The following is a 144,179-nucleotide window of genomic DNA, read 5'->3' as shown; positions in this document are numbered from 1 at the left end:
AGATCCCTGTGACATTAATGGTCCTTTTCCATATTGACCAGTCATAATAGGGAATGCATGATCACCATGAAGATTCAGTCAAAAGCAGGGGAGATGGTGGTTAATAGGAAGTTGTTTAGGTAATCATATATTGGTAGATACTGCCTCAACAGAGTTACCAAGTCATCACATCCTTGATAGGACCTGTTCAGGAGGCATCACAGCTCTACTGTACAACATGGGGGATCACACTTAAGCTACTCTCACAACTGATCCTAACCACTGCAATAGCTTATAGGACAATGATCATCAACTACACTGAACAAAAATATAAACGCAACATGTAAAGTGTTGGTCCCATGTTTCATGAGCTGAAATAAAAGATCCCAGAAATTGTCCATACACACAAAAAGCTTATTTTGCTCAACTTTTGTGCATAAATTTGTTTACATACCTGTTAGTGAGCATTTATCCTTTGTCAAGATAATCCATCCACCTGGCAGGTGTGACATGATCATTACACAGGTGAACCTTGTGCTGAGGACAACAAAAGGCCACTCTAAAATGTGCAGTTTTGTCACAACACAATGTCACAGATGTCTCAAGTTTTGAGGGAGTGTGCAATTGGTATGCTGACTGCAGGAATGTCCACCAGAGTTAATTTCTACCGTAAGCCACCTCCAACATCATTTTAGAGAATTTGGCAGTACATCCAACCGGCCTCACAACCGCACACCACGTGTAACCACGCCAGCCCAGAACCTCCACATCCGGCTTCTTCACCTGTGGGATCGTCTGAGACCAGCCACCCAGACAGCTGATGAAACTGAGGAGTATTTCTATTGGTAATAAAGCCCTTTTCTGGAGAACTCAGACGGCTGATTCAAATATAGCTGGCTTTAGATACTTACAATAGTCTATCCACTCAGAAATCGACTGTTTGGAATTATGAATTTAAGATGTATTTTTCTTATTTTTGTTGGCTGGGCCTGGCTCCCAAATTGGTGGGCCCATCCATGGCTGTGCCCCTGCCCAGTCATGTGAAATTCATAGATTAGGTCCTAATTTATTTATTTCAATTGACTGATTTCCTTATATAAACTGTAACTCGATAAAATCATTGAAATTGTTGCATGTTGCGTTTATATTTTTGTTCAGTATAGATTCAGCTGTGGCCGATGTCTTCATTGAGCGGATGCTCAGGGGGCCGGAACATAGTTATAAGTAATTTGTAGACTACAAATAGACCACATGAACTCCAGACCTTGCTTACGTTTGTATACGGTCACATACAGTTGAAGTCGGTAGTTTACATACACGTATATGCATAGTCACTTTAACTATACATTCATGTACATACTACCTCAATTGGGCCGACCAACCAGTGCTCCCGCACATTGGCTAACAGGGCTATCTGCATTGTGTCCCGCCACCCACCACCCCCTCTTTTACGCTACTGCTACTCTCTGTTCCACATATATGCATAGTCACTTTAACCATATCTACATGTACATACAACCTCAATCAGCCTGACTAACCGGTGTCTGTATGTAGCCTCGCTACTTTTATAGCCTGGCTACTGTATATAGCCTCGCTACTGTATATAGCCTGTCTTTTTACTGTTGTTTTATTTCTTTACCTACCTATTGTTCACCTAATACCTTTTTTGCACTATTGGTTAGAGCCTGTAAGTAAGCATTTCACTGTAAGGTCTACTACACCTGTTGTATTCAGCGCACGTGACAAATAAACTTTGATTTGATTTGACTTAGGTTGGAGTCATTAAAAATAGTTTTCATCCATTCTACAAATTTCTTGTTAACAAACTATAGTTTTGGCAAGTTGGTTAGAACATCTACTTTGTGCATGATTTTAATAATAATTTTTCCAACAATTGTTTACAAACAGATTATTTCACGTATAAGTCACTGTATCACAATTCCAGTGGGTCAGAAGTTTACATACTGTACACTAAGTTGACTGTGCCTTTAAACAGCTTGGAAAATTCCAGAAAATTATGTCATGGCTTTAGACGCTTCCTATAGGCTAATTGACATCATTTGAGTCAATTGCAGGTGTACCTGTGGATGTATTTCAAGGCCAACCGTCAAACTCAGTCCCTCTTTGCTTGACATCATGGGAAAATCAAAAGAAATCAGCCTAGACCTAAGAAAAAAATTGTAGACCTCCACAAGTCTGGTTCATCCTTGGGAGCAATTTCCAAATGCCTGAAGGTACCACGTTCATCTGTACAAACAATAGTATGCAAGTATAAACACCATGGGACCACGCAGCCATCATACCACTCAGGAAGGAGACGCGTTCTGTCTCCTAGAGATGAACTTACTTTGGTGCGAAAAGTGCAAATCAATCCCAGAACAACAGCAAAGGACCTTGTGAAGATGCTGGAGGAAACAGGTACAAAAGTATCTATTTCCACAGCAAAACGAGTCCTATATCGACATAACCTGAAAGGCCACTCAGCAAAGAAGAAGCCACTGCTCCAAAACCGCCATAAAAAAGCCAGACTACGGTTGGCAACTGCACATGGGGACAAAGATCGTACTTTTTGGAGAAATGTCCTCGGGTCCAATGAAACAAAAATGTGACTGTATGGCCAAAATGACCATCGTTATGTTTGGAGGAAAAAAGGGGAGGCTAGCAAGCCGAAGAACACCATCCCACCCACGGGGGGTGGCAGCATCATGTTGTGGGGGTGCTTTGCTGCAGGATTGTAACGTTCGTCGTTAAGGGTAGACCAAGGTGCAGCGTGATTTGAGTTCATCATATTTTATTAAAATGTGAACCAGCAAAAAAAAAACAATACACCGAACGAAAAGCTTCGTCGTACAAAAATACATGCAACCAAACAAAGATCCCACAACTGAAGGTGGGAAAAAGGGCTGCCTAAGTATGATCCCCAATCAGAGACAACGATAGACAGCTGCCTCTGATTGGGAACCATACCCGGCCAACAAAGAAAAAAAAACATAGATATACAAAAACTAGAGTACCCACCCTAGTCACACCTAACCAAAATATAGAGAATAAATAGGGATCTCTAAGGTCAGGGCATGACAAGGAGGGACTGGTGCACTTCACAAAATAGATGACATCATGAGACAGGAAAATTATGTAGATACATTGAGGCAACATCAGTCATGAAGTTAAAGCTTGGTCACAAATGGGTCTTCCAAATGGACAATGACCCCAAGCATATTTCCAAAGTTGTGGCAAAATGGCTTAAGGACAACAAAGTCAAGGTATTGGAGTGACCATCACAAAGCCCTGACCTCAATCCAATAGAAAATTGTGGGCAGAACTGAAAAGGCGTGTGCGAGCAAGGAGGCCTACAAACCTGACTCAGTTATACCAGCTCTGTCAGGAGGAATTGGCCAAAATTCACCCAACATATTGTGGGAAGCTTGTGGAAGGCTACCTGAGATGTTTGACCCAAGTTAAACAATTTAAAGGCAATGCTACTAAATACTAATTGAGTGTATGTAAACTTCTGACCCACTGGGAATGCGATGATTATTCTCTCTACTATTATTCTGACATTTCACATTCTTAAAATAAAATAAAGTGGTGATACTAACTAACCTAAGGCAGGGAATTTTTACTAGGATTAAATGTCAGGAATTGTGAAAAACTGAGTTTAAATGTATTTGGCTAAGGTGTATGTAAACTTCCGACATCAACTGTATCTCTATTATGCGTGGTAATACTTTGGAACATATTTCCAAAATTAAAATCATTTGGGGCTGCGTTTCTGGTGTTTTTAAATTTTTATGTCCAAAAATAAAAATATATTATTATTTTTTGATCAAAAAACATGGGGGGCAAATAAAATCACCCACGGGCCGAATTTGGCCAACAGGTGGGGAATCCTGTTATAGGATATGAGATATACTGTATATCAATCAATGTAAGATCACAGAATCACACCCTGGTTGCAATAATATGCTATACAAAATGGAAACAAGTAAATGAGTAATTTAAGTGCATAAATAGCTGAATAGGGGCATTCTACCAGAAAATCTTTTCTAACTCAAGGCTCATACTAAGAGCAGCGCCCATACTCTGTCAATTCCCCACAAATACAGCTGAAATAGATCAAATATCCTCAAAAGGCAAAAAAGGCATTTCCTATCAGCTTCAATATACTGTAACATTTTATCAATGTCGACAACAACCTCAACAACATTTGTAAAGCTGCCTCTGAAAATGCAAAACAAACAGTGGAGTAGAGTTATGGGCCACCAAAAGAATCATAAGGTGGAAGATAAAGGGGATGCTCTATCTAAAGGGGATGCTCTATCTAAAGGGGATGCTCTATCTAAAGGGGATGCTCTTATCTAAAAGGGATGCTCTATCACCAGCCATTGCTGGTGAATGTGCTCTTCACAAATGACAAAACAAAAGGACAATGTTATGCTATGCTCCACTTCCATACTGCTGTGATTTGAGTTGAGGCAACTCAAAGTTCCTCCCTCTTCCAACTTTATACTAGGATATTTTTCACTGTGCTTTAGTTATGCAGTTAAGACTGACATGTGTAGTGCATTCTAACCACATTCAAAACACCAACACCTTCTACATGGACAATGGACAATGTAAGAAGCTAGCAAAATATATTCAGAAAGAAAATACCACTGATAATGAACCACAAGCAGAAAACATTAATAAAAAAAAAGAAAATAATACAAATTAAAAACAGATTTATAAATATGGCATAGAGATGCCATTGTCTTTTAAAAGGTAAACACTTATTTTAATAAGATGAATGTGTTTTCGTAATATGCACATATGGATATTAACGGTGTTGGTTGTGTGGATGAATGGCTCTCATTCTCTCTGGACTGAGGGTACCTACATAGAGACTTAACATAACATTCATAACCATACATGCTGCAGTACATTAGCATTTGATAAATACATGGGGAAAAACATTCATGACATGCTTACATACTGCTTATGAATGTGTTATGAAGTCATTATAAGTCCTAAGAGGTACCCTTCATGGCCAGCTCTGGTTGGCCATGACGACAACAGTCCAGTCACAAATCAAAATGTAAAGACATGACTTAACATGGAAACAATAGAGTCAAGAGCCCGTGACATTAATTAGAAAGTTCTCACATCATAAAAATAGTCCATGACATCTATATAAGCGTTTTTTATTGTACCTTACTTCATTGCAATGGGTTTAGTTTTCTTTGCACGTCTCGACTTTATATGTCGCTCCACACGAGATGTTCCTCCTCATGTTAGGAGAAACAAGGAAATGCTGTATCCATGTTGGCACGTGTCCATTATAATTTTGAGACGCAGTGATCTGTTTCGCTGACCCAGATTTGGCCTAGTCTTTTTTTTTGGGGGGGGGGGGGGGGGGGATTTGACCCCTGAATTTCGTGGTATCCAATTGTTTAGTAGCTACTATCTTGTCTCATCTCTACAACTCGCGTACGGGCTAGGGAGAGACGAAGGTTGAAAGTCATGCGTCCTCCGATACATAACCCAACCAAGCCGCACTGCTTCTTAACACAGCGCGCATCCAACCCAGAAGCCAGCCGCACCAATGTGTCGGAGGAAACACCGTGAGCCTGGCAACCTTGGTTAGCGTGCACTGCGACCCGGCCCGCCACAGGAGTTGCTGGTGCGCGATGAGTCAAGGATATCCCTACCGGCCAAGCCCTCCCTAACCTGGACGTCGCTAGGCCAAATGTGTGTCGCCCCACGGACCTTTTGCGACAGAGCCTGGGCCGGTCTTCGACAGAGCCTGAGCGCGAACCCAGAGTCTCTGGTGGCAAAGCTGGCACTGCAGTACAGCGCCCTTAACCACTGCGTCACCCGGGAGGCCTTGGCCTACTCCTTGACTAAATTACAATTTAATAAAGATTACTGATCATTTGGTTTCATGGACATTATTAAGTTATTCTTTGACTATTATTTAAAAAGTCCCCGTCAAAGTCCAAGAGTATGTAATTCAAGGTTAACTGATGTTTATGAAATCCTATTTTTTGCTCTTGATTAACTAAACCAGAATTGGGCCTACTCCAGGATTCTTTTAATCTGGGTTTGAGAAACGGGTCCTAAGAGTATTTTCAAATGGACAAGGAAAGGAAATGGCAATCAAATGTAAGGCTTTTGTCTATGTGATGAGCAGGCAGAAGCACAGTCAGCACACAGAAACACATACAGTATGCTCACACACACCTCTACCCTCATCCTATCCATATACACACATACAGTATGCTCACACACACCTCTACCCTCATCCTACCCATATACACACATACAGTATGCTCACGCACACACGCACACACACACACACACACACCTCTACCCTCATCCTACCCATATACACACATACAGTATGCTCACACACACCTCTACCCTCATCCTACCCATATACACACATACAGTATGCTCACACACGCACACACACACGCACACACACACACACGCACACACACACACACACACACACACACACACACACACACACACACACACACACACACACACACACACACACACACACACACACACACACACCTCTACCCTCATCCTACCCATATACACACATACAGTATGCTCACGCACACACGCACGCACACACACACACACACACACACACACACACACACACACACACACACACACACACACACACCTCCACCCTCATCCTACCCATACACACACACACAGTATGCTCACACACACAAACTCCACCCTTATTCGCACCCATACAAACAGTATGCTCGCTCGTACGCACACAACTCCACCCTCATTCCCTCCCATACACAAACACAGCCCATCAGACTCACTCAGCCCAGAATATCCAGGTAGACAGGCGAGGCCTTCGACAGATTCTGGAGCAGGCTGTGGATCTCTTTGATGTTCAGTCTCATGTAGGGTTCTCTCTGCCAGCAGCCCAGCATCAGGTCGTACACCTCCTTTGGACAAGAACGCGGCCGCTGCAGCACGCGCCCCTGGGTGATGCACTCAATCACCTGTAGGGGGAGAACCACGGGTCACTACCACTGCTCAGTACTTTTTCAATTTAATTCAAATGAAATGCATTTATCCCCACAGGGTCAATCAAGGAAGCCATTGCTCATATGATAACAGCGTCTAAACAAATGTGAGGTTCACCAAGGTGATGTTTTTTAGACTGGTTTATTTAATAGATTGCTGGGAAATGTACAGTACTTTATTTTATTTTAATTATTTAACCTTTATTTAACTAGGCAAGTCAGTTAAGAACAAATTCTTATATACAACGACGGCCTACCCCGGTCAAACCCTAACCACGCTAGGCCAATTGTGCGCCTCCCTATGTACCCGTCAAAGGTTTCGACACACCTATTAATTTAAGGGTTTTTCTTTATTTTTACTATTTTCTACATTGTAGAATAATAGTGAATATATCAAAACTATGAAATAACATATGGAATCATGTAGTAGCCAATAAAGTCCTAAAGTAGCTACCCTTCGCCTTGATGAGGTCTGTACCCAAACAATTTGAACTTCTACTTTTAAAAATCCACCTCTCTAAAAACAAGTCTCTCACCGTTGCCGCCTGCTATAGACCACCCTCTGCCCCCAGCTGTGCTCTGGACACCATATGTGAACTGATTGCCCCCCATCTATCTTCAGAGTTCGTGCTGCTAGGCGACCTAAACTGGAACATGCTTAACACCCCAGCCATCCTACAATCTAAACTTGATGCCCTCAATCTCACACAAATAATCAATGAACCTACCAGGTACCTCCCCAAAACCTTAAACACGGGCACCCTCATAGATATCATCCTAACCAACTTCCCCTCTAAATACACCTCTGCTGTCTTCAACCAAGATCTCAGCGATCACTGCCTCATTGCCTGCATCCGTAATGGGTCAGCGGTCAAACGACCTCCACTCATCACTGTAAAACGCTCCCTGAAACACTTCTGCGAGCAGGCCTTTCTAATCGACCTGGCCGGGGTATCCTGGAAGGATATTGATCTCATCCCGTCAGTAGAGGATGCCTGGATATTTTTTAAAAATGCCTTCCTAACCATCTTAAATAAACATGCCCCATTCAAGAAATTTAGAACCAGGAACAGATATAGCCCTTGGTTCTCCCCAGACCTGACTGCCCTTAACCAACACAAAAACATCCTATGGCGTTCTGCATTAGCATCGAACAGCCCCCGTGATATGCAGCTGTTCAGGGAAGCTAGAAATCATTATACACAGGCAGTTAGAAAAGCCAAGGCTAGCTTTTTCAAGCAGAAATTTGCTTCCTGCAACACTAACTCAAAAAAGTTCTGGGACACTGTAAAGTCCATGGAGAATAAGAACACCTCCTCCCAGCTGCCCACTGCACTGAAGATAGGAAACACTGTCACCAGTGTCACCAAATCTGGACCCCTACAAATCAGCCGGGCTAGACAATCTGGACCCTTTCTTTCTAAAATTATCTGCCGAAATTGTTGCCACCCCTATTACTAGCCTGTTCAACCTCTCTTTCGTGTCGTCTGAGATTCCCAAAGATTGGAAAGCAGCTGCGGTCATCCCCCTCTTCAAAGGGGGGGACACTCTTGACCCAAACTGCTACAGACCTATATCTATCCTACCGTGCCTTTCTAAGGTCTTCGAAAGCCAAGTCAACAAACAGATTACCGACCATTTCGAATCTCACCATACCTTCTCTGCTATGCAATCTGGTTTCAGAGCTGGTCATGGGTGCACCTCAGCCACGCTCAAGGTCCTAAACGATATCTTAACCGCCATCGATAAGAAACATTACTGTGCAGCCGTATTCATTGATCTGGCCAAGGCTTTCGACTCTGTCAATCACCATATCCTCATCGGCAGACTCGACAGCCTTGGTTTCTCAAATGATTGCCTCGCCTGGTTCACCAACTACTTCTCTGATAGAGTTCAGTGTGTCAAGTCGGAGGGTCTGCTGTCCGGACCTCTGGCAGTCTCTATGGGGGTGCCACAGGGTTCAATTCTTGGACCGACTCTCTTCTCTGTATACATCAATGAGGTCGCTCTTGCTGCTGGTGAGTCCCTGATCCACCTCTACGCAGACGACACCATTCTGTATACTTCCGGCCCTTCTTTGGACACTGTGTTAACAACCCTCCAGGCAAGCTTCAATGCCATACAACTCTCCTTCCGTGGCCTCCAATTGCTCTTAAATACAAGTAAAACTAAATGCATGCTCTTCAACCGATCGCTACCTGCACCTACCCGCCTGTCCAACATCACTACTCTGGACGGCTCTGACTTAGAATACGTGGACAACTACAAATACTTAGGTGTCTGGTTAGACTGTAAACTCTCCTTCCAGACCCATATCAAACATCTCCAATCCAAAGTTAAATCTAGAATTGGCTTCCTATTTCGCAACAAAGCATCCTTCACTCATGCTGCCAAACATACCCTTGTAAAACTGACCATCCTACCAATCCTCGACTTTGGCGATGTCATTTACAAAATAGCCTCCAATACCCTACTCAACAAATTGGATGCAGTCTATCACAGTGCAATCCGTTTTATCACCAAAGCCCCATATACTACCCACCATTGCGACCTGTACGCTCTCGTTGGCTGGCCCTCGCTTCATACTCGTCGCCAAACCCACTGGCTCCATGTCATCTACAAGACCCTGCTAGGTAAAGTCCCCCCTTATCTCAGCTCGCTGGTCACCATAGCATCTCCCACCTGTAGCACACGCTCCAGCAGGTATATCTCTCTAGTCACCCCCAAGACCAATTCTTTCTTTGGCCGCCTCTCCTTCCAGTTCTCTGCTGCCAATGACTGGAACGAACTACAAAAATCTCTGAAACTGGAAACACTTATCTCCCTCACTAGCTTTAAGCACCAACTGTCAGAGCAGCTCACAGATTACTGCACCTGTACATAGCCCACCTAAAATTTAGCCCAAACAACTACCTCTTTCCCAACTGTATTTAATTTTTATTTATTTATTTATTTTGCTCCTTTGCACCCCATTATTTTTTTATTTCTACTTTGCACATTCTTCCATTGCAAAACTACCATTCCAGTATTTTACTTGCTATATTGTATTTACTTTGCCATCATGGCCTTTTTTTGCCTTTACCTCCCTTCTCACCTCATTTGCTCACATTGTATATAGACTTGTTTATACTGCATTATTGACTGTATGTTTGTTTTTACTCCATGTGTAACTCTGTGTCGTTTTATCTGTCGAACTGCTTTGCTTTATCTTGGCCAGGTCGCAATTGTAAATGAGAACTTGTTCTCAACTTGCCTACCTGGTTAAATAAAGGTAAAATAAAAAAATAAATAAAAATGACAGCTTTGCACAATCTTGGCATTCTCTCAACCAGTTTCAAGAGGAATGCTTTTCCAACAGTCTTGAAGGAGTTCCCACATATGATGAGCATTTGTTGGCTGCTTTTCCTTCACTCTGCGGTCCAATTCATCCCAAACCAATTAGGTTGAGGTCAGGTGATTGTGGAGGCCAGGTCATCTGATGCAGCACTCCACCACACTCCTTCTTGGTGAAATAGCCCTTACACAGCCTGGAGGTGTGTTTTGGGTCATTGTCCTGTTGAAAAACGAATCATAGTCCCACTAGACACAAACCAGATGGGATGGCGTATCGCTGCAGAATGCTGTGGTAGCCATGCTGGTTAAGTGTGCCTTGAATTCTAAATAAATCACAGACAGTGTCACCAGCAAAACACACCCACACCATCACACCTCCTCCTCCATGCTTCACAGTGGGAACTACACATGCGCAGATCATCTGTTCACCTACTCTGCGTCCCACAAAGACAAGGTGGTTGGAACTAAAAATCTAAAATTCAGACCAAATGACAGATTTACAATGGTCTAATGTCCATTGGCCGTATTTCTTGGCCCAAGCAAGTGTCTTCTTTTTGGTGTCCTTTAGTAGTGGTTTCTTTGAAGCAATTTGACCATGAAGGCCTGATTCATGCGGTCTTCTCTGAACAGTTGATATTGAGATGTGTCTGTTACTTGAACTGTGAATCATTTATTTGGGTTGCAATTTCAGAGGCTGTTAACTAATGAACTTATCCTCTGCAGCAGAGGTAACTCTGGGTCTTCCTTTCCTGTGGCGGTCCTCATAAGCCAGTTTCATCATAGCGCTTGATGGTTTTTCAGACTGCACTTTAAGAAACTTTCAAAGTTCTTGAAATGTTCCGGATTGACTGACCTTCATGTCTTAAAGTAATGATGGACTGTAATTTCTCTTTGCTTATTTGAGCTGTTCTTGCCAAAATATGGACTTGGTATTCTATCAAATAGGGCTATCTTCTGTATACCACCCGTACCTTGTCACAACACAACTGATTGGCTTAAACGCATTAAGGAAAGAACCACAAATAAACTTTTAACAAGGCACACCTGTTAATTGAAATGCATTCCAGGTGACAACCTAATGAAGCTGGTTGAGAGAATGCCAAGAGTGTGCAAAGCTGTCATCAAGGCAAAGGGTGGCTACTTTGAAGAATCTCAAATATAAAATATATTTTGATTTGTTTTACATTTTTTGGGTTACTACATGATTCCATAAATGTTATTTTATAGTTTTGATGTCTTCATTATTATTCTACAATGTAGAACATAGTAAGACATAAAAGACAAACCCTGGAATGAGTAGTTGTGTCCAAACTTTTGACAAGTACTGTATATTCATAATACATTTCAAATCTATGTGGACAATACAAATGTGACCTACTGTAACTAAGATTAGAAAAAGAGACAACAGCAGAGTGATGTATTTGGAGATAAATCTCATCACTGGAGGTCAGGTGCTATGGTTAGGGACCTGTGTTTTGGGCTATCATGTCACATGACCTCAATGTGAACCTTTATTTGAAGTATTTTCCAAAAATTACACCACAAATTAAAGCAATTGTCTGAGGATGGTGCCGGATGATCTGACATAAAAATAAAAGGGGACAGTTTGTTGAAAAAGCTTTAAATAAGAGTTTAAAATCCAGGTCATGTGACATGACTGTCCAAAACACAAGTCCCTAACTATGCTACCAGTGTAGTCAATCTACTTTAGGAAAGGTTTGAGCTTCTGTCTCTGACCTTGTCATCTCAGAACCCAGAACCAAATCCCATTGAGTGCTGCTGTCTGTCATAAGAGACTACTGACCTCATTGTTGGAGAGCTGGTACCAGGGCTGCTTCCCATAGGTGAAGATCTCCCAGAGGACCACGCCCAGACTCCAGACGTCGCTCTCCGTGGTGAACCGCCGGTACATGATGCTCTCAGGAGGCATCCACCGGATGGGCAGCATGGTGTGACCCCCCACCTGGAAACAGACAAAGGATCCATCAGGAACCATCCAGGAAAACCACAGAGAAGGTCAAAGGAAGGAGATGAAGGTTAGAACAAACTGTAGTGAAGAAAAGAAGCTACCCCCCGAGAAAGGGTTAAATGGATAGGTGTTGAGTCACTTAGCTCCACAAGAAGCTGAAAGGACTGAGTCAGTCAGGTCAGTAACCAACCTACACGATAAGGCCTTTGGTTAACATGACATGTACACAAATGTATATTGTGTGTGAGCCTAGAGTTCTCGTGGAATGCAATGTCATGATGTGATATATCAAATAAAATAAATGTATTTAAACCCAACTCGCACAATTCATTTTTTGCCTGTAATGGTATTAACAATCTTCTTCCATGGCTAATATTGACATCACATGTGTCGGTTTACAATAACTGGCTAATTATTACATGTGTTGAGCCAAGTGCTGTTCAGCTGCATTCTTGGTCTTCCTATATGTGTATTAGTGAGTGGGCCTATTCATATGCTGCTATCTGATTGGGGGATGATGGGTCTCAGTTACATTCATCTGTTTTGTATTGATTCTCCCCAGAGAGAGCCAGTCAGCAGCAGAGGGTACTGTTGTCTACATAGACCCTAGGACTGTGGCTGACTGGGAGACAGAACATGTCTGGAACTAACAAATCATATTACTGGCTTAAAATTACTATCTGTAATGTCTGTAGCGTTGTCTATTTTTTATTTTTGTGTGTTACTTTTACCCATTTTTCGCCACAATTTCGTGGTATCCAATTGATAGTTACAGTCGTGTCTCATCACTGCAACTCCAGTATGGACACGGAAGAGGCGAAGGTCGAGAGCCGTGCGTCCTCCGAACCACAACCCAACCAAGCCGCACTGCTTCTTGACACAATGCCCACTTAACCCGGTAGCCAGCTGTACCAATGTGTCGGAGGAAACACCTTCTGACCGTGTCAGCATGCACTACGCCCGGCCCGCCATAGGAGTCGCTAGTACGCGATGGGACAAGGACAACCCTGCCGGCCAAACACTCCCCTAACCCGGATGACGCTGGGCCAATTGTGCGCCGCCCCATGGCATGGGTCTCCCATGGGTTAGAGTCCAGAACTCTAGTGGCTGTTTATAGCCTGGTCAGCCAATCGGTTTGTGCTTTAACTAGCCAATCCCAGTGCAGCATTACAACAACAATAAAGTTCGGTAAAGCAGAAACAGATTGGGCTAGCCGCTATGGCAGATTATTTTTTCCTCACAATATGTGAAATGGGTTAGATACTGGAGAGGAGTTTTGCACGCCCAATTTTTCAGTTTTTGATTTGTTAAAAAAGTTTGAAATATCCAATAAATGTCGTTCCACTTCATGATTGTGTCCCACTTGTTGTTGATTCTTCACAAAAAAATACAGTTTTATATCTTTATGTTTGAAGCCTGAAATGTGGCAAAAGGTCGCAAAGTTCAAGGGGGCTGAATACATTCGCAAGGCACTGTATGTATGTATGTATGTATGTATGTATGTATGTATGTATGTATGTGACTCACTCTGTAGTAGTCGGTACTGTACACGTCCCTGGACATTCCAAAGTCCCCAATCTTGACCAGCAGGTTCTCTCCCACTAGACAGTTGCGTGTGGCCAGGTCTCTGTGGACAAAGTGCTGGGAGGCCAGGTAGACCATGCCTGCAGCAATCTGCTGGGCGATGTGCAGCATCTGGGACTGGGTCAGCTCCACCATCAGGCTGTGCTGCCCATCAGCCATCAGCACCATGTCAGGACCATGGGACCTGCACCACAACACAGGTGGGTCAGACACAATGCAAACTATAGTTACCTACAGCTGACTACAGCGAAGGATAAGTGCAAACTCATACGCTTACATTGAAATGGAGTTCTCCAGTTTTAATTCAAATACAGTATCACCATCAAACTAACATGCAGTACCAGTCAAACGTTTGGACACACCTACTCATTCAAGGATATTTCTTTATTTTTACTATTTTCTACATTGTAAAATAACAAGGAAAGACATGAATGTATGAAATAACACATATGGAATCATGTAGTAACCAAAAAAAGTGTTAAACAAATTGTATACAGAAGATAGAAGTCGCAAAAACCATCAAGTGCTATGAAATTGGCTCTCATGAGGACCGCCGTGGGAAAGAAAGACCCAGAATTACCTCTGCTGCAGAGGACAAGTTCATTACAGTTACTAGCCTCAGAAATGTCAGCCCAAATAAATGCTCCAGAGTTCAAGTAACAGACACATCTCAAAATCAACTATTCAGAGAGGACTGCGTGGATCAGGCCTTCATGGTTGTATTGCTGCAAAGAAACTACTACTAAACTGCAACAGAGCTATATCTATCCTACCCTGCCTTTCTAAGGTCTTCGAAAGCCAAGTTAACAAACAGATCACCGACCATTTCGAATCCCACCGTACCTTCTCCGCTATGCAATCTGGTTTCCGAGCTGGTCATGGGTGCACCTCAGCCACGCTCACGGTCCTAACTGTCATGACGTGGCCCTCTTTGGATATAGCAAGCACCAACTCTCTCTCTCTCTCTCTCTCTCTCTCTCTCTCTCTCTCTCTCTACCCAGACTCTGTTATCACAGTAGAACAAAGGAACTTCTACCTCACAGAACTTGAGAACTGAACAATATCCATGTTTTAGAGAATGTGTAAACAGTCCGTAGAGAATCCAGCTTTGACCGGTCCATTTTGTCTAATGTTTGTGACCTCATGACAGTGGAGCATTGGCTACACTGGTGGAAATGGTTCAACTCTGAGACTATCGATACCGACAGAATAAGAGCAAATCTTCGATACTAATTACTAGTCTGCAGCTAGAATTTATGTCGACTGAACGTGAAGAACGACAACCGCCGAAATATCTATTCTATAAGAATATTTCTGAATGGGACTCTGAAGTATCCATTCTAACCATGAAAGACTCCAGAGACGCAAAGAGAAGTTCAGATTAACTTTCCAACAGAAAGACGGACGATTCCTACAGAGATCATGATGACACACTGAGCGTAAATATATATATTGATTGCAATTATTCCCGAATAAGTGAGCATTCATGTGCAAAGGATTAGCGTTTAAATTATTATAATTATCAACTGTGTAGTGTCACTTGTCTTTCCTGGCATTCTCAGTCCATACCCACTTCCCCTTATGATTTCCTTGTAACCATATATATTGTTGTTTGTTATGCATTTCTGTGATTTAGTTAGTTAGTAAATAAATGATTAAGACAATTGATGTATGGATGATTCATATTGAAGGCTGGGTTTGTGCAGATAACCAACAACTTACGACCTTTGGAATGAGACTAGCGTGAGGTAAAGAATAATTCATTCATTAGAAGACTAATTGATCAGATATTAAAATATCTGAAAAGTTATATTAGGAAATTATAACTTTGTAATCTGAAGATTTTCCTTGGTGCCCAAGGAAACTACAGGAATATCAAACTACAGGAATATCAATATTCAACATTCACGAAAATATATGTGTAACACATCAAAATAAAGCTTAACTCCTTGTTAATCCAGCCGCTGTGTCAGATTTCAAAAAGGCTTTACGGCGAAAGCAGACCATGCGATTATCTGAGGACAGCGCCCCGCATACAAACACATGAAAATCATTTTTCAACCAGGCAGGTGCGACACAAACGTAAGAAATAGCCATATAATAAATGCCTTACCTTTGAAGATCTTTTTGCAATCTCAAATCTCTCAGTGACACAATGAATGGTCATTTTGTTAGATAAATTCCTTCTTTATATCCCCAAAATGTCAATTTATTTGGCGCGTTTCATTCAGAAATACACCGGTTCCAACTCGCCCAACATGACTACAAAGTATCTAACAAGTTACCTGTAAATTTGGTCCAAACATTTCAAACAATGTTCCTAATCCAACATCAGGTATCCTAAAATGTAAATAATCGATTAAACTTAAGATGGAATAAACTGTTTCTAATACTGGTTAAAAACAAGGTGAAGCGTGTTCCTGTTCATGCGCACCAAAATAGTAGGGACCTTCAGAGTGACACATGGAATGAATAGCCCTACTTCTTCATTTCTCAAAAGAAAAACATTGAACAATTTCTGAAGACTGTTGACATCTAGTGGAAGCCATAGGAACTGCAACCAGGTTCCTCATAAATAGGGCTTCCCATAGAAATCCATTGGGAAATCCTATGACCTCAAAAAATGTTCCCCATGGATGGTTTGTCCTCTGGGTTTCGCCTGCCAAATCAGTTCTGTTATACTCACAGATATTATATTAACAGTTCCAAAACTTTAGAGTGTTTTCTATCCATATCAACCAATTATACGCATATCCTAGCTTCTGGGCCTGAGTAACAGACAGTTTACTTTGGGCAAGCTTTTCATCCGGACGTTAAAATACTGCCCCCTAGCCCTAAGAAGTTTTAATTACATTAACATGATTAGTTTAATAATAATTACAGAGAATTGAGTTGATAAAATAACAGTCTTCACTTTAATGATGCCAAAGACACGACATATTGTATACAATATCATAACCGCAATCGATAAGAGACTATACTGTGCAGCTGTATTCATCGACCTGGCCAAGGCTTTCGACTCTGTCAGTCACCACATTCTTATCGGCAGACTCAACAGCCTTGGTTTCTCAAATGACTGCCTCGCCTGGTTCACCAACTACTTCTCAGACTGAGCTCAGTGTGTCAAATCGGCGGGCCTGTTGTCTGTGCCTCTTGCAGTATCTATGGGGGTGCCACAGGGTTCAACCTCAGGCCGACACTTTTCTCTGTATACATCAATGATGTCGGTCTTGCTGCTGGTGATTCTCTGATCCACCTCTACACAGACGACACCATTCTGTATACTTCTGGCCCTTCTTTGGACACTGTTAACTAACCTCCAGACGGGCTTCAATGCCATACAACTCTCCTTCCGTGGCGTCAAACTGCTCTTAAATGCAAGTAAAACTAAATGCATGCTCTTCAACCGATCGCTGCCCACACGTGCCCGCCCGTCCAGCACCACTACTCTGGACGGTTCTGACTTAGAATATGTGGACAACTACAAATACCTAGGTGTCTGGTTAGACTGTAAACTCTCCTTCCACACTCACATTAAGCATCTCCAATCCAAAGTTAAATCTAGAATTGGCTTCCTATTTCGCAACAAAGCATCCTTCACTCATGCTGCCAAACATACCCTCGTAAAATTGACCATCCTCCGATCCTTGACATCGGCAATGTCATTTACAAAATAGCTTCCAACACTCTACTCAGGAAATTGGATGCAGTCTATCCCAGTGCCATCCGTTTTGTCACCAAAGCCCCATATACTACCCACCACTGCAACCTGTATGCTCTCGTTGGCTGGCCCTCGCCCTCGCTTGGACTAGTAACTGGAAGGTTGCAAGTTCAAACCCCCGAGCTGACAAGGTACAAATATGTCGTTCTGCCCCTGAACAGGCAGTTAACTCACTGTTCCTAGGCCGTCATTGAAAATAAGAATTTGTTCTTAACTGACTTGCCTAGTTAAATAAAAGTAAATAAATTAAATATTTGTCGCCAAACCCACTGGCTCCAGGTCATCTATAAGTCGTTGCTAGGTAAAGCCCCGCCAAATCTCAGCTCACTGGTCACCATAGCAGCACCCACCTGTAGCAAGCACTCCACTAGGTATATTTCACTGGTCCACCCAAAGCGAATTCCTCCTTCGGGCCGCCTTTCCTTCCAGTTCTCTGCTGCCAATGACTGGAACGAACTGCAAAAATCACTGAATTTGGAGACTCATATCTCCCTCACTAGTTTTCAGCACCAGCTGTCAGAGCAGCTCCCAGATCACTGTGCCCGTACATAGCCCATCTGTAAATAGACCATCCAACTACCTCATACTGTTATTTATTTTATTTATTTTGCTCCTTTGCACCCCTGTATCTCTACTTGAACACTCATCTTCTGCACATCTATCACTTCAGTGTTTAATTGCGATATTGTAATTATTTTACCACTATGGCCTATTTATTGCCTTACCTCGCTTATGCTACCTCATTTGCACATACTGTATATAGACTGTTTTTCTATTGTATTATTGACTGTATGTTTGTTTATTCCATGTTTAACTCTGTGTTGTTGTTTGTGTCGCACTGCTTTGTTTTATCTTGGCCAGGTCGCAGTGTTAAATGAGAACTTGTTCTCAACTAGCCTACCTGGTTAAATAAAGGTTAAATAAATAAATAAATGTTAAACTTTTTTTTACTACATGATTCCGTATGTGTTATTTAATAGTTTTAATGTCTTCACCATTATTCTACAATGTAGAATATAGTCCAAATAAAGAAAAATCCTTGAATGAGTAGGTGTGTCCCAACTTTTGACTGGTACACGTCTTATTTCTTTCTATTCAATACAAACACAGGAAGAATGGACACAGGTAGACATCGGGACACAGGACGGTACCTGAGGAACTTGTTGAGGTCGCCGTGCTTCATGTACTCGAACACCATGATGAGCGGGTCGCTGTCCACACACACGCCGTAGAAGGTGACGATGTGCTCGTGCTGCAGGTTGGTCAGCAGCTCCGCCTCCCGGTGGAAGTCAGCACGGCCGCTCTCGCTGGCCTCTTTCAACGTCTGAGGAGGACAGGGATGTGCGTGCATGGGTACGCATGCACACATAATTATCATAATTGATTGCTGGGATTGTTGATTTTTTTCAAAGTCTCCTTCCTACAAAGTTCAATTAAATATCCAAAGAGATATTAGTTTGTGGTACTATTATCCCAAACAATGCACAATGAAAAGCACAAACTGCAATTTTTTATATCAAGGCCTGAACAAAAGACCCATTGTTTCATTATTTGACTTTTGTAAAGTGTATGTTGATAGTTTGAAATAGCTGCGTGGAGAGCCGTACTTTACCTTGACAGCCACCAGGATCTTGTCCTGATCTGGAGTCAGGTTGTAGCACTCAGCCAGAAACACCTTCCCAAAGGCCCCCTCTCCCAGCTCACGCTTCAACACAATGTTGTGTCTCTTGATGTGCTGGACAACTGGGATGTAAAGAGAGACACAGTTAGGCTATGAAAAAAATGATGTTTTGTCAAATACACCGGATAGGTGCAGTGAAATGTTTTGTTTTACAGGGTAAGCCATAGTACTTCGGCACCCCTGGAGCAAAGAAGGGTTAAGTGCCTTGCTCAAGAGCACATTGAAATATTTTTATTCTTGTCGGCTCAGTTACTGGCCCAATGCTCTAGGCTATCTGCCGCCCAAGGCCCATACAAGGCCTATTAAGAAGGGTGAACTGACCAGGAAAACCTCCTGGCCCTAGTTATAATTAGTCAGGTCAAGAGGTGAAGAAAACCTCCTGGCCCTACTCATTACATACACTGAAGCTACAGCAACAGCCCTAGTCTACTGCTGTATAGAGAATATCCACAGACGAAAATAGAATGATGTACTGTTCGCTTGTCAGACCAGTTTGGTAGCCATTATGGTAGGCGTTATGGTAGCCATTAACAGAACTACATTTCTCACAGGGCAACAAGTGCAAAAGTCAGATGTGTTTGTCTGGGTTTACCAAAGCTATCTATGGCCAGAATGTATGTCCAGTGATAGCAGGGTAGGCTCATAATAATGGCTGGAATGGAGTCAATGGAATGGTATCACATGTGGTTGATGCCATTCCATTGACTCCATTCCAGCCATTATTATGAGCCGTCCTCCCCTCAGCAGCCTCCACTGAGTGATAGCCTCTCTACCGTACAGTCTGATACTACAGCATTAACTGCAGGTCACACGGCAAGAGGTCAACCAAAGTCATCGCCATGGTAACATCAGACAGGAAGTGGATGGAGAAGACAGTCCAGTCACAGTGTCCCTGTCATGGATTTATCAGAAAAATACTAGGTTACGCCACCAGCAGGACTTGGCGGCACGGTAACTCACATGTGTCCGATTTCAGCATGCTGCCAGATTGGCGGAAATACTGCGGGTTCTCGATGACAGGGATCTTTGTCATTCCAATGATCACCGCATCGTGGCTCATCTCCGAGGACGACGGGGTGTTGTTGCCGTTTGAGACGTGATGAAGAGGACTGGCAGAGTCATCATCGTTACTGATGACCGAGGAGGAGGAGCCTGAGGAGGAGGTGGAGGAGCCCAGTGGGAGGAAATATAATTATGACAGGAGTGAGAGGTCTTTTTCATGTTTGACTTCTGTATGTTGTTATGTGGCAAAACTTAAGCTGCAATGTGGTGGGACTAAATATACTGTAGAAATGTGCACAATGTTCATTATCATTTAAATGGGAATCCAACTGATTCCTGCAAGTCTTAATACAGGTCTGGAAAACGACTCAACTGAGATTAAAGAGAAAATCTTACCCTTCATCCCAAACTTAGAGTTTCTTCCGTATTTCAGAATGATCACCATCAGAACACATACAATTAATGCCACACCAGCGATTCCCACCACTACGTACACCTGGGAAAACACCATTCGACAACATAAAATACCTGCCAATATCAGTGCACTACATTATAGTACTGTATATAAATAACCATGCATGACAAATGATGGCATGTATGTTAACTTACTGCAACGCTGTCGTCTATTGGGGGTAGTGGTGAGTCTGAGAGAAAAATACATATTTAATACAGAATGAAAATAGCATTAAGCATACAAACATTTACATTGAAGTACATAATCTAATCTAATTTCCTCTCAAACGCTGAAAATACTGTCTGGTTGGGATATGTACAGTATTAAAGATGTGTTAGCTACGTCATGTCATGTTGACCACAGGATTTCAAAGTTAAAGCACCTACCAGTGGTGTCTAAGGACCAGCATGGTGACGATATCCCACAGCACAGGACGAGCAGTGGACAGAGGACATTGAAATGATGACAAGGCAGGAATCGTCAATCTGTCATTATCCCTAAACTCTTAAACTTAATGTCATGTCAAGAGAAAAACGCATACATACATGTCTCTGTAACAGCAAATTTTAGAATGATAATTCTTAGCAAAATTCAACATCTAAAGAAATACTTACAAGGGTAATATGGCTGTTCTGAAAAAAGTGAAAAGGAGAGTTGGCGTGTTATTCATACACATCCGTCACATACACTATGCTATACAGAAAACAGTATATTCTCAGAAAAACAGAGTACCATGTAGAACCATTTGTCCCCGTAGGAGACTTCAGGTCGTATAGAACTATTTTGGTTCCACATAGAATATCTGGTTCCAAATAAAACCCTTGAAAGGATGCTATTTGTAACCAAAAAGGGTTTTATCTGACCCGGTCTGGAAACTGGAAACTGATCTGTTCTATTTGAAAACTTTTTTCAGGTCCTACGGGGACAGATCGTTCTACATAGCGCTCTTTTTTTCTGAGAGTGTATAAAACCGCTTATATCGATTATATAACATCTTATATAGAATTGCAGTAACTATAAATGAAACAGGAGTGAGACCTGAGGGATAGTCGCCCTCGTCTGGCGGGAGCAGGAAGTGGGCGTCAATTACTTTCTGGTCCTCCCCGAACTCGTTCCTGGCCACCAGCGTATACTGCCCGTTGTGGATGTGAGTCGGGTTAGCAAGCTGCAGGCAGCCGTGGTGAACGCTTCCAAGGCTCTTGTGGATCTCAGTCTTGATATACTCTTGTTCGTGGAGCTCCTGGTCCTGGTGGTACCACTGCAGCTCGGGCTTGGGGTTCCCAGTCACACTGAAAGGGATACACCAGTGGTGGAGTCTCAATGGCTCCAGCAGCTCCAGGATAGTGGGGCAAACTGACAGACAACAGGAACAGGAAAGGAAGAATAGTCACAGGATACTGGGAGTGGGTGCTAGACACGAGGAAGGAGGTCTGGAGGAGTGCCGTGGGAGGGATGGAGGGAGGGTATGGTATGGTAAGGCATTGAGGGCAACCAGGAGCTGAACAGGAGGAGAAGAGTATGGCAAGGTGACAGGAAGACATGTAGAGTCAAACAGATTGTTGAGGGATAGTGGACAGTACTAAAGGAGAAGTGAGAAACATTATTTTCAGTAAGGACACAGAGTCACCAGACGAAGTCTTTCAGAATGTAGACCACAAATATAAGGATGCTATAGATCCAGGAAAAAACACTGTAGAATCATCCGTGAAAATGACATTTTACATTTTGAAACCACAGTGCCAGAATAAAATGTAAATAAAAAAGGCACATGTACTCAACACAACAGAACACGTCCTTACAGAGGATGTTGAGTTGGAGGTAAGCCTCGGTTTGGCCGACTACGTTCTCCACATTGCAAGTGATCACTCTGCCGTTGTCCGAAGGCGAGAGACCTGACAGTGTCAGATTGCTTTCCAGCTCCAAGACATTGACCTGTAAATACATTTATCATTATTAGAGCAAGAATTAGTGGTATTATTAATAGTTACATATAATACATGGTAGATACAGTTAACATATCATTGTGATCATAGTGAAAAATCTAGAGTTAAAATCTTAAATGCTGTAAGTTCTAAAACACCTTCTAAAAGTATAGAATAATGTACTGCTATTATTATAAAACAATTAGATATTGCTTTTCATAATATATGTATTGAAATGTAAAAACTTGTGACAAGTTTCAAGTAAAATAATGAATAAAATGTAGTGCTACTGTATGTTGTTCAGTTACATATAAAGCCAGGAGTTACTCAATGCCAACATGGCCTCATCATCCTAGCTCTTGTAATAGTAAGAGGATTGTGCCTTCATAATATACCAAAACAAAGAACATCATCTCACCTCATAGCTGGTGAAGATGGTGTCCAAATTCCACGAGATCTCAGGGGCAGGAGACCCTGTTGCACTGCACACTGCTGTGACATCACTTCCCTCCGTCTTTGTGACGATAGAGGGACTGACCTCCACTGCGGGAGCCTCTGTGAGACAAACGTAAACAGAACTTTTAACAACGTTGTTTTACTGTACAAATCAAATCAAAATGTATTAGTCCCATGCCCGAATACAACAGGTGAAATGCTTACTTACAAGCTCCTAACCAATGCAGTTTTAAAAAATGCAGATAAGAATAAGAAATAAAAGTAACAAGTAATTAAAGAGCAGCAGTGAAATAACAATAGCAAGACTATACACAGGTGGGTACCGATACAGAGTCAATGTGCGGGGGCACCGGTTATTTGAGGTAGTATGTACATATAGGTAGCGTTATTAAGGTGACTATGCATAGATGACAACAGAGAGTAGCAGTCGTGTAAAGAGGGGGTGGCACTGCAAATAGTCTGGGTAGCCATTTGATTAGATGTTCAGGAGTCTTATGGCCTGGGGGTAGAAGCTGTTTAGAAGCCTCTTGGACCTAGACTTGGTGCTCCGGTACCGCTTGCCATGCGGCAGCAGAGAGAACAGTCTATGACTAGGGTGGCTGGAGTCTTTGACAATTTTTTGGGCCATCCTCTGACACCGCCTGGTATAAAGGTCCTGGATGGCAGGAAACTTGGCCCCAGTGATGGACTGGGCCGTAAGCACTACCTTCATCTGCCTTGTGGTCAGAGGCCGAGCAGTTGCCATACCAGGCAGTGATGCAACCACTGCTCTCGATGGTGCAGCTGTAGAACCTTTTGAGGATCTGAGGACCCATGCCAAATATTTTCAGTCTCCTGAGGGGAAAGAGGTTTCGTCATGCCCTCTTCACGACTGTCTTGGTGTGCTTGGACCATGTTAGTTTGTTGGAGATGTGGACACCAAGGAACTTGAAGCTCTCAACCTGCTTCATTGCAGCCCCGTCAATGAGAATGGGGGCATGCTCGGTCCTCTTTTTCCTGTAGTCCACAATAATCTCCTTTGTCTTGATCACATTGAGGGAGAGGTTGTTGTCCTGGCATCACCCGGCCAGCTCTCTGACATTCTCCCTATAGGCTGTCTCGTCATTGTCGGTGATCAGGCCTACCACTGTTGTGTCATCTGCAAATTTAATGATGGTGTTGGAGTCGTGCCTGGCCGTGCAGTCATGTGTAAACAGGGAGTACAGGAGGCGACTGAGCACGCACCCCTGAGGATCAGTGTGGCGGATGGGTTGTTACCTACCCTTACCACCTGGGGGCGGCCCGTTAGGATGTCCAGGATCCAGTTGCAGAGGGAGGTGTTTAGTCTCAGGGTCAGCTTATTGATGTGCTTTGAGGGCACTATGGTGTTGAACGCTGAGCTGAGTCAATGAATAGCATTCTCACGTAGGTATTCCTTTTGTCCAGGTGGGAAAGGGCAGTGTGGAGTGCAATGGAGATTGCATCATCTGTGGATCTGTTGGGGTGATATGCAAATTGGAGTGGGTCTAGGGTTTCCAGGATGATGGTGTTGATGTGAGCCATGACCAGCCTTTCAAGGCACTTCATGGCTACAGGCGTGAGTGCTACAGGTTGGTAGTCATTTAGGCAGGTTACCTTAGTCTTCTTGAGCACAGGGACTATGCTGGTCTGCTTAAAACAGGTTGGTATTACAGACTCGGCCAGGGAGAGGTTGAAAATGTCAGTGAAGACACGTGCCAGTTGGTCAGCGCATGCTCGCAGTACACATCCTAGTAATCAGTCTGGCACTGCGGCCTTGTGAATGTTGACCTGTTGAAAGGTCTTACTCACATCGGCTGCGCAGAACGTGATCACACAGTCTTCTGGAACAGCTGGTGCTCTCATGCATGTTTCAGTGTTATTTGCCTCAAGCATAGTCACTGGTGCTTCCTGCTTTAATTGTTGCATGTAAGCAGGAATCAGGAGGATATAATTATGGTCAGATTTGCCAAATGGAGGGTGAGGGAGAGCTTTGTATGTGTCTCCATGTGTGGAGTATAGGTGGTCCAGAGTTCTTTTTCCTCTGGTTGCGCGCGCACATTCTCTTTCTAGCTCGCTCTCTCTCTCTCTCTCTCTCATTGGCATTACCACAATCAGGGAGAATTAATCTGAAGATGGCCCTCCTCACTCCAAGGTCGTCTATGCATTTCAGCTGTTGACTCTCTGAACTGTCAATGTCCTCTTGCAGCCTCAGTTTGATCCACATGTTCTCACATACACACTCCAGAGGGTTACCAGACAGGAGAGGACTAGAGGGGAAAAAACTGAGCATTAACACACACACACACACAGTACGCTCAAATACTTCCTATCACATATTTATTGGCATTTTATCTATAACATAAGTCCCATAACATAGTAAATAGAGATAGGTACTTACAAAGATGTCATGTTTAAATTTATGAATGTCCTCCAGGACAGTGTTGACAAGTTATTGTCTCTCAGATTCCTACAAGTCAAAATAATACATCATAAAGGTTACAATGAAACAACTCATGTAGGTCAAACATAAATAATACAATCAATTTATATAACCAGTGTGTCGTTACAACAAAACAGTATGTGATGTTGGAACGCTTGCTCTATTTGCTCTATCACCTTTCAAATGTTGCACCTTGTACAGTTTAACTATGCATGAAAAAAGTATGGTTTCGATAGTCCAGCCATTATCTTTGCATTGTGCGGACAGGACTCCTTCCTCTCTTACGCCTCTCCTACTGATTAGAATTATTCCCTTGATTGGCAGTAACATAGATTTAGTAATTAGAATACTAGAATGGACTTGAACCTTCTAATGATGGGATAAAGGTTAGCCATTTTGGTCAGGGAGTTGGTCAACCATGGTTTGCCAGTGATTTGATAAGATATTGTGTAAGGGGTTGTAACCAAAACTATTTACCAATAGTTTCATTCTGAACAGAACCATTATTTTTTTGTTCCATTCCACTGTTCCAGGGGGGTGGGGGGCTTGAAATACTGGCCATCTTGGTATGACATGCATTATCTGAATTGAGGGCCACAGTATTATACCTACGAAGGAGTGGCTTCTTTAGAGGATCATTGAATGTCTTTGAACCTCTGAGAGTTGGACCAGTGCTAGCTTGCTAGCGAACATGCTTGTGTGTGCAGAGCGGCACCAGAATGAAAAACCTTCTAAATTAAAAGCTTCTAAAGTCTTACCTTTTTGTAGTTAATAAATCCAATGTGAAATGTGAATACTATAGTATACGTAACTAGAACTGAAAAGGTTCATCCATTCTTCTCCAATTAAAAATCCCTCTCTAATTTCTTAATCACGCTTGTAACATCATCAGTAGGCTACAGTAGCCTATACTTCAGAGGGAGAGGGGCACGTTGCCTACACACACACATATAGGCAAAGATTTACAGCTGGCAGGTAGACACTGGAATAAGTTTATGTGTGACGGAATGAGGGCTTCGGCATAGGCCCCTTGTTGCATTATTTGTGGGACTGAATAAAAAAAATGCCCAGAACATAAAATAAAGTTATTAACTGGTTCCCATGCTTTTCAAATGACGGTTCTGTTCCGGAACAGTATAGAGCACTTTCGTTCCCTTTTCTGATTCTGTTCCTTCCTTTATTTTCAGGTTTTTGCTTCTGTTCCCTGAACTGGTTCCAACCCCTGTGTAAAATAATGAATTTTAAGAATTTATCCACACTGTAGAGGAATTTAAAAAGATACATATATTTAACCAGGCAAGTCAGTTAAAAACAAATTCTTATTTACAATGACGGCCTACCCCGGTCAAACCCGGAAAACGCTGGGCCAATTGTGCGCCGCCCTATGAGACTCACGGCCGGATGTGATACAGCCTGGATTCGAACCAAGGACTGTAGTGATGCCTCTTGCACTGAGATGCAGTGCCGTAGACCGCTGCACCACTCAGGTTCCCAATGATTCCATGCATTTTTTTTATTTTATTTTAACCCTTTTTTTCTCCCCAATTGTTTTTAGTAGCTACTATCTTGTCTCATCGCTACAACTCCCGTACGGGCTCGGGAGAGACGATGGTTGAAAGTCATGCGTCCTCCGATACACAACCCAACCAAGCCGCACTGCTTCTTAACACAGCGCCATCCAACCCGGAAGCCAGCCGCACCAATGTGTCGGAGGAAACACCGTGCACCTGGCAACCTTGGTTAGCGCGCACTGTGCCCGGCCTGCCACAGGAGTCACTGGTGCACGATGAGACAAGGATTTCCCTACCGGCCAAACCCTCCCTAACCCGGACGACGCTAGGCCAATTGTGCGTCGACCCACGGACCTCCCGGTCCCAGACGGTTACAACAGAGCCTGGGCGCGAACCCAGAGTCTCTGGTGGCACAGCTGGCGCTGCAGTACAGCGCTCTTAACCACTGCGCCACCCGGGAGGCCAATTCCATACATTTTAATGAATTAACTGCCAATACGCCAACATTCCAATCAAACAATGCAGTCAATCCACAGTCATTCACAGGCTGAAATCTGTTGATGGTAGGATTTAGAAAAGTTGTAAATGCACCAAGTACTGATATTGCATCATATAATAGCACTCAGCTTTCCAAGAAAACAAAAATGTAGACATTTATGGCCTGTTTACATATTTTTAGAGGCTATCTATATAGAAAATTGGTATATAACTCATATAAACTTAATTTATAATTACATTACACTTTTAGGTTGACAATAATTCTATTACACCATTTCTTATATATCATGTCTTACTTTTATTTTCCTTTCCTGCATAAGTAAAATCAGGATTATGCCTCTACTGCCATTCATTCCAAATCGACTGGTTTGGATTTCTTCCTGACCAATATGGCTGCCATTTTCACCCTATTCTGGAACTTTTTTGGTTTAATGACATAGCTCCTCTAGTAATTTAATAGGATCTCTATTGGCAGTGATCACACAGCTCAGTTAAACACAATGTTCGTCACTGTTTGCTGAGCGTGTCGTCCTGTTACCCAGCCATGAGCCTTACCATGCCCTGGTCCCAGATCGTTATGTGCTTGAGCCAACTCCTTCGACTATACATCATCATGCCAATCCATGCAGATTTGGACCATAATTACCACACAACTAGAAGCCATGACTTCAGTGTGAGGTAAATAGTAAAAATCTACTTCCCTATAATAACTTGGCTTAATTGTTTTTGACTGGCTTGTGGCCCCTAGATTTTCTCTTTGAGAGTACATTAACTAAATCTGTGAGGAGAAGGATGAGAAGAAAAACACCAAACAGAGGATCAATCAAAGACTACAGTACTTACAGATATTGAAGTCTTGTATTGTTGAAAAAGGCTTCTGATGAGATAGAAGTCAGTCCTGTATTTGTCACAGTTCTGGTTCAGAGAGGGAGATTTAGAAAGAGAGAACTTTTTAAAAGTCAGTTACACATTAACAAAGTTCAGCATAACCTACTCTACATTTGTGGCTAAAAGGTTTGAGAATGACACAAATATTAATTTTCAAAGTCTACTGCCTCCGTTTGTATGATGGCAATTTGCATATCCTCCAGAATGTTATGAAGAGTGATCAGATGAATTGCAATTATTTACCAAGTCCCCTTTTGCCATGAAAATGAACTGAATCCCCCCAAAACATTTCAACTGCATTTCAGCCCTGCCACAAAAGGACCAGCTGACATCATGCCAGTGATTCTCTCGTTAACACAGGTGTGAGTGTTGACGAGGACAAGGCTGGAGATCACTCTGTCATGCTGATTGAATTAGAATAACAGACTGGAAGCTTCAAAAACAGGGTGGTGCTTGGAATCATTGTTCTTCCTCTGTCAGCCATGGTTACCTGCAAGGAAACACGTGCTGTCATCATTGCTTTGCACAAAAAGGGCTTCATGGGCAAGGATATTGCTGCCAGTAAGATTGCACCTAAATCAACCATTTATTGGATCATCAAGAACTTCAAGGAGAGCGGTTCAATTGTTGTGAAGAAGGCTTCAGGGCGCCCAAGAAAGTCCAGCAAGTGCCAGGACCGTCTCCTAAAGTTGATTCAGCTGCGGGATCGGGGCACCACCAGTACAGAGCTTGCTCAGGAATGGCAGCAGGCAGGTGTGAGTGCATCTGCACGCACAGTGAGGCAAAGACTTTTGGAGGATGGCCTGGTGTCAAGAAGGGCAGCAAAGAAGCCACTTCTCTCCAGGAAAAATATCAGGGACAGACTGATATTCTGCAAAAGGTACAGGGATTGGACTGCTGAGGACTGGGGTAAAGTAATTTCCTCTGATGAATCTCCTTTTCAATTGTTTGGGGCATCAGGAAAAAAGCTTGTCCGGAGAAGACAAGGTGAGCGCTACCATCAGTAGTCCTGTGTCATGCCAACAGTAAAGCATCCTGAGACCATTCATGTGTGGGGTTGCTTCTCAGCCAAGGGAGTGGGCTCACTCACTATTTTGCCTAAGAACACAGCCATGAATAAAGAATGGTAGCAATACATCCCCAAGAGCAACTTCTCCCAACCATGGTGACGAACAATGCCTTTTCCAGCATGATGGAGCACCTTGCCATCAGGCAAAAGTGATAACTAAGTTGCTCAGGGAACAAAACATCGATATTTTGGGTCCATGGCCAGGAAACTCCCCAGACCTTAATCCCATTGAGAACTTGTGGTCAATCCTCAAGACGCAGGTGGACAAACAAAAACCCACAGATTCTGACAAACTCCAAGCATTGATTATGCAAGAATGGGCTGCCATCAGTCAGGATGTGGCCTAGAAGTTAATTGACAGCATGCCAGGGCGGATTGCAGAGGTCTTGAAAAAGAAGGGTCAACACTGAAAATATTTACTCTTTGCATCAACTTCATGTAATTGTCAATAAAAGCCTTTGACACTTATGAAATGCTTGTAATTATACTTCAGTATTCCATAGTCACATCTGACAACAATATCTAAAGACACTGAAGCAGCAAACTTTGTGGAAATTAATATGTGTCATTCTCAAAACTTTTGGCCATGACATATTCCATAACATGCTACAATAGTCTGGGTAATGACATTAACATTTGAGTAGTACTAATACTTACAGATTTCTGAGATTCGAGTAGTACTTCAAGCTGTTATCATTAATGTCAAATAGTCGATTTTGATTTGCAATGTATCTGTAAAATTGAAATACAACATTTACAAATGATTATTATTACAAATAAAGTACATTCACATGTTCTTGTCCCTAAATTAGTATTTTAAATAGCACTCCCTTTCAAAATTATTCATAAAGAAACTCCAGTACACTGACATTCTTGTATGGTCCACAATGTATGGTAAACCAACGTGTTGGTCATTAGACCTTAACCAAGGTTTAAAAAGTACTTCTCAAGCCATTTTTAGGCATTTAGTGTCTGATGATATACAGGGACAATAGATGGATAGTATTTTCAAACATATGGAAATATCTGAGTATTTGGCCATCATGCCCACGTTGGGCAGTTTTACAGGATTCTGAACTTTTTAGATATTGGTAGAAACTGGTGTCTCTTCAGACACTCCTCCAAATACTTGATCTACTGACTAGAACAGCTAAGATGATAGATACATCTTTATGCTAGAGTACACAACTCCTGGATGGGTGATGGTGGTTTAGAATTAACTAGATGTTACATTTTCAATCTTTAATGAGAATGCCTTGTATGCCAAGGTGACATGCCAGTAGACCGTCATCAATGAAGGTTTTCCTTTGATTAAAGTAAGGAAGGTGGACAGGGTCTCGGACAAGACAGTTAAATAAAACACCACCCTGTCTAGATGTTTGGCACCTGCACGCTGGTGTCGATAGTTTGCTCACTATCTGGATTTGTTTAGGAGCCATGTACGTGACAGGCACACTAATCTACAGTACTCTACACTAGGCTACATCTTACCCTGAGAATGATATGAGCCTGAATATACATGTATTGTTTAGACATACTGTACTGAAATATGGCAAATCTACAGGCCTACATATGCTGCAATAACAAGCCTGATACAATTCACTATCACCAACAACTTTCAGTGGTAAGGACTATAGACTATCTTCTCTACACAGACTTCACCACGTGCACCTCTGGCAATTCAAAAAATTGTGGCCTAAGCCTAATAAATGGCAAGCAAACTGTCTTATACACATACCACTGTGACCTTGAGCTACATACACTGCCATCGGAAAGTATTCAGACCCCTTGACATTTTTCCTCGTCAATCTACACACAATACCCCATAATGAAAACGCAAAAACAGGTTTTTATAAATGTAATAAAAAATTAAAAATAAAATTTTAAAATGAAATATCAAAATTACTTAAGTATTCAGACCATTTACTCTGTACTTTGTTGAAGCATCGTTGGCAGTGATTACAGCCTTGAGTCTTCTTGGGTATGACACTACAAGCTTGGCACACCTGTATTAGGGGAGTTTCTCCCATTCTTATCTGCAGATCCTATCAAGCTCTGTCAGGTTGGATGGGGAGCCTCGCTGCACAGCTATTTTCAGGTCTCTCCAGTGATGTTCGATCAGGTTCAATGCCGGGCTATGGCTGGGCCACTCAAGGACATTCAAAGAATTGTCCCGAAGCCCGTCCTGGGTTGTCTTGGCTGTGTGCATTGGGTCGTTGTCCTGTTGGAAGGTGAATCTTTGCCCCAGTCTGAGGTCCTGAGCACTCTGGAGAAGGTTTACATCAAGGGTCGCTCTGTACTTTGCTCCGTTCATCTTTGCTTCGATCCTGACTAATCTCCCAGTTCCTGCCGCTGAAAAACATCCCACAGCATGATGCTGCCACCACCATGCATCACGTAGGAATGGTACCAGGTTTCCTCCAGATGTGATGCTTGGCATTCAGGCCAAAGAGTTCAATCTTGGTTTCATTAGAGCTGTGAATCTTGTTTCTCATGGCCTGAAAGTCTTTAGGTGCCTTTTGGCAAACTCCAAGCGGGCTGTCATGTGCCTTTTACTGATGAGTGGCTTCTGTCTGGCCACTCTACCATAAAGGCCTGATTGGTGGAATGCTGCAGAGATGGTTGACCTTCTGGAAGGTTCTCCCATCTCCACAGAGGAACTCTGTAGCTCTGTCAGAGTGACCATTGGGTTCTTGGTCACCTCCCTGACCAAGGCCCTTCTCCCCCAATTGCTTAGTTTGGCCAGACAGCCAGCTCTAGGAAGAGTCTTGGTGGTTCCAAATTTATTTTATTTGAGAATGATGAGGCCACTGTTCTTGGGGGCCTTCAATACTGCAGACATTGTTTGGTACCCTTCCCCAGATCTGTGCCTTGACACAATCCTGTCTCAGCGCTCTGTGGACAATTCCTTCGACCTCATGGCTTGGTTTTTACTCTGACATGCACTGCCAAATGTGGGACCTTATATAGACAGGTGTGTGCCTTTCCAAATCATGCCCAATCAATTGCATTTACTACAGGTGGGCTCCAATCAAGTTGTAGAAACATCGAAAGAATGATCAATGGAAACAGGATGCACCTGAGCTCAATTTCAAGTCTCATAGAAATGTCTTTCTATTTTAATTTTTAATAAATGTGTAAACATTTCTAAAAACCTGTTTTTGATTTGTCATTATGGGGTATTGTGTGTAGATTTCTGAGGAAAAACATATATTTAATTCATTTTCAAATAAGGCTGTAACGTAACAAAATGTGGAAAAAGTCAAGGGGTCTGAATACTTTCTGAAGGCACTGTACCTGTTTGATATTGGCAAGAACCACTCCATAGTCCATTGCTACGTTGGGTATTTTGTTGGGGCGACATAGATTCGAGTCCATAATATTATCTGACATTTTTCCGTCGTGTTTTTTTTTCGTTCTTCCCACAGTCCCTGTATTTTGGGGCCACGGCAGACATCGTGCCATAATCCTCCATAATATAATTTCCACTATCACTGCATGGGCCTGGTTTCTAGAGGAAAATACCCGAGTTCAAATATTCCAAACAGCGCGCACCCACACCACCCGACACGCAAGCTCACACACACAGTCACACACACTCAGTCACAAGCACAAAACTCTCCTTTGCATGATAATTATCCCACACTATTATCTTTGCTTGTTGTTGCTTGTTGTTTCCATACAAAACTGAGAAACATGAGAGTTTAACAGCCTGCATGGCATAGTAGACACCCCTTGTATTATGTATTTGTTTTAGCAATCTGACATTGGTGTGCTTAAAAACGTTAACCTTTATACTATTGTGCAGTTCAGGCTTTACCATGTCTACAATGGTGTAGCCATTCATTTTACTTACATATCGGTGATGTTGATGTCCATTTCCATGTCATCTAACGTAAGGATAGGGAAATCCTCGATCCCTGGGTCAGGATCGATACAAACAAGCCTTGAGATGCTGCAAGTGCAGGATGCAGGGCAAGCAGAGCTAAACCTCCACAACCCCATCAACACGATAAAGATTCCCGAGCGAGCCATTCCATATCCCCCTACGTTGTAGCCCATCGCAGGTCCAACGATATCACACAGTACCGTAGGCTATTGATCAAATCTGGATATTATGAATCCCCCCGCCTCCCACCCCCCACCCCCACCCTATAGCCAAATGAATCAGTTTGGCACCACGAATGAGACTACAGTTGATCACGAATGCGCAATCCCTGTCTCCGCAGAATTGGTATCACACTACTGCATATCGATGCCGTGAAGCAAGGTGTCAAGTGCTGGTGCTGCCTCTTTCGTCTCTTTCTTAGGGGCAGAGCGACTGTCTCTGCATGGTCAAACGTTGTGCTCCAGATGTTTTGAGGAGCAAACCGTTGTCGTGGTGATTCTTCTTCATACGTAGTACTGATGGAGATCGAAATAAGAGAGACAGCACTGTGGAGTCAGAATGCGTGGCGATGTAGCGACACAGCCTGTTCTCATAGACTAGACGTAACATAGTGAATGTAAATCCGGGACAATCGAATAAATATGATATGTTATGTTTGGTGTGTTTAAATAATACATTTACTTCAAACGAAAGGAGGGTAGTTGATTGGGGTGGCTGGGTGGTCATATAATGCAAACGTCTAGCAACCCATGAATTTCATCATGAACAACTTTAGATTTTTTACTAATTAGAAATGTTGCACCTACTTACTACTTGTTTGCTACTTTGAACTACTTAGCATGGTAGTTAATCCTTCCCATAACCGTAACCCTTTAACCTTTCTCCTAACCCGAACCTTAACCTAACCCTAACCCCTAGCCTAGCTAACATTAGCCACAACAAATTGAAATTCACAACAGAACATATGTATTGCAAATTCGTAACATATCAGACAAATTTCAAATCGTAACATACCATACGAATTTTAATAAGTAACATATACGAAATGGATGGTGGACATCCACAAATGAATAAACCTCGGATTTCCGTACAGAATAATACAAAGTGCTCTGAGACCAGGTTGCGCGACAGAGTGCTTGTGCATGGAGGCAGGGTACCTGCATTCGTCTATCGATTATGGCTGTGTACGAGCGCATCTCTGCCAGCCATCACTGGAATTGCTTTTAAAGGGAGATGGTTAAGACGCTCGAGACAGTGATATGTATGGCTGACAGTTTATCAACATTTATCCGTTTTTGGACAATTTAATTCAACAGCTTTCAATTTGCATGCTTATCATGTACACATATTCGGAAAAATAGGTGGGAATAGGCTACTACATCACCATCATATTTAAGTTATAATAAGGGGTTGAATATTTGAACAAAATGTAATTACATTACCTATATTTGATGTGGCAATTTTATTCTGAATACCCACAAACTCGTTCCATAGGCCTAGACAGTGCATCTTCCACAACAATACCACAGCTCCATATGGATGGCCATTATCAGTGTGACGTGCCGTTTGACGCACAAGTAGGGCTGCATCTTTGAAAAATAATTACTAAATATATATATAAATATGACTGTGTGTGCTTCAAATGTTTTATTTTGTATTTTTTTATTTAACCTTTATTTAACCAGGTAGGCTAGTTGAGAACAAGTTCTCATTTACAACTGCGACCTGGCCAAGATAAAGCATAGCAGTGTGAACAGACAGCAACACAGAGTTACACATGGAGTAAACAATAAACAAGTCAATAACACAGTAGAAAAAAAGAAAAAAAAGGAAAAAAGAGTCTATATATATTATATATTATATTGTGTGCAAAAGGCATGAGGAGGTAGGCGAATAATTACAATTTAGCAGATTAACACTGGAGTGATAAATGATCAGATGGTCATGTACAGGTAGAGATACAGTGTGCAAAAGAGCAGAAAAGTAAATAAATAAAAACAGTATGGGGATGAGGTAGGTAAATTGAGTGGGCTATTTACCGATGAACTATGTACAGCTGCAGCAATCGGTTAGCTGCTCAGATAGCAGATGTTTAAAGTTGGTGAGGGAGATAAAAGTCTCCAACTTCAACGATTTTTGCAATTAGTTCCAGTCACAGGCAGTAGAGAACTGGATGGAAAGGCGGCCAAATGAGGTGTTGGCTTTAGGGGTGATCAGTGAGACACACCTGCTGGAGCGCGTGCTACGGGTGGGTGTTGCCATCGTGACCAGTGAACTGAGATAAGGCGGAGCTTTACCTAGCATGGACTTGTAGATGACCTGGAGCCAGTGGGTCTGGCGACGAATATGTAGCGAGGGCCAGCCAACTAGATACAGGTCGCAGTGGTGGGTGGTATAAGGTGCTTTAGTAACAAAGCGGATGGCACTGTGATAAACTGCATCCAGTTTGCTGAGTAGAGTATTGGAAGCCATTTTGTAGATGACATCGCCAAAGTCGATTTTACTAGGGTAAGTTTGGCGACGTGAGTGAAGGAGGCTTTGTTGCGAAATAGAAAGCCGATTCTAGATTTGATTTTGGATTGGAGATGTTTGATAGGAGAGTTTACAGTCTAGCCAGACACCTAGGTACTTATAGATGTCCACATATTCTAGGTCGGAACCATCCAGGGTGGTGATGCTAGTCGGGCGTGCAGGTGCAGGCAGTGAACGGTTGAAAAGCATGCATTTGGTTTTACTAGCGTTTAAGAGCAGTTGGAGGCCACGGAAGAAGTGTTGTATGGCATTGAAGCTCGTTTGGAGGTTAGATAGCACAGTGTCCAAGGAAGGGCCAGAAGTATACAGAATGGTGTCGTCTGCGTAGAGGTGGATCAGGGAATCGCACGCAGCAAGAGCGACATCATTGATATATACAGAGAAAAGAGTCGGCCTGAGTCTTCCATCCCAGTCGAGGAAGAAAGACAGTGGAGAAATAGCTACTATCGAAATATTCCTTGTAATTTGTCAAAGCAAAAATAGCCTAACCTAGCATATGGTTTTAAAATTAAATGTTTGTGGACACATGTTATTTGGGGGTCATGAGATTAAATATGTCTGCTATCTATGCATTTAAAAAAAGAGTGATTGTGGAGTTAGCATATTGAAGCATATTGAAGCATATTGAATAGCCAGTGAAATACAACAGAGTGATATAGATTGTTAAAAAATATGTAATATGCTCAGTTCAACTTTTTAAATCTGGGAACTTTTCCACTTGCGCAAAAGTAAATCAACTACCCATGGTTGTGTCACTTGACACAGTTCTTCTCATTCTGGGTGGTCAACAACACACACAGCTGCTGTGATGTTGTGTGACCATTGTATCTCTGTGGGATAATGGTTATCATTTTGACATGGTCTTTTAGTGATCACAGAAATAGCACAATGTGCAAGTGAAGGACATTTCAGACATCAATGGTTAATGAACTGAGACCAACAATAAAGTCAGCTGGATAAAACATTGCAACCATTTGCATAAGTTTTCTGACCCTGTACCTTAGCCTATCACATGGCACTTATGAGGAATAGAAATAGAAACAGGTATCCAGTTGTGATTTACCCAATGTAGAAGATAGAACAGAGTAGTGTGGGATTGGTACTATAGAGTGATTCTATGAGGTCATGTTTTGTTCACATTTGTTCATTAGGATCAGATTAGTTTGAATGGTTTACTCACTGAACAATCAGTAGAGGACCCAGAGTCATGTATTTACATCTAAATATATGGCTCTGAGGGGGTTGTGATGGAATGAGTGAATGTGAGGTGCTTTAGTGCTTAACCTCTTGACCAGACACTGTTGGACATGATCTGAGGTATTCTGTGCCTAAACTCATCACCCTGATCCACACACACACATACACAACCTGGATGGATAGTGTCGCTATGGATACTTAGGGCTTTCCAAATAGCATGGACAATGTCAAGTGTCGCTATGGATGCAGATGAAAATTTGAAAGCAGGCTTTTCATGAGAAACGTCAAGTACGGAATGATATCTGTCTCCATGGTAACCGGCTCAGACTTTGAGAGAAAGATGAGAGCTCTTTATTTTGCTTATAGTTGACACTTGCCTATCTCAATAGGCCTGGCAAATCAGGGAGAAATGGCATTTTGCATAACCAAGATAAAGGTAATCATCCAAGAGCTTTCCAATTCACTCAACTGGAAGATAAATTTGTTGTTATTACAGAAATGGACTAATCAGGGTTCAAATAGTTGGAGAAGTCACATGTCCTCAATTGTACCTAGATGGGGAAGTCAAGTGCAGAAGGATACAATGTACTGTATTGAATCTCTTTTGAACCAAAAATACAAGCTTTTTCTGCCAATTTCCAACCACCTCTCAAACTCTGTCAGGTCTCTGCAGAGACGTTAGATTTACGTTGGATTGGGTTCAAGTCCGGGCTCTGGCTGGGCCACTAAAGGACATTCAGAGAATTGTCCTGAACCCACTCCTACATTGTCTTGGCTGTGTGCTTAGGGTCATTGTCCTGTTGGAAGATTAACCTTTGTCCAAGTCTGAGGTCCTGAGGGCTCTGAAGCAGTTTTTCATCAAGGATATCTCTGTACTTTTCTCCATTCATCTTTCCCTCAATGGTCTCCCAGTACCTGCCGCTGAAAAACATGCCCAGAGCATGATGCTGCCCCCAATATGCTTCAATGTTGTCACATCCTGACCATAGTTTGCTTTGTATGTTTCCATGTTTTGGTTGGTCAGGGTGTGATCTGAGTGGGCATTCTATGTTGTGTGTCTAGTCTGTTTCTGTGTTTGGCCTGATATGGTTCTCAATCAGAGGCAGGTGTTAGTCATTGTCTCTGATTGGGAACCATATTTAGGTAGCCTGTTTAGTGTTGGGTTTTGTGGGTGATTGTTCCTGTCTTTGTGTTTGTTGCACCAGATAGGGATGTTTCGGTTTTCCACGTTTTCTTATTTTGTATTATACATTGTTCAAGTTATCATCTTTATTAAAGATGTTTATAAATAACCACGCTGCGTTTTGGTCCGCCTCTCCTTCCCAGGAAGAATCCCGGAACAAATGTGGGGATGGTGCCAAGTTTCTTCCAGACGTGACGCTTAGCATTCAGGCCAAAGAGTTCAATCTTGGTTTCATCAGACCAGAAAATATTGTTTCTCATGGGCTAAGCATCCATTAAGTGCCTTTTGGCAAACTCCAAGTGGTCTGTCATGTTTATTTTACTGATGAGTGGCTTCCGTCTGGCCACTACCATAAAGGCTTGATTGATGGAGTGCTGCAGAGATGGTTATATTTCTGGAAGGTTCTCCCGTCTCCACAGGGGAACTCTGTAGCTCTGTCAGAGTGAACATCAGGTTTTTGGTCACCTCCCTGACCAAGGCCCTTCTCCTTCTCGATTTCTCAGTTTGGCCGGGCGACAAGCTCTAGGAAGAGTCTTGGTGGTTCCAAACTTCTCCCATTTAAAAATGATGGAGGTCACTATGTTCTTTGGGACCCTCAATGCTGCAGAACTTTCTAGGTACCCTTCCCCAGATCTGTGCCTCAACATAATCCTGTCTCTGAGCTCTACGGACAATTCCTTCGACCTCATGACTTGGTTTTTGCTCTGATATGCACTGTCAACTAGGGAACCTTATACAGACAGGTGTGTGCCTTTCCAAATCATGTCCAATCAATTGAATTTACCACAGGTGGACTCCAATCAAGTTGCAGAAACATCTAAAGGATGATCAATAGAAACAGGATGCACCTGAGCTCAATTTCAAGTTTCATAGCAAAGGGTCTGAATACTTATGTACAGTGCCTTGCGAAAGTATTCGGCCCCCTTGAACTTTGCGACCTTTTGCCACATTTCAGGCTTCAAACATAAAGATATAAAACTGTATTTTTTTATGAAGAATCAACAACAAGTGGGACACAATCATGAAGTGGAACGACATTTATTGGATATTTCAAACTTTTTTAACAAATCAAAAACTGAAAAATTGGGCGTGCAAAATTATTCAGCCCCTTTACTTTCAGTGCAGCAAACTCTCTCCAGAAGTTCAGTGAGGATCTCTGAATGATCCAATGTTGACCTAAATGACTTAATGATGATAAATACAATCCACCTGTGTGTAATCAAGTCTCCGTATAAATGCACCTGCACTGTGATAGTCTCAGAGGTCCGTTAAAAGCGCAGAGAGCATCATGAAGAACAAGGAACACACCAGGCAGGTCCGAGATACTGTTGTGAAGAAGTTTAAAGCCGGATTTGGATACAAAAATATTTCCCAAGCTTTAAACATCCCAAGGAGCACTGTGCAAGCGATAATATTGAAATGGAAGGAGTATCAGACCACTGCAAATCTACCAAGACCTGGCCGTCCCTCTAAACTTTCAGCTCATACAAGGAGAAGACTGATCAGAGATGCAGCCAAGAGGCCCATGATCACTCTGGATGAACTGCAGAGATCTACAGCTGAGGTGGGAGACTCTGTCCATAGGACAACAATCAGTTGTATATTGCACAAATCTGGCCTTTATGGAAGAGTGGCAAGAAGAAAGCCATTTCTTAAAGATATCCATAAAAAGTGTTGTTTAAAGTTTGCCACAAGCCACCTGGGAGACACACCAAACATGTGGAAGAAGGTGCTCTGTTCAGATGAAACCAAAATTGAACTTTTTTGGCAACAATGCAAAACGTTATGTTTGGCGTAAAAGCAACACAGTTCATCACCCTGAACACACCATCCTCACTGTCAAACATGGTGGTGGCAGCATCATGGTTTGGGCCTGCTTTTCTTCAGCAGGGACAGGGAAGATGGTTAAAATTGATGGGAAGATGGATGGAGCCAAATACAGGACCATTCTGGAAGAAAACCTGATGGAGTCTGCAAAGACCTGAGACTGGGACGGAGATTTGTCTTCCAACAAGACAATGATCCAAAACATAAAGCAAAATCTACAATGGAATGGTTCAAAAATAAACATATCCTGGTGTTAGAATGGCCAAGTCAAAGTCCAGACCTGAATCCAATCAAGAATCTGTGGAAAGAACTGAAAACTGCTGTTCACAAATGCTCTCCATCCAACCTCACTGAGCTCGAACTGTTTTGCAAGGAGGAATGGGAAAAAATGTCAGTCTCTCGATGTGCAAAACTGATAGAGACATACCCCAAGTGACTTACAGCTGTAATCGCAGCAAAAGGTGGCGCTACAAAGTATTAACTTAAGGGGGCTGAATAATTTTGCACGCCCAATTTTTCAGTTTTTGATTTGTTAAAAAAGTTTGAAATATCCAATAAATGTCTGTAAAGTAGCAAATGTGGAAAAAGTAAAGTGGTCTGAATACTTTCCGAATGCACTGTAAGAGAACGGAGTTCATCAGCTACTTCTTATCAAGTAATTTCTAAGATTGGTGCCCCACCGCCTTTCAATTCTGCAGAGGCTCCAACTGTCTCTACAAGGAGGACCAGAGGGCATTCCTATTCGGATTAATGAAAAGACTCATGGTTGAGCAGTGTATCCAATAGTAATTGTTACATTGTAATAAAACCAATGTATATCGATGCATGACTGAACAATTAGCTTGGACTACATTTTGAAAACAGATGTTAGGCTACTTAGTTTATTCTGAATCATTTCAATGATGATCACCTACTTTAACGTAGGAAACTTGGTAACCTGTAAACCTTTTCATCCGTTCACGATGTAACATATCTTACCCGTGTCAACCTGTGTCAACCTCATTCCCCTTTACACATTTCATGTTTTGTCAATAGTTCAGCCACGCACTCCATGCACAGATGTATTGCAAAATATACTGAACAAAATATGAATGCAAAATGCAACAATTTCAAAGATTTTACTGAGTTACAGTTCATATAAGGAAATTAGTCAACTGAAATAAATCGATTAGGCCCTAATCTATGGATTTCACATGACTGCGAATCCAGATATGCATCTGTTGGTCACAAATACCTTTTAAAAAATGGGCCTCACAATGGGCCTCAGGATCTCGTCATGGTATTTCTGTGCATTCAAATAGCCATCGATAAAATGCAATTTTTAAATTATCTTTAGCTTCTGCCTGCCCATACCATAACCCCACTGCCATAATGGGGCATTCTGTTCACAACGTTAACATCAGACAATCACTCGCCCACAGGACGCCATACACGTGGTCTGCGGTTGTGAGACCGGTTGGGCATACTGTTAAATTCTCTAAAACAATGTGGCGGCTTATGGAAGATAAATTAACACTCATTTCTCTGGCAACTGGTTTGGTGGACATTCCTGTAGTCAGCATGCCAATTGCAAGCTCCCTAAAAACTTGAGACATCTGTGGCATTGTGTTGTGTGACAAAACGGCACATTTTAGATTGGCCTTTTATTGTCCCCAGCAAAATGTGCACCTGTGTAATGATCATGCTGTTTAATCAGTTTCTTAATATGCCACATCTGTCAGGTGGATGGATTATTTTGACTAAGTAGAAATGCTCACTAACAGGGATGTATACACATTTGAGAGAAATATGTTTATTGTGCGTATGGAACATTTCAGGGATCTTCTTTTCAGCTCATGAAACATGGGACCAACACTTTACATGTTGCATTTTTATTTTTGTTCAGTGTACACATTAGCGATTTTATCATGTAAACTTGGTGGGGCAAAGAAATAAATGTGGGGTGCATGCCAGTGAAGTCACTACATAACACAACACTAAACGTCACATGAATTGCACTATAATGGTGAAAAACGGTGCCCACAAACTGTTAGGGCCTACAGTCCCAACAGCAGTCCCAACACCTTACCACTGCTACATCTGGCTTTCAGCTGAGCCTTGTCTGGCAGCAAAACAGTTCATTCAGCCTCCTTTACTGTCTTTTAAAAAACATAGCTGATATGGCTGACTTTCTTAAACAAATGTGGTTTCTACTGAAAATTGAGATGAACAAACTATGGTATAAGAGGATGACAAGCGGATAAGAGGCAATCCCTAATTTCGATTAAGACAATGAGCGAGTGACGACAGACGTAGTCAATATAACTATTTGTTCAGCACTTTTGAAATGTACAGTGACAGAATTGAGAACATGGGCCGTTCTTACAGTGTTCTCCCTGTACAGCAAGTCAGAACTGTAGGATAAATAAAAGGGGCATATAAACAGGCAATGAAAGTTCTAACAATATACGATGATTACATTTCTCTAAAACAGGTCATAGGCTATATGTGCACCACCAAGTTAGAACAGTAGGTGAAATGAAGAGGTGAAAATAGACCAAATTATTAGCGTGAGGCACATTGAACGCCGTTTGTGTCTTTACTTGTCAAAAAGATACACATCATATAACACTATTTGACACATTAAATAAGCTTTTAATTTGACACATCAAATAACACAATTATATTATAGAATGTTGTGTGTGCTGAATTTGCATGTGCAAGCCAAGCGCCACCACTTCTATCAGTAGCACTGTCAAAGCTGTACAAAACAAGCACACATCGGCCACGAATGATGTGAGTACAATATCGCGTTGGTGAAAATAGACCAAATTATTAGGGTGAGGCACATGGGCTACTAACAGCTTACTACACAACATACACTTAGTATTACTTTCTTAGCTACAGTATACATATCTCCCTTGCATATTACATAATTTATACAGCAGCATACAATACATTTTTGGACTCGCCATGTGCAGGAGGGCCGTCCTTTGTGGGCACATTTTGTCATCAAAGTCTGGAATTCTCTGGATTTATGTCGGGAACTCAGAAGAAAAAACACACAGCCACTCCATTGAATAGCAGGCTGACGTTAGTGGTTGCTTTGCAATGCTTGCAGTTTGTCACTGATTTCTTCCAAACCACTCATTGTTGAGTTTGCGATTTCCACCTTGTTGTGTAATCTTTGTCCAATGGCCGATGAGCACCGATACGTTTTATCTATAATTTCTCTTCATTATTTCTCTTCATATGATAAGGATTAAAAAGGATTTGCCAGTAGATTGTTGACTAGATTCATGATGATGACTGCTAGCTCGCTTTGAAAGTAAGATGTTGACATGATCAGTCCAATCTACTGTATATATAACGTGATTTGACGTTATTTTATCTGTGGCCAGTGACCTTGAACCTTATTGGAAAGGCACTTGTAATATGATTCTATGGCAGGATCCAAAGGGCAGAAATTTTGGATGTCTACCCTTACTAAGGACTTAAACTTGGTGGTGACGGACTGTCCCCATGAGTGACGGAACACTGAGCCAATCACGGCGCAATGCTCCTATTTTCTGCTGGTTCGCCCCACCACAGAAAGCACTGAGCAAGGCTGAAACACCTGCATTTTGGAGCTGCTTTACTCAAGAAAACAAAAAAGAGACCATGTGTGTATGCAGCTTTATTAACTGAATTATATTTGATTCTTTTTTAAATTGTTCACATTGTTTGCAAACTGATTTTTGACACTATTAATGCCAAAATAACATGTAAAACAGGCAAGCCCCCCTAATTACATTAAAACAAATGGTTTGGTTGGTTTTTTTTGTTGCTAAAAATGTGGAGCCTCACTCGTCCTGAATGAAGGGTCGCCACTGAGTGGTAGGTACTGATAGGCACCGTCTCTGGGGCTCGGGACTTGTAAGTCCCGCCCAGTTGCTATAACGACTCCCACATTGCTCTGCATGATTGGTAAATCAAAGGTTCGTGCCTGGCGTCAGCTAATGTGTCGACCTCTTACATTTCTTTGAAGACGTGTTGACTTTGAGAGACAACTGACATACCCAATCTCGAACCTGCTCTCTTCAATAGGTGGAAGAAGAAAGTAGACTGACTCCCTATTTTGCCGTTTCACTGTATTCGGAAGCTTTTAGTTGCTGACAATTTCAGGACAAGAAATTGCTTTGGAGAACGCGGTTTGGCTGGAGGTTTGTTAAATATTTTGTTTACATTTTTTGGGTTTGTGGTTAAAGTTAAATTATAAAGAGGTTGTTTGTTAGTTCATTTGCATTGTAATCGGTCAATGAGAATTAAATCACTTTTAGGCTCAATTGGGGATAAGCCTCGTGAACTCTATCGCTAATATTAGCTACGCTAACTAACGGTAGCTAGCTATGTAGCTAACGTTAGCAATCTAGCCTAGCTAATTTAGCTAGCTATCTATAGCTAGATACCATATTTGTTTTGCCCTTTTGAGAACGTCAGCTAACATTAGTTAAGTATTACAATTATTTGGACTATGTGCTGCAAGTTAACTTATTCAGCCAATCGTTAAACGACATTAGGCCGTTTACATACACTAACGTTACACTGTAATCTACAGTGTATGTATGTTAGCTACTTGTACAGATGAGTAGTTAGTCATCTAGTTAACGTTAGCTGCTGGTGGCTAACTAACGCAGCCAGGTTGTTAGTTATTATGACATTAGCTAACGTTACCTGGCTAACGTTTCGCGTTAGTTAATACAGGTTAAGACTGCTGGTTAACGTTAGTCAGACAACTAACGTAAAACCAATTTAGCTGACAAAAAAAAAGTCATTAGCCGTTAGCTAACGTTAATCTATATGTGTTTGTGCAGAAGCAAGTAACGTTAACTAGTTAAGCCTTCAATGTAGCAACACCGGAAATAATCTAGCTACTCTATGTAGCAAACGTTAATTTGGCTAGATTACTTAGTGTTTCCATGTATAACATTAGGATGTTGTCTAGTTCCCTAGTTAACAGCTGCTAGTAGTAACAACATCTGCGTCAGTAGTCAACGAACGTTAGCTAAGTATCTAGCTAATGTCATCATCCAGTTCTTTGTTAATGTAACTCATTGGCTTGCAGGCATCCATAAATAGGTTTTCATAATATTTGAGGCAGAGAATACTACACCCACATAACTACCTAGCTAGCGGTTCACAATGACTCAAACTACCTCCTACAATTTGTTGGGGGGGTGTAACTATTTTCATTTTAGCCCAGTTATCATGATTCTGTCAAGTGGTAACCACTCATATCAAGGGCAGTGATTTGTGATACATTCCATTTATTATAGTAGAGAACACTTTTGTGTATCCTGTGGCCAAGAATGAATAGGGATTAAAATTGTAAATAGGGGCAAGGCAGCAACAGGTTTGATTAGTGACAAGATTGGATTGGTGAGGCTTTTATCATGAGGTGAGTTTCCCTCGGTCTTGTCTGACGCAGCCTCAGTGTCTTCAAAAGGCATAGTCTAATTTTACATTGTTGCCTTCACACAGCAGATCCACAGTGAGGAGCCTGTTCTCATTTCACCGCTGGTGCAAGACAATGGAGACAGAAATCGAGCAGCAGGAAGAAGAGACCACTTTCAGCAACACTGACACTAACGGTAAAGCTATTGTAGGCTATTTTGGCAGTGCCTCATCAAAGCTGTGTGTAAGCCATGCATTTGCCTTGATTAGACTAGAAATATAACACTGCTTTTCTCTAATAGCTGTTATCAGTCAGAAGGGACTACAGGGATTGACATTAAGGGATGCTTCGATTTTCCTTGGGCAAGTGAACCAAACAATCAAACCTTTTTAAAGAATTCCAGTAGCCTAAAACTGATCGTTCTGGTTCCTCCCCGTTATTTATGTAAAATACAGACCATTTATGGCAAGTTAAGCCTGCTTTGATATGTTATTTCTTTCGAATAACAACCAAAATACTAATAATTCAATTACTGATTTTTCTGGTTCCTCCCCTATGTGTAGGTGAAAGGCCTGCAATATATTGCACTTCTGGGTGTAAATAGCTAAGTACAATTTTTGGGCAAGTGAAGGGCAACCAAAAATTACTGCTGACCTGCCTGATGGGCAGGTACTTTTCAGACTTTAATGTAAATCCCTGGACTACTGGTATAGCTACATGCTGGCACCATGTGTGCATGTCAGATGGCCATGTGTTTCTCTTGTCCAGGTCACTGCTGTTTCGGGAGCAGTTCCGCCTAATTTTAATCCAGGAAGTGGACTGGTAAGGGCTGGGTGGATGCTGTCGCCTGGCTTTTGGCTGGAACCCGTATTGGGAAGAACATAGCATTAGGCTAACTTTCCAGGTTTCTCCCTCCAGGAAAACGCCCTGCCGAGGACATGGAGGAGGAGCAGGCCTTCAAGCGCTCTCGCAACACTGATGAGATGGTGGAGTTGCGGGTACTGCTGCAGAGCAAAGTAAGCCTTGCAACACAAATGGGATTGTAGGCCTATTGCTTTTAAATCAGGAATTCCCTGTTTGTTTACTGTGTAAAATCCACAATGGTATTTCTTACATTTCCGTCTTCCTGGATAGGTAGGTGTTTTTTCTGGTGTTCTGAGTTTTGCTAATCACATCCCATCTTCCAAGTTTCATATCATTCAGCGGACTCTCAGACCCATTACTCTGTTCCTAAGGAAACACTTGTTTCTCCTCAGAATGCTGGAGCTGTTATCGGAAAGGGCGGCAAGAATATAAAAGCCTTACGCACAGACGTGAGTACAGTTGGCATTGTCAAATTCTTTCCTCCACTGGGGGATTTGCTGTAAAGCTATATTTATGTCCTTATATAAACCTGACATTTTCATAGACATTATGGTATCCAATTACCCCATTCTAATGACAACCCTTATGCGTCCTATTAAAGAAATGTAACCCCTGTACTAAATAGTTTCTCATATATATACACACGCACATCACATCTATCTATCTCATCTCCCATCTATAGCCAATCATTCTGTTATCTGAATATATTGTTTAACTTGATTGGGTCAATTCCACATTAACAGAATGATGCAGAGACTTAGATGTTTTACTTTAAAATGTATGTCAAACACAAACCAATGTTTTGGAAAGTTAAACAAACCATAGAACTATGCACATGGACTACTTTCAACAATTTCCACTGAACATTTAACGAAAAACACATTTACTTGAACAGTGCAGCTGCAAAGTTTAACAGAAGGAAGGTTTGTGCCATCATTCTGTTACCAAATTTTGCATTTGCAAATTGATGGTCGAGTTATGTTTTCTTGTTGCATTAATTGTATTTTCTTGTTGGTTTACATTTTAAAATGAAAAATTGCAGTCTGCATCATTCTGTTACTGTGGAATTGGTCAAATGTTGCATGTCTGTGAACACTTGGATGGATATTTGCGATGTTTTTGTACAGTAGTCAGATTCTCTTTCCCAAATGACACATCTATAGGTTGGCTCATGTGAACAGACATGGTTTGGCTTGATTGGATCAGATTTGGGGGAGAGTGTGGGTGTGGGCATTTTTCTTGTGTTTCCAATAAAAGGGAACTATCCTCTACTAGTCTCTGAACGTGATTTCTAATGCCCCTTACATCCCTGAAGCAATACCGGACTGTGGCGATGCCATAAAAACCCCTTTAAACAGGTGTCTCAAAGCCTGAGCGGACCTATAGTATATTACAGCCTCTGTAGTATCTATGCAGTCCATTTAGCTAAGTGTCTTTGCTAGAGCTGGCTTAGTCCAGCTGCCCTTTTTCTTGTGTACTCACTTTTTATTTTTTTATTTTTTATTTTTTGGAAGCTATATAGTGAAGGAGTATAGCGTGTATTAAATTAAAATGTATTCCTTCTCCCCCTCTTCCCTCTCCTTTACTTTGTTATTTTTGGCCACCTTCCTCCGTTGCCCATGTACTGGATCGACATGCCCCTCCTGCGTTGCCCACCTTGACGTTGGCCCAACCTTCGCCCCTGAACGCCCGCCCACCTGACACCCCGGTTGGCCCTGCCCCGCCCCGCCGCCCGCCCACAAACGTGCCCCTCCCTAAATGGGCACCTTACTTGACATCTTGTGATTGAATGCCCTTGCCCAATGCCAACCTCCACGGCCAATGCAGTACAATGCCAGTGTATCTGTCCCTGACAGCAGTGGCCCAGAGCGGTATGTCCCACCAGTTATTGCCTCACTGCCTGATTAGAACAGATAAAAACACATGTCTTTGATAGCCTGCCTTCTGTTTCATTTGAACATTTTCTACATATAGAACCCCCCCTCCCTCTCCCTTTATCAAGAGACGTGTATTGTTCCATTTGAATTGTTCTGTCTTCTCCCCCCCTCTACCCTTCTTCCCCCACATTCAAGTATTTCCATTTAATTTGGACCTTTTTGTCACTAGAAATGAATCAATGAACCCACTTTCAGTAGATCATATTAAATGGGAGGAGCCCAGCTGTTGGCTGCTGTTACCTTTCTGTGGTATTTTTAATTGTGATTTGTGGAAAGCCAATGATCTTTCCCACTCTGTCCTTGTGGCCCACCTTGCTACTCCCTGCCCTGCCCCTCCCCCACCCCACTGTTCTCAACATCACTGTTCATGATCTGAGTGCTCAAGCTCCGCCCACTCTGTAACTCATCACTGTTTTCTTTTTTTCCCCCTTGTGCTACATCTCTCCGTTGGGTTTCTCTATCCTCCGTTAGGTTTCTCCCCTCTTGTTTTTCTCTCAGTCCCCCCCATCAGTCCAGACTGCCTGCCAAACCTTTCATTCCACCCTCTATCCTGTCCACCTAGTGGTTACCACTCACATCCCCCCTGCTTTATTTTGTTTCTCTTCTACCTTCCGACTCCCTGTCACTGAGAATGTGTGCCGGTGGCACGATTGTGATGGCAGATTTTTTTAAATTAACTTTTTTCTTTCTTCCCCCTCAAGTGCTGGTGGTGATGGTTAAAAGGACACCCCCCCTCCCTCCATACAGAGCCCCCCCCCCCCCCCCCCTCCCTCCAGACAGAGCCCCCCCCCCCCCCCCCCCCCCCCCCCCCGCCCTCCAGACAGTGGTCAGCCTTGTGCTCCATGTTGTAATCCTAAAGCCTCGCTCTCTTGTTGGATGTGAGATAAATGAGCGCACATCAAGTTGCTCACATTTCAGTCCAGTGTTGGGAAAGTCTTCGTTTTGTTTTTGTTTTTAAACGTTATATTTTTTAATTTTCTTTTTAGCTCTGTGCTTCATAGGAGTGTTAGTCTGGAAGTAAGTTTCTTTATTTTTTGCTTTTTGTCCTCTCTCTGTTTTGCCTTGTTGCCTTTGGCCACATGCTATTCCTTACCAGGATCCTGAGTGTTAGTGCAGATATTGAGACTATCGGAGAGATTCTGCTGAAGATTATCCCTACTCTGGAAGAGGTGAGTGCCCCGCGGCCACCAGAGAGGTTTATCTTTTTCCTAATCCTCAAAGTCAAGAGCTAAAAAGGCTTTCTTTCACCTGACTGATCTGTACCTGTTTTTTCCTAGTACCAGCATTATAACGGGATTGATTTTGACTGCGAGCTGCGTTTGCTGATCCATCAGAGTCTGGCCGGAGGCATCATTGGGGTGAAGGGTACCAAGATAAAGGAGTTAAGAGAGGTAAGATGGGATCCCACTGATTTCAAATGCTGACTTGACTCAGTCCATACTCATTTACAAGAATTAGCTGAAGTGCATAGATTGCATGTGCTTGATCTGCCCTAACAGGTTTTCTTTGTTGCCCACGTGTCCACATGGTTATGGGGAATGTATTGACGGTCTCATTTAATGCTCACAGTTGAAGACTGGTCAAACCCATTTTGAACATATGGCATTGTGCTGCGTCTTCCTGTTGTGTTATGGGTCTATTTCATGCTGGGCTTCATGTCTCCACCAGAACACCCAGACTACCATCAAGCTATTCCAGGAGTGCTGTCCTCACTCCACTGACCGAGTGGTTCTGGTTGGAGGAAAGCCAGACCGTGTCGTCGATTGCATCAAAGTTATCCTGGAGTTGGTATCTGAGGTGGGTGAGAGTTAGGTCTGTGACGGTCATGGAATTTTGGATGACTTATTGGTCAGCTAAATGACGCAGTCTCCGTTATAGTAGTTTTAATAGCGTACGGATACATTTTAGCACGCACATTTTCTCCTCTTTTCCTGACTGCATGTGCTGTGCTTCTGCAGACAGAGGGCTGTTGCCTGGGCCAGGGTTTCCCAAACACTGACCTGGTGACCCCCCTGTGTGCATGTTGTGGTGTTTGCCCTAGCACTACACAGCCGATTCAAATTGCCAACTCATCAAGCAACCAAAGACTAATTTGCTACAACACCTTGCTTGTTTCAGCAAGGAGCAACAAAGTTTCATTGTGTTGTAAAGGGTCCTTGTTGCTGTGGAAACTGACACGACTGCACAAATGCCTGGCCTCCCAGTGTTTAGTCAACTGTTCGTTCCACAATTTATTTGATTTTTAAACCCCCTACTGTAAGTCTTCTATAATTGTCGGTAAAAGGATTATACGGCAATTGTGTCAGCTCTTGTGAGTTCAGTTCTGAGCCAGTGACCGCAACACACTTCACCACCATCACCAATGTCTAAACATGGAAACTCAATGAGTCAGTCAAACTAGAATTGTACTTGTTTAATAACAGCAGATGCTTTTTGTTTGTTTTTATATATTCCATTTACAACAGTTATTGACATTGTAGTCGTTCCAGAGCAAAACTAATTTATATAGGTAACTGGCAAAATAAAGGAAACACCACGAGAAATTACATCATTTGGTGGTGGAAAACTCTCTCAGGTGCCGCTCCAGAATCTCCCATAAGTGTTGAATTGATTTGAAATCTGGTGACTGACAACACACACACCCTTTAAACCCATATGCTCCTTTGAGACCCTTCTTTCAAACTCACTGAGATCTATTCTAGCCATGGTAGCCAAAATAATGGGCAACTGGACATTTTTATACATGACCCTAAGCATGATGGTATGTTCATTTCTTAATTAACTCAGGAACTACACCTGTGTGGAAGCACCTGCTTTCAATATACTTTGTAGCCCTCATTTCCTTTTATTTTGGCAGTTATATGTAGCATCTCAACAATGGTCTCATAGATAATACTATCTTCAGGCTCCTATCAAAGGGCGCGCCCAGCCTTACGACCCCAACTTCTACGACGAGACATACGACTACGGCGGCTTCACCATGATGTTCGAGGAGCGGGGCCGGCGGCCTATGGGGGGGTTCCCCGTACGGGGCCGGGGTGGCTTTGAGCGCATGCCCCCCGGCCGCGGCGGCCGACCCATGCCCCCCTCCAGACGGGACTATGAAGACTTGAGCCCTCGCCGGGGACCGCCCCCTCCCCTGCCTACCAGAGGGCGTGGAGGGAGCCGGGCTCGAAACCTGCCCCTCCCCCTACCACCACCCCCAAGAGGAGGGTAAGGAACTTGACTTCCTTTCAATTGTTGTTTATGGCTACCTCTTATCACCTCATCAGTCACTCAGTGACGTTTATAACCATGTGCCTTCGCTGTGCCTGAGTACATAGAACTAGAATGAACATGAACCTATTTTGTTGGACTAATCCTTTAAAGGAATCTTTTCTGACACATTTCCACTGAGTCATGTTGACCCTGTCGTGTGGTTGCAGAGGTGACCGGTTCTCTCATCAGAGCTATCACGGCAACATGGACGACAGACCCAAGTAAGTCATTTGTGTAAAACAAAGGCAGCACCTGCAGATTGGTTAGGATGGAACTCCTTCACCTCTCCAAATCGAGTTAGTCAATTGGAGAATGGCTCACTCAGATGTGGAGACTCTGTCAAATGTTGTTTAATCCTTTTCTGTTGATTTAATGACCGTCAATATAACGGTAGTTATTTTGTAAACATGACCGCTCATCCCATGAGTAGATGACTATAAGAACACAATGTCAGTGTCTTCTTATCAACACAGATTTTAAAAACAACTTAGCTCTTCACACTTTCAGGAGGACTGGTATCACTCTTGTATAGTACAGATTTAGCAGCCCCCAAACCAATGGGCTGACATCAGTCCATCAGAGGTGGTGAACTGATCCCTCTCTTATCATGTTAACCCTGACACCCTCCCTCCCCTCTTATCTAAGCAGCGACAGGAGAGGAAGACCAGGAGACCGCTACGACAGCATGGTGAGTGACCTGGGCATTTTAAGTGTTTTTAGATGAGGGTTTAGCGTGGATGAGTGACAGCTTCAGTCTGTTGCCTGGTGTTTTAATAGTAGGCAAGTCGAACACGCATTTTAATGGTTTTAGTTACAGTGCATTCAGAACCTTTTCAGCCCCTTTGTTGACTTCTTCCACATTTTATGTTACAGCCTTATTCTAAAATGGATTAATTATCCCCCCCCCCCCATCAATCTACACACACTACCTCATAATGACAATGCAATCAAAGGTTTTTATAAATGTTTGCGCATTTATGGGGAAAAAAACCCATTTACATAAGTATTCAAACGCTTTACTCTGTACTTTGTTGAAGCTGGGATTACAGCCACAAGTCTTCTTGGGTATGATGCTACAAGTTTGTGACATCTGTATTTGGGGAGTTTCTCCCATTCTTATCTGCAGATCCTCTCAAGCTCTGTCAGGTTGGATGGTGAGCGTCGTTGCACAGATATTTTCAGGGCTCTCCAGAGATGTTCTATCGGGTTCATGTCCGGGCTCTGCCCGGGCCACTCAAGGACATTCAGAGACTTGTCCCAAAGCCACTCCTGCATTGTCTTGGCTGTGTGCCTAGGGTCGTTGTCCTGTTGGAAGGTGAACCTTCGCCCCAGTCTGAGGTCCTGAGCGCACAGGAGCAGGTTTTAATCAAGGATCGCTGTACTTTGCTTCGTTCATCTTTTCCTCAATCCTGGCAAGTCTCCCATTCCCTGCCACTGAGCATGATGCTGCCATCCATGCTTCACCGTAGGGATGGTTTTGGCCAGGTAATGAGCGGTGCCTGATTTCCTCCAGAAGTGACGCTTGGTATTCAGGCTAAAGAGTTCAATCTTGTTATCAAACCAGAGAATTTAGTTTCTCATGGTCTGAGAGTATTTTAGGTGCCTTTTGGCAAACTGTATGCAGGCTGTCATGTGCCTTTTACTGAGGAGTGGCTTCCGTCTGGCCACTACCATAAAGGCCTGATTGGTGGAGTGCTGCAGAGATGGTTGTCCTCATTGGAATGTTATCCCATCTCCACAGAGGAACTCTAGAGCTCTGTGACCATCGGGTTCTTGTTCACCTCCCTGACCAAGGCTCTTCTTTTTTTTGCTCTGACATGCAGATGCACCTTATATAGACAGGCGTGTTTTTCCAAATCAATTGAATTTGCTACAGGTGGACTCCCAAGTTGTAGAAACATCTCAAGGATGATCAAGGAGACAGGATGCACCTGAGCTCAATTGAGTCTCATAGCAAAGGATCTGAACTTATGTAAATAAGGTATTTCTGTTTTTTAAATATTTTTTTATACATTTGCAACAATTTCTAAACCTGTTTTTGCTTTGTCGTTGTGGGGTAGTGTGTAGATTGAGGAAGAAAAGTAATTTAATACATTTTATAGTAAGGCTGTAACATAACAAAATGTTGAAAAAGGGGTCTGAATCATTTCCAAATGCACTGTACGTGTGTAAATGGATTGGGATTATTATCCTGCCCTAGTGAAATCATGGTGGTTTGGACACTGGCGCTGCTCTTCACCAAGCGAACACACTGGTTAGGCCTCTTGTAGCCTGGCAACAGTTGTCTCCTTGGTTACCAAGGAGCAGCTGAATATGTAATCTGGAGCCGCCAAACTAACAAATGAACTTCAGGTGAAACCATTCCGATTCGCTGACGGGGTTGGTCGGGTCGTACCAATAACATACATAGTGGAAAATAATGCATAGTGGAAAATAATTCATTTGCACAAATTATGGAGCTCAATATCAAACACATTTAAACCAGTATTTTACTTAATGAATGTTTCAGTCTTGTAATAAGTCTCTCAATTTGTCTTTCTCTCCCTATGTTCTGCTGAATACAGAGTGGTGGATACGGTGGTGAGTCTTTAAGTTTCTTCTGGTCATGGTTGTCTACACTCTTGTTTGAATGTGTCTTTGGTCAGAGTATAGTTCTTTCTGTCTAGTAAGCACCACCAGCTCTCCCCTCTGTCCTTTGTTGGTCTGTCTATGTGGTCTGTCAGCCACGGTGTGATGTATTGTTATCCTTCCTTTTCCTCCCTTCATATTTTCAAAGACAACACTTCCTCCTGGGAGCCCTTTCAGTCTGGTGAGTGCAAATGAATCACATTTGTATCAATGTCTCATTTTGTTGCTTCTGTATTTGTTTTCATGTCGTTTTGAGACTTTCTACACGAGGATAAATTCTGAGTCTCTCTCCAGGTGGCCGAGGGTCATACAGTGACATCGGGGGTCCCGTCATCACGACACAAGTTACCATCCCCAAGGATGTGAGTAAAGGTTTAATCCGCACAGTCCCAAGCGTAATAACAACCCTTACCACAGATCGACACAGACATCCCTGTAATATATTCATGAGAAGGACCGAGATAAGATTATTCCCAATTGATCAAAAAGTTCCCACATCAGCCTTTATTCATATGTGATTGATATCCCCCCCCCCCAAAAAAAAAAACCTGTGCCCCTTTACCTGGCTGTCATTGTGCCGATCACATTGTTGGGGAGAAGTAACCCTGGCTTCCTACTTGTCGTAGCTGGCTGGCTCCATCATCGGGAAGGGCGGACAGCGGATCAAGCAGATCCGTCACGAGTCGGGAGCGTCCATCAAGATCGACGAGCCACTAGAGGGCTCCGAGGACCGCATCATCACCATCAATGGAACACAGGACCAGATCCAGAACGCCCAGTATCTACTGCAGAACAGGCACGTGCTAGCACCCTTTCCTCGTCTCCGCTGAAAGCAGTATGGTGGAAACCTATTCATCCCTGTCCCCTATCCGTGGTAATCAAGGAAGGAAATGAGTCGTTCATGACTAACAAATGAAATTGAACTTAAAGTAGTTCTAGAAATGACTTCTGGGGTCCCTTTATTCACTTGTCCACTGTGTTTTGTTGCAGTGTGAAGCAGTACTCTGGTCGGTTCTTCTAAAGAGGGAAGAGGAGCCAATCTGCCATGCCCGTTCGCTCCCTCTATTCAGAGCCAACATTCCTCAGCTTTGGGTAGTTGTGTGCCCCCCACCCTGTCATCTAACACCTTTTAATAAGAAGTTTGGAAATTCTCTCAAAGCTGCCGGATGAGTGTCACTTTTTTTGTTTTTTTTTGCCTTGCTTGTTTTTTTGGGTTTTTCTTGATTATTTTGCTGTTCTGTACTTGGAGTAAACTAACCTGTCTGTGTTCACTCTTGGCCTCCCCTGCTCCTCCCAGTCAGTACAGCATGCAGAATGTAATCTTGTTTTGTAAGAAACATTTTATGATTTAAAAAAAACAAAAAAAACATTTAGTTTATTTTTGCTTAATTTTTCCCCCCTGCTGAAAGATAAGGGGCTGTATAAAAATGTACAGTAATTGTGTCATAGGATGAATAAGAGTGCTAGGATTGTTTCATTTTGTTGGGAGACTGATAGGGCTAAAATAAAGTATTGTTAATTTTAAGTTTTCTACATGATTTCAGCTGGTTAACGGGGAGGGACTTGATATAATTCCTTTAATACGTAATCATTGACATTTGGATCCATTTAGACTGGCTAAAGCCTGTTTTTTTTGTCGGTTTGTAAGCGTTTTTAACATTTTAGATGGGATCTTTGTAGACACCAGTCAGTTTGGGATGGGAATGCAGCTTTTCTTTCCATATGAGTGGCATGTCACCCCTGTTAATCTACCTGTCTGGGGTATAGTGTCTGCTGCAAATCTGAGTAATAAAGTCTGTGCCACCTTTTACTAAACATGTGGGGGGAGGTTTTGTTATTTTTCCATGTTTCCTAGATGCGATAAATAAAATGGTTGTAATAAAATCAACTTGATATTTTCAGTAAACTGCTTTCAGTATCAAGGAGAAGTTAGGTGTAGCTGTTATGGTAGGCATTTTCTACAAGTAATACAGCATGAGTATTAAGTAATACCTAGTTGACAAGTAAGACTGATTCATATGCCACATTGTGACATCTGTGTTCTGTATTAACATACACTGAGTATACAAAACATTAAGCACTCCTGCTCTTTCCATGACCGACTGGTCAGATGAATCCAGGTGAATGCTATGATCCCTAATTGATGTCACCTGTTAAATCCACTTCAATCAGTGTAGGTCAGGACTCAAATGTATTCCATGGAGGGTCTAGTGTCTGCTGGTTTTTCCTTTCCAGTGGTGTAAAAATGCTTAAGTAGTTTTTTTGGGTATCTGCTTTACTGAACAAAAATAAATGCAACCATTTCAAAGATTTTACTGAGTTCATATAAGGAAATCAGTCAATTGAAATACATTCATTAGGCCCTAGTCTATGGATTTCACATGATGGCAGGGGCGCAGCCATGGGTGGGCCTGGGAGCGCATAGGTCCACCCACTTGGCAGCCAGGCCCAGCCAATCAGAATGAGTTTGGACCATCCCGCAGCTGTAGAAGCCAGATGTGTAGGTTCTTGGCTGCCATGGTTACACATTGTGTGGCTGGTTGGAGTTACTGCCAAATTCTAAAACAATGAGGTGGCTTCTGGTAGAGAAATTAACATTAAATTCTCTGGCAATGGTGCTCCAGAGTGGCGCAGCGTTCTAAGGCACTGCATCTCTGTGCTATAGCTGTCACTACGGACCCTGGTTTGATTACCGGCTGTGATTGGGAGTCCCATAGGGCGATTGTCCCAGCGTCATTAGGGTTTGGCCGGAGTAGGCCGTCATTGTAAATAAGAATTTGTTCTTAACTGACTTGCCTTGTTAAATAAATAAAAACAGCTCTGGTGGACATTCCTGCAGTCAGCCTGCCAATTGCACGCTCCCTCAATTTGAGACAGCTGTGACTTCGTGTTGTGTGACAAAACTGCAGATTTTAGTGTCCTTTTATAGTCCCTAGCACAAGGTGCACCTGTGTAATGATCATGCTATTTAATCAGTTTCTTGATCTGCCACACCTGTCAGGTGAATGGAATATCTTGGTAAAGGAGAAATTCTTATTAACAGGGATGTAAACAAAATTGGAGAGAAATAAGCTTTTTATGCCTGTGGAAAAATTCAGAGACCTTTTATTTCAGCTCATGAAACATGGGACCAACACTTTACATACCGTGTTTATATTTTTGACAACATTTACTCTACTACATTCCCAAAGAAAATAAGTACTTTTTACACCCAAACATTTTCCTGACACCCAAAAGTGCTTGCTACATTTCGAATGCTTAGCAGGACAGGAAAATGTCAGATTCTGTCATTTATCAAGAGGACACGTGATCCTTAGTGCCTCTGATCTGAGGACTCACTAAAGAAAAATGCTTTGTTTGTAAATTATGTCTGAGTGTTGGAGTGTGCCCCTAGCTAACTGTAAAGTATTTTAAATCATGCTATCTGGTTTCATTTAAGGAATTTGAAATTATGTATTGCATTTCCTTTTACTTTTGATACTTAAGTATATTTAAAACCAACTACTTATTTTGACTCAAGTAGTGTTTTACTGTGTTACTTTAAATTTGGAGTAACTTTCTATTAAGGTATATTTACTTTTACTCAAGTATGACTATTGTGTACTTTCTCCACCACTGTTCCTTTAAATTAAGACCGAGACAATCAGGTTAGTGGAGTTCCTTACTAATTAGTGACCTTAATTTATCAATGAAGTGCAGGGGAGGAGCGAAAATCTGCAGACACTCGGCCCTCCGTGGTGTTCCTAATTTTTGGTATACTGTAGTCAATAACATGTAATAACACATTTAACATTTGTGAAATTAGCCTCTATATTCTTCAATCCAAGATATGTTAAGTGTTTATGTAAGTAGTGAACTGCCCAACCTTTTTATGTGCCTCCGGACAGTTGTTTCATTACAATGTAACATATTGAGCGACAAGCCTTCATGATCCTTTCCCATCTAAACACACCCTCTCCTAACGTCACATGGTTCGGGGCTTGAGTTACGCCAGCACAACACGACAGCAGCTGGCAGCAATAATGGCTAGAATTGTGTGAAAATAAGAGTCCTCTACTTCGAGAGACACTGTCCGACACACCCCGTTCATTGGCCCACACTTTTTATGTTGGTGAAAATTATTAAGATGTAGAATAATGACGAAGAGAAAAACGTAAATAAAGGCAAGGATGAGTGATGTTGAAGAAGAATGACAAAAGGGTGGATGAATATGAAGAAAATGTTTTACTGTGTAGAGCACTTTTATTTTTATGGCTCCTTGCCTTTTTGCTGCTAGGTTCACATAGGGTCCAGTCAGAGTACACTGTATTCTGTACCTAATGAAATTACAGATGGGACAAGCAAAGGGGACAATAGAAAAAATATAACGTTAAGCAATGCATCTTCAATGAAGACAAATTCAAAAGGAACATATTGTGGTATGGGATTATTTTTTGTTACTCCTGTGGAATAATGGAATTTCGTTTTTTATACATTTATGGTGATATGGAGTAAAAGTCCGCCATATTCACTCACCACACCCGGAGTTCAACTATTGGAGGTAAAGATTTGCTTTTCTGTTTACATGTTGCTATTTCATTATTCATTCTCCCAACGGATTGGCTCCTATTGCATTTCGTAATGGGACCGTAGTTTACATAAATATAAAATAACAAGTGGTCTGTTTCTGCCAAAGGTTCAATCAGTTTCTGGGAATTGTATTCGCATTATTACGCTTGGCTTTTACTGTGGACTCTAGAGCGTAGGCTATGCATGGCACTGTAGATAGAGAATTCAGTCAGTGCTGAGGGAGGACATTTATTTGAGTTAAATATAACAATTTATTTAACAAAGTGACAATGTTTATCGCCTTAACATTTTTTTATTTAAATTTAATTTCACTTTGGAATATAGGCCTACCTCCTCGACCCCAAAAGTAAGTGTTATCAAGAGAGTCATGACTCTGGGCTCCGTAGGGGCCTGTTGCCTCAGCGAAGAGGGAAAGGAGGCTCGACGGATCAACGACGAGATCGAAAGACAGCTTCGCCGGGACAAGAAAGACTCGCGCCGCGAGTTTAAGCTGTTGCTTCTCGGTAAACCAACGATCACAGTTCTAATTACCACTCAAAGCACTAATATGACATTGTATCATTATTTGAAACATGTTCATAATATCACTGACTCTATCAGTGCACATGGTATCTGTTATTTCAATGCACATGCCTATAAAAAAAAAAACATATTGCCTGGCAATTTGAATTTATTTGAGATATTGCCAAGAAAACAATGTTTCAGAGGCTTGTGGGAGGAGCTGTAGGAGGAGGGGCTCATTGTAATGGCAGGAATGGAATATTTGGAAAGTTATCAAACACATCAGACATATGGAAACCACATGTTTGACTCATTTCCATCTATTCCATTCCAGCCATTACAATGAGCCTGTCCTCATGTAGCTCCTCCCACCAGGCTTATCCATTATGTTTAATGTAGTGTAATGTCTTTGGTACTCTGTGATGTTTATATAACTTAAATATGTAGAATAATTGATTAAGTTCACACATCCAGCTCACAACTGTCACCCTGCTGGGAGCAAAATAAGTTATAACTCAAGGAAAGAATGTCGACAGAAACCAGGCTCATGTAATTTGTTAGGTGACTAAAGAAGGGTTACCATTGCTACTATAAACGTTAGGTTGATTAATTGCATAGGAGCCACATTTCTTAGAAATCAATAAATGATTGTCATGGATCACTGTCCATTTAGGTTCGGAGATCAGAAATATGTTCCTGTGACAGATACAACACACAATAGACCACACCCTGAAACTGTTGTATCAACATTCCATGGCCAAAACAAAGTGCAGTTGAAAAATTGTATTCAATCAAAATGTTTGGGTTACTCAGCAATAGTTTAATCTACATGTCGCGTGTCCATCAAATTGACAATATAAAAATGACACTCTATAATAAGCCTAAAATGTGCATTGGCTTTCATCAGCAGTGGCAGGCTACTGTGTGGGTAATTTAAAAGTCAAACGGAGTTAATCTCTGAGCTTTTTCTTCCCAGGGACTGGTGAGAGTGGGAAGAGCACCTTCATCAAGCAAATGAGGATCATCCATGGGACGGGCTACTCCGAGGAGGACAAGCGAGGCTTCACCAAGCTGGTGTACCAGAACATCTTCACTGCCATGCAGTCCATGATCCATGCTATGGAGACCCTTCAAATCCCTTACAAGTGTGAAGATAACCAGGTGACCCTTCTGTTGTTCCATTTATACCAACTTTGCCTGTTTTTTTTTGCCAACATTTTGAGTTTTTCCAGGCCTTGACACCACTCTGGAAACACTTTAGGCTTTAGTTATAGCCTCTAGGCTAGAAGCTTTTCATTGTCAGAAAAACCTCCGGACCTGGCTAGGCCCATGTTTGTACAGACCTTTTATTTGTTTCTACAGTCTCTGAGTCTCAGTGAGGATTGTAGTGATGGATCAGGTGATGTCGTTATGATATCTGTAACTTTGTTTACTTTCTGCCTAGTTGATGATGTCATTAGTTACTTGAGCAGGATGACAGACTGAAGGCCTTGTAAAAGGTACACATGTGGTTGACTGTTGGCACACACGTAAAGTAGGGCAACTCCTGGGACCAATATGCCACAAGAGAGACAAAATGACATTGCTTAATCACGTAGCTCTCTATCCCTTACCTTAAAGCCACCATATGGGGCCTAGTAATCATACAAATTCACTACCTCACAGCTATGTGCTAACTGCCACGCACTAACACAATTCTTTGGCTTCCATTTACAATAAACATGATCACTCAGACAAATGCCTCTCTAGGTCTCTTATTTAATGATCTCTTTCCCCTTCTCTTTCTCTCTCCTATTTCAGGGCCATGCAAATATTGTCATTGAAGTGGATGTAGAGAAGGTCACAATGTTTACAAATCCGTACGTTGACGCCATTAAGAGTCTATGGAATGACCCAGGGATCCAGGAATGCTATGATCGGAAGAGGGAATACCAGCTCTCAGACTCTGCCAAATAGTGAGTAAACCAATACCAAACCTCTAGTTTAGATTGCCAAATAGTGAGTGGACACAGACCAGTGACTACTCCCCACACTCTTCCCAAATAGTTTCCACTGTGTCCAATGCCAGTTACATCTCAGGCATAAAAGGCTGTGCAGATTCAGGTAAACAATAACGCGATCCAATGGCCATATTGATTGCTATTGTGATGGTCGGCTGAAAGATCTGTATTTTAAGACTTCTGTGTTTTTCTGAAAAGTGACCTAATGAGTAACAGAACTGTTAACATGATGATAATAATAATAAATAACCCCATTTCTCTCATGCCCTTTCAGCTACTTGAATGCACTGGACCGTATAGCTGAGTCATCTTATGTCCCGACCCAGCAAGACGTGCTCAGGGTCAGGGTCCCTACCACAGGCATCATAGAGTACCCCTTTGACCTTCAGAGTGTGGTCTTCAGGTAAACATCCACATAGACTACTATTCCATCCCTGTCTGCTGAACACAATTGATCAAGATGATCCTAGAAAAGTAACTGGTATTAAAAGACTCCATTTTGAATTATTCAAATACAAATGGATGTTTCTCCATCTCCATGCTTTTCGGTACAGTACATATTGATGTTAATGTAATAACTCATCATAACCCATTAGAACTCTGTGTTCTCTATACCTGCCTGTTGAGAGTTGCCCCTAAACCTCATGGTGCTGTGCTGCTGTTCTCAGAATGGTGGATGTGGGTGGCCAGAGGTCCGAGAGGCGGAAATGGATCCACTGCTTTGAGAATGTCACCTCCATCATGTTCCTGGTGGCTCTCAGTGAATACGACCAGGTCCTGGTAGAATCTGACAATGAGGTGAGTTTGGTCATTGCACTTTCAACAGTCCAAAGCACGATGGTGTTCTTAGAGGACATGGTGCTCCTAAAATCCACGGCAGCCATGTTGGCACCTCCTGGACAATACTGACCAATGACAATCCGCTGAATAATGACAATTCTAAACCGAGCTACCTAACTGAGCTGCTTGAACTTATGAATGGATTGATTGAATGCTTAGAGACAGAGATACATGGCATTGTACTAGAAAGTTGGCCAAACTCTCTCCCTCTTGCTATCTCTTTATGACTGGATCTCTGCTAGTGGAGGAGAGGATCCAGGAGAGAGATAATCACCTAGTCAGTCTGAACACAGAGGCACATTGTTCCAGTGCTAAATGTTGAATCAGCCCAAACCAGTTATGTGAAGATGACCCAGATTTTCCCGGAGCCCAACGCCTGTCTGCCTCAGCTGATATCCATTCACACTCCGCCATAGGGTTGGAGTTAGACTTCGCCTGTGCCCAGATCTGTACTTTAGCCAACCCCTCTGATTATTGTTGTATGACAACTCCTATAGTCGTAGGAGTTGGCTAAATGCACGTACAGATCTGGGACCAGGCTACGTGTTCTCAGAGAAAAAGAAGGAGAATACCCCACACACTGTTTGAATGCTCCCAAACTTTTAATAGGAACACTCACGTTTGTTTTGTAACGCACATGCTACATTTGAACTGGACTTTGACCAGCTCAGGGGTTGTGCTTAGTGTTCACCTGAAGGGGGAGCCCTTCAGTCACTGTAATGATTCTTGGAACAAACACAAGGGCTGTTTTTTCTACAGTATTTGCATCATGCACAATCACTGCAAAGTAATTGTCCACACTGACTGTGTAGAACACTGGGTCCAGCAGCACAGTAACAGTCACCAACACTCTGGGTAACATGAAAACAGCCTAACAAGCTCTGCTAGGGCGAGTAAAATGCTCAGAGTGAGGTGTTCTCTCATTTGTGTCTGGAAGTAGCTAGTAAGCTAGCCAACATTAGCCAGTTAGCTTGGATGCTTGACTGCTGTTGTGAGGTCAGAATATGGAGCCAGATACCTGCCAAACGGTTGAACGTACATATCGTTAGGATCGTAAGAAAAGCCATGTGTGAAAAATGAAACATAAATGTTAAAATACATCTGTAAACGTGTTACGACTATGAATTAACATTTACACGTTCAATTCTTACTTTACGTTTCCCTTGGTTACAAATCTTTTTTATCGGTACAAACTTTTGTCAGTAATGTGGCATCTGCAAAGGACATGAACCGAATGTAGCTAGTCAATCAAGCAACTTTAGCCCAGACGTTAGGGTTTGCAGCTTCCGCTTTCATTTCCAAAATAAAAGTCTAGAGCTTGTTTTAGAACTGCATTCAATAACAACGTTATATCAGTAGATGGCGTAGTATAGTCTTGGGCCTTCAACAAATGACTTGTGATAAAGACACAGAAGAGCCTTGTCTAGAATAACCGCCTGAGATGCAAAATAGAAAGTATATATGATTTATGCTAGGCCTATCCCACTATATAAATATGCCATGCTGTTGTGTGTTATTTAATGGCCATATAATTGCATAATTTATTTTTATAGCCCTGTGGGGATATTGTGGTGATCATGTAAACTAATGAATCACACTTTTTCCAGTATTTGGGAGCACGGACTGTAGGCCTTATATTAGGCATTTTGAGTGTTGTATTTGTGAATTCCACTCTGCATGTAGGCTTGTTATAGCCATTTGCATTGCACAACCCCAACACACAGAGGTTATATCCATATCAATAAATAAAGTCTTGGCTATAACCTGTCCTGAGTGAAATAGCCAAGGAGTCCCAAATGGTCAAGACTATCTATAGTCTATTCTTATTGCCAGATCTGTTTTCTCTATCAGCCACTGCACGTGCTTCTTCAACTATTTTTTTGAATGTATTTAGAGGCCTGTGAGCTAGGGTCTCTTTTTAAGGGGAGCCTTATAATATAAACAGTTATAAAACACAAAACATTATTCTAACATTATTCCGCAAGACACCAGTACATAGGCCTAAATTAAACATTGAATTATTAAAGTGATAGGGTAAAGATCGTTGGAGAATTTAGATCATTTTGAATACACATTCATTTCAATAAACAAAATGGATAAGACTGTTCTATTCTCTTTGATTTAGTTCCTATTGTAACTCAGACAAATGACAGAATGGATGACATACTGACTGACTGAACTGAATGAAGGATGAATTAAATGTTCAAATATGTTGGAATGACGAGTGTCACCCATCATGCATGCTCTGCAATTTATTTGGCTAGTAGGCAAATAGGCCTACATGAGGGTATAATGACTCTATGGCTGAATGCCTCCAGAAGGGCATCTTCTGAGGATGAGTGGTGCTTTTCTGAAGGCGCGTGGTGCTGCATGGAGATCACAAGCTCTTCAACTGGGCAGCAGCGTTGTGATGGAGGGAATAGCCTATGAGGAGACTACCTAAAACCATTGCAACAGAGTTATTGTAAAGTGTGGGAATAAGCTTATGCCAGACTTAGCCTACGTTTAACCTCTCTCTTGTTCATTTCAAAGTACATAGAGTGCATTTGGGAAGTATTCAGACCCCTTCACTTTTTCCACATTTTGTTACGTTACAGCCTTATCCTAAAATGGCCAATACCATCCCTACGTGAAGCATGGTGCTGGCAGCATCATGCTGTGGGATGTTTTTCAGTGGCAGGGACTGGGAGACTAGTCAGGATTGAGGGAAAGATGAACGGAGCAAAGTACAGAGAGATCCTTGATGAAAACCAGCTCCAGAGCGCTCAGGACCTCAGACTGGGGTGAAGGTTCACCTTCCAACAGGACAACGACCCTAAGCACATAGCCAAGACAACGCAGGAGTGGCTTTGGGACAAGACTCTGAATGTTCTTGAGTGGCCCAGCCAGAACCCGGACTTGAACCCGATCGAACATCTCGATGCTCTCCATCCAACCTGACAGAGCTTGAGAGGATCTGCAGAGAAGAATGGGAGAAACTCCCCAAATAAAGGTATATGCCAAGCTTGTAGCGTCATACCCAAGAAGACTTGAGGCTGTAATCACTGCCAAAGGTGTTTCAACAAAGTACTGGTTAGAATGGTCTAAAAACCTGATTCTGCTTTGTCTTTATAGTGTATTGTGTTGAGATTAAAAAACGATTTAGTCCATTTTAGAATAAGAATAATGTGGAAAAAATGAACGGGTCTGAATACTTTGAGTGAACTGTATGTTCATGACCCGATTCATATTAATCATGTCCAATTATTTTAAATGTATATTAACCCCTCCTACAGAATATGCTTTAGCAAGATTTTGAGTGGCAAAAACTCCAGTGGTCATACATAATTCATAGATTCACCAAGCATCTATTCTTGTTCTATGTTTCATTATTCCTGGTAGATACTACTGGTTATGATTGCAGACAGAGTCCAGAGAATGGGATGGTGCAATATTGAATTAGTCGTATTTTGATAAGGTGTATGCATGGGGATGTCCACGTCACCCAGAGATATGCCCATGCTGTAGAGATACACCTAGCAGACTGAAACTTAGGCACAATACAGCTAGTATTATCTAGACTCACGCTGGCAAACAAATCTATTACATGAGCTACCTAAATGTGAAGTAAACTCAACTGAGGAGTAATAGAGAATGGAGACTTTTAACTTGAAACGTGCAGGATACGTCTTTCCGGTCTCCCTGACTTCCATTGTTTTTATACTGTGTTATGCATGTTTGGGTAGCACTTCTCATAGGTGTACGTTTTTTTTGTTGGTGAGATGAAATTGCCAAAACTCTGAAAGGTATTATTGTATGTCAGAATTGCAACACAAGATCTGTTCAAAAAATCTTTTTTTCGGGGGTAGATCAGCTTCAAAATTTGTATTTGTATTTATTATGGATCCCATTAGCTGCTGCCAAGGCAGTTCTTCCTTGGGTCCAGCAAAATGAAGGCAGTTTATACGATTTTAAAAACATTACAATACATCACAGACTGTGTGCTTTCAGTCCCCTACTTCCCCACTACCACATATATACAGTACCAAATCCATGTGTACGTGTGTGTATAGTAAGTATGTTATCGTGTATGTGTGTGTGTGTCTGTGCCAATGTTTGTGTTGCTTCACAGTCCCCGCTGTTCCATCAGGTGTTTTTTTTAATCAGTTTTTTAAATCTAATTTTACTGCTTGAATGAGTTACTTGATATGGAATAGAGTTCCATGTAGTACTGTACGCCTTCCATAGTCTGTTCTGGACTTGGGGACTGTGAAGAGACCTCTTGTGACGTGGGGTATGCCTGGGTGTCTGAGCTGTGCCCCAGTAGTTCAAAAAGACAGCTTGTACATTCAACATGTCAATACCTCTCATAAATACAAGCAGTGATGAAGTCAATCTCTCCTCCATTTTGAGCCAGGAGAGATTGACATGCAACTATTTAATATTAGCTGTCTGTGTACGTCCAAGGGCCAGCCGTGCTGCCCTGTTCTGAACCAATTGCAATTTTCCTTATTTGTGGCACCTGACCACATGACTGAACAGTAGTCCAGGTGCAACAAACCTAGGGCCTGTAGGGCCTGCCTTGTTGACAGTGCTGTCAAGAAGGCAGAGCAGCGCCTTATCATGGACATACTTCTCCCCATTGATATTGTTGTATCAATATGTTTTCACCATGACAGTTTACAATTCAGGGTTACTCTAAGCAGTTTAGTCACCTCAACTTGCTCAATTGCCACATTTATTTATTACAAGATTTAGGTAAGATTTAGGCTTTAGTGAATGATTTTGTCCCAAATACAATGCTTTTAATTTTAGAAATATTTAGGACTAACTTATTCCTTGCCACCCACTCTGAAACTAACTGCAACTCTTTGTTAAGTGTAGCAGTAATTTCAGTCGCAGTAGTAGCTGACTACTACTGCGTAGTAGCATGTATACTGTTGAGTCATTCGCATACATAGACACTCTGGCTTTCCTCAAAGCCAGTGGCAATTTGCGTTATTTTTCCAATTATTTTGTACATAATGTTTCTGTAACCGTATCTTACGGAAGAAAAGAGCTTCTGGATATCAGGACAGCGATCATTCACCTCGGATTAGACGAAGATTTCTTCAACAACAACAACAACCACAACAAGCAGGACTCACACGATATTCTCCAAACACCCCACAGGGCAGACATCCCAATTATTCGCAAAAGGAAGCAATGCTGAGGACAAAGAGCCGGGTGCCTTGTCCGGACCCGCAGAAGGCAACTAGGAAAGTTGCCGTTACCGTCAATATTACTCGCCAACGTGCAATCATTGGACACTAAACTAGACGAGGTAAGATCACGAATATCCTACCAACGGGACATCAAAAACTGTAATATTCTATGCATCACGGAATAGTGGCTGAACGACGACATGGATATTCAGCTAGCGGGATACACGCTGCACCGGAAGGATAGAACAGCACACTCCGGTAAGACGGGTGGTGGTCTGTGCATATTTGTAAACAACAGCGGGTGCACGAAATCTATGGAAGTCTCTAGATTTTGCTCGCCTGAAGCATTATATTGTGATAAATTGCAGGCCACACTACTTGCCTAGAAAGTTCTCAGCTATACTTTTCGTGGCTGTTTATTTACTACCACAGACAGATGCTGGCACTAAGACCGCACTCAGTCAGCTGTATAAGGAAATAAGCAAACGGGAAACCACTCACCCAGAGGCGGCGCTCCTAGTAGATGGAGACTTTAATGCAGGGAAACTTAAATCAGTTCTACCAAATCTCTATCAACATGTTAAATGTGCAACCAGAGGGAGAAAAATTCTAGATCACCTGTACTCCACACACAGAGACTCGTACAAAGCTCTCCCTCGATCTCCATAAATCCGACCACAACTCTATCCTCCTGATTCCTGCTTACAAGCAAAAATTAAAACAGGAAGCACCAGTCACTCTGTCTATAAAAAAATTGTCAAATGAAGCAGATGCTAAACTACAGGACTGCTTTGCTATCACAGACTGGAACATGTTCTGGGATTCTTCCGATGACATTGAGGAATACACCACATCAGTCACTGGCTTTATCAATAAGTGCATTGAGGACATCGTCCCCACAGTGACTGTACGTACATACCCCAACCAGAAGCCATGGATTACAGGCAACATTCGCACTGAGCTAAAGGGTCGAGCTGCCGCTTTCAAGGTGCGGGACTCTAACCCGGAAGCTTACAAGAAATCCTGCTATGCCCTGCGACGAACCATCAAACAGGCAAAGCATCAATACAGAACTAAGATTGAATCATGCGACACCGGCACCGACGCTCGTTGGATGTGGCAGGGCTTGCACACTATTAGACTATAAAGGGAAGCACAGCCGCGAGCTACCCAGTGACACGAGCCTACCAGACAAGCTAAATTACTTCTATGCTTGCTTCGAGGCAAGCAACACTGAGGCATGCATGACAGCATCATCTGTTCTGGATGACTTTGTGATCACTCTCTCCGTAGCCGACGTGAGTAAGACCTTTAAACAGCTCAACATACACATGGCTGCGGGGCCAGAAGGATTACCAGGGCGTGTGCTCCGGGCAGGTGCTGACCAACTGGCAGGTGTCTTCACTGACATGTGAAGACACCAACATGTCCCTGATTGAGTCTGTAATACCAACATGCTTCAAGCAGACCACCATAGTCCCTGTGCCCAAGAACACAAAGGCAACCTGCCTAAATGACTACAGACCTGTAGCACTCACGTCCGTAGCCTTGAAGTGCTATGAAAAGCTGGTAATGTCTCACATCAACACCATTATCCCAGAAACCCTAGACCCACTCCAATTTGCATACCGCCCAAACAGATCCACAGATGATGCAATGTTTATTGCACTCCACACTGCCCTTTCCCACCTGGACAAAAGGAACACCTACGTGAGAATGCTATTCATTGACTACAGCTCAGCGTTCAACACCATAGTACCCTCAAAGCTCATCACCAAGCTAAGGAACCTGGGACTAAACACCTCCCTGTGCAACTGGATCCTGGACTTCCTGACAGGCCGTCCCCAGGTGGTGAAGGTAGGTAGCAACACATCTGCCACGCTGATACTCAACACTGGAGCTCCCCAGGGGTGCGTGCTCAGTCCCCTCCTGTACTCCCTATTCACCCACAACTGCATGGCCAGGCACGACTCCAACACCATCATTAAGTTTGCTGATGACACAACAGTGTAGGCCTGATCACAGACAACGACGAGACAGCCTATAGGAAGGAGGACAGAGACCTGGCCGGGTGGTTCCAGAATAACAACCTATCCTTCAACGTAACCAAGACTAAGGAGATAATTGTGGACTACAGGAAAAGGAGCACAGAGCACGTCCCCATTCTCATCGACGGGGCTGTAGTGGAGCAGGTTGAGAGCTTCAAATTCCTTGGTGTCCACATCAACAACAAACTAGATTGGTCCAAACACACCAAGACAGTCGTGAAGAGGGCACGACAAAGCCTATTCCCCCTCAGGAAACTAAAAAGATTTGGCATGGGTCCTGAGATCCTCAAAAGGTTCTACAGTTGCAACATCGAGAGCATCCTGACCGGTTGCATCACTTCCTGGTGTGGCAATTGCTTGGCCTCCGACCGCAAGGCACTACAGAGGGTAGTGCGTACGGCCCAGTACATCACTGGGGCAAAGCTGCCTGCCATCCAGGACCTCTACACCAGCGTTGTCAGAGGAAGGCCCTGAAAATGGTCAAATACCCCAGCCAACCCAGTCATAGACTGTTCTCTCTACTACCGCATGGCAAGCGGTACCGGAGTGCCAAGTCTAGGACAAAAAGGCTTCTCAACAGTTTTTACCCCAGGCCATAAGACTCCTGAACAGGTAACCAAATGGTTACCCGGACTAGTTGCATTGTGTGCCCCCCTACCCCTCTTTTATGCTGCTGCTACTCTCTGTTTATCTTATATGCATAGTCACTTTAACTATACATTCATGTACATACTACCTAAATTGGCCCGACCAACCAGTGCTCCCACACATTGGCTAACCGGGCTATCTGCATTGTGTCCCACCACCTGCCAACCCCTCTTTCTACGCTTCTGCTACTCTCTGTTCATCATATATGCATAGTCACTTTAACGATACCTACATGTACATACTACCTCAATAAGCCTGACTAACAGGTGTCTGTATATAGCCTTGCTACTCTTTTTTTCAAATGTCTTTTTACTGTTGTTTTATTTATTTACTTATCTACACACACACCTTTTTTTCCCCCCACCATTGGTTAGAGCCAGTAAATAAGCATTTGTTGTATTCGGCGCACGTGACAAATAAACTTTGATTTGATTTTAATTCATTAGTAAAGATTGAAAAAAGTTATGGGCTTTAGACAGCTGCCTTGGGGAATTCCTGATTCTACCTGGATTATGTTGGAGAGGCTTCCATTAAATAACACCATCTGTGTTCTGTTAGGCAGGTCATTCTTTATCCACAATGTAGCAGGGGGTGTAGTTTGCTGCTGGCAAAACTATGATTGATATTGTCAAAATCTGCAGTGAAGGCTAACAAAACAGCCCCCACAATGTTTTTATCATACATTTCTCTCAGCCAATCATAAGTAATTTGTATAACTGCTGTGCTTGTTGAATGTCCTTCCCTAAAATCATGCTGAAAGTTTGTTGTCAATTTGTTTACTGTAAAATACAATGCTATCTGGTCAAACACCATTTTCTTCCAAAAGTTTAGTACGGGTTGGTAACAGGCTTATTGGTCGACTATTTGAGCCAGTAAAGGGGGCTTTAATTTTCTTAGGTAGCGGAATGACTTTTGCTTCCCTCCAAGCCTAGGGGCACACACATTCTAGTAGGCTTAAATTGAAAATATGGCAAATAGAAGTGGAAATATCGTCCGCTATTATCCTCAGTAACTTTCCATCCAAGTTGTCAGACCCCGGTGGCTTGTCATTGTTGATAGACAACAATCATTTTTTTCACCTCTTCCACACAAACTTTACGGAATTTAAAATTACAATGCTTGTCTTTCATAATTTGGCCAGAAATACTTGGATGTGTAGTGTCAGCATTTGTTGTTGGCATGTCATACCTAAGTTTGATAATATGGCAGTTAGTTTTGTTATGAATGAGCCATCTGATTCAATGAATGATGGAGCTGAGTGTGCCTTGTTTCCCAGCTTTTTACTATCATTCATCTTTGTTTCATAGTGTAGTTTCTTCTTCTTTTTATTCAATTTAGTCACATGATTTCTCAATTTGCAATAGGTTTACCAATCGGTTGTGCAGCCAGACTTATTTGCCATTCCTTTTGCCTCATCCCTCTCAACCATAACTTTTTAAATTCCTCATCATGCTCATGCTTATTAGCAACTGGAATAAGCAATTTCATAAATGTGTCAAGTGCAGTGTCTGTTTGCTCCTCATTACACACCACGGACCAACATATTCTTTACATCAATGATATAGGAATCACTACAAAACGTCTTGTATGACCTCTTACACTAATATTGTGTATAATATAGTGTATAACGGCTTTCCTCTTCCTCTTCTGAGGAGGAGTAGCAAGGATCGGACCAATACGCAGCGTGGTAAGTGTCCATTTTAATAATAATACTGAACACTACAAAAATACAAAACAGTCCCGTGTGGTACAGACACAGGAAACATAATCACCCACAACTCAAAAGTCAAACCAGGTGACCTAAATATGGTTCTCAATCAGGGACAACAATAAACAGCTGCCTCTGATTGAGAACCATACCAGGCCAAACACAGAAATCCCAAAACATAGAAAAAGGAACATAGACAACCCACCCAACTCACGCCCTGACCATACTAAAACAAAGACATAATAAAATAACTAAGGTCAGAACGTGACAATTAGGCCCATCCTTTGGAACTTTGTTTTTCCTAGATATGGACCCTATATTGTGATCTTGCTTTCAAGCAAATTCCTGCAGCATTAGTAAAGAGCTGATCAATACATGTTGATGATTTCATTCCTATGCTGTTTTTAACTACCCTGGTAGGTTGACTGATAACTTTTTCTTGAGTGGGCAGCTTGATGAAAGCTGGTCAATATATAAATCACCCAGAAAATATACCTCTCTGTTGATATCACATACAGTGGCAAGAAAAGTTATGTGAACCCTTACGGATTTACCTGGATTTCTGCATAAATTGGTCATGAACATTAGACAAACACAGTCTGCTTAAAGTAATAACACACAAACAATTATACGTTTCATATCTTTATTGAACACACCGTGTAAACATTCACAGTACAGGGTGGAACACTTGGATTTAATAACTGGTTACCCTCCTTTGGCAGCAATAACCTCAACCAAAAGTTTTCTGTAGTTGCGGATCAGACCTGCACAACAGTCAGGAGGAATTTTGGACCATTCCTCTTTTACAAAACTGTTTCAGTTCAGCAATATTCTTGTGATGTCTGGTGTGAACCGCTCTCGAGGTCATGCCACAGCATCTCAATCAGGTTGAGGTCAGGACTCTGACTGGGCCACTCCATGAGGCGTATTTTCTTCTGTTGAAGCCATTCTGTTGTTGATTTACTACTGTGTTTTGGGTCATTGTCCTGTTGCATCACCCAACTTCTGAGCTTTAATTGGTGGACAGATAGCCTTACATTCTCCTGAAAAATGTCTTGATAAACATGGGAATTCATTTTCCCGTCGATGAAAGCCAGTTGTCCAGACCCTGACGCTGCAAAGCAGCCCAAACCATGATGCTCCATCCATCATACTTTACAGTTAGGATGAGGTTTTGATGTTGGCGTGCCTTTTTTCTCCACACATAGTGTTGTGTGTTCCTTCCAAACAACTCAAATTTAGTTTAATCTGTCCACAGAATATTTTGCTGGAACATCCAGGTGCTCTTTTGCGAACTTAAGACATGCAGCAATGTTTTTTTGGACAGCAGTGGCTTCTTCCATGGTGTCCTCCCACAAACACCATTCTTGTTGAGTGTTTTCCGTATCGTAGACTCGTCAACAGAGATGTAGCATGTTCCAGAGATTTCTGTAAATCTTTAGCTGACACTCTAGGATTATTCTTTACCTCATTGAGCATTCACGCTGTGCTCTTGCAGTCATCTTTTCTGGACGGCCACTCCTAGGGAGAGTAGCAACAGTGCTGAACTTTCTCAATTATAGACAATTTGTCTTACTGTGGACTGATGAACATCAAGACTTTTAGAGATACTTTTGTAACTCTTTCCAGCTTTATGCAAGTCAACAATTCTTAATCTTCTGAGGTCTTCTGAGATCTGAGATCTCTTTTGTTTGAGGCATGGTTCACATCAGGCAATGCTTCATGTGAATAGCAAACTCACATTTGGTGAGTTTTTTTATATTGCAGGGCAGCTCAAACCAACATCTCGAATCTCGTCTCATTGATTGGACTCCAGGTTAGCTGACATCTGACTTCAGTTTTCTTTTGGAGAAGTCATTAACCTAGGGGTTCACATACTGTTTAAATTATGTATTCAATATAGACAGGGAAAATACAACAATTTGTGTGTTATTAGTTTAAGCACACTGTGTTTGTCTAATGTTGTGACTTAGAGGAAGATCAGTTCACATGTTTTCACCAATTTATGTGGAAATCCAGGTAATACCAAAGGGTTTTGTAGGCCTCCTTGCTCAGTTTTTCAGTTCTGCCCACACATTTTCTATGGGATTGAGGTCAGGCCTTGTGATGGCCACTTCAATTCCTTGACTTTGTTGTCCTTAAGCCATTTTGCCACAACTTTGAAGTATGCTTGTGGTCATTGTCCATTTGGAAGACCCATTTGCGACCAAGCTTTAACTTACTGACTGATTGCTTCAGTATATCCACATAATTTTCCTTTGTCATGATACCATCTATTTTGTGAAGTGCACCAGTCCCTCCTGCAGCAAAGCGCCCACACATGATGCTGCCACCCCCGTGCTTCACGGTTGGGATGGTGTTCTTCGGATTGCAAGCCTTTCCCTTTTTCCTCCAAACATAACGATGGTCATTATGACCAAACAGTCCTAGTTTTATTTGATCAGACCAGAGGACATTTCTCCAAAAAGTATGATCTTTGTCCCCATGTGCAGTTGCAAATGTTAGTCTGGCTTTTTTTATGGCGGTTTTTGAGCAGTGGCTTCTTCCTTGCTGAGCAGCCTTTCAGGTTATGTTTTGTACTTGTTTCCTCCAGCATCTTCACAAGGTCCTCTGCTGTTCTGGGACTGATTTGTACTTTTCACATCAAAGTGCGTTCCACAGGTACACCTGCAATTGACTCAAATGATGTGAATTAGCCTATCAGAAGCTTCTAACGCCATGACATCATTTTCTGGAATTTTCCAAGCTGTTTAAAAGCACAGTCAATTTAGTGTATATAAACTTCTGACTCACTGGAGTTGTGATACAATTGTTGGAAATATTACTTGTGTCATGGACAAAGTAGCTGTCCTAACCGACTTGCCAAAACTAGTTTGTTAACAAGAAATTTGTGGAGTGGTTGAAAAACTAGTTTTAATGACTCCACCCTAAGTCTATATACACTGCTCAAAAAAATAAAGGGAACACTTAAACAACACAATGTAACTCCAAGTCAATCACACTTCTGTGAAATCAAACTGTCCACTTAGGAAGCAACACTGATTGACAATAAATTTCACATGCTGTTATGCAAATGGGATAGACAACAGGTGGAAATTATAGGCAATTAGCAAGACACCCCCAATAAAGGAGTGGTTCTGCAGGTGGTGACCACAGACCACTTCTCAGTTCCTATGCTTCCTGGCTGATGTTTTGGTCACTTTTGAATGCTGGCGGTGCTTTAACTCTAGTGATGTTTTGGTGTTTTGGTCACCAGTCTCCAGACTGTCACGTCTGTCACATGTGCTCAGTGTGAACCTGCTTTCATCTGTGAAGAGCACAGGGCGCCAGTGGCGAATTTGCCAATCTTGGTGTTCTCTGGCAAATGCCAAACGTCCTGCAAGGTGTTGGGCTGTAAGCACAACCCCCACCTGTGGACGTCGGGCCCTCATACCACCCTCATGGAGTCTGTTTCTGACCGTTTGAGCAGACACATGCACATTTGTGGCGTGCTGGAGGTCATTTTGCAGGGCTCAAAACCCTTTGACCAAAATTGCTTTTTAGAGATGAGTACTGAATTGCGTGGCCTCTAAAGGAACATTTAAAGTGTCCCATAGAAAAATCATATTTGCTGTACCTATGTTATGTAAATTTGATTAAATTTCAAATATCCTCGCCTACGTGGAAATTCAGTAAGAGTAATGTATAAGCCAATTATCTGATGGTCCGCCTGCATTCTATCCCCTTTCAACACCTCCCTTATATTTCTTTACTATTTGCCATATATTTTTAAACTGTGCTGTTTCACAAAAGTTTTCCATAGTTTCTACAGATTGTAAATGAAAGATTTTTTTTGCTAAAAGTATTATTATGTTATTGATCGATTGACTATGACTTTTCAGATCACCCAGTAGTGCACCCTGTAGTGCTAAAATAGTGCAGTAGTGCAAAACCTAAAATGTTAGTCCGTAATCGTAACATGGTTTTTGAATGTTCACAGTGTTGGATTTGGGCTAAACATTGACCATTGAGATATTAAAGATATGATCGATCAGACGCATTGTACATAAAGGAGTGAGATCTGTAGAAAGACAGAGTGGCTGTGGAATGTGCTGGGTGGACGGGAGAGAGTCACGGGAGTGCGATAGGTGATACAAGAGGACATCTGTGGATTAGGCGAAGGAGGGGTTGAGGTCAGGAGGACAGGTCAGATCCCCTGAAGGGAGAAATAATGGTTTTAGTATCCTGTTACCCTCTTCCTGTCGAACCATAAGATGTAAGGATTGGAGAGAAAGAGGGGTGTCTGAAGTGGAGTGTGTGTATATGTGTGTATGTGTATATATATTTTTATCTACATTTTTTGTCTGAATATATATATATATATATAATATTCAGACAAAAAATTCAGACAAAAAAAATGTTTTTTTTGTCTGAATACAGCTGTGTCGACCCATTGGGAAGAATTAAGCTTGGTCAAGCTTCAAGTGTCTGAGTTATTTAATTTCACGCTTACGTTCATGTTTCAAGCATAGCTTTTCTTACGATCCTAACAATTTACGTATGGATTTTCTTAGGATCGTAATGATACGCATGTTCAAACTTTTGATAGGAATCTGGATCCATATCAGAGCGGTTGGATCAGTCCTACTCCTCAGCCAGAGCGGACTCCCCAAGAGCGAAACTCTGTGAATTTACGAATGGACAATGACAACGCTCTTAATTTACGAACGCTGGGCACACTCTGGCACTCCAGATTGAATTTACGAATGGACAATGACAACGCTCTTAATTTACGAACGCCCAGAGCGCACGCTGGGCACACTCTGGCACTCCAGATTGAATTTCCGAACATGGAGTTAGAAAAAAAGAATGGCAAATACAGGTTGTCTCTTTAACATTGTGTTTTATTTTAACTTTCCACAGAATCGAATGGAGGAAAGCAAAGCGTTGTTCAGGACAATAATAACCTACCCGTGGTTTAAAGATTCCTCAATCATTCTATTCTTGAATAAGATTGACTTAATGCAGGAGAAAATCTTGTTCTCACATCTGGTGGATTACTTCCCTGAATATGATGGTAAGAACTCCTTTTTTTAATGTATTTAATGAAAGAAAGACAAGCTCAATTTGCATGGACCAGCTAAATGTGATCATAAACTACCAATGCAACCAGGTAGGCTAGTTGAGAACAAGTTCTCATTTACAACTGCGACCTGGCCAAGGTAAAGCACAGCAGTTCGACACATACAACAACACAGAGTTACACATGGAATAAACAAACATACAGTCAACAATAAAGTAGAAAAAGACAAATCTATATACAGTGAGTGCAAATGAGGTAAGGTAAGGCAACAAATAGGCCATGGTAGCGAAGTAATTACAATATAGCAATTAGACACTGGAATGGTAGATGTGCAGAAGATTATTGTGCAAGTAGAGATACTGGGGTGCAAAGGAGCAAGATAAATAAATAAATACAGTATGGGGATGAGGTAGTTGGATGGGCTGTTTACAGATGGGCTATGTGCAGTGATCTGTGAGCTGCTCTGACAGCTGGTGCTTAAAGCTAGTGAGGGGGATATGGTTCTCCAGCTTCAGTGATTTTTGCAGTTCGTTCCAGTCATTGGCAGCAGAGAACTGGAAGGAAAGGCGGCAAAATAGCACTCCTCTGTCTCAGTATGTGAAACCTAGTGGTTAAGAGCGTTTGGTCAGAAACCAAAATGTTGCTGGTTCAAATCCCTGAACGGACTAAGTGAAAAAATCTGCTGATGTGCCCTTGAGCAAGGCACTTAACCCTAATTGCATATTTACAGAAGGGGCTTTTCTGTCTACGATACAATGTGGTTCACACTGACAGGGACATAGGCCTATAGGATATGTGAGTGTCAGCTGCAGCTGGATACTATTGGCACCAAAAGAGACCAGGGTGGGTGGTCAATATATGTAAAAGTACAATATACAGTGCATTCGGAAAGTCTTCTGACCCCTTGACCTTTTCCACATTGTGTTACATTACAGCCGTCTTCTAAGCTGTTAAATACACATTTTTCCTTGTCAATCTACACACACACACAACGCTATAATGACAAAGAGAAAACAGGTTTTTTGAATTTTTGAAAATGTATTAAAAATAAAAAACATATATACCTTATTTACTTAAGTATTCAGACCCTTTGCTATGAGACTCGAAATTGAGCTCAGGTACATCATGTTTCCATTGATCATCCTTGAGATGTTTCTAAAAATGTATTGGAGTCCACCTGTGGTAAATTCAATTGATTGGACATGATTTGGGGGCTCCCGAGTGACGCAGCGGTCTAAGGCACTGCATCTCAGTGCTAGAGACGTCACTACAGACACCCTGGTTTGAATCCAGGCTGTATCATAACCGGCCTTTATTGGGAGTCCCATAGGGCGGCGCACAATTGGCCCAGTATCGTCCGGGTTTGGCCTGTGTAGGCCGTCATTGCAAATAAGAATTTGTTCTCAACTGACTTGCCTAGTTCATTGAAAAAAAAAATCTGACTCGCTATTATGTTACTTTTTATTATTTTTTACTTTAGTTTATTTGGTAAATATTTTCTTAACTCTTTCTTGAACTGCATTGTTGGTCAAGGGGTTTGTGTACTTTCTGAATGCACAGTAACAAATGAACCAGCACTTGCACTTGACCCCCCCCCCCCGCCCCATGAAGGAGTAGCATGTCATACTTTATTGGGGGTCAGACAGCGCCATATACAGTACATTGGCCACATCTAGTAAGAGAGGTGTGCTGTTTCGCGTAGGTGCTGTTTCACTCGCTCAGATGCTTTCTCCAGTGAGATAGTTTTAGCCACTTGAGAAAGTTGGGGGGTGAACTGTCCAGATGCACTGTTCAGATGCTGGAATTATTTTGGACAAAAGTGCGAAGGCTACCTACTTTAAGTAATTTGTCTGACAATCAGATGACAACATCATGACTGGTTGTGTTCATTCCACATTACACGGTAATATATTTTTACAGTTAAATTACATGTCTTTACTATAAAACCTCATTTAAAAACGGTGTGCTTGCGCTGGCCCTGTATCATATTACCAGTATACTTTATAGATAAAAACACCCTAAATAAACCATATACAATGCACATCATAAATAAACTATTGTATGTATATGATGCAGCCGTCTAACACCATTTACAAGACCTTGCCCCTTATGGCCTGTAATCGATCCTTGGCGGTGCAATTTGTAACCTCTTGGTCCCTGTGGCCACCGAAGGCGATTCACAAACAATCAATGTTCAAACCACACACACACAGTTCCAGTTAAGACAATCGGTGGGCAGTACACTTTCAAACACCCTCCCTCTGTGCTGCTGGGTCAATACCTTGTTCATTTCACCAGATATGAAACAATATTTAATATATTGGTTTAGATTGATATAAGAGTTAAATTAACTGATGTGCCATTATTTCATGAATCCTATAACCAATCATATCTCCTCCTCCTCAGGGCCCCAGCGGGACCCACAGGCAGGAAGAGAATTCATCTTGAAGATGTTTGTGGACCTGAATCCAGATTGCGATAAAATCTACTCCCACTTCACCTGTGCCACTGACACAGAGAACATTCGATTTGTCTTTGCCGCCGTCAAGGACTTCATTCTGCAGCTGAATCTGAAGGAGTACAACCTGGTTTAAAGGCTACAGCTGAATCTGAAGGAGCACAACCTGGTTTAAAGGCTCCAGCTGAATCTGAAGTAGTACAACCTGGTTTAAAGGCTCCAGCTGAATCTGGTAGTACAACTTGGATTAAAGAATCCAGCTGAATTTTACGGAGTACAACCTGGTTTAAAGACTCCAGCCGACCGCAGTTACAGACTCTTTAATGCAATGTGAAGGAGTACAACCTTGTTTAAAGATTCCAGCCCACCGCAGTTACAGACTCCAAAAGCTGCAGCCAGAGACCAGGGCCTGGAGCCATAGTACAGATAGACTACTTCAGTATGTCTGGTTGTCTTTCACTACGGTGAAACCCTACAGAGAATTTACATAAATGACTGTATTATTTCAACTGTTCACCAATGCATAATTTTTTTGTTTATGGGTATCTTTGATTTTGTTTACGAGGTGCATCGTGATGATGAATATCACTGTGCCTTTTTGAGGATAGAGGATTCTGGTGTACATTGAGAGTTATTGAGAACTCTTTGTAAACCGTTTAAAACACATTATAACAGTGTAAAAACACATTTCATCAGATGAGAGTTAAAAAGTGCTTTTATGTGCCTGGTGTCTCTCTGAGGACTGTTGACCGACGGCTCTCTTGTCAAAGAAAGTCTGGTGGACATTTAGATAACTGCTATGAATCACATCCCATTACATCCTCCAACGGGTCATAGTCACACTAGTGTTTCACCTATATGCATTTAGCAGGGGTGCACTGCCACTACATAAAAAAATGTAGATGTATGCCCTCCCCACCTCCCACAGAAGGACCCCATGAAGGCCCCAAACACTGCACAGTCTATAATGTGTTTTATTTTGTATTGAGACGTGGTTTAAATACATTGTTTACGTATTTAAAATGAGTAGTCATTCTCTGGGTCAGAGGATAGAAGAAACAGTCATAATCATCACCTAGAACACGTAAACTAGCAAACAGGTATTATTTGCACAATTGACACATTTAGTTGTTTTTCTATTGGTGTATAGCTAAATGTTGCCAAATTAATATTACCTCTATTGATTGAACACCCTCTACAAAAGGGTGAAATCTGACGCTGTACCATCAAATTTCAGCCAAAACGCATTTGACTATCAACACTTTTCAGTTGTGATACTGTATATGTCAGCTACCAGTGTTATAAAATAAGCATATTAGCTCCCACTAAACAGTGCATCTTGATGCTGTTCCTCATCCAATGAGGGATTGTTATCATATTTACACAAGGTCTATCGTTGATCCATAACATCTGCCTTTTGACAGTCCTTTGTTTTCTCAGTGGAGATGTACTGTATTGCTTTGGCACAGTTTCAGTTTAGGGATTTTAAACTTTAATGAGTTATCGAATCACTCTCTGGTTTCAAGATTATTTCTGAAAATGATTCCCCATATGTAGTATATGCCTCCTTGCACTTTGTAAATACAAACTGATACAGTGATTTTCTGTTTTAAGGTCCTGTAAAATGAAAAGTGTTGCAGTTGTTACCTGCTGAATGAGAATGTTGGGTCCAATGACCTGCTTTGTACACAGGCATTCATTTCTTGAACTCATTTTTTGAATCATAAATATGTAATTTGAGAGTAAAAATAAGAACTTACATTTTTATATAAATTAAAGAACTAATCAAGGTTTTCGATTTGTGTCAATCTTCACACACCCTGACGTCATGTGCCATTTTAAAGTCTCGATTGACAATAAAGCATATATATTTCACATTTATGTCAAATTATCTTCGGAGCAATTTTGTCCATGTTTTGAAATTAGGAGTGACGGAATAAATCATTACAATTTATGCAACATCCTTCTCCGCACTTTTTTCAGCTACTGTGTATATTTCTGTGGCGATTACCATTAGAATCTAAGGCATAGAGTACACCATAGATGGTGTTGGAAGTTTATGCTGCCACTCATTGTTTGTCATGGCATTTAATGTCTGTCTGCCTTTTCCTAGCTGTGAGAGTTTAGCCTCTCAAATCATTTCCTTGATATCCATCTGGTCAGACAGCATCGCTGCAGGGATGGATGTCCTGCTGCTGATTTAGAGAACATTTTTACAGAAGGGGCTTTTCTGTCATGGATACAATGTGGTGCACACTGACAGGGACATAGGCCTATAGGATGTGTCAGCTGCAGCTGGATACTATTGGCACCAAAAGAGACCGAGGTGGGTGCTATCATAGTGACACTTTCCTGTAGGCTTCATAAGGCAAGAATCATACTAGGCTAGGCTACTCCTTTATGAGGACATTTAGATAAAAAATATGTGATTGTCCCACCTAGCAATCTTAAGATGAATGCACTAACTGAGTCACCCTGGATAAGAGTGTCTGCTAAATTACTAAATAGTCAAATGTAATGAGGTCATTGTTGCATTGTTCAACTGGCAGGCACACTCCTATAAACCCAGTAGGTTTACAATATCAACAGAACAGCCCAGTTTTTATGGGGTAAAGCCTACCCTACTTGGTGACAGTTACCTTACCTGTAAAATGGAAAATAATTACAACCCAACTTGTGTGTGTGGGAGGGGTTTGTTTACACAATACCCCAGGTTTCAGTTGTTTCCAAACCCAAACTATATAATGGAGAAGGGAACTACAGTAGTTTACATCAGGGTTTCCACCAAACTCGGTCCTGCCCCCCTCCCTGGGTAGAGATGTAGTTTTTTGCCCTAAAAATGCATGGCCGATTCAAGTCAAAATCAGACCTTACCATTACATTTTTACTTACAATCCCTTAACCAACAATGTAGTTTAAGATAATATTGACTAAATAAACAAAAGTAAAAAAATAAATAATAAAAAGCCACACAAAATAACAATAAAGAGGCTATATACAGGGGGTACCGAGTCAATCTGTGGTGTACAGGTTAGTCAAGGTAATTTGTACATGTAGGTAGGGGTAAAGTGACTACGCATGGATAATAAACAGTGAGTAGCAGCAATGTAAATAGTCCAGGTAGCCATTTGATGAATAATTCAAAACAATTCAAATAATCGAAGCTTGATCAACTAGGGCAAAAAAACAACACAGGACTGAGTTTGGGAAACCCTGGCTTATATCACCTGTTTCTGGTTTAAATGCATGTTAGGAATGCGACCCGGTTCCTACACGTAAGCATGACTTCTGCATTTTGACAGGGAGGGAGGACGTTATCTTGACCCGCATCCCCCTGGTTGGAATAAAAATTATTATCCATCTACCTCACTTTACCTACGGACGGCTACAACACGGCACCAATATGGGTGAATGCTGTATGTCGGCTGACGAATTGGAGAGAAATAAAATACATCAGGAGATTGAGAGACAGCTTCGCCGGGACAAGAGAGAATCTCACCGCGAGATAAAGTTGTTGCTTTTAGGTGAGTCATGGCGTATGCTATGTATAATTGGTTATTCGGCAACTTTATGCGCGAGGTATAGTTAACTACGCTACTCCAAGTTGATTTTATATCATAAAAAAATTGTTAGAGGAATAGGCCTAGTTTTGACAATTATTTTAATCTTGCAAATGAACATTTGACTTTCCTCAAAAGGTTCCCATCATCTGTGGTTTAGTTTAAACTCGATTTGTCTTTACTCTGCTATAGATCAGTGCCATTTAAAGACCCAGTGCAGTCAAAAACGAGATTTTCTGGGTTTTAAATATATTTCCAAACTATGAGGTTGGAATAATACTGTGGAATGAGGTTGGAATAATACTGTGATATGAGGTTGGAATAATACTGTGGAATGAGGTTGGAATAATACTGTGGAATGAGGTTGGAATAATACTGTGGAATGAGGTTGGAATAATACTGTGATATGAGGTTGGAATAATACTGTGGAATGAGGTTGGAATAATACTGTGGAATGAGGTTGGAATAATACTGTGGAATGAGGTTGGAATAATACTATGGAATGAGGTTGGAATAATACTGTGATATGAGGTTGGAATAATACTGTGGAATGAGGTTGGAATAATACTGTGGAATGAGGTTGGAATAATACTGTGCAATAAGGTTGGAATAATACTGTGGAATGAGGTTGGAATAATACTGTGGAATGAGGTTGGAATAATACTGTGGAATGAGGTTGGAATAATACTGTGGAATGGTGAAAACAATGATAATCCCTTTTTAGTGTAAGAGCTGTTAAAAAGACTGCCTGATATGTCAGCGTGTTTTGGTGGTATGGAGTTTTGGCGGTAAATTAGTTAATAGATCAATAAGAAATAGGTGACCGACTGGCTCAAATCGGTATTAGGTAGCAAAATTTGAAATTGTGTTTTTTGCATTGGATACAAGTAGAGACTCAGAGCTACAAAATTGTATATCATACACTGCATTTGAGGACCAATGGGAAAGTAATTCTGCTTTGAACGTTGACAAACTTGTAAACTCACTTTTGAGAAAATAGCTTTTGAATGTTTTGATACTTACCGGAGAGCTCTCCTTTGTCTACACCCATTCAGCATTGTTCACACCTTCTTAAGCCAGCCCCACCCATCTCTTTAAGAATTCACATGGGAGGTAATGTGCAAAACAGTGAGTAGTGTAGTAAAGATTAAGACTAACAGTGGCAAAAGTAGTCACCTACAATAAGGAAAAATTCCAGGCAAACAGAAAGTGTCCAGATAAAAATATTAGATGACGCTTACCCAGACACACTAAATTGCTGGGTCATGTGAAAGAAATGCTATAAATCAAATCAAAAAAATCGAATTAGTCAATTAGTCACTTGCGCCGAAGACCTTACAGTGAAATGCTTACAAGCCCCTAACCAACAATGCATAAAAAAAATATGAATAAGAAATAAAAGGAACAAGTAATTAGAGCAGTAAAATAACAAGAGCGAGACTATATACAGGGGTTACTGGTACAGAGTCCATGTGGAGACTATATACAGGGGTTACTGGTACAGAGTCAATGTGGAGACTATATACAGGGGTTACTGGTACAGAGTCAATGTGGAGACTATATACAGGGGTTACTGGTACAGAGTCCATGTGGAGACTATATACAGGGGTTACTGGTACAGAGTCAATGTGGAGACTATATACAGGGGTTACTGGTACAGAGTCCATGTGGAGACTATATACAGGGGTTACTGGTACAGAGTCCATGTGGAGACTATATACAGGGGTTACTGGTACAGAGTCCATGTGGAGACTATATACAGGGGTTACTGGTACAGAGTCCATGTGGAGACTATATACAGGGGTTACTGGTACAGAGTCCATGTGGAGACTATATACAGGGGTTACTGGTACAGAGTCCATGTGGAGACTATATACAGGGGTTACTGGTACAGAGTCCATGTGGAGACTATATACAGGGGTTACTGGTACAGAGTCCATGTGGAGACTATATACAGGGGTTACTGGTACAGAGTCCATGTGGAGACTATATACAGGGGTTACTGGTACAGAGTCCATGTGGAGACTATATACAGGGGTTACTGGTACAGAGTCCATGTGGAGACTATATACAGGGGTTACTGGTACAGAGTCCATGTGGAGACCATATACAGGGGTTACTGGTACAGAGTCCATGTGGAGACTATATACAGGGGTTACTGGTACAGAGTCGATGTGGAGACTATATACAGGGGTTACTGGTACAGAGTCAATGTGGAGACTATATACAGGGGTTACTGGTACAGAGTCAATGTGGAGACTATATACAGGGGTTACTGGTACAGAGTCCATGTGGAGACTATATACAGGGGTTACTGGTACAGAGTCCATGTGGAGACTATATACAGGGGGTACCGGTACAGAGTCCATGTGGAGACTATATACAGGGGTTACTGGTACAGAGTCCATGTGGAGACTATATACAGGGGTTACTGGTACAGAGTCCATGTGGAGACTATATACAGGGGTTACTGGTACAGAGTCCATGTGGAGACTATATACAGGGGTTACTGGTACAGAGTCCATGTGGAGACTATATACAGGGGTTACTGGTACAGAGTCCATGTGGAGACTATATACAGGGGTTACTGGTACAGAGTCCATGTGGAGACTATATACAGGGGTTACTGGTACAGAGTCCATGTGGAGACTATATACAGGGGTTACTGGTACAGAGTCCATGTGGAGACTATATACAGGGGTTACTGGTACAGAGTCAATGTGGAGACTATATACAGGGGTTACTGGTACAGAGTCCATGTGGAGACTATATACAGGGGTTACTGGTACAGAGTCCATGTGGAGACTATATACAAGGGTTACTGGTACAGAGTCCATGTGGAGACTATATACAGGGGTTACTGGTACAGAGTCCATGTGGAGACTATATACAGGGGTTACTGGTACAGAGTCCATGTGGAGACTATATACAGGGGTTACTGGTACAGAGTCCATGTGGAGACTATATACAGGGGTTACTGGTACAGCGTCCATGTGGAGACTATATACAGGGGTTACTGGTACAGAGTCCATGTCGAGACTATATACAGGGGTTACTGGTACAGAGTCCATGTGGAGACTATATACAGGGGTTACTGGTACAGAGTCCATGTGGAGACTATATACAGGGGTTACTGGTACAGAGTCCATGTGGAGACTATATACAGGGGTTACTGGTACAGAGTCCATGTGGAGACTATATACAGGGGTTACTGGTACAGAGTCCATGTGGAGACTATATACAGGGGTTACTGGTACAGAGTCGATGTGGAGACTATATACAGGGGTTACTGGTACAGAGTCAATGTGGAGACTATATACAGGGGTTACTGGTACAGAGTCAATGTGGAGACTATATACAGGGGTTACTGGTACAGAGTCCATGTGGAGACTATATACAGGGGTTACTGGTACAGAGTCCATGTGGAGACTATATACAGGGGTTACTGGTACAGAGTCCATGTGGAGACTATATACAGGGGTTACTGGTACAGAGTCCATGTGGAGACTATATACAGGGGTTACTGGTACAGAGTCCATGTGGAGACTATATACAGGGGTTACTGGTACAGAGTCCATGTGGAGACTATATACAGGGGTTACTGGTACAGAGTCCATGTGGAGACTATATACAGGGGTTACTGGTACAGAGTCCATGTGGAGACTATATACAGGGGTTACTGGTACAGAGTCCATGTGGAGACTATATACAGGGGTTACTGGTACAGAGTCCATGTGGAGACTATATACAGGGGTTACTGGTACAGAGTCCATGTGGAGACTATATACAGGGGTTACTGGTACAGAGTCCATGTGGAGACTATATACAGGGGTTACTGGTACAGAGTCCATGTGGAGACTATATACAGGGGTTACTGGTACAGAGTCCATGTGGAGACTATATACAGGGGTTACTGGTACAGAGTCCATGTGGAGACTATATACAGGGGTTACTGGTACAGAGTCCATGTGGAGACTATATACAGGGGTTACTGGTACAGAGTCCATGTGGAGACTATATACAGGGGTTACTGGTACAGAGTCAATGTGGAGACTATATACAGGGGTTACTGGTACAGAGTCCATGTGGAGACTATATACAGGGGTTACTGGTACAGAGTCAATGTGGAGACTATATACAGGGGTTACTGGTACAGAGTCCATGTGGAGACTATATACAGGGGTTACTGGTACAGAGTCAATGTGGAGACTATATACAGGGGTTACTGGTACAGAGTCCATGTGGAGACTATATACAGGGGTTACTGGTACAGAGTCCATGTGGAGACTATATACAGGGGTTACTGGTACAGAGTCCATGTGGAGAATATATACAGGGGTTACTGGTACAGAGTCCATGTGGAGACTATATACAGGGGTTACTGGTACAGAGTCCATGTGGAGACTATATACAGGGGTTACTGGTACAGAGTCCATGTGCGGGGGCACCGGTTAGTCCAGGTAATTGAGGTGATATGTACATGTAAGTAGAGTTATTAAAGTGACTATGTATAGATAATAACAGAGAGTAGCAGCGGTGTAAATGAGGTGATGGGGGGAGCAATGCAAATAGTCTGGGTTGCCATTTGATTAGATGTTCAGGAGTCTTACTGCTTGGGGGTAGAAGCTGTTTAGAAGCCTCTTGGACCTAGACTTGGAGCCCCGGTACCGCAACAGCTGAAACCTGGTTCCTGACTGAGTCCGAACACTCCTTGGCGACAACAACACCAGGCTCCAGAGCATCAAAACTCTAAAACAGGAAATAACAAAAAAAGTTAAGAAATTACAACCTTGCACAACATCAATTCACCTTCCAAGTTTAGATAAGAAGAATAACCTCATACAATGCAATGAAAATAATATTCACCTGAAGTCCTGGTACCGCTTGAACTGTGGCAGCGGAGTACAGAGTCACGTGTCGTTGCCAGCCATACAGTATTTTTCCACCAGCACCGTACCATCCTCCAGTCCAACCAGCTGTGGGACGTTGACCCCTGTCACAGTGCTGTCCTTCACAACACCAGCAATCTCAGACAAAGTGTTCACTCTGGTCTTTCTGAAGCGCTGCTTTGGTGAGGCCGAAGCACCAGTCGAGGGCAAACTTGGTGTGGCCTGTGATCAGGAAGTGAAGGTCCAGACTGTGGTGGAGCTTGTGCACGGTCCGCCAGACACAATACCAGAGCACAAACTTGTTCTTGTTATGGCCACTGCAGTTATCACAAATTAGGCACGTGTGTTTTTCCCCAACTCCGTAGTTGGTGAAGAAATAAGGCTTGTAGTTGACTGCGCTGATGCCTTTGCTGGATGTCATGCCTTCATCAATCAAGTAGTTGACTCGTTGTGGTATTTCTTCACAGCAGACACCAAACAAGCCACACTTGCGAGGAGTTAAAAAGTAGATGGGACCTGGCTGCGTAGGGTCCAGAATGATAGTGCAAACAACAAAAGAATATTAAGTTAATGAAAAGAAAATGTAACGTAAAACATAAGATAATGTTTTAATGCATCATTATCAGGTAAGTTTCACTTACCTACAAATGTAAAGAGCAGCAGCACTGTATACAGAAACATAATCTTGGAAACTGGAAATTAAAATGATAACACACAGCCCGACTACACACACCTCTAGAAAATACAGAAATAATGTTAGATCAATAAAAGTAGTGCCAATCGTGTTTGAGGTCAATTAAATAGTCAAAACGTTTTGCTTATGCTTCACATACCAAGTGTTGCCATCAATTCCTTATAGAGACTCCACACTGCTGCTTTTGTCACATGGAATGGCAGCAGCTTTCCACCAAAGTGTTTGTGTCCTGGTAATACTATTGCATTATCCTCTGCGTAGTTGTTGATGAAGTTCACCACTCGTCCTCATTCTTCAGGTGTAACCTGTGCTTGCTTGGGCCAGCTCTCATTTTGATGGGAGGCATTAGACCATTCTCCTTGTATGACTGGTGGAGGAGAGTCAGGCGTGTTCTACTGATGCTGAAAGACAAATTCCAGATACAAATATTGTGGCATTATAAAACAATAGTTGGCTGTAATCACCGCCAGACATACCTGGCTAACTTGATGGGTCATGTAATCATCTGGCAAAGTGGAGTCTTTTGTTTAGACATGCTAGCTAAACACTGAAACATAATCCTAATCCATAGAGTACTAGCAATACAAACCGATTGTCATAACTAGCTAAATTTAACCAAATAGGTTCAATGTTAGCTAGTTAGGCTATAACGAGCAATGTGAATTGGCATTCTGAGATAACATTACTACATACAGATCATAAACGTAATGTTAGCAAGCAAGCCAATGTTAGCAAGCAAGCCTAGCTAGCTAACAGTATGCTTTAGCAACCTTCTGACAAAATTAGAAACGTATAATATCTGAAACTGTAGCTAGACTCTTACCCGTATACATGGATGAATGTATAAGACGTCCTGTTTCGTTTCCATTGCTTGGCCCGTTGTTGTGTCTAATCACTCTGGTTCACACTGACCATGTACAATGCCATAAGAATCATTTTAAACTTTAGCCCCCACCCAAAATCTGACCATTTCACTCACCCTAGCAGAGTTTTTTAGACTGTTTTCATGTTAACCAGAGTGTTGGTAACTGTAAATGTGCTCCTGGCAACAATTTAACTACACTTTTTTGCCGATTTACTGACACCGGCCATATTCAACCAGTGTTGAGCGTTAGTAAATTCATCAGTTATTCTGCACTCTGGCACACTCAGACGAGAGTAATCTGAACAGTAGTTGCAGTGAAGTTCTAATAAAATGAATACTTGCATAGTCGACTCTTTTGTTAAATTTTAATACGCAATTCTTTAAAAAAAAGCTGCTTTTGACAGGATTACCTACTGACCAGCTCAAATAGACAGAAGCATGCTATATGGCAGACCAATCCAAATTCATCTTTCGGCACTCATTATCTCAGCCAATCATGGCTAGCAAGAAAATCTTATAATACAAGTAACACAATAATAAGGCTATATCACAGGAGGTTGGTGGCACCTTAATTGGGGAGGACGGGCTCGTGGTAATGGCTGGAGCAGAATCTGTGGAATGGTATCAAATACATCAAACACATGGTTTGATGCTATTCCATTTGCTCCTTTCAAGCATTTATTATGAGCCATTCTCCCCTCAGCAGCCACTGGGCTATATACAGGGGGTCTGATATCCAGAAGCTATTTTCAGTCATAAGAGAAATTAGAAGAAACATTATGGACTAAATTTGTTACAAACCATGCAAAAAAATATTATAATAGCACAATTGGTTAGGACCCGTAAAACAGCAGCCATCCCCTCCTGCACCATGAGATGAACATCTAGTCTATATATCACCTCTATGGAATAGTAGGCTGCATCTTCCCTGACAGGACAAGCTTTCTTATCATAGTTGTTCTCCAGAGAAGCCCTGGGCAGTTGAATAGGTATGAGTCACTCCAAACCCCATTCTCCACATAGAAACCTGTTATTAAACCAGTAGATAATTGAGCAGACACTCAGAACAAGGCTACACTTTTTGTCTTGGTGATTTTCAGCCCTGAAAAAGGTGAGTATTACTGGCAGAGTAATTACAGTCAGGTCGAATAACAGTAGGCTACATTTTTTTAATTACTGTCTGTACCTCTGCATGACATAGTTTAAATGTGCTGTACAAAGTGTGACTGAATGTGTAATCTAGGGGCGACTGATGGTGAGTGGGCATTATCATTCATAGAACAGTCCTTCAAAACTACTTGGAGAGGGACCAAGAAGCACTTTCTGAAAGCCTCTATCCTACGTCACACTTATCTCACCTGCATCTCTCTTCTATCCAAACTGTCATCTAGCACATTTTAACTCTCTGATCAGCAGTTATGGCTATGTGTGGTATGTGGACAAGTGGCAGTAGTTGATCCTGGCTTGCATTTTAATGCAACAGTCATGTGAGGCCAACTACAATGCAATTTAATGTCAGAATTTCTCATAGTGAAATGATTACTAGCCACACCATACTATTGTAATAGCTACATGAAGGCCTACTGCACTATTGTAATAGCTACATGAAGGCCTACTGCACTATTGTAATAGCTACATGAATGCCTACTGCACTATTGTAATAGCTACATGAAGGCCTACTGCACTATTATAATAGCTACATGAAGGCCTACTGCACTATTGTAATAGCTAAATGAAGGCCTACTGCACTATTGTAATAGCTACATGAAGGCCTACTGCACTATTGTAATAGCTACATGAAGGCCTACTGCACTATTGTAATAGCTACATGAAGGCCTACTGCACTATTGTAATAGCTACATGAAGGCCTACTGCACTATTGTAATAGCTACATGAAGGCCTACTGCACTATTGCAACATTTTCACACGGTGCATTTTACTACTTATTATCAAAACATGGATTGTTCTTAGGTTATTTTAGGAATGCGTTAAGTATTACAGGACATTGAAGAAAGGTCAAACCAATCTTATCCTTCAGCTTTAGTTAACAAACTTCTCAATGTATTCCTGCTCTAAAGGTCATATTATTGGCCAATAATACATGTGGATGAAGTGGTACCTTTATGTAACACACGCCCACATGTAACACACACATTCTCGTACACACATGCGTACATAAACTCACACACACACACATTTGTTTTACTATCCTTGTCTGGACCAAACAATTGATTCCCATTCAAAAATAAGCATAAATACCCTTTTTCCTTGTGGAGACCGGCAAAATATTTTTCTTGTTTTACTATAGGACTTCTGGTCCCCACAAGGATAGTAAAACGAAACACACATACACTGAGGGTTGTGCTCAATTCACAATTTTGGAATTGACTCCAATAGACCTTGACAGTTTGTAGTCCCAAAAACAGGAAATTAGTAGAATATTTGCATAAATGTTTGTTTTCGTTGGTCATTCCTTCTAAGATTGACCTGAAAATCAATTGTTTCATCAATATTTGATATGCATGTGTATAACAACATGTTTGATGTTTTATGTACAATATGTTTATTTGTATAGACTACACCTAATTTAGAAGAGGCATTTTGAATTTCATAGGAAATATAATTTAATTTTGTGAAATTCTTTAATTCAAATTTGAATTGAAATTCTTTGTCCTGTTTACTACATAAATTCAAGAATTGAATTGGGATTTGTGAGGCACTCTCAATTCCTTTCTAAATTGAGCCCAATCCTGACACACACCGACATTCACAGACTCATGTCTCTCCTTTCCCAGGGACTGGTGAGAGTGGGAAGAGCACCTTCATCAAGCAGATGAGGATCATCCATGGGACGGGCTACTCCGAGGAGGACAAACGAGGCTTCACCAAGCTGGTGTACGGGAACATCGTCATTGCTGTTCAGCAAATGATCCAAGCCATGAAGACCCTACAGATTGATTTCAAAGATCACCAGAACATTGCAAGCAGCTTGTCAGAAGATTCAGTATCATATGATTGTGTTTTTCTAAAGGGGCTTGCTGGTTCATAAGTTTATGTATCAATCTCTAGGAACATCTACTCTATGAATAGGTTTTTATTGTCATGTCTAAAATGACATCTCTGTGTGTTCCAGAGCCATGCAGACAAGCTGAGCAGGGTGGAGGCAGACATATTGACCAACCTGGAACCATGGCATGTGGATGGCATCAGAAGACTGTGGAGTGACCAGGGCATGCAGAAGTGCTACGAGCGCAGGAGGGAGTACCAGCTCTCTGACTCTACCAAATAGTGAGATTTGTCTTTTACCCACTCACTCAGTCCAAGCTCAGGTATACATGCATGTAGACTCAACAAGTCCCAGCTCCTTGAATCTGCCAAATGTGTGATCTGTATCCAAAGATAGATAGATATGACTATGCACTCCATAATAAGTCAGGTATCTAGTGTTAGGGTATTTAGCAAAGTATGTGCCACTGCCAATGCATTTTCCAATGTTATTTTCATGACAGTTACCTGAGTGACCTGGACAGAATCGCTGCACCCTCATACCTCCCCACTCTGCAGGATATCCTCAGGGTCAGGGTCCCCACCACTGGCATCATAGAGTACCCCTTTGACCTCAAGACTGTCATCTTCAGGTCAGTAATCTCTCTATTGGAGTAATGGTGTCAGAGCCTTGTTGTCCACTGAGGCTATGGTTCTGTTTATATACTTCTACTATACTTTTTTCTACCCACCCACTCACCCTTCCTTCCTTCCTTCCTTCCTTCCTTCCTTCCTTCCTTCCTTCCTTCCTTCCTTCCTTCCTTCCTTCCTTCCTTCCTTCCTTCCTTCCTTCCTTCCTTCCTTCCTTCCTTCCTTCCTTCCTTCCTTCCTTCCTTCCTTCCTTCCAGTAATCTCTGATCTAACTTGTTTGCATCTTTGAAAGCTATGTACTGTAGTTGAGCTCTTACCTCCACTTATTTAGTAATGTTAGACCAGTGATTACTTCAAGGAAGAGTGGAGGGAATGAGGGAAGGAAGTATTCCCCATGTCAGCATTTTAAATGACACCCTGAAGGTGGTTCCCTATAGCTGGAATAGAGTGTGATTTGAGATGTGTTCCGTGTTGTTTTTACCAGGATGGTGGATGTTGGAGGTCAAAGGTCAGAGAGGAGGAAGTGGATCCACTGTTTTGAAAGGGTCACCTCCATCATCTTCCTGGTGGCTCTCAGCGAGTACGACCAGGTTCTCTATGAGAGCGCCAATGTGGTGAGTTGTTTCTCCCATGGTCACATAAAGTTAAGTAAATGATTTGGGGTACTGTAAAATGTACTACCACTACCAGCCAGGTAGACTCCCTTCATTGTGTACGTGCGCAGTAGTGTATAATCAAAGATTATGGAGGGTTCAATGTGGAGGGTTCAATGTGGAGGGTTCAATTTAATTCCAAGCCTAAGTGTTTTTAGACATATATTATTCTACCAATAACAAATTTGAACATGATCTGAATCTTCCTATGTGTTTATGTTCCTTGCAGAATCGATTAGAGGAGAGCAAAGCCTTGTTTACAACCATCGTCACCTATCCCTGGTTCCAGGAGTCCTCCATCATCCTCTTCCTCAACAAAACAGACCTCCTAGCAGACAAGATCTTACACTCCAACTTAGCAGACTACTTCTCAACGTTCACTGGTTAGTACACTAGACTAGTACACTGGTAGTCATACATTTAGTTGCATATTCAGGCTATACTCCAACCTTGCTGAGTACTTTCCTAAGTACACTGGATAGTTATGCCTTGATAGGTGTGTGTCAATATCTTTTACATATCCATTGTTGGGGTCAATTCCACCTAAATTCCAGTGAATTAGAGTTCATTCCTAAATATAAAAAAACAGAGTCCGTATCCAATTCAAGTGACGGGAACTGGAAGGGACCCCAACTCTGACCGTATTATGCACGAAGCGATTCCCAGTGTATTTTACAAACATTATTTTTCATAAATGTATTTTTTTAAAGGTCCACAGAGAGATGCAGAGTCTGCTAAGATGTTCATCCTGAACATGTACAAAGAGCAGCACATAGGGCGTCACAAATCTCTGTACAACCACTTCACCTGTGCTACCGATACAGAGAACATCAGAGTTGTCTCCAAAGCTGTCAGGGACACAGTCTTCCAAGAAAACCTGGATCGGTTCGGGTTAGGGGTTTAGGACTAGTGTGGTCACGGTTATATGCTACAAACATGTTATTTTAGTTTGGGGTTACAGTTTTGCTACAGAATAACTGTGGTCGTGAATAACACACTTTCTTACTATAGCAGGACTTCAGAAACATTGTGATTTACACTGCCGTTCAAAAGTTTGGGGTCACTTAGAAATGTCCTTGTTTTTTAAAGAAAAGCACATTTTTTGTCCATTAAAATAACATACAATTATTGTGAATCTAATGTACTTGTCCTCTTGCTCAGAGTTGACATTGAGAACTCTCCATAGAGACTGGTGTTTTGCGGGTCAACAGTGAAGCGGCGACTCTGGGATGCTGGCCTTCTAGGCCGAGTTGCAAAGAAAAAGCCATATCTCAGACTGGCCAATAAAAATACAAAATTAAGATGGGCAAAAGAACACAGACATTGGACAGAGGAACTCCTAGAACTACCTAGAAGACCAGCATCCTGGAGTCACTGTTGATGTTGAGACTGGTGTTTTGCAGTTACTATCTAATGAAGCTGCCAGTTGAGGACTTGTGAGGCGTCTGTTTCTCAAACTAGACACTGTAATGTACTTGTCCTCTTGCTCAGTTGTGCACCGGAGCCTCCCACTCCTCTTTCTATTCTGGTTAGAACCATTTTGTGCTCTTCTGTGAAGGGAGTGGTACACTGCGTTGCACACGATCTTCAGTTTCTTGGCAATTTCTCGCATGGAATAGCCTTAATTTCTCAGAACAAGAATAGACTGACGAGTTTCAGAAGAAAGTGCTTTGTTTCTGGCCATTTTGAGCCTGTAATCGAACCCACAAATGCTGATGCTCCAGATACTCAACTAGGCCCGTTGTATTGCTTCTTTAATCAGCATAACAGTTTTCAGCTGTGCTAACATAATTGCAAAAGGGTTTTCTAATGATCAATTAGCTTTTTAAAATGATAAACTTGGATTAGCTAACACAACGTGCCATTGGAACACAGGAGTGATGGTTGCTGATAATGGACCTCTGTACGCCTATGTAGATATTCCATTAAAAAAAATCTGCCGTTTACAACAGTAACAATGTCTACACTGTATTTCTGATACATTTGATGTTATTTTAATGGACAAAAAAATTGCTTTTCTTTCAAAAACAAGGACATTTCTATGTGACCCCAAACTTTTGAATGGTTGTGTGTGTATATATATATATATAAATATATATATATATATATATATATTTTTATATATCAGCAGTTGTCGCAGTGCTATACAGACACCCAGCCTAAAACCCCAAAGAACAACCATGGAGTTTTTCCTGGCCACTGTGCTTCTGCATTGCTTGCTCTTTATGGTTTTAGGCTGGGTATCTGTAAAGCACTTCATGACAACTGCTGATGTAAAAGGGCTTAATAAAATACATTTGATTGAATTTGATTGTAAAAAGTATGAATTGTAAGAAATAACAGACAGTCTCCTGAACGTCTACCATATTATGAGATGGGGTATCAGTAGGCTATCCCATCTGTATGACATGGTTGATGAAAAAAATACCCTGGGAAGAATGTTGCCGATCCTGCCTGCACAGTTCCTGCAGGTTAAGAGGAAGTAAAGGGAAAATATGCCTACAGAGTCAAAGTTCCTTAGTTTACATTTGTGTTGTAATAGGTGCGTTTCACATTGTGTATGTTTTATAATTGACACTTTCCTCCTCTTTTGTATCTATAAAACCTCAAATAAATTATCAACACAATTATCAACACATTCACAGGATTCTGGAATGGTCACTGGTTTGTTAATGTTTGTGCAGGTATCTTAGCAATAAATCATTCAAATCGACCCTATGGAGAGTTCTGTCTCATTTCTCACAGGACATGTAGAGTAGGGAACTAACCTGTGGTTTAATATTGTAATAGTTCATGATAGTCTATATAATTTATTATAAACTGGGTGGATTGATTGGCGGAAAGCAGGTATGACAAAACATTTATTTTTTACTCTTCTCATTATGTTTAACCAGTTTATAATAGCAATAAGGAACTTTGGGTATTGCCAATATACCACAGCTAAGGGCTGTATCCAGGCGCTCTGCATTTCATCATGCATAAGAACAGCCCTTAGTGTGCCTTATTGTGTCTTATTGCTTTAATATATAATAGAAGGGTTATAATAAGGAATAGTACGTCACCTCATTATTGTCTTTTTGAACAGCCAGATTGTGTATTTCAGTGCTTAACTTGGGCTGGAGATGTCCAGAACACCGTAGCAGCACTTTACATTTTGGGAAATTGCATACCAAAGCAAGTAGCCTATCGCTGGCCCAGATTCACACACCAAGGCAAAACAAATAATCAAAGCAGAATGAAGGCGGAATCTTCATTTAATAACAATGTAGAGTGGGCGTTCATTTTCTGATTCCTCTGTTCAAATGTATCTGCCGCTAGTCTGTGACTCAGTGAATGACAGTACTCTGTTCGAGATTGTGCAGATTGAAAATGTGCCAACCTGAATGGTCAAATCAGGTCTTGTAAGGTCATGGAAAGTCATGGAAATTAGTTTCCTAATTGTTCATGTAATTCATGAAAGCACACTTGTAAATATGATCAATCAATAAAAAAACGACATATCAGCCATTATCGTTTTGACCCTTCAGTGCATGTCTGTGGTGCTGCTTGTGTCCCAGTGCGAGTGGGCGGTTCCCCGAGCAGTGAGAGAAAACCACATTTTAGCAGCAGGTATAAAATAATGACAGACTAACTAGATAGCTATAGGTTTGTTTTGAATTGGCTAACTAAGCATTCATTTCGTTGGTGTCTTTCCACCAGCACTGCATAGCCTAAATAAATCTTCACTGTTAGAAAACTGGGATTCCCCTCTATTAAACAGAAGCAATATAACTGCGAACATCATTAGAAAATATTCTAAGAATATCCTAATTGACAAATAACTTTCTGTGCATAGATCTCCACAACACATGAATAATTTTATAAAGACAAATGTATTTGGTTGTAATGTTGAAAAAGCCAAGCCTGCACACCCAGGAGCTCTCCAGATGGAGGGTTGACCACATGTTGACAACGTGACTAACAGTGCAGTTCTATGTGGGGGGCTAAGTGCTTTGATCAAGGGCACAATTGTAGGAGGTGGTAGGTCTACATGGGATTGGACACACCACTTTTCCAGTGTCAGTAATGCTTACTTTTTCATGTAAGCTATATATAATATTAATATGAATGAAAATGTAGTTAAAAGTCATGGAGAAGTCAAGGAAAATATGTATTAACCGTTAACAGTGAATAGTCAGAGGTCTCTATAGCATAATGTCATTTGTGAATTTCAGTGAACATAGTCTAATGGATGACTTGGGAAAAGACAGCTCCTGCACTTCTTTCATCACAAGTCAAGCTCTGGTGTTAACACACACACACACACACACACACACACACACACACACACACACACACACACACACACACACACACACACACACACATACACACACATACACACACACGTACACACACACGTACACATGTACACACACACACACACACACACACACACACACACACACACACACACACACACACACACACACACACACACACACACGTACACACACACACACACACACACACACACACACACACACACACACACACACACACACACACACACACACACACACACACACACACACACACACACGTACACACACGTACACACACGTACACATGTACACACACACACACACACACACACACACACACACACACACACACACACAGGTATGACGGTGGCAGGACATCGTGGCAACGACCTTTGTACCAAACAGGCAGCAGTCATGTGTGCAGTACTTTCAGACTCCTATCTCTTCCTGTTTAACTGGTGAGACCGAGACCAAGAACAGAGGTGAGTGACTAAACAAACAAACATGCGCCCGTCCAAAGAGGATCTCCTCAGAGGAAAAGTCTTCCAACTATGTAGAATTATGTTTTGTCGTTTAACAACCAGTGTTTGCAACTATTTACTGTATACTTGAAAGCCCTGCTCATATTTTAAAGTTCCACATCTCTATTGTGTAGTAGGAGACACTGGCTATTGTTCGATCTTCCTGTTTTTTAAAATATATTTTTTATTTTTGATTGCATTAGGTGAGGAGATGCTGTATTTCTTTTCTATTGTTTGATTGAAATATCAAGTGCTTGTTATCCTTAGATAGTGTATTATATATATATATATTATAATGAAGACAATAAGGCAGATACTGTACATGGAGAATATGGGAGATGAGACTGTAGGTAGGTGTGTTTATTTAGGAGACACTGAAGCAATTTAAGGTGACCAGACATGATGTAGTTATAACTGAACATTTATAGTGGGTGGAACTAGCAAATGGTCGTAAAATTAGAACATTAGTAAAGGTGGTAGTCATACAGTTTAATGCTCATCATAAAGCACTGCTACGTATTTACAATATTGTCTGATCGATTTATTTAGATGAATCAAATAACATGGAATGGCTTCTAAAATACATTGATTGTCTTAAATAGTGAAAGCAAGGGATTCATTTTAATTATACTGTTTCCTTTCAACTCATTGTTTCTCTTTTAGCCCTGAGGGATAATAAAAACCTCTTTTAGCTGCGCAGTTGGGCTTACAACTCCTCTCTGTTGGCCTCTAATAATAACACACACACGCACGCACAACTGGAGACGCAGGGGATTGCCTTTATTTGGTGCCAGCCTGGGTCATGTGACCACAAAATGGTGGAAGCTGTGAGCAGTTTGCAAGCTGAGCATCTCTATCAAGAGCCTGGGAGGAAAATAAAGACAAAAAGGGAGACACAGCTGAAATCTATGCTCTGAGACAGAGAAGGACAGAGATTCCTGTGCCCCAGTAGTGGTGAGTGGATGGGTTAAATGTGATGCAGAATAAAGGAAAAGGGAGAAGAGAGAGATGTATTTATTTTCTAGAGACAGGAAGAGAGGGAGAGAGAGGGAGGGGCCGCTGTCATCAGCACTGTGTTGCTGTGCTGCGGTGTGTGTATTAGGCGGTTCATCGCCGTCCATGGAGCAAAGCAGCTGATGCTGGTCTTGCTATACCGACCATATGTGTGTTTGTCTGTGTGTATGTGTGTGTGTGAATCAGCAGTATGTAATTCATCTTTTCTGTTCAGAATTCAGCTATTCTAATCAGCATGTTTTTTGTTTGTTGCATTTGCCAATGCAATCAGATTTTTCTTCTCCCGTCTGGAAGAGAAACTAGGATCAGTTCAGTATTTTCATGTGCGTGAGTGCACGTGAAGGTTGGTTCATTTGCATCTGTGCCTAATCTGTGCTCGAGTGAGCGTGTGGACATTTGAATCAGCAGAGAGACTGAAAAGAGGAGAGAGGGAAGAGAAGAGAACGGGAGGAGAGAGGGAGGAGAATGGGCTGCTGATGATGTAACAGCTTTACCCTACCTCCCCATCCCTCTCTCCGCCTCCTCCTGCAAGAAACGGATGGATGATTCACAGAGAAGGAGAGATCTGACGACCTTTACCCCAACCCTCCTCCCACTCCCCCCTCTTCTCCCTCTCCCTCTCCCCTCTTCCTCCTCTCCTCCTCTCCCTCTCTTTCTCTACTCCCCTCCCTCTTCTCCCTCCCTCTCTTTCTCCTCTCCCCTCCCTCTTTTCCTTCTCCCCCTCTTCCTCCACTCCCAATCATGTTTTCGACTCCCCTCCCACCCCTCCCTCATCTCCGTCTCCCCCCACTCCCATTCCTCTTTTCTACTCCCCTCCCACCCCTCCCTCTCCCCCTCTTCCTCCACTCCCATTCCTCTTTTCTACTCCCCTCCCACCCCCCCTCTCCCCCGTTTCCTCCACTCCCCTCCCTCATCTCCCCCTCATCTCCCTCTCCCCTCTTCCTCCACTCTCCCCCTCTTCTTTCTCTTCCCCTCTACTCCCTCTCCCTCCCACTCCTCTTCCTCCACTCTACTCCCCTTCCTTTTCTGACCCTCCCTCTCCCCATTTTCTCCCTCTCCCCCTTTTCTCCCTCTCCCCCTCTTCCCCCTCTCCCCTCTAGTGGGGTAAATTCAAATCATCCCAGCAGCAATGATAGAGACACAATCCTTTAAGACAGTGTGCCTGTAGGAGATGTGACTGTGTGACTGCGTGTACTACAGTATTGCCAACTGAGTTCACTCACTGTGTGTGTATGAGCAAACACAAAACACAGTCAAGCTCTCACTGGTGCGCAGTATCAATAGTCCTAGTATAGGGACTATTGTGGATGATGTCTTAGGATAGGGACTATTGTGGATGATGTCTTAGGATAGGGACTATTGTGGATGATGTCTTAGAATAGGGACTATTGTGGATGATGTCTTAGGATAGGCAATATTGTGGATGATGTCTTAGGATAGGGACTATTGTGGATGATGTCTTAGTATTTGTATTTATTATGGATCCCCATTAGCTGCTGCCAAGGCAGTCCCCATATACATTCACAGATTTTACAACACACTGTGTGCCCTCAGGCCCATACTCCACCACTACCACATATCTACAGTAGAAAAATCCATGTGTACGTGTGTGTATAGTGCATATGTTATTGTGTGTGTCTGTGTATGCATGTGTCTGTGTCTATGTTTGATGTCTTAGTATAGGGACTATTGTGGATGATTTCGTAGTATAGGGACTATTTTGGATGATGGATGATGATTCTCCCCAGCAATGTAGAGGTTGAAGGACCACAGTAGAGGGTTTGGGACCTTGTAACCTGTCTGTTGAAGTGAAAAATCTATTCTCTCTTTGTGGTGCAAGAAATGAAAGCCCTGTTGTTTAGATAATGACACACACACACACACACACACACACACACACACACACACACACACACACACACACACACACACACACACACACACACACACACACAGTTGAACCAGAGGAGTTAGCTCCTCCCACCAGCCTTCTCTGACGTGGACAAACTCACACATGCGCACGGACACACACTCTTTATTGAGTCTGTATTCAGTATGTCATTGGTCTCTGTGTTCTCTTCAGGTCCCACTGGGTGATGAGGGTATGGACCTGGCATCTCACAGTAAGATGAGCTCAGAGGTGGCCGAGGGCAGACCAGGTGAGCCTCAGTTAGACACTGGCAACTCTGTGTGTGATAGGTTATTATTCCATCATTATCTTTGGCTACCTGCAGGACTGAGCTGTCAGTTTACTTAATTAGGCACCCTCTCACAGTTACATACAGCAGCATGATGAGGCTAGTTACTCATACAGACACATTAACTCATTCCTAATGCACTTTTACTGCTATATCATTTAAAAGTCCAAATGTTATTTAGCACAGAAGACAACCAGACAAAATGCCATAACACACGACTCCACAAGAGATAAGGAGTGATGAAGAGAGACAGATGGATCATTCTAACATGTACAGTGACTCTTCCCCCTCTCTCCCTGTAGCCCCTCCCAACTCGCTGCCCCTGCAGGGCACGCCGGGTGGCCCCTCCCAAAGGAAGAAGCTCTCTGCCCCGCGTATCAGCCTTTCACTGGACCAGAGTGAAGACGACGCCCTAGAGACACCCGATGACCTGGACATTAACGTGGACGACCTGGATACGCCTGACGACACAGACTATCTGGACTACACCGACAATGAGCTGGACTGGGAGGGTGAGTCAGTCTAGGAGTACGTCCCAAATGGCACTCTTAAGTACACTTTACAGTATAGGTCCATTTCAGACAGTCTAATATACCAAACAAGATATTTCACCACTTGGGAAGCTGTATCAATGAAAATGAACATTTTATTCCGTATACCTAATTTCTCTGTAATAAAATGTTTGTTGTTGGATTTATAGTATGTCTGTGTTCTCTACGAGCTGTGTTTCTTTTTTTTTTTCCCAAACCAGAACCCCCGACAGCCAATCGCAACACATCAAAAGAGCCGCGCGAGCCGATTCCTACGTGCAGTGCAGCGGAGGAGCGTCAGGATGCGAAGCTGTGGAGGGCCGTGGTCATCGGAGAGCAGGAACACCGCATCAACATGAAGATCATCGAGCCCTACCAGAGAGTTATATCCCATGGAGGTACAGGAAAGTTCTGATTGTTGTTTAGTGTTTTCATACCTTCTTTTTTTATATACCTTATTTTACCTCCTTTCTCTTGATGGGGTCTCCCATACAAAACAGATTTTAATTTCATGGAATGTAATGGGAGTTAATTACAGGTAAAAAATGTAATATTCAGACATACACTGACATACCCATGGCAGATGACAGAGAGAAATACAAACAAACTGAGAAACGAAACAGCCAAACACCTCACCCAACAACACCCTACCCTACCCCACCCCACCCAACCCAGACCCAACCCACGATCTAGCCTCCGAGACAGGGTACTCTTGTAAACTGTTGTAGTGTGGGCAATATTTTAATATTTCTTTTGAAGTGTTGTTTTTCCTTCATCAGGGTACTATGGAAACGGAGTGAACGCCATAATAGTGTTTGCAGCGTGTTTCCTCCCAGACAGTGACAGTGAGGACTACCATGAAGTCATGGAGAACCTCTTCCTGTAAGTTGCACCTATCCTCAATCTCATTAGTACTGACTTAGGCACCTTCTAAAAGGTGATGCATGCGGAGATCACATTCACTATAAATGCTGAATATTTCAGCTCAATCTGAAATTACCTTTAAATGTCAAGCAAGCTATTACTCAGATCTTGTGTGGATCGGAATATTTCCCGACCTTACTCCCCTATCCCTGGTTCGAAACGTAGACCTGTGACCGAACAATACACACATTATGTGTAGATGTTTTGATGGATATACTGATAACTAATTGCGTTTTATGGTTAAGTTCTTGTCTGTCTTTATTTCCAAGAACAATAACTTGAAGAGCAATGTTGTAAATATTCTGCATGTACCTTCCAATCGTTCACTGTCATACTCCTCTCTTGTTCTTAATTTCAGTGATATTTCAGATGTTTCTCTACTCTTTGGACATGTTTTAAATCATACACTAGAATCTAGTGATTAGATTGATTTACATTTGACATTTTGTCATTTATCAGATGCTCTTATCCACAGCGACTTACAATTAGTGCATTCATTTTAAGATAGCTAGGTGAGGCAAACTCATATCACAGTGGTAGTAAGTACATTTTCCCTCAATAAAGTAGTTATCAGCGAAGTCAGTGATGGTAGTGTGATGTGTACTTGCCCTGCTGTTTGCCCTGCCGGCAGGTATGTGATCAGCACGTTGGAGCTGATGGTGGCAGAGGACTATATGATTGTCTATTTGAACGGAGCCACGCCCCACAGGAGGATGCCTGGAATGGGCTGGCTCAAGAAGTGCTACCAGATGATTGACAGGAGGTAGATTGCTTTTTGAGTAGATGGATGGATTAATTATATTTGTAGCATGAAAAAGTGCAATGTGATAGGATTAACATGTATTTACAGTTGAAGTCGGAAGTTTACATACACTTAGGTTGGAGTCATTAAAACTAGTTTTTCAACCACTCCACAAATTTCTTGTTAACAAACTATAGTTTTGGCAAGTTGGGTACGACATCTACTTTGTAGATGTCAATTAATTAATTAATTTTTCCAACAATTGTTTCAGACAGATTATTTCACTTATAATTCACTGTATCACAATTCCAGTGGGTCAGAAGTTTACATACACTAAATTGACTGTGCCTTTAATCAGCTTGGAAAATTCCAGAAAGTGATTTCATGGCTTTAGAAGCTTCTGATAGGCTAATTGACATAATTTGAGTCAATTGGAGTCAATTGGAGGTGTACCTGTGGATGTATTTCAAGGCCTACCTTCAAACTCAGTGCCTCTTTTCTTGACATCAGGGGTGAATCAAAAGAAATCAGCCAAGACCTCAGAAAAAACATTGTAGACCACCACAAGTCTGGTTGATCCTTGGGAGCAATTTCAAAATGCCTGAAGGTACACGTTCATCTGTACAAACAATAGTACGCAAGTATAAACACCATGGGACCGCGCAGCTGTCATACCGCTCAGGAAGGAGACGCGTTCTATCTCCTAGAGATGAACATACTTTGGTGCAAAAAGTGCAAATCAAACCCCAGAACTACAACAAATGTCCTTCTGAAGATGCTGGAGGAAACAGGCAAAAGTATATATCCACAGTAAAACGTGTCCTGTTTCGACATAACCTGAAACGCCGCTCAGCAAGGAAGAGCCACTGCTCCAAAACCACCATAAAAAAGCCAGACTACGGTTTGCAACTGCACATGGGGACAAAGATTGTACTTTTTTAGAGAAATGTCCTTTGGTCTGATCAAACAAAAATAGAACTGTTTGGCCATAATGGCCATCGTTATATTTGGAGGAAAAAGGGGGAGGCTTGCAAGCCGAAGAACACCATCCCAAACGTGAAGCACGGGGGTGGCAGCATCATGTTGTGGGGGTGCTTTGCTGCAGGAGGGACTGGTGCACTTCACAAAATAGATGGCATCATGAGGGTGGACAATTATGTGGACATATTGAAGCAACATCTCAAGACATCAGTCAGGAAGTTAAAGCTTTGTCGCAAATGGGTCTTCCAAATGGACAATGACCCCAAGCATACTTCTAAAGTTGTGGCAAAATGGCTTAAGGACAACAAAGTCAAGGTATTGGAGTGGCCATCACAAAGCCCTGACCTCAATCCTATAGAAAATGTGTGGGCAGAACTGAAAAAGCGTGTGTGAGCAAGGAGGCCTACAAACCTGACTCAGTTACACCAGCTCTTTCAGGAGGAATGGGCCAAAATTCACCCAACATATTTTGGGTGTCACGGCTTATTTCTCTTTTCGGACGAAGAGGAGGAACCGGGGACACCATGCGTAAGGCTGGTGCCATGTATGCCGGCCCAAGGAGACGCAATGGAGACCAGATGCGTAGAGCCGGCTTCATGGCACCTGGCTCGATGCCCACTCTAGCCCGGCCGATACGATGAGCTGGTATGTACCGCACCGGGCTATGCACCCGCACTGGGGACACCGTGTGCTCCACAGCATAACACGATGTCTGCCCGGTCCCTCTCGCTCTCCGGTAAGCACAGGAAGTTGGCGCAGGTCTCCTACCTGGCTTCGCCATACTCCTGTGTGCCTCCCCCAATAATTTTTTGGGGCTGACTCTTGGGCTTCCATCCGCGCCGCCGTGCTGCCTCCAGCTCCGCTTTGGGGCGGCGATATTCCCCTGGCTGTGCCCAGGGTCCTTTTTCGTCCAGTATCTCCTCCCAAGTCTAATAGTCCTGATTGTGCTGCTCCTCCTGCCGCTGCCTGTCACCAAGCTGCTTGGTCCTGTTTTGGTGGGTAATTCTGTCACGGCTGATTTCCTCCTCTTCGTCTTTAGGCAGCGTGGTAAGTGTCCATAGTTGTTTTTAATGAAATAACCTGAACACTACAAAACAATAAACGAACCGTGAAAAACCGAAACCGAAACAGTACCGTGTGGTGAACAAACACAGACACGGAAACAATCACCCACAAAGTACCCACAGAATATGGCTGCCTAAATATGGTTCCCAATCAGAGACAACGATAGACAGCTGCCTCTAATTGAGAACCAATCCAGGCAACCATAGACATACAATATACCTATAAAGGAAACAGCCCCATAAACATACAAAACCCCTAGACAAGATAAAAAGTGTGGGTGTGACAGTGGGAAGTTTGTGGAAGGCTACCCGAAACGTTTGACCCAAGTTAAACAATTTGAAGCCAATGCTATCAAATACTAATTGAGTGTATGTAAACTTCTGACCCACTGGGAATGTGATGAAAGATATCAAAGCTGAAATAAATAATTATATCTACTATTATTCTGACATTTCACATTCTTAAAATGAAGTGATGACCTAACTGACCTAAGACAGGGAATTATTACTAGGATTAAATGTCAGGAATTGTGAAAAACTGTATTTTTCACAATTCCTGACTGAGTTTAAATGTACAGTGCCTTGCGAAAGTATTCGGCCCCCTTGAACTTTGCGACCTTTTGCCACATTTCAGGCTTCAAACATAAAGCTATAAAACTGTATTTTTTTGTGAAGAATCAACAACAAGTGGGACACAATCATGAAGTGGAACGACATTTATTGGATATTTCAAACTTTTTTAACAAATCAAAAACTGAAAAATTGGCCGTGCAAAATTATTCAGCCCCCTTAAGTTAATACTTTGTAGTGCCACCTTTTGCTGCGATTACAGCTGTAAGTCGCTTGGGGTATGTCTCTATCAGTTTTGCACATCGAGAGACTGACATTTTTTCCCATTCCTCCTTGCAAAACAGCTCGAGCTCAGTGAGGTTGGATGGAGAGCATTTGTGAACAGCAGTTTTCAATTCCACAGATTCTCGATTGGATTCAGGTCTGGACTTTGACTTGGCCATTCTAACACCTGGATATGTTTATTTTTGAACCATTCCATTGTAGATTTTGCTTTATGTTTTGGATCATTGTCTTGTTGGAAGACAAATCTCCGTCCCAGTCTCAGGTCTTTTGCAGACTCCATCAGGTTTTCTTCCAGAATGGTCCTGTATTTGGCTCCATCCATCTTCCCATCAATTTTAACCATCTTCCCTGTCCCTGCTGAAGAAAAGCAGGCCCAAACCATGATGCTGCCACCACCATGTTTGACAGAGGGGATGGTGTGTTCTGGGTGATGAGCAGTGTCTTTTACGCCAAACATAACGTTTTGCATTGTTGCCAAAAAGTTCAATTTTGGTTTCATCTGACCAGAGCACCTTCTTCCACATGTTTGGTGTGTCTCCCAGGTGGCTTGTGGCAAACTTTAAACAACACTTTTTATGGATATCTTTAAGAAATGGCTTTCTTCTTGCCACTCTTCCATAAAGGCCAGATTTGTGCAATATACGACTGATTGTTGTCCTATGGACAGAGTCTCCCACCTCAGCTGTAGATCTCTGCAGTTCATCCAGAGTGATCATGTGCCTCTTGGCTGCATCTCTGATCAGTCTTCTCCTTGTATGAGCTGAAAGGTTAGAGGGACGGCCAGGTCTTGGTAGATTTGCAGTGGTCTGATACTCCTTCCATTTCAATATTATCGCTTGCACAGTGCTCCTTGGGATGTTTAAAGCTTGGGAAATCTTTTTGTATCCAAATCCGGCTTTAAACTTCTTCACAACAGTATCTCGGACCTGCCTGGTGTGTTCCTTGTTCTTCATGATGCTCTCTGCGCTTTTAACGGACCTCTGAGACTATCACAGTGCAGGTGCATTTATTAGGAGACTTGATTACACACAGGTGGATTGTATTTATCATCATTAGTCATTTAGGTCAACATTAGATCATTCAGAGATCCTCACTGAACTTCTAGAGAGAATTTGCTGCACTGAAAGTAAAGGGGCTGAATAATTTTTTCAGTTTTTGATTTGTTAAAAACGTTTGAAATATCCAATAAATGTCGTTCCACTTCATGATTGTGTCCCACTTGTTGTTGATTCTTCACAAAAAAATATGGCAAAAGGTCGCAAAGTTCAAGGGGGCCGAATACTTTCGCAAGGCACTGTATTTGGCTAAGGTGTATGTAAACTTAGACTTCAACTGTATTACCCCATGTGTTCAACAGTAATAACATTGTATCATGCCACCACACACAAACACTCAATATGATAATTTTTATGAATGTTTGGTTACAGGCTCAGGAAGAATTTGAAATCCTTCATCATTGTCCACCCGTCATGGTTTATACGGACCATCCTAGCCATCACCAGGCCCTTCATAAGGTAAACACATGTAGACAGTGCCTTCAGAAATGATTCACACCCCCATGACGTTTTGTTGTGACAAAGTGGTAGTAAAATTGATTTGTCATTTTTTTGGTCAACAAGCTTCACAAAATATTCTTATGTCAAAGTACAAGAAAACTCGAACATTTGTATAAAAAAAAGAAGAAAAAAGAAAAAGAAAAGGAAAACTAGTATATCTTGATATATTAAATCACTTTGGCAGTGATTATAGTTGTGAGTCTTTCAGGATGTCTCTAAGAGCTTTCCACACATAGATTGTGCAACATTTGCCCATCATTATTTTTACAATTCTTCAAGCTCTGTCAAATTGGTTGTTGATCATTGCTAGATAACCAATTTCAGGTCCTACCATAGATTTTCAAGCAGTTTTAAGTCAAAACTGTAACCAGGACACTCAGGAACATTCACTGTCTTCTAGGTAAAAACCTCCCGTGTAGATTTGGCCTTGTGTTTTAGTTATTGACCTGCTGAAAGGTGAATTCATCTCCCAGTGTCTGGTGGAAGGTTTTCCTCTAGGATTCTGCCTGTGCCTCGCTCCATTACGTTTATTTTTATCCTGAACAATCACAAGCATCCATGTCTTTGTTATGTTCTTGTGTCTTAACCAGTTTAAATAGCCGGTCTTTTTCGTATATATATCTTAATCTCACTTTCTATCTACGAACTAAATATATTTTCCTGCAACCCACCTGATCCAATGTAGTATTGCTATTTTTATTTCTTAGAACTGGAACTTCCATCAGGAGCTAGCCAGCTAACTAGCTACTAGTCTTTGTTAGCCACGGCTAGCAGTCTTCATCTTTTTCCCGGTCATCAGCCAGCTTTAGCTCAGACAACACCTGCCAGTCTGCACAGCTCGATATCAACCAAGAGCATATCAGACTGTTTCTCTCTACCATATCACCGGATTCCTGCCGCTCTGGATCATCACACAGAATCATCGCAGCTAGCTAGCTGCAAACAAGTGGCATTTGTTAGCTAACGCCTCTGTCCTGAAGCAGCAGCAGCTAGCCTTGAGCTAGCCTCGAGCTAGGCCGCTTGACCAGCTAATTCTAGGGCTACAATACCTCCTTTGCCAATTGGCCTGGTCCCTTTATTGTTGAAACGGAGCCCCTCCAATCCATCACGAATGGACTGCCGACGTGATCGCCCGATGTGGTCTCAACAGGCTATTCTGTTACGATGTCGCCAAAGAACCATCTACTAGCCCCTGCCCACTAGCTTTTTTGAACGCTGTGTCCCCTGTTCACCTAGCGTAGTAGTGACTAGCGAACCTCACCCCGACTCACCTATTGCTGCTCTTTTGACCCTATGATCACTCGGCTACACAGCTGATGCCCCCTGGACTGCTTCAATAACACGGCACCTAATTTGTTTACCTGTCAGCCCCAGCCTCGAACTCAGGTCCTGTATGTACCTAACTGACCTGCTCTTGCCCATTCATCACCATTTACTCGTTGTTGTCTTAGCTCTCCTGATCAACACCTGTGATTGCTTTATGCCACTCGCTAATGTCAATATGTCTTGTCTCACTGCTATCTTGGCTAGTTAGTATTGTTTTATTTCACAGTAGAGCCCTCAGTCCCGCTCAAAATGCCTTATATAGCTCTTTTGTACCACACACAAAAAATCCTTACCTGGCTTAACTGGTGCCTCCAGAGACGAAACCTCTCTCATTGTCAGTCAACGCCTAGGATTATCTCCACTGTACTCACATCCTAACATGTACATTATGCCTTGAATCTATTCTTCCACGCCTAGAAATCTGCTCCTTTTATTCTCTGTCCCCAACGCACTAGACGACCAGTTCTTATAGCCTTTAGCCGTACCCTTATCCTACTCCTCCTCTGTTCCTCTGGTGATGTAGAGGTTAACCCAGGCCCTGTAGCCCCCAGTTCCACTCCTATTCCCCAGGCGCTATCATTTGTTAACTTCTGTAAACGTAAAAGCCTTGGTTTCATGCATGTTAACATCAGAAGCCTTCTCCCTAAGTTTGTTTTATTCACTGCTTTAGCACACTCAGCCAACCCTGATGTCCTAGCCGTGTCTGAATCCTGGCTTAGGAAGGCCACCAAAAATTCTGAAATTTCCATCCCCAACTACAACATTTTCCGCCAAGATAGAACGGCCAAAGGGGGTGGAGATGCAATCTACTGCAGAGATAGCCTGTGGAGTTCTGGCATGCTATCCAGGTCTATGCCCAAACAGTTCAAGCTTCTACTTTTAAAAATCCACCTTTCCAGAAATAAGTCTCCACTGTTGCCGCTTGTTATAGACCCCCCTCAGCCCCCAGCTGTGCCCTGGACACTATATGTTAATTAATTGCCCCCCATTTATCTTCAGAGTTTGTACTATTAGGTGACCTAAACTGGGATATGCTTAACACCCCGGCCGTCCTACAATCTAAGCTAGATGCCCTCAATCTCACACAAACTATCATGGAACCTACCAGGTGCAACCCCAAATCCGTAAACACGGGCACCCTCATAGATATCATCCTGACCAACCTGCCCTCTAAATATACCTCTGTCTTCAACCAGGATCCCAGCGACCACTGCCTCATTGCCTGCGTCCGTAATGGTTCCGTCGTCAAAGGACCACCCTTCATCACTGTCAAACGCTCTCTATAACAATTCAGCGAGCAGGCCTTTCTAATCGACCTGGCCTGGGTATCCTGGAAGGAAATTGACCTAATTCCGTCAGTAGAGGATGCCTGGTTATTCTTTAAAAGTGCTTTCCTCACCATCTTAAATAAGCATGCCCCATTCAAAAATGTAGAACTAAGAACAGATATAGCCCTTGGTTCGCTCCAGACTTGACTGCCCTTGACCAGCACAAAAACATCCTGTGGCGTACTGTATTAGCATTGAATAGCCCCCGCGATATGCAACTTTTCAGGGAAGTTAAGAACCAATATACACAGGCAGGTAGGAAAGCAAGGGCTAGATTTTTCAAATAGAAATTTGCATCCTGTAGCATAAACTCCAAAAAGTCCATGGAGAATAAGAGCACCTCCTCCTATCTGCCCACTGCACTCATGCTAGGAAACACTGTCACCACTGATAAATCTATGATAATCTAAGATTTTAATAAGCCATGCTTTCCATCTGGCTACCCTTACCCAGGTCAACAGCTCTGCACCCCCCACAGAAACTTGCACAAGCCTCCCCATTTCTCCTTCACCCAAATCCAGATAGCTGATGTTCTGAAAGAGCTGCAAAATCTGGACCCCTACAAATCAGCTGGGCTAGTCAATCTGGACCATCTCTTTCTTAAATGATCTACCTCAATTGTTGCAACCCCTATTACTAACCTGTTCAACCTCTATTTCATATCGTCTGAGATCCCTAAAGATTGGAAAGCGGCCGCGGTGGAGGTGATCTATCCTACCCTGCCTTTCTAAAGTCTTCGAAAGCCAAGTAAACAAACAGATTACCGACCATTTCGAATCCCACCGTACCTTCTCCGCTATGCAATCTGGTTTCCGAGCTGGTCACGGGTGCACCTCAGCCACGCTCATGGTCCTAAACGATATCATAACCGCCATTGATACAAGACAATACTGTGCAGCCGTCTTCATCGACCTGGCCAAGGCTTTCGACTCTGTCAATCACCACATTCTTATCGGCAGACTCAACAGCCTTGGTTTCTCAAATCGGAGGGCCTGTTGTCCGGACCTCTTGCAGTCTCTATAGGGGTGCCACAAGGTTCAATTCCCGGGCTGACTCTTTTCTCTGTATACATCAGTGATGTCTCTCTTGCTGCTGGTGATTCTCTGATCCACCTCTACGCAGACGACACCATTCTGTATACTTCTGGCCCTTCTTTGGACACTGTGTTAACAAACCTCCAGACAAGCTTCAATGCCATACAACACTCCTTCTGTGCCCTCCAACTGATCTTAAATGCAAGTAAAAATAAATGCATGCTCTTCAACCGATCACTGCCCTCACCCTCCCGTCCATCTAGCATCACTACTCTAGACGGTTCTGACTTAGAATATGTGGACAACTACAAATTCCTAGGTTTCTGGTTAGACTGTAAACTCTCCTTCCAGACTCACATTAAGCATCTCCAATCCAAAATGAAATCTAGAATCAGCTTCCTATTTTGCAACAAAGCATCCTTCACTCACGCTGCCAAACATACCCTCGTAAAACTGACTATCCTGCCAATCCTTGACTTCGGCGATGTCATTTACAAAATAGCCTCCAACACTCTACTCAGCAAATTGGATGAAGTCTATCACAGGGCCATCCATTTTGTTACCAAAGCCCCATGTACGACCTGTATGCTCTTGTTGGCTGGACCTCGCTTCATATTCGTTGCCAAACCTACTGGCTCCAGGTCATCTATAAGTCTTTGCTAGGTATAGCCCTGCTTTATCTCAGCTCACTGGTCACCATAGCAGCACCCACCCGTAGCACGCGCTCCAGCAGGTATATTTCACTGGTCATCCCCAAAGCCAACTCCTGCTTTGGCCGCCTTTCCTTCCAGTTCTCTGCTGCCAATGACTGGAACGAATTGCAAATATCACTGAAGCTGGATTCTTATATATTTTTTTTATTTTTATTTTTATTTTTTTTCACCTTTATTTAACCAGGTGGGCTAGTTGAGAACAAGTTCTCATTTGCAACTGCGACCTGGCCAAGATAAAGCATAGCAGTGTGAGCATACAACAAAGAGTTACACATGGAGTAAACAATTAACAAGTCAATAACACAGTAGAAAACGAAGGGGGGGTCTATATACAATGTGTGCAAAAGGCATGAGGAGGTAGGCAAATAATTACAATTTTGCAGATTAACACTGGAGTGATAAAAGATCAGATGGTCATGTACAGGTAGAGATATTGGTGTGCAGAAGAGCAGAAAAGTAAATAAATAGAAACAGTACGGGGATGAGGTAGGTGAAAAGGGTGGGCTATTTACCAATAGACTATGTACAGCTGCAGCGATCGGTTAGCTGCTCAGATAGCTGATGTTTGAAGTTGGTGAGGGAGATAAAAGTCTCCAACTTCAGCGATTTTTGCAATTCGTTCCAGTCACAGGCAGCAGAGTACTGGAACGAAAGGCGGCCAAATGAGGTGTTGGCTTTAGGGATGATCAGTGAGATACACCTGCTGGAGCGCGTGCTACGGATGGGTGTTGCCATCGTGACCAGTGAGCTGAGATAAGGCGGAGCTTTACCTAGCATAGACTTGTAGATGACCTGGAGCCAGTGGGTCTGGCGACGAATATGTAGCGAGGGCCAGCCGACTAGAGCATACAAGTCGCAGTGGTGGGTAGTATAAGGTGCTTTAGTGACAAAACGGATGGCACTGTGATAGACTGCATCCAGTTTGCTGAGTAGAGTGTTGGAAGCCATTTTGTAGATGACATCGCCGAAGTCGAGGATCGGTAGGATAGTCAGTTTTACTAGGGTAAGCTTGGCGGCTTGAGTGAAGGAGGCTTTGTTGCGGAATAGAAAGCCGACTCTTGATTTGATTTTCGATTGGAGATGTTTGATATGAGTCTGGAAGGAGAGTTTGCAGTCTAGCCAGACACCTAGGTACTTATAGACGTCCACATATTCTAGGTCGGAACCATCCAGGGTGGTGATGCTAGTCGGGCATGCAGGTGCAGGCAGCGACCGGTTGAAAAGCATGCATTTGGTTTTACTAGCGTTTAAGAGCAGTTGGAGGCCACGGAAGGAGTGTTGTATGGCATTGAAGCTTGTTTGGAGGTTAGATAGCACAGTGTCCAAAGACGGGCCGAAAGTATATAGAATGGTGTCGTCTGCGTAGAGGTGGATCAGGGAATCGCCCGCAGCAAGAGCAACATCATTGATATACACAGAGAAAAGAGTCGGCCCGAGAATTGAACCCTGTGGCACCCCCATAGAGACTGCCAGAGGACCGGACAGCATGCCCTCTGATTTGACACACTGAACTCTGTCTGCAAAGTAATTGGTGAACCAGGCAAGGCAGTCATCCGAAAAACCGAGGCTACTGAGTCTGCCGATAAGAATATGGTGATTGACAGAGTCGAAAGCCTTGGCGAGGTCGATGAAGACGGCTGCACAGTACTGTCTTTTATCGATGGCGGTTATGATGTCGTTTAGTACCTTGAGTGTGGCTGAGGTGCACCCATGACCGGCTCGGAAACCAGATTGCACAGCGGAGAAGGTACGGTGGGATTCGAGATGGTCAGTGACCTGTTTGTTGACTTGGCTTTCGAAGACCTTAGATAGGCAGGGCAGGATGGATATAGGTCTGTAACAGTTTGGGTCCAGGGTGTCTCCCCCTTTGAAGAGGGGGATGACTGCGGCAGCTTTCCAATCCTTGGGGATCTCAGACGAGATGAAAGAGAGGTTGAACAGGCTGGTAATAGGGGTTGCGACAATGGTGGCAGATAGTTTCAGAAATAGAGGGTCCAGATTGTCAAGCCCAGCTGATTTGTACGGGTCCAGGTTTTGCAGCTCTTTCAGAACATCTGCTATCTGGATTTGGGTAAAGGAGAACCTGGAGAGGCTTGGGCGAGGAGCTGCGGGGGGGGCGGAGCTGTTGGCCGAGGTTGAAGTAGCCAGGCGGAAGGCATGGCCAGCCGTTGAGAAATGCTTATTGAAGTTTTCGATAATCATGGATTTATCAGTGGTGACCGTGTTACCTAGCCTCAGTGCAGTGGGCAGCTGGGAGGAGGTGCTCTTGTTCTCCATGGACTTCACAGTGTCCCAGAACTTTTTGGAGTTGGAGCTACAGGATGCAAACTTCTGCCTGAAGAAGCTGGCCTTAGCTTTCCTGACTGACTGCGTGTATTGGTTCCGGACTTCCCTGAACAGTTGCATATCACGGGGACTATTCGATGCTATTGCAGTCCGCCACAGGATGTTTTTGTGCTGGTCGAGGGCAGTCAGGTCTGGGGTGAACCAAGGGCTGTATCTGTTCTTAGTTCTGCATTTTTTGAACGGAGCATGCTTATCTAAAATGATGAGGAAGTTACTTTTAAAGAATGACCAGGCATCCTCAACTGACGGGATGAGGTCAATGTCCTTCCAGGATACCCGGGCCAGGTCGATTAGAAAGGCCTGCTCACAGAAGTGTTTTAGGGAGCGTTTGACAGTGATGAGGGGTGGTCGTTTGACTGCGGCTCCGTAGCGGATACAGGCAATGAGGCAGTGATCGCTGAGATCCTGGTTGAAGACAGCGGAGGTGTATTTGGAGGGCCAGTTGGTCAGGATGACGTCTATGAGGGTGCCCTTGTTTACAGAGTTAGGGTTGTACCTGGTGGGTTCCTTGATGATTTGTGTGAGATTGAGGGCATCTAGCTTAGATTGTAGGACTGGCGGGGTGTTAAGCATATCCCAGTTTAGGTCACCTAACAGAACAAACTCTGAAGCTAGATGGGGGGCGATCAATTCACAAATGGTGTCCAGGGCACAGCTGGGAGCTGAGGGGGGTCGGTAGCAGGCGGCAACCGTGAGAGACTTATTTCTGGAGAGAGTAATTTTCAAAATTAGTAGTTCGAACTGTTTGGGTATGGACCTGGAAAGTATGACATTACTTTGCAGGCCATCTCTGCAGTAAACTGCAACTCCTCCCCCTTTGGCAGTTCTATCTTGACGGAAGATGTTATAGTTGGGTATGGAAATCTCTGAATTTTTGGTGGCCTTCCTGAGCCAGGATTCAGACACAGCAAGGACATCAGGGTTAGCAGAGTGTGCTAAAGCAGTGAGTAAGACAAACTTAGGGAGGAGGCTTCTGATGTTGACATGCATGAAACCAAGGCTTTTTCGAACACAGAAGTCAACAAATGAGGGTGCCTGGGGACATGCAGGGCCTGGGTTTACCTCCACATCACCCGCGGAACAGAGAAGGAGTAGTATGAGGGTGCGGCTAAAGGTTATCAAAACTGGTCGCCTAGAGCGTTGGGGACAGAGAATAAGAGGAGCAGGTTTCTGGGCATGGTAGAATATATTCAGGGCATAATGCGCAGACAGGGGTATGGTGGGGTGCGGGTACAGCGGAGGTAAGCCCAGGCACTGGGTGATGATGAGAGAGGTTGTATCTCTGGACATGCTGGTAGTAATGGGTGAGGTCACCGCATGTGTGGGAGGTGGGACAAAGGAGTTATCAGGGGTATGAAGAGTGGAACTAGGGGCTCCATTGTGAACTAAAACAATGATAACTAACCTGAACAACAGTATACAAGGCATATTGACATTTGAGAGAGACATACAGCGAGGCATACAGTAATCACAGGTGTTGAATTGGGAAAGCTAGCTAAAACAGTAGGTGAGACAACAGCTAATCAGCTAGCACAACAACAGCAGGTAAAATGGCGTAGACTAGGCAACGGGGCCAACAGATAAAACAAACAAGCAGAATGGAGTACCGTGATTTATGGACAGTCCAGCGTGCATCAGCTATGTAGCCAAGAGATCAGTGTCCAGGGGGCAGCGGTGGATGGGGAAGGGAAGCTGGACTGGCGAGTGTTATCCAGGTTAAAAAAACGAACAATGACTAAATAGCTTGTAGCTAGTTAGCTGGTTAGCTTCTGGAGGTTCTTGAGTGTGTTCTAAAAATAAATAAAAAATAATAGCGATTCCGTATCACATTGGGTGAGGCAGGTTTCCGGAAGGTATAAACAAATTGAAAGTCAAAAGAGATAGAAAGTAAATATGGGTCCGGTGGGCGTTTGGGACGCGGCGATTCAGGCGGTTAGCAGGCCTGTGCTAACAAGCTAACAGTTTGTAGGCCCGGGCTAGACAAGGTAGCAGTTAGCGGACCGGAGCTGGACAAGCTAGCAGTTAGCAGGCCGAATTAGCAAGCAGGGAGATAGCGAGGGCTAGAGAGTTAGCCTTTGGGGGACGTCGCGATGGGGTGAGTCTGTTTATTCCTCTTCATGCGGTGACATCGATAGACCGGTCGTGGGCCCGGGTATTGTAGCTCAGGAGTATGCTACGGTGGTAGCGCAGGCCGGGCTAGCTTCAAGCTAAGTGGGTGGAAACGCTAGCCAGGGGTAGTCGTCCAGGGTTGCGGTTTAGCTAGATAGCTAGTTGTGAAGATCCAGCGTATTTGGAAGCTTAGGTTTAGCAAAATGTTTTTAAAAAGGGATAGCTATGTAAAAGACGAAAAATATGTAAAAAACGAAAAATAAACAAAATATAAACAAAATATACAGGGACACGACACGACAGGACGACTTACTGCTACGCCATCTTGGACACTAAACTATATCTCCCTCACTAGCTTTAAGCATCAGCTGTCAGAGCAGCAAACCGATCATTGCACCTGTACACAGCCCATCTGTAAATAGCCCACCCAGCTACCTCATCCCTACATTGTTATTTATTTTTTGCTCTTTTGCACTCCAGTATCTCTACTTGCACATTCATCTTCTGCACATCTATCACTCCAGTGTTTAATTGCTAAATTGTAATTATTTCGCCACCATGGCCTATTTATTGCCTTACCTCCCAAATATTACTACATTTGCACACACTGTATATAGATTTTTCTATTGTGTTATTGACTGTACGTTTGTTAATCACATGTGTTTTTGTCGCACTGCTTTGCTTTATTTTGGCCAGGTCACAGTTGTAAATGAGAACTTGTTCTCAACTGGCCTACCTGGTTAAATAAAGGTGAAATAAGAAAATCATTTAAAAAATCATACCCATAACATGATGCAACCACCACTGTGCTTGAAAATATGGAGAGTAGTACTGTGTTGTATTGGATTTGCTCCAAACATGGCACTTTGTATTCAGGGCAAAAAGTGAATTACTAGTGACTAATTACTAATTACTAGTGACTAGCAGTATTACTTTAGTGGTTTCCTTTCTCTCCAGCAACTGAGTTAGGAAGGATGTCTGTATCTTTGTATTGACTGGGTGTATTGATACACCAACCAAATTGTAATTAATAACTTCACCATGCTCAAAGGGATATTCAATGTCTGCTTTTTTTACCCATCTACCAACAGGTGCCTTCTTTGCGGCGAGACATTGGAAAGCCTAACTGGCCTTTGTGGTTGAATCTGTGTTTGAAATTCAATGCTCAACTAAGGGACCTTACAGTTAATTGTATGTGTGGGTTACAGAGATGAGGAAGTCATTCAAAAAATATTGTAAAAATATTGTACACAAAGTGAGTCTATGCAAACTATTATGTGACATGTCAAGCAAATGTTTACTCCTGAACTTATTTAGGCTTGCCATAACAAAGGGGTTGAATACTTGACTCAAGACATTTCAGCTTTTCATATTTAATTAATTTGTTTACAAAAATTCTAACAACATAATTCCACTTTGACATTATGGGGTATTTTGTGTAGGCCAGTGACAAAATATCTCAATTTAATCCATTTTAAAATTCTGGCTCTAACACAACAAAATATGGAGAATGTAAAGGGGTGTGAATACTTCACGAAAGCATGGTATACACTGAGTGTACAAAACACCTACTCTTACATGACATAGCCTGAACAGGTGAATGCTATGATCCCTTGTTGATGTCACTTTAAATCAGTGTAGATGAAGGGGAGGTAGACAGGTTAAAGAAGGATTTTTATGCCTTGAGACAATTGAGACATGGATTGTGTATATGTGCCAGTCAGAGGGTGAATGGGCAAGACAAAAGATGTTAGTGCCTTTAAACGAGGTATGGTAGTAGGTGCCAGGTGCACTGGCTTGTGTCAAGAACTGCAACGCTGCTGGGTTTTTCACCCTTAACAGTTTCCTGTGTGTATCAATGGTCCGCCACCCAAAGGACATCCAGCCAACTTGAAACAACTGTGGGAAGCATTGGGTTCAACATGGGCCAGCATCCCTGTGGAACGCTTTTGATATCTTGTAGAGTCCATGACCAGATGAATTTAGGCTGTTCTGAGGACAAAAGGGGGTGCACCTCAATATTAGTAAGGTGTTCCTAATGTTTTGTACACTCAGTGTACATTTCTCTGTTCAAATAAAATAATCTGGTAGATAAAGATAGCAGGAGTGTGTTTGTGTGTTTTGTCACAGCACCAAGTTCAGCAATAAGATAAAGTATGTGAACAGCCTGGCTGAGCTGCAGGAACTCATCCCCATGGAGTATGTCCACATCCCAGAGTGCATCATTAGGTGAGCCCAGTCTAGACATCCCTCTCTCCCTTCTTCTCCTCTCCTCCTCTTCACTGTAACTGACTATCTTCCGTTGTCAACTCTCACCCCTTAGCCTTGACGAGGAGCTGAAGGAAGCGGCGTTGAGCTCGACGTAAGCATTGACTCCCTTCCCTTATTATTACGGCTGTAGAAACAGAAACTATGTACCCCCCCATGTCTGTTCTCTCTTAACTAGACTCCCATCTATCACATGATCCTGTTTAAGATCAGAAAGGCTTCTAGGTTGGATGAGCCTTCTCACTTGTGTGTTTGTTCTGACTACTTTCATACACTGTAGTAATATGGAAATGTGATAAATGTATCCCGCAAGGCATTTGTCTTCCATGTATTACCATAATCTATGGTTTATTGATGATTAATTATGGTGATATATCACAGATGGTGAATGAGATGAGTCTGAGAAAGAGATGTAGAATTCCAATGAGAAACATACTCATTTGACTATATTTGGTTCAGCCTTCCCCACAAGGAATACCATTGATTCAATATGGTCCATAGAATGTAGCCCTTGGATATATTTACCACTGCACCCCAGATTCCCTTCTGACTTGTTTTCCTTTTTCTTCTGTAGCGTGAGCAGCTTCCTCCAGGGACCTGAGCCGACGTCTGGGAGACCAGAGTCAGTAAGACCACTAAAGCTACTTGTTTAAGTGCAGTCTGAAGAGAGATGGCCTTGTCTGGCTTGTCTGTCTTTCATATAAACACTAAGGCTGCGTCCCAAAATGGCACCCTATTCCCTTTAGGGCCCTGGTCAAAAGCAGTGCACTATATTAGGGAATAGTTTGCTATTTGGGATGCTACCTCTAACATTACTACGTGTTTCATTGGCTTCTCTTCCTCTGCAGAGCCGATAAAACCAACACGAACAGCTCCTAGACAAAGTGGTGTTCAACACGACTGGGAATGGATGGTTGTGGCTTCGCTTCAAAATGGAATTTCACATTGTTTTAGAACTCCTGAATGTTTCGTACACTAGAAACAGTAAGACTAATGTACTATTCCTGTGTGTTTGTCAGACACGGAGACGACTATGAAAACAGTCCATAATCCCTGTTAGCACTCAGACGCAGTATCCTATAACATCACCATAACATGAATCTCTAACACCATTGACAGACTTTAGATTAGCACCAGGGGTTTCTTAATCCTGGTCTTTGGGACCCACAGGGGTGCACTGTTTTGTTTCTTCCCAGCACTAACACCTGATAGCACACCAAGGTCTTGATGATTAGTTGAATAATCAGGTGTGTGTGCTGGGTTGTAACAGAATTTGCACACAAGTGGGTTGCCCAGGATCAGTACTAAGATGCTTGACACTGTAAAACCACATACATGATAGTTTGTTAAGGACAGAATAACAAATGGTCTCTCACAGTACAGTACATACTTCCATTCTTAGCATCGAAGTTAATGTTGTACTTTGGTAATAATGCATGAGCAGCAGTGAAGCAATAATATATCATCCTTTAAAGGTAGACTCAGTGGACTGATGTGGCCACGAGCAGCACCGCAGATATTGAAAGGAGCGAGATGCAAGACTTGACTTTCACAGTATCTGTGCAGGTGCACGCTTCACGGTGTCCACAGCATGGTAGCCACAGCCACAGGGCCAAAACAGCGGGGAAGTTTGAGTTTCATGCTTCATTGCTCTTAGTTATTGCGGAAATTGACCCACTATGCTGTTGACTTTCTGCATCTAAATCACATCGCTGAGTCTACCTTTAATGTTAGTCCATCTGGGATTTAGACAAGTCATTATGTCCTTGAGACAACAGCACATCAACGATGGTATGTCAAAATCAATCTGACATATCGATGGCATGATAAAACCTAGTCCCCTTAGGAAATGACCAAGTTACACGTCTCAATCTTTTTTGTTGTTGATCTTATTACCTTGGATCGTGATGAAAGTGTTTTACCACTAAAATCTCTAGATGTTTTCACGTTGAATTAATCTGAAATACAGAGGATGCCGTGTGTAACCATAGAAATATATTTCTGTGTGTAACCATGTGGTAATGTGTGAAAACAAGCTGTCAGTAAATTGTGAGAGCATGTCCTTTCAGATACCTGTCCTATAAGTCGAGCGTGCCGTGTGTGTGTGTGTGTTGTGTCTGTGTGTTTCCGTCAGACTTTCTACATATTCACCGTCTAGGGCTCGTGCTGCACCAAACAGGATATGACCTCAGAGTGGGACAGAGAGAGCAGCATGGGTCTCTGTAAAGCACAATTTCGCATCCCACGTGTGGGTGTATGCGTGTGTGTCAATGCATGTTTCCTCAGAATGATGGCCTTCAACAGTGTGTGTAATATGATGGAACACGAAATCAATAAATTGTTTTACGCTGAGCAATTCTGTGTTTTTCCTCACGTGCCATCTATGCCAATGTCAGTTGTATTCATTTGTGAATTAAATGGCCAGTGATGAATTTGCATCCTTATTAGCCATACTTGAAGGTCATTTACCTTCCTATCACACCACCAGGGTGATATTAAGGGCTGGATTTAATGTGTATCGCAGAAGTATTGTGGGAAAATTTGTGATTGAAATTTATAAGGCAATGTTCCTGCGTTTGCGGAGACTGCATTCACAGTAAACGCTGAATATGTCGGCTCAATCTAAAATGACACAGATCTTCCACCATACAGATTGAATGCAGCCCTTAGCGTTTCTTATTGGATAAGTCCAGCTCCTCCCTGATGGTCTATTCTTCCATTTGGTGCCAAATGTATACAGGTTGGCAGGTAGCCTAGTGGTTAGAGCGTTGAGCCAGTAAACGAAAGGTTACTAGATGGAGTCCCTGAGTGTAACGGATGTGAAACGGCTAGCTTAGTTAGCGGTGCGCGCGAAATAGCATTTCAATCGGTGACGTCACTTGCTCTGAGACCTTGAAGTAGTGGTTCCCCTTGCTCTGCAAGGGCCGCGGCTTTTGTGGAGCGATGGGTAACGATGCTTCTTGGGTGACTGTTGTTGATGTGTGCAGAGGGTCCCTGGTTCGCGCCCGGGTATGGGCGAGGGGACGGTCTAAAATTATACTGTTACATGAGCAGACAAGAAATCTGTCGTTCTGCCCCTGAACAAGGCAGTTAACCCACTGTTCCCCGGTAGGCTGTCATTGTAAATAAGAATGTTTTCTTAACTGACTTACCTAGTTAAATAACAATGATAGTGACACATGGCTTGTATCACAACAAAATGTTCTCAATGTTATTTGAAGAACAAAAAAACATTTCCAAAAGTCCATGAAAGCAAATGAAGTATACAAAGACAAGAGGCAAAACCAGAACTGATTTAAAGTATTTAACTTAAACACTCCCACAATTACAAAAGAGGAATAATATTTTGAAACTGATTTCACTGCGCATGATATTGTATTTCAGGGGCCGTGGTTAAAGTCACAAAATAAACCATCAAGTCAAAGAATATACTTTTCCCCTAAATGTTAAAAATAACTGGTATTTGACAACCTACACAATTTTGTGTATGAACAGCATTTATTAAAACACCTCAACATTAAATATCTTTGTGTTTTATGTCAAACAAGGACAAATAAGATGGCTGCAAGCTCTGAGAGAAAGAGCGATTCAACGAGAGAGCGTGAGCAATGAGGCAGAAAGAGAAAAATCCTGCTAAAGATACATCACCCTTCAGCAAAATGTATAGCTCTCGTCATTATCCCCTGGCTGCCCGTACCTGAACTTCATGTAGATCGTTCCATCCTGATCCATGTATTTAACATCTTTAACCCGGCCCATCCAGCCATCTGTGAATTACACCGACTGGGCCTCTGCATTGTTAGGAAGGGCCCGTAAGGAAGCATTTCCCTGTTAGTCTAAACCTGTTAACAAAGCATTGTGACAAATAGATTTCAATTTGTTTTTCTACTGCTTCTATTGCACCAGGCACGCTCAATCAAGCCATTTGAAATAGTGTTTAAACCCTGGTCTGCTTTAAGGGGTATGCCTAGTCGGGATGTTGGAACAGAGCCCACCTCGTCTCTGTAGTTGAAGCACTCCCGATTCTGTGGAGTCCCTCTACTCGTTCAGACAGAGCTCCCCGGCTGTGAGGATGGCATGGGCAGGACAAATAGTGCAGTTGTATGGATCAGGCCCCCTACAGTCCAGACAGGAACCATCACAGTTCTCATAATCCTGACCAAAGCTGAGGATGACAAGGGGAGAGGCGGATATACAAACAGGGTGAATCTCAAAAGTATTTTCTTTGATTCAGGGGGTAAGTACTTGGGGTCCATACTTGGGGTCCAACATGTATGCTGCTGCGTGTATGGGCTTCAGGCAGAAGTCTTCACGCTTTTTGATGCATTTCAGAACTGCAGTTGTCTCTGCTTGGAGCAACAGTAAAGTGGGCAGGGCAGTACGGATTTCTTCTCACATCTGCAAGCAGAGTCTGAACATCAGACAGGATGGATTTGTCTCCCTCAATCCGTGCAATGGCTACTGCTATAGGTTTCAGGAGTTTCAGGCTGCTTACCACTCTCTCCCAAAATACATCATGCAGGAGGATCCTCGATGGGGTTGTCCATATCGGCAGACTGTGATATGGCAATTTCTTGTAGAGACTCCTTCTCCAGGAGACTGTCAACCATGACAACACCACCCCAATGGGTGTTGCTGGGCAGCTTCAATGTGGTGCTCTTATTCTCACTTTACTTGTTGAGGTAGATTGCTGCTATAACTTGATGTCCCTTCACATACCTAACCGTTTCCTTTGCGCTCTTGTAGAGTATCCATTGTTTTCAGTGCCATGATGTCCTTGAGTAGATTCAATGCATGAGTAGCACAGCCAATGGGTGTGATTGAGGGTAGGACTCCTCCACCTTAGACCAAGCAGCCTTCATGTTAGCAGCTGTCTGTCACCAGTGCAAATACCTTCTGTGGTTCAAGGTCATTGATGACTGCCTTCAGCTGCAATGTAGAGACCGGTGTGTGTTGTCCCTTGTGTCTGTGCTCTTGTGGAATACTGGTTGAGGGGTGGAGATGTAGTTAATTATTCCTTGCCCAAGAACATTCAACCACCCATCTGATATGATTGCAATACAGTCTGCTTTCTCTAGGATTTGCTTGACCTTCACTTTAACTCTATTGAACTCTGCATCCAGCAAATGAGTATATAAATCATGGCTGGTTGGAGGGGTGTATGCTGGGCAAAGAGCATTCAGAAATCTCTTCCAATACACATTGCCTGTGAGCATCAGAGGTGAACCAGTTGCATACAGAGCAAGACATTCATCAGCATTTCTCTGACTACGCTCCTCCATCGAGTCAAAACTTTTGATTCCAGCTGGACCATGAGCTGTTGCTATCGATAAGGTGTCTGATTCATCATTTTCACCTTGAACAGAAGTAGAGGGACTTTTGTCAGAGGTTGCTTGTTGTGAGCACTGAGGGAACTTTATGCACTTGGCCAGATGATTCTGCATCTTTGTTGCATTCGTCACATATGATTTGGCACAGTATTTGCAAATGTACACATATTTTCCTTCTACATTAGCTTGCGTGAAATGGCTCCACACATCAGACAGTGCCCATGGCATTTTCCTGTAAAGATTCGAAATTTTTTTAGTAAAAAGAAGTTTAAACAACTCCTTTTTAAGATAAATGTTTTAAAATGAAACATGTATGGAAACAGGTGAATTAACACTCAGTTAGCAGGCTCATGCAATAGAAAACCCACATGGTAGCAAAAACTAACTAGCAGAACTTGTTAACAAGTTAGAAATGAATTACAACACGCTTTGCTGTCGGCTACTATTTACTAGTTAACAAAGAAAATCATGTCATAAAATATATTCACCCCATCCAGTATTAATCAAACTTACCAGAAAGAATGTAGTCCTTGGCTCAGTGTAGTAGTGTGGGCTCAATAGCATCTCATTAGTGTGCAAGATCTTGAGAATCATCTGTACATGTGATGGAAGAATGCACTGCACATGTGCATGCAGAGGGTTGCAATTCCATTGAATTGGGGATAGTTTAACCAAAATATGCCATAAGACCTAGAATTGCCTTGCGTATCCCACAAAAAAAGGTCCACTGTTAAAAGCTAACTTTTGATGAATTTAAGCAGAATTCCCAAAATTCCAGGGCTTAATTTCCCATGGGAAATTCCAATAATTTACCAGAAAGTTTCCAACCCTAATTTAGACCCTTTACTCAGTACTTTGTTGAAACACCTTTGGCAGTGATTACAGCCTCGAGTCTTATTGGGTATGACGCTACAAGGTTGGGAAACCTGTATTTGGAGAGTTCCTCAAATTATTTTCTGCAGATCCTCTCAAGCTCGGTCAGGTTAGATGGGGAGCGTCGCAGCACAGGTTCAAGCCCAGGCTCTGGCTGGGCCACTCAAGGACATTGAGACTAGTGTCGAAACTACTCCTGCATTGTCTTGGATGTGTGCTTAGTGTCATTGTCCTGTTGGAAGGTGAACCTTCGCCCCAGTCTGAGGTCCTGTGTGCTCTAGAGCAGGTTTTCATCAAGGATCTCTATACTTTGCTCCGTTCATCTTTCCCCTCAATCCTGACTAGTCTCCCAGTATCATCCCCATAGCATGATGCTGCCACCACCATGCTTCACTGTAGGCATGGTGCCAGGTTTTCTCCCAACGTGATGCTTGGCATTCAGTCCAAAGATTTCAATCTTGGTTTCATCAGACCAGAGAATCTTGTTTCTCATTGTCAGAGTCCTTTAGATGCAGTTTTGGAAACTCCAAGCAGGCGGTCATGTGCCTTTTACTGAGTAGTGGCTTCCGTCTGGCCACTCTACCATGAAGGCCTGATTTGGTGGAGTGCTGCAGAGATGGTTGTCCTTCTGGAAGGCTCTCCCATCTCCACGAGGAACTCAAGCTCTGTCAGAGTGGCCATCGGGTTCTTGGTCACCTCCCTGACCAACACCCTTCTCCCCTGATTGCTCAATTTGGCCCCTAGCGGCCAGCTCTAGGAAGTGTCTTGGTGGTTCCAAACTTCAAATTTAAGAATGGAGGGCACTGTATTCTTGGGGACCTTCAGAAATGTTTTGGTACACCTTAATGCCTACTTTAAATTAAAATTATGTGAGCTAAACATACAAATAAAACATGCATTTCTTTAGAATAGTAATGTTACGGTACCCACTACAAATACATGTTGATGAGTTTAAGAACCAGACATTGAAATGGGTTTAGAATATGTATGAGGAAATGGAATGATGTCAGGAATGAGCATGGACCAGATAAACAAATCCAAGGGCAGCAGATGAAAGATCCAGAGGGTGGAATGTAGAGTTTGGCTTGGAGTCCCAAGTAGAGGGAATGGTGAGCCAGAGGGCGGGGCTGGGGCCAGCAGTGAAAACATCAAAGCAATCAGCTCACTGAACTGAAAGGAAGCCACAGAAGGGGGGGGGAGCAGGGGCCAAGCCACAGGAGGGGGAGGGAGCAGGGGCCAAGCCACAGGAGGGGGGGAAGCAGGGGCCAAGCCACAGGAGGGGGGGGAGCAGGGGCCAAGCCACAGGAGGGGGGGGGAAGCAGGGGGCCAAGCCACAGGAGGGGGGGGGGGGCAAGCTACAGGAGGGGGGGGGGGAGCAGGGGCCAAGCCACAGGAGGGGGGGAGCAGGCACATATCGCTGGCTGAGAAGGTGAGGCACTGCAGGGGTGGTGGTCACAGGACAAGTGGCGAAGTTTGAGGTAGTCATTGGTGGAGAGGGAGTCACAGGCCAGCCCGAGTTGGGAAGAGGACCTCACTGGCAGAAAGAGGGGGTGAGCCGCTGCTAGTGATCCCTGGGGGGGAAGAGAGTGTCGTCACTGGCAGAGAGGGGATGAGCCGCTGCTGTAGCCGTGGACACACGGCGCCAGCTGGACCTGAGAAGGGGAGCGCTGCAAGAGGCTGTGATGGTGCAGGCTATGTAGCCGGGAGGCCAGAGTGGCCAGCAGTGAAGACTGGAACAGCGAGACGGTCGTTTCACTGAACTGGGACAGGTTCGCGACTAGGAGGGCCAGGGACCGGACCGCTGTGGTGGCAGTGAGCACATAACTGACTGAGTAGGTGGGGAAGTGAGAGGTCATTCCTGGCAGAGAGGGGAGAGAGTGCAGAGGGACAGTGAGAGTGGGAGGAGGGGGCAGAGGCTGTGAAGATTGGCAAGGTAGCCAGGAGTCAGCGAGACAAGGAGCGAAAGAGAAGTCAACACTAGCAGATAGTGGGTGAGCCACTGCCGGAGCAACGGTCACAGGGCCAGTGAGACCCAAAAGGAGCCAGAAGCTGTGAGGATGTAGTCAAGAGGCTAGAGCAGGCAATGGCCAGCAGAGACAGAGCATGAGAGGGGAGTAGAGGAAGCAGTATGCTGAGAGATAGGCCATCGCTGGCAGAGTGTAAGCGAGCCACTGCCTGAGCAACAGTCACAGTCACAGGACCAGAGAAAAATAGTAGCAAGAGGAAAGGGAGCTGGGGGGCCAGAGCAGCTGTTGGATGCAGGTAGTTCACCGCCGGCATGGAGACCGGGGCAGTGAGAGGTCGCAGGTCGGTCATCAGGTCGCAGTTGTAAATGAGAACTTGGTTAAATAAAGGGGAAATAAAAATATATAAATAAAAAGACAGGGGAGAGGAACGTGTAGCTGTGTCAGGAATTAGAAACGGGGGAGTGAGAAAGCTGGCCTGCTGGGCCATCAGGGGGAGCTGTAGCTGCAAGGACTTAGGCTGTGTCGGATGCCAAGTCGTAATCGGAGGCTGGGAGAGAAGCCACATCCGAAAATGGTTTGGGGGCCTGGGTTGAAGTCTGAGGCCTTATCTGAGGCTGAGGCTGAGTTGGTGGTTTTGGAATGAATATGCAGCAGATGTATCAGGGGATGTCATGGTGGCTCTCGGCTGAGTGGTGTCATCATTCGGTAGGCAACATGGGTGGAGGTGGTTGTGGTCCCGGCAGGAGGGGCAGCCATAGCCAACCAACCGGAGAGAGGGAGAAGTAATTTAGTGGAAGTAAAGGGGCACAAGAGAGCAAAATAACAAGTGAGAACAATCATGGCTGGACGGACACCATTAAAAAAAGTATGCAATATGATACTGTGTGGCCTGCAGTCCCATGAAGTGTGTCACACATGACCCTGGACACACTAATTCATGGCATAATGAAGAGTGCCAAGCAGCTTTTATCAATTACCCTTAATGTGAATGGAAATGAATGCATTGTATTACAAAAATAATTATTGTACTGATGGTTGAATAGGTGGGACTCAGAAGCGATGATTGTCAGCACGGCCTCACAGGTCCACCAAGGAGTGGGCCATGCGGCTTGCATGTGGCCGGGAGATGCGCTAGTGCATTCGGTGAAGCAGGGCAGTGGATAGTCGGAATTTGGCCGGCAGAGGGGAGGGGAAATGTGGTGAAAGCAGGTAGCTTGCTGGTCCGTGATATGAGAAGAACAATGGATATAAAGAGACTGAAGACAGCAATTGAAAACTAAATAAAACTCTAAAGAATGAAACACCACAAGCGAGGTTGAGAGACAAACAGAGTAGAGCTTAGGGAGCTAGCCTGACGGGAGCAGGTGTGAGCTGCAACAAAACATTACATTTAACTTGTTATGCGGTGACTCTTGATAAGGCTGGTCATGCACAGAGCTGTGCAACGCGACATTGCAGAACAAAGAGGAGGAATGTTAGTTTGATTAGGCTTAAGTAGGGTGACAGGTGATTAAGGAAAGTGAGGACAGGTGGGGAGGCTGATTAGCAATGATTTGCAGATGATGTTTGTTGAGGAGCTGCTTTAAAGGCAACTAGTTAAAGCATTGCAAACAGGTGTGTAGGTTGGTATCAGCTGGTGCTTGTTGAGTTGCTAGGGAGCTACTGTACATTCAAGATAACTAGTTAGTGGTTGCATTCAATTCTGGTCCTCTCCTTAATTTAATTAATTCTTAACCTCATTACCTTTGGTCATGAAATATTTAATTGAAATACTGTAGAATTCCATTCATTCCTATATAGGACTGCTTCGTCTGGAGAGTGCCAATATGGCTGACTGAAGGCTTCAAAGTCTCTCAATGGCCAATACATAGCATCAGCATTCCAGGGTTTATATACTATACCTCATTGATTCTAACTTCTGGTATTGACGAACACACTGTCCATCCTGCAGGTAGAGTGGGGCCTTGCGTACCACCTGACAGCAGGAGCAGCGCTGCGTGTCCACACACTGCACACACACACAGCTCAGCCTGCTGGCGAACGAGCCCGCTGGACACTTCAACACACACACCTGCTCTGCCGACAGGAACCGCCCTGAGAGGAGCACAGGGAGGATACGGTCAGAACACACACTGCCACGGTCAGAAAGAATGGAATGCTTTAATGCAGTCAGAGGACTGCAACTGAACTAGTGAGATGTGCTTATCTTTCTCTTTTCACAGGGTTAAGCTGACCTCACAGGAAACAAACACTACACACACAGTCTGACACTACACACACTGACAAATTGACAGGCAGAACTATGGTATGACAGACCATTTACACAGGTTTTACACTGGTTCTCCTCCTCTCCTGAACATGAGTCAAATGGAGCATGGCAGGCCTCACACTCTCCTCCCCTGCAGGGAAAAGATCACAAAGTACCAACGAATGATTCTCATTATAATCATAGCCTACAACCACAGTCGGTGGGATTAAAAAGTTGCTGTTACAAAATGCCTTCGCTGCAGCAAGGTACATCATCAATGTGACAAACTCTCTTGCAGGGTAAAGTCAAGACTGCCAAGTCATTAGCAATCATCTAACAATAACCTGTGTAATGAAATACATTTATGAAATTGCCCTGCGAGTGTGGTAATATTCACTTCGTACCAAATGGTTTTCTGCAGTATAGGTGAACTTCTGAATACCCCCTTATCTGGTTATTTTTCCAGTAAAGTGATCCTTTAAATCTCACCACTGAGGAAGGTGTTAGCAGGGCAGGACTCCTGGTCAGAGACACACTCCCCTTCCTCCAGGCTCATCCCCTCCTCACACCCTCTTCCTCCAGGCTCCTCCCCTCCTCACACTCCCTTTCCTCCAGGCTTATCCCCTCCTCACACTCCCCATCCTCCAGGCTCCTCCCCTCCTCACACTCCCCATCCTCCAGGCTCCTCCCCTCCTCTTCCTCCAGGCTCCTCTCCTCCTCACACTCCCCTTCCTCCAGGCTCCTCCCCTCCTCACACTCCCTTTCCTCCAGGCTCCTCACCTCCTCACACTCCCCTTCCTCCAGGCTCCTCTCCTCCTCACACTCCCCTTCCTCCAGGCTCCTCTCCTCCTCACACTCCCCTTCCTCCAGGCCCCTCTCCTCCTCACACTCCCCATCCTCCAGGCTCCTCCCCTCCTCTTCCTCCAGGCTCCTCCCCTCCTCAGACTCCCCTTCCTCCAGGCTCTTTCCCTCCTCACACAACACACAATCGTTAATGTTGGGACCGTTTCACGTCACACAGTCAGATTGACACTCCTCACACTCCTGGGTGTCCTCATCTCCGTAGAAACCGTCTGGATGCTCTGGCACACACTTCCCCTCTGGGTGGAACAGAGCATACCTTAAAACATTCAAGAACACACACACACAATAGTACACACACGCACACCCAATCCTTACCTGATAAGAAGAGGTCGGTCTGACACCAGTAGCATTCGTGTTCGTCACAGCTAATACACTTCTCATCACACGGCACACAGGTCATCTCCTCTATGCTGTATGTCTTCGCTGGGCAGTTCTTGTAGTAGCCATCTTGGAATTTAAACCCATGGGAGAGGTTGGTTTGTGTCATCTTCCACACTTACCCATAGCTTTACATATCACACATTAATTAAGAGTTGGGGTCACATTTGATAATATAAGAGGAGTTTCATTAACATTAAATCCACATAAAGGGAAACAGCACCACTGTTATTGTTTTTGTTTTGTTGCTGAAACAAAGAGGCCCATAGCTGTACACTATCTGCTCTTTTATTGTGTGTGCAATTATACTTTTTATTCAAGCTTTATTTATCAAGGTTAGTTTAAAATGGATATATCATTTTCAAGAGACACCTGGTCCAAGATAACAGCAGCAGGGAGTGAAAAAATAAAACTGTTTGTTGTTCGAAGTAACTTCTTGGTTGTTGTAATATCGCAAACGGAGGTGACAGTTTCACCGTTACAGATTCCAGCTTTAAGATTAAGAACATCTTTTGTAACATTTCCATTCCTATTTACTTGTCAAATCTGTCAGTGCAGGATAGGCAATGCCTGGGGTTATCTGAGGAACATCCTCTCATCCTACTTCTCTCCCCATGGGCCTCAACAACCGTGCACAAACTGTTAGATAGGAGTTCAGGAAAGGTTTACATGGGATAGACTAACTTACACTGTACTTCTTACAGCCCTCCTCACAGGCCAAACAGTCATCCCAATCTGGATCCTCCACCTCACCTTCAAGAGAGAGAGAGGTGTGTGTGTTGGTTGGGGGGGGGGGAGGGGGAGGACGACGACGACAGACATACAGAGACAGACATACAGAGATAGAGAGAGAGCAACACAGAAAGATGTGAAAAGGGGAATTATGATTCTCTATGGGGACAGAAATGCTTTTCTTTTTCATGTTCATACGTTATGCAGAACAAATTATAACAACATCAAACATCACAACATTCTGGCTCTGTCTGTCACCTTCTCCACACTAGTCGATTGCAGACTCCATCAGTGATGTAGTAGGAGGAGTTACAGCGCAGTCAGCGGTCCATGTTGAATCTGAGGGAAACAAATAGACAGACAGGCAGGCAGGTAGGTAGACAGATTACACAAATTAGTCTGTTACAGTCAAATATAATTTTGTTAGTGGTATAAATGCGATCAATCAATCAAATGCATTTATAAAGCTCTTTTTACACAGCCTAAAACCCCAAACAGCAAGCAATGTAGATGTAGAAGCACGGTGTGTTTGTTTGTCCCAGAGCAAGAGCACATGTCCACTGGACCATGCCAGTTTGAATGACAGCTGTCCTTTGCCCACACCAGTGTTACAGCTGGTGCAGTTGGCAGGCCCTCCATCCAGGCACTTGGCACAGGTGTGGTCACACAGGTGCCATCAGACTGGTACTTTCCCTGGGCACACAGAGATCCTCATCCAGAGACCTGAGACAATGAGTCAACAGCACCTAACTATTAAACTACATTTGCTTCCAATACTTCACTTTACTTGTGCATGTGACAAACAAAACTTGAAACTTTGGCAGTCACTCTTAAAAAGTGTAATCTGGAACTTTCATTGCCTGTAAAAAGTGCTGGACCTTTTTGTTTATCCTCTTGGACAATTGTGTTTTTGTATTTTCTAATGTTACCAAAAGGGAATGGAAAGTTACCAGAATGCACTTTTTATTTGTAAAAAGAAGTGTCTCAGACAGGATGACACAGGAAGAGAGCAACAGAGGTCAGAGAGGAACATAATATTACATCACCGTTTTACATCCATGGCTGAACTGTACAGTATGTCACTTCAATGAACCTAGAGGGGCTACAGCTGATTCAGTCCTCACCATAGACTTACCTAGATGGGCTACAGGTGATACAGTCCTCACCATAGACTTACCTAGAGGGGCTACAGATGATACAGTCCTCACCATAGACTTACCTAGAGGGGCTACAGCTGATACAGTCCTCACCATCGACTTACCTAGAGGGGCTACAGCTGATTCAGTCCTCACCATCGACTTACCTAGAGGGGCTACAGCTGATACAGTCCTCACCATAGACTTACCTAGAGGGGCTACAGCTGTGGTTAGAGCGTCGGACTAGTAACCGGAAGGTTGCGAGTTCAATCCCCCGAGCTGACAAGGTACAAATCTGTCGTTCTGCCCCTGAACAGGCAGTTAACCCACTGTTCCCAGGCCGTCATTGAAAATAAGAATGTGTTCTTAACTGACTTGCCTGGTTAAATAAAGGTAAAATAAAAAATAAAAAATAAATACAGTCCTCATCATAGACTTACCTAGAGGGGCTACAGCTGATACAGTCCTCACCATAGACTTACCTAGAGGGGCTAGAGCTGATAAAGTCCTCACCATAGACTTACCTAGAGGGGCTACAGCTGATAAAGTCCTCACCACAGACTTACCTAGAGGGGCTACAGCTGATAAAGTTCTCACCATAGACTTACCTAGAGGGGCTACAGCTGGTAAAGTTCTCACCATAGACTTACCTAGAGGGGCTACAGCTGATAAAGTCCTCACCATAGACGTACCTAGAGGGGCTACAGCTGATAAAGTCCTCACCACAGACTTACCTAGAGGGGCTACAGCTGATACAGTCCTCACCATAGACTCACCTAGAGGTGTCTTCTGTCTTTGGGCCTGTACACTTCAGACACGTGGCGTCACGTGCATGGCACTTCCATGGCTTTCCTGATACTCTTCTACATGGGAAACACAAAGGCACTGAGTTTCCTGAATTCCTATCAGAACTTGTAGTCATGGCAAATAATAGTCAAATATCGGACCACCATCTTATTACGTTTGCAATCGCAACAAATAATTTGCTTAGACCCCAACCAAGGATTATCAAAAGCCGCGCTACAAACTGTTAAACAGTCATCACTAGTTGGCTTCCACCCAGTACTGTGCCCTGAACTCGGTCACTGTCACTAGCCAGCTACCACCCGGTTACTCAATACTTCACCTTAGAGGCTGCTGCCCTATGTACATAGACAAGGATTCACTGGTCACTTTAATATTGGAACACTGGTCACTTTAATAATGTTTACATACGGTTTTACTCATTTTATATGTATATACTATATTCTAGTCAATACCATCCTATTCAACAATTGCTCTATACACACTATTCTATCCTATATATTCTACAGATGTAAATATTCAATCCACATACTGTCCATAATGTCTATACATCACATATATATATACTGTATTTTTCCGGACTCAGACATTGCTTGTCATAATGTTATATATTTCTTAATTCCATTATTTTACTTTTTAGATATTACAACACTGTTGGAGCTAGGAACAACAAGCATTTTGCTACACCAGCAATAACATCTTCTAAATATGTGTATGCGACCAATAAAATTTGATTTGAGCTGGATGGAGAGAGAAAGAGAGAGAGAGGGATGGAGAGAGAAAGAGAGAGAGAGAGAGAGGGATGGAGAGAGAAGAGAGTCAGAGAGAGAGGGAGCTAGAGAGAGCAACCATTATCTAGGCTCAGTGTTCCGACCCAGAGAACACACTCCAAAATGATATGACAAAGATAGGAGTTTGTTTTGTTTGCAATAGATTTAGAATCTCTGTGAGTGTGTGAATTAGTATTCTCTGTGGCTGAGATGGAGAATCACTGTGTACGGAGTAGAAATGCATGAGTTGGTAATTCAGGAGTCAGAGGGATTGGTTGTGCCTGGTTTGCGTTCCGTACAGATGTTCGCAGAGGTGCATCTCACGCAGTTTCCAATGCGCTTCCTGCACACATTCACATCTGTAGGGAAAACACAACAATAGAAGCGTTCATATTGCTAAATATAAGTCCACTCCAGTTGACGTAAATGCATTGTTCATTAAGCATGTATTCAGTAGAGACATCATCTTGTTTTTACAACAATATAGCATAATATCATAAAAAAAACTGCCTACACATTATTCTCTACCCCTCCCAAGTCACCAGGATCCCAAAATGGGACCACAATAGGGACATGGAGATATAATGGCCTCCCTACACTACTGGTGGGAGGAGACCTGTCTTCATCTCTCAGCCTCACAACATAGGGGGCAATTCTGAAATCGCCTTCTATTCCTTATACAGTGCCCTATTTTGGACCAGAACTCTATGAGACTCTAGCCAAAAGTAGCGCACTACTTAGGCAATAGGGTGTCATTTGGAATGCATCCCTGTAACGGTTTTCTTTAGGTGAAGTAGAGGCGGACCAAAATGCAGCGTGATTGTTATTCATGTTTTTTTTATGAAGAAAACTATACATGAATAAACTAACAAAAAACAATAAATGTGAGAAAACCTAAACAGCCTATCTGGTGACAACAAACACAAAGACAGGAACAATCACCCACGAAACACTCAAAGAATATGGCTGCCTAAATATGGTTCCCAATGAGAGACAACGATAAACACCTGCCTCTGATTGAGAACCATTCCAGACAGCCATAGACTATGCTAGATACCCCTACTATAATACAAACCCAATACCTAACAAAAAACCCAAGACAAAACACACCACATACAAAACCCATGTCACACCCTGGCCTGACCAAATTAATAAAGAAAACACAAAATACTAAGACCAGGGCGTGACAGAACCCCCCCCCCCAAGGTGCGGACTCCCGACCGCACAACTAAACCCATAGGGGAGGGTCCGGGTGGGCGTCTGTCCACGGTGGCGGCTCCGGCGCAGGACGTGGACCCCACTCTAACAAAGTCTTAGTCCCTTTGCCTCGCGTCCTTAGATAGGCGACCCTCGCCGCCAACCTTGGCCTAGTAGTCCTCACCAAGGGCCCCACTGGACTGAGGGGCAGCTCGGGACTGAGGGGCGGCTCGGGACTGAGGGGTGGCTCGGGACTGAGGGGTGGCTCGGGACTGAGGGGTGGCTCAGGACTGAGGGGTGGCTCGGGACTGAGAGGAAGCTCAGCACTGAGAGGAAGCTCAGCACTGAGAGGAAGCTCAGGCAGGTAGTTGGCTCTGGCAGATCCTGGCTGGCTGGCAGTTCTGGCAGATCCTGGCTGACTGGCGGATCCTGGCTGACTGGCGGATCCTGGCTGAATAGCAGATCTGGAAGATCCTGGCTGACTGGCAGCTGTGGCTGCTCCATGCTGACTGGCAGCTCTGGCTGCTCCATGCTGACTGGCTGCTCTGGCTGCTCCATGCTGACTGGCTGCTCCATGCTGACTGGCTGCTCCATGCTCCATGCTGACTGGCGGCTCTGGCTGCTCCATGCTGACTGGCGGCTCTGGCTGCTCCATGCTGACTGGCGGATCTGGCTGCTCCATGCTGACTGGCGGCTCTGGCTGCTCCATGCTGACTGGCGGCTCTGGCTGCTCCATGCTGACTGGCGGCTCTGGCGGCTCCTTGCATACTGGCAGCTCTGGCGGCTCCTTGCAGACTGGCAGCTCTGGCGGCATTCTGCAGACTGGCAGCTCTGGCGGCATTCTGCAGACTGGCAGCTCTGGCAGCTCCTTGCAGACTGGCAGCTCCTTGCAGACTGGCAGCTCCTTGCAGACTGGCAGCTCCTTGCAGACTGGCAGCTCTTTGCAGACTGGCAGCTCTGAACAGGCGGGAGACTCCGGCAGCGCTGTAGAGGCGGAAGGCTCTGGCAGCGCTAAACAGGCGGGAGACTCCGACAGTGCTGGAGAGGAGGAAGGCTCTGACTGCGCACTGTAGGCCTGATGCGTGGTGCTGGCACTGGTGGTACTGGGCCAAGAACACGCACAGGAAGCCTGGTGCGGGGAGCTGCTACCGGAGGGCTGGGGTGTGGAGGTGGTACTGGATAGACCGGACCATGCAGGCGCACTGGAGCTCTTGAGCACCGAGCCTGCCCAACCCTACCTGGTTGAATGCTCCCGGTCGCCCTGCCAGTGCGGCGAGGTGGAAGCCCGCACTGGGCTATGCAGGCGAACCGGAGACACCGAGCGCAAGGCTGGTGCCATGTAAGCCGGCCCAAGGAGACGCACTGGAGACCAGATGCGTAGAGCCGGCTTCATGGCACTTGGCTCAATGCTCACTCTAGCCCGGCTGATACGCAGAGCTGGAATGTACCGCACCGGGCTATGCACCCGCACTGGAGACACCGTGCGCACCACAGCATAACACGGTGCCTGCCCGGTCTCTCTAGCCCCCCGGTAAGCACAGGGAGTTTGCGCAGGTCTCCTACCTGGCGTAGCCATACTCCATGTGAGCCCCCCCCCCCAATAAATTTTTGGGGCTGACTCTCGGGCTTCCTTGCCAGCCGTGTTCCCTCATATCGCCGGCTCCTCTCTCCAGCTGTCTCTGCTCTCCTAGCTGCCTCCACCTGTTCCCATGGAAGGTGATCCTTTCCCGCCAGGATCTCCTCCCAGGTGTAGCAACCCTTGCCGTCCAATACATCGTCCCATGTCCATTCCTCTTTGCGCTGCTCCTGCTGCTGTTGCCCGTTACCACGCCGCTTGGTCCTGTTGTGGTGGGTGATTCTGTAACGGTTTTCTTTAGGTGAAGGAGAGTCAGACCAAAATGCGGCGTGGCTATTGCGATCCATGTTTAATGAAACAAAGTAAATACGATCAAATACAAAAACAAATAAACGTAACAAGAAAACTGAAACAGCCTAATAGTGGTGCAAAGTAACACAGAGACAGAACAAGGACAATCACCCACGAAACACTCAAAGAATATGGCTGCCTAAATATGGTTCCCAATCAGAGACAACGATAAACACCTGCCTCTGATTGAGAACCATTCCAGACAGCCATAGACTATGCTAGATACCCCTACTATAATACAAACCCAATACCTAACAAAAACCCCAAGACAAAACACACCACATACAAAACCCATGTCACACCCTGGCCTGACCAAATTAATAAAGAAAACACAAAATACTAAGACCAGGGCGTGACAATCCCGGGACATACCGTGGTCCAGGTAGTAGTTGCCACAGCTGACCATGCAGCCATTGGTTCCCATGGTCAGATGGTGTCAAAAAGGGTTCTCCTATGGGGACACCCTGGTCACTGTGACTGCCCATGTAGCTCTCACAGGAAGGCAAGTACCTCTTACAGAGGCGTCTGTCACACCAGAACCCTGCCAGGCACGCAGACACACACATCCTATAAGAGAAAAAGCACATGCCTCGTTGGTTGGTTGGATGATGTTGCATTACTAGGATTGTCTCCACATGGGACATATACTGAATATTCCATCCTACAGATTTCAAATCCACAGAGCCGCACGGTATATTGTGAGATATGGATAAGAAAATAGGACTACAAAAGAGAGGTTGAAAAGCTACTCCTTAAACACATATAAATCTGATACAGGCTACAATTAGTAGTTGGATTCTGTTGGCTTGGCTATAAAAGGGTGTGATAATTGTGTGTTGTCTTGTACCAGAGTTGTTCTGTGACAGTGGGTAAGGTGACTCACCTCTGTATTCCTCAGTGAGGTCACCACCATCAGTTGGCAGCTCTGCTGAGCGGGCCGCAGGGAGTATGTGTTCTCTGAGGTGCCATAAAGCACTAAAGAACACTCAATTTCCCTGTGGACAAGAGAGGAAACAAACCATCGTTTTTCCTGATCACATGACCTGACAGGATCAACTAGGGACCTGAGTTTTTGCTGGCATGGTCACATGATCAGGAAATACCCTGGGGCCCTACTCACAAATTGCAGTATTTGATATCTGGTGTACTTTTTGTGGTATTGAATGGTGGTAAAAGTATAGCTTGGCAGACCTGATTCATTGTTGTCCTTCTGTTGAGAGGTAGTATCCAGGATCTCCATATTCCATTCTCCTGCTGCTTTCTCCTCCCAGCAGTGAGTGGTCAGGAACTTCTATCTCTGGAAGCCTTCAGTAGAGTGGTCAAGAGGCCTGGACCAAAACACAACCATTGTGTAATACACTGAGTGTACAAAATATTAAGAACACCGGCTCTTTCCATGACATAGACTGACCAGGTGAATCCAGGTGAAATCTATGATCCCTTACTGATGTCACTTGTTAAATCGACATCAATCAGTGTAGATGAAGAAGAGGAGGCAGTTTTTTTTTTTTTTTTTATTATTTTTTATTTATTTCACCTTTATTTAACCAGGGAGGCTAGTTGAGAACAAGTTCTCATTTACAACTGCGACCTGGCCAAGATAAAGCATAGCAGTGTGACAGACAACACAGAGTTACACATGGAGTAAACAATTAACAAGTCAATAATACAGAAGAAAAAAAAGAAAAAAAAGAGAGTCTATATACATTGTGTGCAAAAGGCATGAGGAGGTAGGTGTATAATTACAATTTTGAAATCCGTTTGACCTAATTTCTATGTCACGTGCAACCAGAGGGAAAAAACTCTAGACCACCTTTACTCCACACACAGAGATGCTTACAAAGCTCTCCATCGCCCTCCATTTGGCAAATCTGACCATAATTACATCCTCCTGATTCCTGCTTAAAATCAAAAACTAAAGCAGTAAGTACCAGTGACTCACTCAATACTGAAGTGGTCAGATGACGCTGATGCTACTCTACAGGACCTTTTTGCTACCACAGACTAGAAAATGTTCTGGGATTCATCCGATGGCATTGAGGAGTTCACCACATCAGTCACTGGCTTCATTAATAAGTGCATCGACGACGTCGTCCCCACAGCGACCTTACACACATATCCCAACCTGAAGCAATTGATTACAGCCAACATCCGCACCGAGCTAAAGGCTAGAGCTACTACTTTCAAGGAGCCGGACAATAATCCGCATGCTTATATGAAATGCTCCTCTGCCCTCTGACGAAACATCAAACAGGCAAAGCATCAATACAGGACTATGAAGTAGGATTTAATCAGGACAGATTAAATCCTACTTCACCGGCTTTGACTCTCATCAGATGTGTCAGGGCTTGCAAACTATTACGGACTACAAAGGGAAACCCAGCCGTGAGCTGCCAAGTAACGCGAGCCTACCAGATTAAATGCCTTTTATGCTCGCTTCGAGGCAAGCAACACTGAAGCATGCATGAGAGCAACAGCTGTTCCCGATGACTGTGTGATCACGTTCTCCGTAGCCGATGTGAGCAAGACCTTCAAACAGGTCAACATTCACAAGGCCGCAGGGCCAGACGGATTACCAGGACGTGTACTCAGAGCATGTGCGGACCAACTGGCAACTGTCTTCACTGACATTTTCAACCTCTCCCTGAAATAATAGTAATACCTACATGTTTCAAGCAGACCACCATCGTCCCTGTGCCCATGGAAGCGAAGGTAACCTGCCTAAAGGACTACCGCCCAGTAGCACTCATGTCGGTAGCCATGAAGTGCTTTGAAAGGCTGGTCATGGCTCACATCAATACAATCATCCCAGAAAACCTAGACCCACTCCAATAGATCCACAGATGACACAATCACACTCCACACTGCCCTTTCCCACCTGGACAAATGGAACACCTATGTGAGAATGCTTTTCATTGACTACAGCTCAGCGTTCTACACCATAGCGTTCAACACCATAGTGCCCACAAAGCTCATCACTAAGCTAAGGATCCTGGGACTAAACACCTCCCTCTGCAACTGGATCCTGGACTTCCTGACGGGCTGCCCCCAGGTGGTAAGGGTAGGAATCCTCAACATGTGGGACCCTCAGGGGTGCGTGCTTAGTCCCCTCCTGTACTCACTATTTACCTACGACTGCAGGTCAAAGCACGACTCCAGCACCATCATTAACCATCACCATCACCATCACCGACAACGATGAGACAGCCTATAGGGAGGAGGTCAGAGACCTGGCAGTGTGGCGCAAGGACAACAACATCTCCCTGAACGTGAGCATGACAAAGGAGATGATCGTGGACAACGGGAAAAGGAGGCCCGAACACTCCCATGTTCACATCGATGGACTGTAGTGGAGCGGGTCGAGAGTTTCAAGTTCCTTGGGATATGGGATCGGTTAATGACCTGGGTGCACACAGCTGTTGTCGCTGGACATCCAGGTATCACCCGCACCATTCAAATCAAATCACATCACCAACAAACTATCATGGTCCAAACACACAAAAGGAAGTTGTGAAGAGGGCACGACAAGACCTTTCCCCCCTCAGGAGACTGAAAAGATTTGGCATGGGTCCCCAGATCCTCAAAGCATTCTACAGCTGCATCATCGAGTGCATCCTGACCGGTTTTATCACTGCCTGGTATGGTAACTGCTCGGTATCCGACCCTAAGGCGCTACAGAGGGTAATGTGTACAGCCCAGTACATCATTGGGGCCAAGCATCCTGCCATCCAGGACCTATATACTAGGTGGTGTCAAAAAATTGTCAAAGACTCCAGTAACCCAAGTCAGACTCTCTGCTACCACATGACAAGCGGTACCGGAGTGCCAAGTCTAGGTCCAAAAGGCTCCTTAACAGCTCCTCCCCGTTGTTTTTTCACACTACTGATACTCACTGTTTATTTTCTATGCATAGTCACTTTACCCCTACCTACATGTACAAATTACCTCGACTAACCTGTACCCCTAACCTGTAGTGTATTTAGTAAATATTTTCTTAAACTCTATTTTCTTAACTGCATTGTTGGTTAAGGGCTTGTAAGTAAGCATTACACGGTAAGATCTACTACACCTGTTGTATTCGGCGCATGTGACAAATAAAATTAGATTTGATTTGAATGGTGTGGGTGATACCTGGATGTCCAGCGACAACAGCTGTGTGCACCCAGGTCAATAACCGATCCAGTATCCCTGTGGGAACATAGATGCGCTCAGGAGGACAGGTGGCAGGTGTGGGTTCCCTCTCCAGGGCCTTGCGAATGCCCACATCTATGTCCCAGAGCACGGGGGCTACGATTCGAGAGGGTGGGATTATGGGTGCACTCAAGACAGGAACCTCTCCCAAATTGTAGAGACGGAACAGGGCATCGGCTTTGATGTTTTTTTAACCTGGGCAATATGTCAGCGTGAAATCGAATCTGGTGAATAAAAGGGCCTACCTGGCTTGGTGAGGGTTCAGTCACCTCGCTGTCCATATGTACTCCAAGTTCTGATGGTCGGTGCGGATGAGAAATAGCTCCTGGGCGCCCTCGAGCCAGTATCTGCACTCCTCTAATGCCAACTTCACCGCCAGGAGCTCCCGATCGCCAACATCATAGTTTGTCTCTGCAAGAGACCTTGACGTTGGAACAGGACAGCCCCCACACCTACTTTTGAAGCGTCCACCAACACTATGAAGGGCAGCGAAGGATCTGGATGTTGGGTGGAGGTCAAACGACCCTTTAGTAGGCGGAAGGCTTCGTTGGATGAACAAGTGGCTGTCCCACTGCTCCTGTGGACCCCGGGTAGAACGTATTGGACACCGTTGAAACTGGTGCCACTCCTGTCCGCAATAAGGACAGAGCCCCAGCTGTCTACGAGGGCGACGCTCAGCCGCAGAGAGACTTGTGGCCCCCATGTCCATGGGTTCAGGCTCTGACTCAGAATAATCAACGGAGGAGGGAGAGAGGCGATGGGGGTACCAATGCCCCCGAAGAAGGTTATCTAGACGTATGGCCATCGCGATTACTGGCTCGCTGGGTCGATTTGTGATAGAGAATCCTCCACTGTTTGGAGATGATGCCTCTTGAGTAATGTTGAAAGAACGTGGGTTACCTCATCCGTCGCCGTCCCCAAATGAGCCAGCTGGTCATGGTGTTGATGAAGGAGGTGTCCCTGTTCGCCAACCATCTGGGAGATGTCATGGTGTTGATGAAGGAGGTGTCCCTGTTCGCCGACCATCTGGGTGATGTCTTGGTTAACTGCTGCTTCTATTTGTTGAGGTAGTATTCTGTAACGTAGACGCAAGGATTCAGGAACCAGGTGCAGAGTTTAATAATAACGAACATGGAGCGATACAAACCAAGAGAAGCGTCTGATATAGAAACATAAAGAATTCTACCTGATGACTGATAACAAAAGAGTGCTATATAAAGGGTAAGTAATCAAGGGAGTAATAAAGTCCAGGTATGACTGATGATGAGTCTCTCAAAAGATTTCCGTGCGTTTGAACGGGGTATATTAGTCAGTGCCAGGGCGCACCGGTTTGTGTCAAGAACTGCAATGCTGTTGGGTTTTTCATGCTCAATAGTTTCCCGTGTGTATCAAGAATTCTCCACCACCCAGCCTACTTGACACAACTGTGGTAAACATTGGAGTCAACATGGGCCAGCATCCCTGTGAACGCTTTTGACACCTTGTAGAGTCCCATGTCCTGACGAATTGAGGCTGTTCTGAGGGCAAAAGGTGGGGGTGCAACTCAATATTAAGAAAGTGTTCGTAATGTTTTGTACACTCAGATCCTACATATAGTGCCATTGTGACCAGGACCAAAACGCAACCATTGCATGATATACCGCCACTGTGACCCAAACCAAGGCCTTGGTACACTGTCACTTCTTGATTCTCTCCAAATACAAAGTTTGTCAGTACGTTTTCATACCCAATGTCATCCAATGTCCACATGAGTCCACGTCCCATGCCATCTGTTGTGTGATTCTACATTTCCTATTAATTTGGCATTGAGGGATGTATCTGGCTTCTACAGCAGATGGTGTGGGACATGGACCACGTTTTAGGTAAGAAAAAATCGGAGAGACTAATTTCGAAGTAACTATCACTTTAACTCACTCAGCACATCAGCCAGTTAGTATCATCAAAATATATTTAGGGTTTGTTATGAGTGGGTGGAGTGACCATACTACAGTATAATACCCTTTTAACACTAATATACCAACCTGAACCGTATTGTGTTGGCTCAGATAGTCCCTTTTCACATTGTTGTTTTCACGGTTCCAGCAACTATGGGTGGATGTGTAACCAGGACAGCTCAGTACAGTTCAGCTTGGTTTGGCCCATACATGTGAAATGAGTGACCTGGAGAGGAGAGGTCACCTCTGTGACTCTGGGTGATAGTGACTTGGATGACGACGTGCTCCAGATAGACAACGTGCTGCAGGGGATGGCTGGAGCAGCCAGTGGAGTCATACACAGACCTCATCACAAGGCCTGAAGAAATAGTTGTGTTATATGAGAGAGAGAGAGCGCGAGGGGGGGAGAAAGAGAGAGAGGGG

At 43.2% G+C, this 144,179-nt stretch overlaps 5 protein-coding genes and 1 long non-coding RNA gene across 22 annotated transcripts in view; 5 read left to right on the top strand and 1 right to left on the bottom strand.

Moving 5' to 3' along the window:
- LOC116374351 (uncharacterized) overlaps window positions 1–18,829 on the top strand; it is a 21,152-nt gene extending 2,323 nt beyond the window's left edge. The window contains exons 2-3 of the long non-coding RNA XR_004210197.1: window positions 13,930–14,108; window positions 18,740–18,829. This is a non-coding gene — a long non-coding RNA (uncharacterized LOC116374351). The remainder of the gene's footprint in view (window positions 1–13,929; window positions 14,109–18,739) is intronic.
- On the bottom strand, window positions 6,625–33,663 carry LOC109893637 (BDNF/NT-3 growth factors receptor). Its single transcript, XM_031826287.1, has 18 exons — window positions 33,407–33,663; window positions 30,208–30,282; window positions 28,437–28,508; window positions 25,543–25,611; window positions 25,251–25,411; window positions 23,107–23,243; window positions 22,566–22,698; window positions 21,805–22,119; window positions 21,381–21,398; window positions 21,153–21,161; window positions 20,922–20,956; window positions 20,709–20,808; window positions 20,271–20,462; window positions 19,242–19,372; window positions 18,781–18,953; window positions 13,852–14,092; window positions 12,160–12,318; window positions 6,625–6,998 (listed from the first exon to the last, which is right to left on the bottom strand). Exons 1-18 carry the CDS (start codon window positions 33,610–33,612, stop codon window positions 6,813–6,815), a joined length of 2,412 nt encoding a protein of 803 aa, XP_031682147.1. The 5' UTR covers window positions 33,613–33,663; the 3' UTR covers window positions 6,625–6,812.
- Window positions 33,664–44,133: 10,470 nt separating this feature from the next.
- Window positions 44,134–56,166, top strand: LOC109892406 (heterogeneous nuclear ribonucleoprotein K). Of its 14 annotated transcripts, none has more exons than XM_031826290.1 (17): window positions 44,285–44,359; window positions 45,678–45,787; window positions 45,893–46,413; window positions 46,510–46,607; window positions 46,848–46,904; window positions 48,283–48,326; window positions 49,489–49,561; window positions 49,670–49,783; window positions 50,061–50,189; window positions 51,298–51,605; window positions 51,818–51,871; window positions 52,299–52,338; window positions 54,215–54,230; window positions 54,427–54,459; window positions 54,573–54,640; window positions 54,905–55,152; window positions 55,269–56,166. In XM_031826290.1, exons 4-16 carry the CDS (start codon window positions 46,530–46,532, stop codon window positions 55,106–55,108), a joined length of 1,218 nt encoding a protein of 405 aa, XP_031682150.1. In that variant the 5' UTR covers window positions 44,285–44,359; window positions 45,678–45,787; window positions 45,893–46,413; window positions 46,510–46,529; the 3' UTR covers window positions 55,109–55,152; window positions 55,269–56,166. The 14 variants fall into 14 exon arrangements, with proteins under 14 accessions (XP_031682148.1, XP_020340506.1, XP_020340501.1 ...); XM_031826293.1 differs by having other exon boundaries at window positions 44,302–44,359; window positions 46,360–46,413; window positions 49,676–49,783; window positions 52,296–52,338; XM_031826288.1 differs by lacking the exon at window positions 45,893–46,413 and having other exon boundaries at window positions 44,134–44,359; window positions 49,676–49,783.
- A 2,182-nt stretch (window positions 56,167–58,348) lies between these two features.
- Window positions 58,349–81,254, top strand: LOC109892404 (guanine nucleotide-binding protein G(q) subunit alpha-like). Its single transcript, XM_020484908.2, has 8 exons — window positions 58,349–58,818; window positions 59,172–59,350; window positions 60,325–60,509; window positions 61,149–61,303; window positions 61,623–61,751; window positions 62,017–62,146; window positions 76,678–76,831; window positions 79,244–81,254. The coding sequence occupies exons 2-8, from the start codon at window positions 59,215–59,217 to the stop codon at window positions 79,429–79,431; spliced, it is 1,077 nt and encodes a 358-aa protein (XP_020340497.1). The 5' UTR covers window positions 58,349–58,818; window positions 59,172–59,214; the 3' UTR covers window positions 79,432–81,254.
- Window positions 81,255–82,572: 1,318 nt separating this feature from the next.
- Window positions 82,573–96,305, top strand: LOC109892405 (guanine nucleotide-binding protein subunit alpha-14-like). The gene is made up of 7 exons (XM_020484909.2): window positions 82,573–82,819; window positions 92,099–92,283; window positions 92,437–92,591; window positions 92,813–92,941; window positions 93,424–93,553; window positions 93,822–93,975; window positions 94,303–96,305. Exons 1-7 carry the CDS (start codon window positions 82,699–82,701, stop codon window positions 94,494–94,496), a joined length of 1,068 nt encoding a protein of 355 aa, XP_020340498.1. The 5' UTR covers window positions 82,573–82,698; the 3' UTR covers window positions 94,497–96,305.
- Window positions 96,306–98,294: 1,989 nt separating this feature from the next.
- Window positions 98,295–121,761, top strand: LOC109892403 (protein prune homolog 2). 4 transcript variants are annotated; one of them, XM_020484904.2, is made up of 12 exons: window positions 98,345–98,378; window positions 99,081–99,371; window positions 101,515–101,590; window positions 101,932–102,141; window positions 102,381–102,557; window positions 102,939–103,041; window positions 103,715–103,846; window positions 108,153–108,239; window positions 119,268–119,366; window positions 119,461–119,499; window positions 119,980–120,027; window positions 120,254–121,761. In XM_020484904.2, the coding sequence occupies exons 3-12, from the start codon at window positions 101,536–101,538 to the stop codon at window positions 120,282–120,284; spliced, it is 981 nt and encodes a 326-aa protein (XP_020340493.1). In that variant the 5' UTR covers window positions 98,345–98,378; window positions 99,081–99,371; window positions 101,515–101,535; the 3' UTR covers window positions 120,285–121,761. The 4 variants fall into 4 exon arrangements, with proteins under 4 accessions (XP_020340494.1, XP_020340492.1, XP_020340493.1 ...); XM_031826296.1 differs by having other exon boundaries at window positions 98,361–98,378; window positions 119,980–120,031; XM_020484905.2 differs by lacking the exon at window positions 99,081–99,371 and having other exon boundaries at window positions 98,295–98,378; window positions 119,980–120,031.
- The last annotated feature ends 22,418 nt before the right edge of the window (window positions 121,762–144,179 follow it).

The sequence above is a fragment of the Oncorhynchus kisutch genome, linkage group LG6 (assembly GCF_002021735.2).
Source record: "Oncorhynchus kisutch isolate 150728-3 linkage group LG6, Okis_V2, whole genome shotgun sequence".
NCBI lineage: Eukaryota > Metazoa > Chordata > Actinopteri > Salmoniformes > Salmonidae > Oncorhynchus > Oncorhynchus kisutch.
Note: the sequence above shows the minus strand (reverse complement) of the source record. Positions and strands in the feature narration are given on the sequence as shown.

Excerpts from the sequence above, each read along its gene's own strand:
- LOC109893637 (XM_031826287.1), bottom strand. The coding sequence starts at position 33,612 with ATGGGCTACAACGTAGGGGGATATGGAATGGCTCGCTCGGGAATCTTT. Across the intron at positions 19,373-20,270 it reads CATGCTGAAATCGGACACAT|TTGTCCAGCACATCAAGAGA; the intron begins GTGAGTTACCGT and ends TTTACATCCCAG. Across the intron at positions 14,093-18,780 it reads GACCTCAACAAGTTCCTCAG|GTCCCATGGTCCTGACATGG; the intron begins GTACCGTCCTGT and ends GTTGTGGTGCAG.
- LOC109892406 (XM_020484910.2), top strand. The coding sequence starts at position 45,727 with ATGGAGACAGAAATCGAGCAGCAGGAAGAAGAGACCACTTTCAGCAAC. Across the intron at positions 49,784-50,060 it reads AGATAAAGGAGTTAAGAGAG|AACACCCAGACTACCATCAA; the intron begins GTAAGATGGGAT and ends TGTCTCCACCAG. Across the intron at positions 50,190-51,297 it reads TCCTGGAGTTGGTATCTGAG|GCTCCTATCAAAGGGCGCGC; the intron begins GTGGGTGAGAGT and ends TACTATCTTCAG.
- LOC109892404 (XM_020484908.2), top strand. The coding sequence starts at position 59,215 with ATGACTCTGGGCTCCGTAGGGGCCTGTTGCCTCAGCGAAGAGGGAAAG. Across the intron at positions 59,351-60,324 it reads GTTTAAGCTGTTGCTTCTCG|GGACTGGTGAGAGTGGGAAG; the intron begins GTAAACCAACGA and ends TTTTCTTCCCAG. Across the intron at positions 76,832-79,243 it reads TTACTTCCCTGAATATGATG|GGCCCCAGCGGGACCCACAG; the intron begins GTAAGAACTCCT and ends CCTCCTCCTCAG.
- LOC109892405 (XM_020484909.2), top strand. The coding sequence starts at position 82,699 with ATGGGTGAATGCTGTATGTCGGCTGACGAATTGGAGAGAAATAAAATA. Across the intron at positions 92,942-93,423 it reads CTCAAGACTGTCATCTTCAG|GATGGTGGATGTTGGAGGTC; the intron begins GTCAGTAATCTC and ends TGTTTTTACCAG. Across the intron at positions 93,976-94,302 it reads CTACTTCTCAACGTTCACTG|GTCCACAGAGAGATGCAGAG; the intron begins GTTAGTACACTA and ends ATTTTTTTAAAG.
- LOC109892403 (XM_020484903.2), top strand. The coding sequence starts at position 101,536 with ATGGACCTGGCATCTCACAGTAAGATGAGCTCAGAGGTGGCCGAGGGC. Across the intron at positions 102,558-102,938 it reads GAGAGTTATATCCCATGGAG|GGTACTATGGAAACGGAGTG; the intron begins GTACAGGAAAGT and ends TTCCTTCATCAG. Across the intron at positions 119,500-119,979 it reads GAAGCGGCGTTGAGCTCGAC|CGTGAGCAGCTTCCTCCAGG; the intron begins GTAAGCATTGAC and ends TTTCTTCTGTAG.